At 37.8% G+C, this 134576-nt stretch overlaps 1 protein-coding gene across 14 annotated transcripts; it reads right to left on the bottom strand.

Moving 5' to 3' along the window:
* Positions 1–15010: 15010 nt before the first annotated feature.
* Positions 15011–124697, bottom strand: msps (msps cytoskeleton-associated protein 5). Of its 14 annotated transcripts, none has more exons than XM_067112278.1 (37): positions 124578–124649; positions 103457–103677; positions 83319–83393; positions 82987–83180; positions 73766–73972; positions 73357–73528; positions 73102–73228; positions 72290–72387; positions 71893–72009; positions 71589–71783; positions 71247–71427; positions 69877–69989; positions 69278–69455; positions 64665–64885; positions 64192–64343; positions 58534–58752; positions 56810–56993; positions 48092–48289; positions 47448–47684; positions 36057–36219; positions 35504–35673; positions 34863–35081; positions 33345–33596; positions 32389–32592; positions 31870–32005; positions 31377–31570; positions 30390–30631; positions 24578–25045; positions 23296–23487; positions 22318–22423; positions 21710–21934; positions 21321–21508; positions 21042–21204; positions 20763–20936; positions 19864–20037; positions 19474–19657; positions 15011–17703 (listed from the first exon to the last, which is right to left on the bottom strand). In XM_067112278.1, exons 3-37 carry the CDS (start codon positions 83373–83375, stop codon positions 17486–17488), a joined length of 6522 nt encoding a protein of 2173 aa, XP_066968379.1. In that variant the 5' UTR covers positions 83376–83393; positions 103457–103677; positions 124578–124649; the 3' UTR covers positions 15011–17485. The 14 variants fall into 14 exon arrangements, with proteins under 14 accessions (XP_066968379.1, XP_066968383.1, XP_066968388.1 ...); XM_067112282.1 differs by having other exon boundaries at positions 64665–64864; XM_067112287.1 differs by lacking the exon at positions 24578–25045 and having other exon boundaries at positions 64665–64864; positions 124578–124654.
* Positions 124698–134576: the final 9879 nt, after the last annotated feature.

Genomic DNA, 134576 nt, shown 5'->3' with positions numbered 1-134576 from the left:
TAAGTCCTCTGAGGAATAAGTTGCACCCTACCATGATCTTTACGGAGACGTCGTGGTAGCTTAAGAAATGAATGTAGGAAACAGCGAAGGTGGGTTTTCTATATACTGTAAATGCATATCTGTTCTGTTTTCTTATGATCAGTACATCTAGGAACGGCAGTTTTCCGTCCTTTTCCCACTCCGTTTTAAATTTTATGGTCGGAACTAGCGAATTTAGCCTATTAAAAAATTCATTAAAGTCCCCCCAGCTATTGTCCCAGAAAGTAAAGATATCATCTACGTATCTAAGCCAGATCATATTACGGGGTTTGAAAGACGACAAAAGTTCTGTTTCGAAATATTCCATGTACAAGTTTGCTAGAAGGGGTGATAGGGGACTTCCCATGCTACAGCCAAATTTTTGTTTGTAAAAATTACCATTGAAAGAAAACACGTTGTTAGTTACACAGAGGTTGATAAGTTTTAAAGTTTTATCTATCCCAAGAGGAAAATGGTCTTCATATGGTTGTAACTTCCTCTCTAAGAAAGACAACACGTCGGCAATCGGGACTTCAGTAAATAATGACTCGACGTTTAGGCTGAGCAATTTGATGTTGTTTGAGGGGATGTTTAAACTATTAAATTTTTGTATAAAATCCTCAGCATGTTTGACGTGGGAGGATGAGAAGGTTCCTAGAAAGGGTGATAACAGGTCTGCGAGCCATTTTGATAATTTGTACATGAAAGAGCCCCTGCTAGATATTATGGGACGTAAAGGAATCCCATCTTTGTGTTTTCGGGAGGCCGTAAAAATAGGGGAGAGAGGGGTTGGTTACCTTGAATGTCTCTAGTAGTTCTATGTCCTTCTTATTGCCCCCTATGGTTCTGACTGATTTATTAAATTGAGCAGCAATATTTGTTGTGGGATCTTTCGTTAATTTGTCATAGGTCTCCGCATCGTTTAGAAGTTCTTGAACTTTATTGATGTATGTCTCCTTGTCTAAGAGAACTATTTTCCCGTCTTTGTCAGATTTTGTGATGATGATATTCCCCCTTTTCCTTAAACTAACTAACGCATTTTGGAATCTTTTCGGGAGCGAATTTTTGTTGTTATTTTGCTCCAAGACATTTAGCAAAATGCCTTTGAGACATGCCTCTTTCTTGTCATAATTGTTTTTTGCAAAATGTTTATCAAAAGCAACTAGGAAATTAAGATTACTCTCGGGACCAGGTTTTAGAGCGAATGAAACTCCAAGATTTAAAACGGTCTGTTCTTCTGCAGTGAGGGGATGGTTAGAGAGATTCAGCACATTATTGGGAAGGTCAAGATTATTCCATACGCTGTTCCTAATCAGTCTTTTTAATTTGTAGCACAAATTTCTGGAGTGGGACTCGCTACTTTCAATAGCACCTGATAGCACAAAATATGAAAGATATCTGTACATACCATCATCCCTGTTATTCTTTGCGAGAGCGATCTACCTGTCTCGCCTTGTAACATTTCTCTGTCCATATTCTACCAGTGAACAGGGGCACAGAAGCAAGTGCCCGAAATATATGGTTTCAACGTTTAAATAGTGTTTTATGGGCCTTCTTATATTCATATTACACTGTAGTATTACAGGAAAAGACATTCATATATATATATATATATATATATATATATATATATATATATATATATAGTCATATGCTGTTTCTGCTGATACATATACAACAAATATTATACATACTGTATAATATATATATATATATATATATATATATATATATATATATATATATATATATATATATATATATATATATATGTGTGTGTGTGTCTATTGCATATACAGTATATATGGATATACATGTACACACATACATATATATATATATATATATATATATATATATATATATATATATATATATATGTATATATACATATATATACTATATACATAATTTCCAAATGAAGTGGCGATCTCCCTGCCAAGCGTGTGACCTCGGGCAACCATACTGAAAGGTCTCGGTCCAGCTCATAGTACTATACTTTATTATTATTATTATTATTATTATTATTATCATTATTATTATTATTATTACAACCCTCAGGGTTGTAATGCAAGTTCTTAATTAATAATAGAATTGTTGTCAGTAAATGTAACTCAGTGCCAAAGGTCAGCGGAAACAAACACTCAGGAAAACTCAACAATATTTAATACTTAATAAATACAAAATTTAAATCAACCTTGTGGGATATAATCAATATTTAGAAACCCTGGCGACAACCAGGAAGGACAAATACCGGTCCTTAGAATCCCACTGGATTCCCTAAAACTAAGAAAACTAAACCCTATCAAAGATAAATAATGAGGAGGAAATGACAATTAATAATAAATAACTTGTTTGGATCCAACACTTTTGCTGGCCAGACCAAAAACTATCCTAATGCTAAATCAAAGGAAGAAGGAAGGCAGAGAAAACAAAACAAGAAAACAATTATAATCACCTACCTATTACCACAAAGATAAATGATACCTTATCTACAATATTATGACCCGACAGGTGACGTTATAAAGTCACAGCAAAAACATGACAAAATATACATATATATATATATATATATATATATATATATATATATATATATATATATATATATATATACTTAAATAATCCAACTATATAGTTTTTCTCACATCAGTGGAGGCAGCAGAGGAGAAACAATTCCAGGGCCGTGATCAAATCGCCAATTCCGCTATCAGGGCAGGTCATGAACACCAGAGCATCCACACAAAAGGGAAGGTAATCCTATGCGAAAATCAAGGATACTTAGTCTTACCTGGTGGCAGCCTCCCTACAGATCGTTTCACGAGCTACCAAGCTCCCAGATTGACAGCAGAAAACAGCTGATCAGAGGCACAGAAACAGCAGGCAAATCCTCATCAGTGCAGGGAGAAAGCGACGGCACCAATTCCCTGGGAATCCTCCTCAACAGGGAAAGACAGGAAACACTCAAGTCGCAGGTGACAGGAGTACCTGCGAAAAACAGTCCAAGAGAAGATCCGTAACGTGGTCCAAAAAGCTGCCAAACAATCGTCAACCAAATTCCAAAAATCAATCAGCTGCTCAAAGGACAGTATGTCAGGGGAGTGCTATAGCCCGAACTAACTCGAGCCGAGCTCCGACGTCCAGACATCACTAAGGAGACGTTCATCAACACTCGTAAAAACAGAAAAACACTCGTTAAAACGATAGTTCGATAATATAAACAAACGGGAAGGAGGCGCCTAACCACACTGAATAATGTCAAATTAAGCACTTTACGTTAAGCACTAGAAATTACCAGACAACGGATATTAAAGTTCAAAAATAATGTAAACAAATACCCATTCAAAACAACGGCTATCTTGCCACAAAATGACTCTTAAAAAGTAGATATTAAACCTAGAAAAAACAAGGCTGATCTAAATTTACGTAATGCAAATAAAGAAAATAATTTAAGCTTACCTAATAATAATTATTATTATTATTATTGAATGTAATGGTTGCAGCAGCTGCATTCAATTTATGTTGAGTTTTCTCTATTTTCCTAATTGACTTTTCTTGGTTACTGCATTGCGCCAGTAACTCTCTGGCACTTGTCATTTCTGGAGAGGGAAATAGTTCTTCTTCTTTTAATGTGCTTTTTTTCCCATTTGTATGGGGTAAGCACAATGCCTTCTTTTGAAGGACTTTGATTTGGCTTTGGGGTAGACTGTAGTCTCAATCGGCTGCCCTGCCTGTCATCGATAAGACCCTGGTAGATATGTACATGTATTGTACCAGTCACCAGCGCCCTTTCTCCCAGCAGCAACGAGTCGTTGCGCAGTTAGGTCGACAGCCGAGACGTGTGAGGTGTCTGTTAGATCGGGATATAATTTATTTTTGATGCATACAAGGTTCGTCTGTAAAACCGAAATCTGGGGATCATGATCCGTGGTCCATAGAGTTTTCTCAGGTCAGTATAGTTAATCAATCAGCCAAAAGTGTGTTGAGCCAACGTTTCTCTCAGTCTCGTGCTGAGTATGGTCGCAGCAAAAGTAGACTGGTGTTAATGCTGGGTCCTACCGCCAACCGCAGGGTAATTATCCTACGCATAGGGTAATTCGCCTCAAATCTTGGTCTGTAGGTAATGGGGTAATGCAGGTGTTCCTAAAGTAGTGCCTCACCACCCCCAGGGGCTATCAAAACCGGTTCTTGGGGGTATCGAAAAAGGAATCCTAAAATATATTAAATTAAGGGGGTTTCCGCGATTCAAATCGTGGCGTGGGCTCAAAATTTATCATCTTTAGGTTTCCCCTGTTTCCCAGCGCTGTAAACAACTTCCTCCCCAACCCCGGAAGCAGCTGCGTGTTTAGTGTTGCCATATGAGTAGTCATACATTTATTGTTTTTACGTTATTTAGGGCCTAAATAACTATAAACAATAAACGCTTCGAAAAAAGAGGAGCACAAGGCTCAAGCAGCTCACAGTCGAAAAATTCCTGCTGAATGAGAGCAAATATTGTTATGTAACGTAATGTAATGTGAAAAACAATCTGATATCGATTTTTTTTTTTTTTTTTGCATATTAAGAGTTGTACTTCATTCATTTATTCACTCAATATAAAATAAAAAAGAGTCCATACAATCCGGCTGTTTGTTTATAGCTGTCCTGTTTGTTCTTTTGTACTGAAAATTAAAAGCTAAAAGGTGGTAATAGCAGGCTGATATTGGAGAGGGGGTATCAGGTTGACTTGGAGTTGGACTTTGGGGTATCGGGACTGAAAAAACCTTAGGAACCACTGGGTAATGTCACGAAATCTGAGCAAAATGTAGGGTCATTTCAGGATGTTTGTCTTCTATTTTATTTTATTCTATTTTTATTTTTTGTGAGCAAAAGATATATGGCAAAAAAATTCTTATTCCTATTTTTTTTTTATTTGGTGTGTCAAAGCAAACGCTGCAACCAACGTTCAGAATCTAACTCGTATGCATCGTGCATCTCGGAATCTCGATGTGTTCAATCGCTATAAGGTGTTTAGGCGCCAAGGTGGTTAGTCTTCATCCAGTCATTCGTCTCGTTACAAGTGTTTTGTGTGTATTTAAACTTTAATAACATTTAGACCTAAATTACTGAATTTGTGCAAGTGCGATGGATACAGGTCCTTCCACCCCTAAAGAGAAAAGGTAGTATCGAAATGAACTTTCAGAGGAAGAAAAGGACAAGCCCAGGAAACAAAAATTTAGAGGCGAATGGCTGCCTGTAAAAATTTTGAGCTGTCACAGCTGTGATTACGTAACTGATTCTTCCCTACCATGACTTGTTTATTAGTGATGCGGAAAATAGGCTAACCAATGGAAATTTTAAGCTTTTAGGCCTATAAATTCAGCTGACTAGAAGGCGAAACCCAACAATGAATTTTGGGTTTCCTACCCAATGTTAAGAATTTTGATGATGTGCCTGTATTTAAAAATTTAGTTTTAACAAAATTACCTTTCACCCTTCCCCATTCAAATGCTGAAACGGAAAGAATTTTTTTCTTTTTTAACTGATACCAAAACAAAAACGAAATAAAATGGGGCCAGAATTATTGAATGCCATTTTGGTTACTAAATCATCAATGAAGGGTAAGGAGGAAGACTGTAGAAATAAAAAGAAACAACTGAACATACTGACCTACATAATGTTTCAATGTATGGCTTTAAAAATGTAGATGATACATAAAAAGTAACCAGTGGACAACAAATTTATTAATATATCCTAAGGCCAGGCACAGGGTAATGACAGGGAAAGTAGGGTAATTTTAGTGCCTAGGTAGGGTAAGGAGCTCCGAGATAGTTGGCACACTGCTTTATACAGTATACGTGATGGTCAGCAGGGAGCCAACTGCATGCTGATTTCTGATTGAGAAGTTTCTTCAAGCCAAAATCTCAGACTTGATGGTCGCAGTGCTGCAGTCTGGCTGACCGGCGTGGCTGTTGCGTGATGTCACTGCTTGGTATTATTCTGTGAATATTTCCATTGGTCGCCAGGTCTCTCGCTGGATCTTGCATTGCAGGGCCGGGAGTGTCACTTGTTTTGGCGCCTGTTGCAGAGAAGGTCGTCTAATGCTGGTAGGTAGGAGGAGAACTTCCTGGGTCGTATTTAATGAGGGCTTCTCTTGCTGCATTAAGAGCGCCTCTAGCAGCCTTAGGTGTCTCGAGTCTGGGGCCTTTCCAATTATCTTGGTATTTTCGATAATTGTGTTTCTTGCGATGCTGGTATGATGGGAATCCCTCATATGGAGTCTTATAGCACCTTCTTGTGCATGACAGAAAATCCTCTTAGCCAGCTTCATGGTGTTCATACCTATATATAAGCCGGGACATCCATGGGCTGGGCATTTGAAATGGAATACCACGTTTGTCTGTCTAGGGGTTATCTCTTATCGACGGGGCCAGGTTGTTCTTCATTATCTTGTCTCTTGTGCGTCTATTTTGGTGGTAGATGACAAGGTCCAGTTGTGTGTTGACATTGGTAGTGGTTGCATACTCTGCAATAATTTTCTTTATTGCATTTTCGTCCCCCTGGTATTTAGGGTGCATTCTAGCTTTATAATAATATTTAATTCTTTCTTGTGGATGGAGCTGAAGCTGTTTACGCTCGCCATACCACCGATCCAGTGCTATTTGTATTTCCTTATTTACTTGTTTGTTTGAATACCCATTCACGAGCATTTGGGAGACACAGTTGAGTTCTTCACTAAACACTAACATTCACAAAACCCTAAACACTCACTAAACATTCACTGAATGCTTACACACTAAACATTCACTAAACACTTACTCATTAAACATTCAGGATAAAAAAAATTCACAATTGTGCTAAGCCCCTGTTCAATTTGCATGGTTACCAGACTTTTAAAGATGGCTGCAAGGCTCTGCAGTGCCACCCTGGTGGAAGACCACCAAACTACGTAGTACTGATGTACAGATAGCATCTCCCGATATATACCCTCTGTGGTACAGTCACTCATAAAAGTTTGTGGGAGTCTCAGTGTGTGAGAGGGAATCCCATTTAACCCCTTTCTGCATGACTGGTGTCTGGGCCCAGTACAATGTGAAAAGGGCAAAATGTTTAACTACCTTAACTCTGCTGTAGTACTGTAGTAATTGAAGTAAAATATAAATGGTAATGATATATTCACCGGTTTTGTGTAATGACTACACCTATGGCTAACGAGGAGTTGGTGAATGCTTATATCATGTGTCATTCATATTATGTTCTACTATATTGATGACAATTACAGTTTGGTTAGCTAATAAACAAATATATAAACTAGATATTTTAGCCATCAGTATCAGTGATGTTACCTAATCCCATTCAGGAGTATAGCAAATAGACAGGTGTAGAAAGAAAACTGATTCATTATGCACTCTGTTGGATCCGGCGTCTATGAACTACGTCCACTCTGCAGCAGAAAGATAAAATAATTACCCTATGTGTTACATAAAATATGACAGTCCGGTGCATGTTAAGGTAACTTCCCAGAGAGAGAGAGAGTGAGTGAGAGTGAAAGAGACAGACAGAGACAGTGAAAGAGAGAGAGACAGAGGCAGAGACAGTAAAAGAGAGAGAGAGAGAGACAGCAACAGTGAAAGAGACAGAGAGACAGAGACAGTGAAAGAGACAGAAAGAGAGACAGAGGCAATGAAAGAGAGAGAGAGACAGTGAAAGAGACTGACAGAGACAGTGAGGGAGAGTAGGAAAAAGAAAATTACCCTAGAGAGAGAGAGGACCCTTACCTTCTCGATATATAATTTGAATTTGACCTCATTAAGCCTGAAATAGACTTCTTTTGATGCCGGCATGGTTAAATGTACTTAAAGTAACCTTGCTAGGTAGAACCGAAAGATATAGCAATACATATAAAGCAATAAACCTACGTGAATACTTTCCTGAATGGTGTCTTGCTTGGTGTGTTTTCTATAGTTGACTGTTGCCTTAGACTCGGAAGTGTTCCATTACGACGTTGAATGACAACCGCTTCACTACTTGTTATTGTTTGATTCTTATTAATCTATTAAAGCTTATTAGAAATCGAAGGGGCTCTTCTAAGCTTCTTATCCTATCAGACAAGATTGAATGTATAATCTGATCATGATGAATAACGATAAAAACTGAATGACAAACAACTTGCCCAACCTAATTACATCAACGACACAGTTTCGCTGTGCGCTTGTTACGTCGCTGTACAGACTCACCATCCAGAAAGGAATGGGATGGAATTGACCTACACGCACGGAGACCCCCACAAACTTTTATGAGTGACTGTTTTGTTTTTTGTCCAGGAGGTGGACAAAAAACAAACAAAAATATTGTTTGGTTTTATCAAAATTATATGAAAAACGTAAATTAGAATAATTTTTAGGAAGGGAACCGTATTATATATTATCATTTGGGGAGTGTGGGATTGCTTGGTGCTATGGTTTTTAGATGCATTCGGCAAGTACACATTCACTCCCAGTATGCAGTCATTAGTCTACATCAGATTTGTGTGCATCTAGCATCTGTGATAGGTCCATATTTCATTAGTTTATAAAGTTTCAACAAGTTTACTACGTGTTGTTTCTGTGACTAAACATTTCAAATATTGTGTATAACATGCAATTAATCCATGTTAAGTTGATATAGTATACAAAAGTACTTCAAATATTTTTAATTTAACAAAAATAAGTATGCGGCAAGTTTTTCGCTTGCATTTGCTTCATATCTCTTATGGATTTTATTATACTAGAACTTGTGTAGAAAGTGAACATACTTGTTATCTTTGCACCAATTTGCACTTCGAGCTTTTGTGGGCAATAATAACCGTAGCGCTACCTCCCTTACCCTGAAGCCATTCAACAGCGATTCTGAGTAACAACGATTCTGAGTAACGAACTCCATAAGGAAATCTTTACCGCTGCTACTACAATCACATTTTCATACATATCACTGAAGACTTTTTCAGTGTAACAAAAGACTGAAATTTCGGAGTGAATATCTGTTAAAGTTCTAAAATACTTTAAACCTAAATGGGTAGCTGTACAAAGGAGCTAGATCAAGTTTAATAACATCGCATATGCGCGGAAAGAAAGTGCTCATGCAGGTCCCGGTCGTCCTAATAAGACCTTTGAGATTTCCAGTGAAAAAACAAAAAAGCGTAAATCAGAACAGCTAATTCTTACTTCGCCGGGAAGAATGCTTTATGTTACATCTAAGATTTTAAAAATTTAGCTGAACAACTTTCAAATATACAGTATCATTGAAAACAACTTTTGGTGATAAAAATTAATACTCTCCCGAAGAAGCATTGGCTCAGATAATATTTGATTGTTCACTAAGTAAGAAATGTTGTCAAATCTATAAGGTCTGGAACTACTGAAAGAAATAGCAAACTTTACCCAGCCTATAATTTAATCTGGAAAGCGAAAGAAGCGTGCTTGCCAACACCTGCTTCTGAATTCAGAATTTCAGGTTATAATGCAGAAATAGATTTCCAGGCTTTGATTGATCACACAGATAAAAGAATTATTAAAATCACCGATTTTGAGAAGCTCGAAAATTTAACAGTTGGTAAGTTATACCTGGAGTGCAAAGTTGGTTTTGATGAAACATCAGGACAAAGCCTCTCGGCTAATGTTGGAAGAAATCATGCGGCAGAAAAGTCTTTTTATAACAAGCATGGTTCCTCTTGAGCTAAATGTAACTTTACTGAATCCTGAAAACAAGGCTGTCATCTGGAAAAACACAAAACCATCATCACCACTCTTTTGTCGACCAATTAGATTCAAGTTTTCGAAAGAAACTAGACAAGTGTTAGTTGATGAAGAACAGTTTATTGAGAATTGTATCTCAGGCTTGCGACCTAGTGAAATATCCGATGATTTATTAGTTACTCACCACAATGTAAGCTAATAATTGATGGAAAAGTGGCAACAGCACTACCAACAGTTACAAATTCGATGTAGTGTTGTTCTAAATGTGGAGCCCACGGTCTCAGTACATTAGGTCTGCCGAATTGTTTACCAAAATAAGAGCGGTTTGCGCATGACGTCACACGAAAGAATGAGTGTTGCCATATTTCCCAAGGCGGATACCAGTTTCCTTTTATGTTCCTCATTTCTTCACAAAAAGGGTAGTTAAACATCAAATTCATTAAAAACAACACCAAAAATTTATTCACTAGAAACATATATTTCATAAGACAAGTTAAGAAAAAACTATTTCTTAATCTTCTCAATATTTTATTATTTTATCGCACGATTTACTTTTTTTTTATCCATCTCGATTTTCTCGTTTAGGTATCTCATCCTAAAAAAAAAAAAGACAAAGTTTTGCAAAAAATGAAATTATTTCACTGGGAACATCAACACCAGTTGATTTCATTTCACAAGAAGGCATTTTTTATACAATGTTTCCCCTCCCTAAGACTCTCCATGAATGGCTTTGAATACATCTCTCATAAAGCTTAATCGTGAGAAATTTTCAGACGGCATACAGAGTTGACTCATATTAATTTCATTGATCCAGAAACTTTGATCACTTTGGGTGTCAGTCGCCTATTGACCTAAAGGATGTTACCGCACTGATTTTTTTTTTTTTTTTTAACAATGTAGCCGCCTATATATCGCAAAGATTCTTCTTCGATTCAATGACTTCGAATTATTTGGATCAGCTGACAAACTGGTCATGTCCTCTGGAGTGTTTTCTGTATTGTTGTTCTCAAATTCTAGATTAAAGTCTGTATTTTTAAATATGTTGCTGGTTATGCAGATTTCTAACGCAAGTTCACGCTCATTGTAGGATCTGGCTTTGCTTGATGCATTCATCGACACCAACTCAGCTGATAAGCAGTCGTTATTTTCATGCTTTCTACTTACGTTTGTTTTTATCGCTGATTAGTGCAACGTTCTTACCGAGAAGCAGCTTTCTAATTCTATATTTATAGTTAACAGCACCCGGGTGATCATGCAGTGCACTCATCTGTCTGCAACACCCAAAAAAATGTTCTAGTTGGTCCTGGTTCGATTTCGCGTTAATGTATATTCTACATTATAATTTCTGATTAATATCTCATATAGACCCACTATATAGTGAGTGGCACAGTGAGATCTCGCCCTTTTGAAACTGTAATATGTGCCTGATTTTTCTTTGGATATTCTCATTTTTGCCATTACATTGATAACTTTACATAGAAGAGTTTTCCGATTATCTAAGTCAGTTCCATAAGCATTCCTTGATTTAACATCTCTAATCATGCATGATTAATTCATGAGATCAAACCATTAATGTATCATAGAGATAAATTCCGCAGTAACCTTCCAGTATATACTGCTTCCTAACAGCCCCCTATTCTCTTAAATATTCAATAGAACTTAGCACAGGTATTTGACATCAGCTGGACAGCATATTTTACCCACCGAAGTTCAGTTTTTTCTAAGTTTATATGAACTTCACTAATCTTGTGATATAGACCATATTCTGTGAGCTTCTTACTTAACATTTCCCTTATACAAGAATCCGAAATCAGTGTCCCATCTTCGAAACAAAACACCTCAGTTATAAAATGATTTCTTATCAGTTTTATCATATGTGGGGCATCGGAAAATACGAATACTGCCTATCATGACATGGATTTTTTTTGTTGAAACTTGCTTTGATTTCATTGGGTCTATCCCAAAAGCCTTCCATAATTCAAGATTGTTTGGCCCTAGATCATGAACAATTGCAATTACTGGGTAACCTGCTTTCTTTACTTCCACAATCATTCCTATCACCATCTCATGGACACATGATTCGTCAAAATCATAAAGGATGGGTTTTCTTCATTTACCAGTCAGACTCTCGGCATGATAACCTGAACTTTTCATGAGGTTTATTTAATCTATTTGTTCCTTTCTCATAATTCCAGTGCTTTGCGATATTCGTCTCATCAAAAGATACTATGGCTAGCCTCCCTTCTACAGTAAAAGTTTCAGCTGTACTTTTCATTAATGACAAAACTGATGTCTATAAAACTAGTTCACAAGGAAAACTTCTAGTCGTGAGGGGCTGTGTCCGAGCAGGGCGCTGCTCAGGGCATGCGGATGGAACTGGCAGTGGATTCGAGGCACAATTGGGATCTTCAGGAGGGAGACCTGTGGGGTGTCTTACCAGACCAAACTAAGGTATACTTACTTATCACTGGCACTAAGGCAGGGCCAGTTACAGGGATGATACAGACTCATCTATTGCGACAGATGAAGCCTGGCACTGCTCAAGCCGTTCAAGTGGTGTGGGCATCGGGTCAGAGACATAGTTTCCAAGGGAGGCTTTAGTGACACCTACATTAGTAAAAGGAAGTTCCATCAGGTTATGAGGTGTCCTCTCCATGGGGGTAGTGGCATAGGTTTCAGGTTTGGGCCCATAGGGAGCCAGGTTCTCCCAAAGCAGGTGGGAATTGGTAGGGGGTGCCACTGTGATGGCTGGCATCTGGGAGAGTGGGGACCATATGGCACTAGCATGTCACTAATTTCAAGAGGAGAGGGTTCCTCTTTGGTCATGCAAGGTGTTGGCAAATGAGGCCAAGATGGATCCGCAGGTTGCGAGTCTGCGGGGTCACCGAGTCTGGAAATAGGAAAGGAGGGCCCAGTCACCTCCTCAGGTTGTGATACTGGGGGGCCGCTAGGGCTTGGGATAGGAGGAGAGATAGGAAGGGGGTACAAGTTCTGGGGTGGAACTGCTGTCAGGTACATGGATCATACCCATAGGTTCTGCGATGAATGAAGGGCTATCTGGCACTAGTAGAGAGCCTTCTGTTTGGTGCATGGAATGTTGCCTACATATATCTTACAAAATTGACATACAAACATGGCAAGCACGCACTCCTGAAGAAAAAGTCAGTAAATAAGAGGAAGGAATTGATTCAAAAAAGGTTTCGTGATGAAGTAGGTTTAGTAATTGATATGCCAAACCATCTGATTTTGGTACATCTAGTGATGGAAATACTGCTCGCAGGTTTTCAAGAACGCTGAAATTGCATCCAAAATTACTGGCCTTGATTAATCCTTTGTTTATAAACTTATGTGATTTTATCAGCATTGTCATCTGTCCTTGATATCGATGCAGATACATTTAAAAGGTTTTGCTAGGACATTGCCAAATTTTAGTTACAACACAACTTCAATCTAGAAATTAGCATACTTTATTATCTGAGACACAAGAAGCAAAGAATAAAGAATTCAAGATGTTTGGGGAATCTTTCACAAGGAAAACATCATGAATAAACACAAATGAAGATTTAATGAGAAGATTACTGTTCATCTGATCCCTTGGTAAGTTCCCTAAGAAACGTACAGACCTACAAAAACTGAACTACCCGAGGAAAGCAAAAATTTAATAGTCCAAAATACTCCTCGATTCGTATCGTGTTGTCTTAATACGAGTTTAAATTCCTTGTTATTTTAGAGTTTTTTTGAAGTGAATTAAATGCTTTTATTTCTATTTTCATATACTATCGTATAATGGTATAACCAAAATGTTCTTACGTTCATTAAAATGAATTATATTGTAAAAAGCTTTGAAGACATAGCATTTGATAGAAAAACAACTACTTTTATACTTTTATTCTTATCTTGAATAAAGGTATCAAATATAATGGCTATATAGGTCCAACACTATATTTTATCTAATACACAAAAAATGGGTAAACATACCACTCATTAATATTCTTGTAAATACGTTACTCTAAACGTTTATAAATTTCAATTATAAATGCTTGGATGTGAAAGCAAAAAATAATTGTCCAAAAAATGAGTTCTGGCCCAGTGCCACAGTATTACTACACCTACACTATATTCCAGTTCTGTAGTCTAGCATTTCACTGGAGTATCTGTATTGTAACCAAAAATAATAATTGTGGGTTTAGAATAAAAAAACTATTTCGAGTTGGCAACATTATCCTAGCTTTGATTCAGTGTAGAATGATCATGGTGAGCCTGTTTTGGTCATGCTACGAATATTTACTCGACTCATTATTGTAGTTTTCATTGTGCTATTTATTAAAAATTCTTTTATATCTTAGCATTTATTAAAAATACTTTTATATCTTACCAAGTTCACTGACTTGAATTTTTAATCATTTCTGACAACACTTCAGCAAACTGAAACACTTGAACAAACCACTAAGTAACGTAACTGGAATAAATTGTAAGCTGTGTGGGATTTTCAATCTGAAAATCTTATGTCGCCTTAGCTCTTGTATCTAAACATACAATCTTCAATTAATTCTCAGGTTTCTTTTGTTTCCTCCACTTAAATGTGTGGAGAGTAAATCTTCATTTGCTCAGAGCGTTTCCTTACTATATGTTTAAAATGACTGCTCATGAGTGGTTTTCAAGTGGAATTTAATCCTTGAATTGTCCTACAGATATATGCTCAGTGGATGGTATTCGTTTTACATAAGCTGCACTTTCAAACTAAATTGCATTTTTTTCATTTTTAACAAATCAAACTTTTTGCTGAAATTGGTTATTCTTGTACCTTGTTCATTTCGACTGGATTCTTGTATCTCATAATTATGATGCCATCAATACCTGTCAGCAACTGAGCTAGTGGAAGTCTTGTGCATGAGGCTGCTAAACTGCACAATGAACTATTTATTGATTTTTCCCAAGAAAATTAACAATTTATGACAATGCAATCCCTGACGAAGCAAGTGATTCATAAAAATGAGGGTGAAGTTGCTTGAATCTACATTCTCCACATTTTAGTCTTGTAAACTCAACAAGGCATTACTGCTTTATTCCCCTTTGTCCGTTTTAAATGCGTAGTCTTGCTGCTTGTCTCTGACTGACCTTGATCTAAATTAAATTATCCTTTTATTTCACAATGTCATCACTTTCTTATTATGAACTAGTTTAACCAGACCACCAGGCTGCATGTATAATACTTAGCCTAGAGGATTTCTTGCATGAAACGTGAAAACTGGAGCACAATGAAGAAGTTAAACAGTTAAGCGGGAAGAAACTTTATTTGTTTAACCATCTGGTATTGCATCATCAGTGGAAAGAGGCCAAAGGTACAGATGGAAAGTAGAACTATCAATAAACGATTCAAACAGATCTCTATAGTACAGACTTCACGGTATATCTTTGTACCAATAGGCAAAAATCAGTCTACAAGTCAACATCAAAAGCCTTTTTCTTAAAAGAACAAAACAACGATAGCATATGTAAGTGATACTGTTTACTGTACTTCCTCCCATTCATCCAACCAGAGAATTGTTTGTTTTACAGGACTTTATTATCATAACCATTTTTCAATTAAGATATCTCCACTAATGACAGTTGTGTGTATGATATGGTCCAAGTTTTTTTTAACCTTTTATGTGGTACACGGAACAATGTAAATAACACAAACACCAGTAAGAATACCCATAAGATCATGAAGAAAAGGCATGGCTCCAGACTTGTACCGAACATGAATATAAGTACCAAGTGCACATAATCATCATCATAAACATTTTTGTCTACTTTTCCCTGCTGGGGTTTGATTTATGATATCTGGGCTATGGTAAAAAGAGTACAAAAAACTATCACAATACATTCTTAATTTCATTTTGATGATGCCTGTTCCCACTAACTAAAATATAGAAAGGGAAACTGAGAGCAAAAAGGTCTGAAAGGCGTAACAGGAGGAAAACTTCACTTTTGTACTAAGAAACAATTGTTATGAAAGGGTGGAAACTAAGGTGGAAGAGAATATGAACGGAGGCACTGTACTGTAAAAGGAACTAAAGGGATTGCAGCTAGGGGCCAAAGGGATGCTGCAAAGAACCTTAAGTAATGCACTAATGGCACTAACTCCCTAAGGGAGTGTTCCCACTAATGATATAACACTATATAGTTATTACATTTAACACACTGTAACAGATCATTTCCCTACTAGTACCATATAGTAAAAAACAAAATTTTGATATTCCATAAATAAAACCAGTTTCTTATCTAATACTTTATTACCTATATCTATCCACAATGGTTTTATTAGTATATATAATTTAACATGTAATGAAACTAAAACTGAGTATTTACATTCATTGATCAATGAACGGAGTGATTAAACAAAATATAAAATAGCTACATAATAAAAAGGATAGGTTCCTCCAAGGAAGGCCTTGATGAGATGAAGCTAAAAGTCAATGACGAAATTTTATGATTGACAGTTCAGAAGAGAATTCTAAGGCTAAATGTGTTCAGGAAAATCTGAACAGACAGTCAATCTGCAAAAACTGCAGCTACAAGAAAAACGTTATAAAAAAAAATGGGGGGGAAGGGGGACTTTTTGGGTGATTAGTGTAAGCTCCTTTTCATACAAATAAGCATACAGTATATTCGGTCTGGAATGATCGGAAAACATAACGTTTAATTCGAAAGGCAGTTCAAAGCACAGCATTCCAAGGTGCACCAAAGTCAGTCTCAATGACAATGCTTTAATAATGAGCAGATAAAAACCTTGAATCTGATGAAGGAAAAAAAAAAAAAAAAAAAAAACTGGTTGTATAAACAACCACAAAAGGTCTGACAACATCTTCCAATTTTCAATGGAATTAGCTTTTCTTTTATCTTTGAAGAGTTGTGGCTAAAGTAACTTTTACATAGAGTACATGTGTGTATATATATTTAGAGAGAGGGAAAGTGAAGAGAAATTAAGTCTTGGACATAAGCCACCTTGCACATGTTCACTTTGTGGAACCAGTTAGTGACGGAAGATACTAACATGAAAAAGGCTGTGCAAGTTCTGAAGACCTAGATGTGAATAACTTGATATAAATACCAATATACATACAAGTTAAACCTATCGGTTTAAATATACTCCAACACTTGGTACAGCACTTTGCTTAACTGGATAGAACACATCCATACAATTATTCATTATACAATCTAGAAATGTCATTACCTAATGTGGTACTGGATTAACGGCACTTAAAATTTTCACGGTCAAGAGAGCCTTTAGAATGTAAAACTTCAGTACTGAACGTAATAAACTACTAATTCCTGACAAATCAATCATAAGATTTAAAAGTGGCAACATAATGTAGCATAATCCTCAACTGATATACACAAAGGCCAAGTCAATTTAACAAGGCTTAAACGTTTATGTTACCAAAATATGACAAAGTCTGAGGCACATTTCTAGTTAGATTCACACACAGCCATTCCTTACAGGTAGCCAAGGTTGAACACTGATCAGCTTACACTGTCAAGGAAGATGGATACATCATAAAAAGCCATGATGTGTCTCCTTGCCTACTTGCAGAGTACAGTGTTGTACTCATTCATATTTTAAGCAGTACATCAGACAACACATGTCATATGGCACATTCTCCTGCCTTTTCTAGTTTCATATTCTTGACAGTATTTCCACTAAAGTCAAATGTCCACTTCCCATTGTGCAATCACTCATTCAAGCCAGTTCACTGATTTGAGGAAAACTACTCTTTGTTTTGTTCCACTAACTCTGAAGACATGGTCTTAATATATTCTGACAAATCGCCTGATCCATTCTTTTCCGTGCTACATATATCCTTGACAGCACTGTCAATATATGTGTTGTCAAAACCGGCACGTGCAGCAATAGACTTGAACTGGTCTATGACGTCATTCATGTTGAAATTAGTAGTATCTTGAACTTGGATGGATGCTAAAGGTCCTGTGGAAAAAATAAATACAGACCATAGTTGCTATTAAAATTATGAACGATTTCATTAATTTAATGTATTTCAACACAGTATCCCAAGTTTGTTAACCCACTACCTTTATAAGTAAAAATACCAATGGACTTGAGACTCACGTTAATGATAAACCAATATATTTGAGAAATAAAGAGACTTCACTCCTTCCCGTTGTGCGTGACAAGTTTACCTTAAGCAAAACTATTGAAAGATTTCTGGTATTCGGAAACATTGCATATCTGCTATTTAGAGGTGATAAGAAAAATTCAATTATTGTCACTACTTCCCTTTCAAAATTATAGCTTAAAACAAAAAATATAACAAAACATTCAAGTTTGTTCTGAACTAACAACTTTCCTATGTCTAGAACCTTAAGAGCTGTTACAGGAAATTGTAATTAAATTTTGTATGATATAAGACATCAACCCTATTTTTGCTTTGATGAAATAAAATGAACTGACAATTCTATGAACAGCTGTGTAAGGTTTGCCCCCTTGTATAAATCTAAAATGGACCCAGCCAACTAATTCATACATTCACACCAACAAAAATTTACACCAGATAACACTTGTAGAAATGTCAAGATCACTTGCCACTGAAGAACTTTTGAAAATCTGATAAATCTCAAATTCAGCATTAAAAAATTAGACCAACAAATTTATTTATGAATATGCATAAGATCTGTCAAAAGCTAGTATTTTGGATACAAAATATAGTGTGCTGTAAGGAATTTTGCATCAATCATGCAAGGCAAAAACCACAAACATAAAGCTCTCCTTTGGTGACAAAATTACATACAATTTTATGGCATCACAATAGAGGGGAAGTCTGAACTACAGTCAAGAAGAAAGCAACAGACTAACTACAATAATCTACATCTGAGAATACCACTGACAACTGAAAAAGCAAACTGGCTGTCCATTCCAAACTTTCAGAATGTGAAGTTTCCAGAATGAAATCAGGAAATAAATTTTCATCTACTTCTGATGGTTCATCATGCACTCTGAAATTTTTGCCAACATAGCAGCAAAGACAGTCCCCTTTTTCAACGAAAAATCAAGACTAAAAAATTATGTATCATGCAAATTCCTAATAATTGCTTTACTTTTATCTGCAACTGCAATAACTTGTACCATAAAAAAATCCTTCACATCTTAAGACAAAAATCTGTGATAAAAAGTAATATATGGCCTCATAAAATATGAAAAATTATATGCTACTTCATTCTAAACCTATACTAACCACTCCAAGCTGCCAACATATGAACAGCACAGTATTCTTACAAACATTACAAAAAAGAAAAAATTTTCTCAATTTTATCAAGAGATCTACTTCTCAAATATAGGGGCTTCAGGACATGTGAAAGAGTCACTTTACACTAGGGGTTCTATCAATTTTAAGAAAACTATGTCTCACAGTTAATTCGAGGTTAACAGCTACAGTTCCTCCTCTTCCAATAGACTACTACTGCTCATTACACCTATAGGGATGATATTAAAATATCTCAAAAATCAAGGGGCCACAGGAGGGAATGAAAATTTATAAAATAAACTACTATGACTGCTTAAATCTCAAGGACCAGCTATTCATCTTGTTTTTAAGTACAAGACCACGTGGCAGCTTTTAAGAATACTGTACATATTTGCCTGACTCCCTTTTCCCATTCTTTAAATACAAACACCATTCTACCATCCAGTTATTGATAAAAACAAAAATGCCAATACTCATTTCATTTAAACATAACATACCAGCATTTGACCCATTTTCTGTTGCAGACATTGACACCAGCTTCCCTTCTGCCTGGCGGTCCATTTCCACTCTCTTCAATCCACGTTCAATGTAATTTTGGAAGAACTGAGAGGACTTTTTGAGGAAGGGTTCAATATCAGCTTCTGGATGCTTTTGCTTGAAGTCATAAAGCTGAATTAAGCCCTAAAAAGAAAAGGAAATATCTTTAAAATCTTCATCCTTACAAGCAGCAGCAACTGGCAACGGTCATCAAACTGGTAATTAAAAAAAATACGTTTACTGGAGCAGAAACTTGATGCTTAATGTAGCCAGTATACCACATGCCAAAAAGAATTCACTTCAACAAAAAGAACAAAAGAAATACAAATCTATAAACATTGCAGGCTTACCTCTTTTGTATTCTCTTTAGACCCAATTTTACGGAATATTTCTGATAGCGTATTGTGCGCAGTTTTACTTAATCTCTTTGGAGACTTTACACTGTCCTGGGAATCAGTTGTGACCTGTGCAGCGGCTAGACGGTTGCTATCGCCAGCACCACCATCATCATCTGTCTTTGGTTTCTTGGATGGAAAAACATTCCACATCAATTTCAAGTTAACATTACATAAGGAGGCATACAGTGATGTACTCTCACTTTCTTCAAAGAATAAAATAAGTCAATAGTACCATAATAAAGCTTTTTTTTTTTTAAAGTAAACAATAACCTTATGAGATTCCTGGGACTCATTGATAGTAAAATACACTTTGTTCAGATTTACTGCTTTTCTTTTTTTTTGCTTGCTATAAATTAAATTTCTAGTCAAGTTATTCTGGTTTTAGTCTCATTTTTAAGCTGAATAATTGTGTTTGCTTCCAATTTGTTTAAAAATGGAAAACAAATTATCATAATTAAAACATTAAGCTGGCTGAGAACAGAAATTAATTTATTTTTCATAAATACTTCATAAAATGTGATAATGATCTATAAATTCTTTTTCTTCCAGAAAATTACAAATTTGAAAAATCTAAAGATAAAATGGAGAATAGAAAAAAATTCCTATCATTCTCTATGAACATAAACTTAAACCATTCCCCATCACCAGCCAGAAGTCATATCAGTGCTTCCTGATAGTCATGAGAATCTTGAAGGATGACATTTGCACAACATTATTGGACTCTCAAAGGGTTAAATCACATTAAGTACTGATGATATATTGTCAAGATCAGAAAATACTAGAGAAAAGTAACCTAACAGCACTCAAGAAAATAGAAAAACAATGTGGAAATACATAATCAAGACACCAACCTTTAATGTCTTAGAAAGGTACTTGTGGAGTTCTGAACCGTGTGCATTCTCGATTTTTGAGAAATGACTCAAAATAGTTGTGCCATACGTCTTACACAGTGTGTGAATGACTGTCTTGATGGTTCGTAACGGGGTGTCAGAAGGACGATCAGCCCAGCTGCTCAGTGGGTATGCCTGTAGTTCATGGATACAATGAAATATGTTGCAAAACACACAATTAATCAATGTAATTATTCCTTGCTTATTTGACAACATACGAGAAAAAATCCCCATACATACCATTAAGAAATTATGAACATCAAGTAGAATCTGATCGAGGTCCAGATCACTCGTACGTGAAGGGAGGATACGAATCACTTTCCAGTTGCACTTCATCACCAATTCTGTGAACTTGCAATTACCACCGCTACCTACACTTTCGTGCAGCAATTTGAGCAGAGCACTGGGTATAGGAGAAAAATACACTAGGTTCTCATCCATTTAACAACAATTTTGAAATCCAGATTATTCACAAGTAGTTTAACTACATTACTGATGGTAAACTAAACTATTTCTTACCTGAAAACATTAGTGAATTGGGCTTTCTCAACAATACGGACAACCAGAACATTTATTGCACGCATTATTTGTGGTCCATCTTCTAACTGAGCAAGGCGAGGGTCCAACAGAATGTTGATTAGAACATGGACTACATCTTTAAGAACATCCCTTGTGGCACGAGTACCCAGAGACTTGTTGTTGAATATCTAAAATTAATGAAATAAAAATTTGTTACATACATTAAAATAGCAGTGCATAAAAGTAATCCATTCTGCTTCTACACAAGAGGTTTTACACTAAAACTGAGTGCATATTGAACCTATATATCCACATTATTCCAATATATGTGCTGCACTTCATTTTCATCACTTCATTGGAAACCAATTAAAACACATTTGACATCTTACCATCATCACACAATTCGTTAAAGAGCGATATATCTTGATGCACTCTTCCTTGTTGACAGTAGGAGTAGCCATCTTGGTATTTAAGACTAGACGATACTGTATAGTGGCAACTATTAACAACTGGTCAATGTGTGGCGCTAACTGACCAGATCGTTCCTCGGACTGTAAAACCTCGTCTAACTGTGACAGTGCAGTTATGACAGTGTTTGCATCTGGAGTACCTACCTGTAATGACCCCACAGCATTAGTAGTAGCATTTTACCCACCAGAGAGAGAGAGAGAGAGAGAGAGAGAGAGAGAGAGAGAGAGAGAGAGAGAGAGAGAGAGAGAGAGAGAGAGAGAGAGAGAGAGAGAGCTAAAAGCCAACCTCTTAAACCACAACCTTGTCCTTTCCCAGGTCCACAGATATTCATGACTTATCAGAAGACTGATCTCAATGAACACCTAAACTTTTATAATGAACTTGTTATTTGCTATATTGGACTTTCCTCTGTCTTAGGTTTGCTTAATTATTTTACTTACATATTTTAAACCTTTATTGGCAATGATATTATCAAGTTATGGTTATTTCTATATTTGCAAATTACTCTATTTGATGATTCACCAACCTGAGATATAACCATGTTAATGGCCTGAGCAGCTCCCTCAGTATCTGGCTGTGTAGCAGAAGGAACTGTCGGTCTCGCTCCAAAACCAAACCCTGGCCTAGATATTCTGTAATACAAAGTTCACAATGGTAAAGCAAAATATTTCTCTACTGTTACAAACCATGAGTACTGTAATCATTTGGCATTTGCCAACCTGATGATAACGCCAGATGATCATATATATTCAGGATGATGTTTTCTACCTACATTTATATATATAAACTGAACCTCAAGGCAAAAATATCTTGTTCTTGAAAATCTGGAAAATTTTAAATTTTTCTTCACATGAAGAAATGGGCCGAGTCATCCAACAATTGATAAGCTAAAATGGAGAGAAGAAAATATTTCACAAAGGTGATATTAAGCGAAAAGAATAAATTAAAGATGAATGAAAATGAATGAGCAATATGGAAATGCCCAAAGCAAAGCTGGGGATAATCTTAAATTGATACTGTATTAAGTTCTGAGACACAAAAAATTAAGAAAAAAATAAGTGTTGTAACAATGTACCTACCAATGGGTCACAGACATGCAAACATTAACAGTTTTTAATAAATCAAGTCTTGTCCACAAGATATCAGAGGTCATGTGTTTGGTACCATTTACACTGCAAATGAAGGGCTGTCTACAACTGAGGGGTTTTGTAAGAACAACAAATATTAAGGAATGCAAAATATGAAAAACTGGTAAGATTCTGAAAAATAACAATGCCTTTGTACATATGTCTGCTTATCTCCCTTAACTTCAACACATTTGTTTTAACATATGATTACCCCACAATCAGATGAAAAGCCCAAAAAGCATCAGGAATAAACCATTCAATTATATACATGATTCCCTTTCCATGTGAAAATGTGTGCAGAACAAAAAGGCTAAAGGTGTAGTGCGAGATCACCTCCAGGCTTTGGAGAGATGATGAGCACCCTACTAAAAACAGACCTGGATGCTGGAGTGGGGCACACAGGCTTGTAGTTCAGTAATGCACTTAAGTCTGGAACTTCTACCAAGTTGTACTGAGGCTTGTCTTCTGGTTCATTATCTTCTAGTAGCTTTTCAATTAGACTGTAATCAATCTTAAAGGGACCGTCAGCTTCGGCGTTAGCAGCACGGGGTTGAGTTTTAAAGCCGTATCTGGTAAATGTATAGGTGTATTAGACAATGAAAAAATTATATAGGTGTATTAGACAATGAAAAAATTACTTAACAATCACTGCCAAGTTTACCCCAAAAATCTTAATCAACAGTTTCTCCCTCTCAGGACTAACTATCAGATGTATAGCACCACATTTCCATAAAATTATACTGTCATGCAATCACTTCCATTGGCGCAAAAATGATTATTCAAACAACGCTAGCAATAAATCAAGATATCTTTACCATAAGTCAAACAGCACAACCATTATGAAAACCACACAGGAACATGACAATTGAAATGCTATTACATAAATTTCAATCTTTAGTCTCTTCGATAGAACACTGGACTCCACACGGCATTTAGATGAAAATATTCAAAAAAAGCTGTGTTCTGCAAAAAATGTTTCTTTAATATATATGAAAATGAAAATAGCACAAAGCTCAAAAACAAGAGATGCAGATTCTGGTTAGACACACCCAATCCCATCACCAATGCTCTTCAGCTGCAAGTTAATCTCTGAAATTTTGGGCAGTATCTATTTATCCAAGCCACATTTAGTGAGAGTAAACAATATTCTCATGCAAAGTAAACCGGCCTAATTCAGTTTGTTTGATCTTGAAACTAGCTGTAATAATTGTTGTCTGGTATAAACAACACTAGAAATAAGCTGAGAGCATGACATCACAAATTACCCACTATTGAATCTTGTGTTTCAAACTACAAGCAGCAGTTTACTTGCAGACAACTAGCAAAACAACTAAACTTCAACACAAGGACAAATGGGTTGCCTAAACTTAGGTCTTTTCTTGATTTGATATTCAACTTCAACCTGAGAATTTAAGAAGGTAAAATAAAAGATGACAAGTCTTCTGTAAGTTGGAAAAAATACAGTAATAATCTGAAGTATTGTAGTCAATAGAACCCTTCTAATAATCCATCATCAGGTCATTTCGTAAGCATCTTTTAAACAAACAAAACTCATAGGAAAATCAAGTCCCACACATTGACAGTAAGTGTGTTAGTAGTCCAAACAGCAGGGGGGCACAATCAGGATAAAATTCAAAACCACTCTAAAACTATGCTTGCCCAGTGAAGTGAGGAGAAGTGACTGTTCTGGTGAGAAGCGGGGGAGGTATATGAGGAGACAAAGGTGGCAGGACGTGAGGTGGCCCCTTGCTGGGAGACTGAGAAGACTCCTCATCCAAAGGCTCTAGGTCTGGCTCTCCCAACACAAACGAAAGGGAACGAGAGATTCGACGAGCCTGCTCTAAAGTGGCAGAGGTAACCGGACGCCTACGCAGAGGTGGCAGGGGCCAGTCTCCCTTCAACTGATAGTCAGAACTGGATTTAATTCCTCCCTCACTGCCTCCTAAATTGTTGATGCTACCCAAACTGCTTATATTACTCATACTGCTCAAGCTACTTATGCTGCTGGAGACAGGAGCAACCGAGGAACCCTTTGGAAGTCTGTGACACACGGGAGGAGACCAGCTAAGATCCTCTTGACTCTGGTCCACAGAATCAGAGCTCCAACTGGGATTTCGAGCAAGTCTCCTACAGTCAAAGTTTTGAAAATAAGGATATGACAATGATTTTCTTTTTTGACTAAAAATACATTTAATGATTTTTATTACCCTATTTCATGTAATTCTCCAAAATTAACAAAATTACTTCACTTTCAGAATTCAAACTTTTAAGGGCACCTCTGATCACCTAAACGTATTTTCAATGGTTAGGAGTAATTCAAGTCAATCTTACAATTGGAAATACCTGCAGACATTATAAGTTATTTCTTAATCAGTGAAGAAAGGATTGGAATAAGCAGCACTATACACTAGAAATGCCATTAACACAATATTTCTTACCCTTAAACCAAATGTCGAAAATGTAACATTACACATTAGCATTCAAAATAAAAGCTCATGTAATATTTGATCCAAAAATTCTAATTGGGCCATGCATGGTGTTGGCTATTCCTAAGCTTTTCCTCCCTTATTTACAATTCTTTCTGTACTGTGCTAAAATTTATAAAATAAAGTATGTTAATAATGCAACAAACACTGTACTCAATATACAGTAAAGGTAACTAGGTTTAAAAATGCACGACACATTTTCAGCAAGTTCACCTACATGCGGTACCATCTTGAGTAGTCTTCCTACAGAAAAGGAAATACTGCAAAATAATAATAATCTTGTATACAGTATATGGATATACCAATATATTAAGTGAAAGAGAAGCTAAGCAACAGAAAAGTACACTACTGAAACTGGAATGAACCTTTCACATAAATGCATTTAAGAAGGCTGCCTATAAAAAAAGATGCAGGCAGATCATGTAGTTATAATAGGTGACTGGTAAAAGATATGAAAATTTTATACACTGAAGACCAATTACTCAAATGCCCAACAGCTTATTTTTAAAAAATTCAAATTGTCCGGTTTAGTGCAACTACTCTAGATTAGAGGAAACTTAATTTAGTATTTCCAACAAACTACCATAGCAGGTACTGAGATGCAGTATAAAAAGCTATAAAAGTGCTTTCATTCTTGACAATGTTATGAAACTTAAAAACATAGGTTCATTTACAGTGGTTTGAATCATTCATTCCTTAGCTACAATAACGAGAGATTTTCTAAAGTGAAGTGCTATGAATATTAGCATAATATTTACACAATTTTCGACACAAAACGTGTTAAAAAATTAAAGATATATATATATATATATTTAAAGATAATGTATTCCTAACAAACAACCAGTAAGCACAGCATAAGGACCGAGCAATATAACAACACAGCCAAGACACCAAGCTGCTATTTAAACCAAACCAGAATTTAAAGTATACTAATAACAGCATGTTTAAGGGGAGTGCCAACACCATAAGGCCTCATTATAAAGTAAATGACTCTTTCTACCTTATGATTGAAGGGATTTGTTTAAAATTTTTACCACTTATTCTACAACTAATAATAATGAAAATAATCTCGTGGGAAAATTTAGAAATTCGACCTCTAAGTTCATTTGTTTTGTAGTTGAAAAAACTCATGATGTCACTTTTCAAAAATATGCAAAAATAAAATTTGCATAAAAAACTTATTTTCCTAATGACAAAATAAAGATACGTAGTTATATGTACAGTGCATCACCAACTTAAAAGTGACACCAGCTTACAGCAGATTCGATCTTACGGTGCTTTTTCAGAACCGTTTACGGCATTTTAAGGCGCCGTAACTTGATGTTGCATCAAGTTACTGCGCCGTTGATGGTGCTAACAGTAAGAATAGGCATCAGGTTAATGGCACTGTAACTTGATGCAACATCAAGTTACGGTGCCAAACCAAGTTACGGTGCCGTAAGCACCAACATCGGTGAAACACCAACTTACGGCGGAAATCAACTTACAGTGCGGAACTGGAATGTATCCCCCCATGTAAGTCGAAGACCTACTACTACACTCTGTAAAGTTTCACTGAATTTAGCTCAGTCTTCTTGGAGAAATAAGCATTTAGTTTTTAAAAAATTAAGTTCTGAGAAAACAAAAAAAAAAAAAAAAAATTTTGGACTTTTAAGAATCCTGAGAGAATCAGGACACCTTGAGCGAGTTATCCCTACATCACTATAACCCGTTTTCTCTATGACACTACCTCTAGAGAGAATTGGATATTTTAGTGGGTGACAATTTTGTATAAATTTCTTTTTACACTTTTTTTAAAGGCTTTTTTACAATTTGTCGCTCATAGTGCCATACAAGCGATGAACAAAACTGTCCATGAACCAATCTAAATATATTTTTAGCAATAATGTTTTCAAGATGTTTATTTACATACAAACAGTCCAAAACAGTGTATAACTCAAACTTGATCCTATCCAGGATTATTCATACAGACTTATGTTTTTTACAATTTGTTGTTCACAGTGCCATACAAGTGATGAACAAAATTGTCCATGAACCAATCTAAACTTTTTTTTTTTAGCAATAAGGTTTCAAGATTTCAAGATTTGTTTATTTACACATAAACAGTCCAAAACAGTGTATAACTTACTTGATCCTATCCAGAATTATTCATAAAAACATGTTTTACAAGTCTTTCTACAATTTGTGGTTCACAGTGCCATACAAGCGATAAACAAAATTGTTAACAAACCAATCTAAAAATTTTTTCAGCATTATCGCTTCAGGATGTTTATTTAGGCATAAAACAGTTGAAAACTGTTAATAACTAAAATTCAATAATTCCTCGAAATTCAACAGTCGGCGCATCCTTTAGGAAAGGAAAAAGAAACACGCAAGACTACAGAACATGTCTCGATATCCTTCCTATGTAAGACTTATGTTCTCATTACTGATGATATAACCTTACACATAACCCTAGCCTTGTACTGCACATCATAACTTCTCAAGATGAGACACTGCTGAGAACACTAGATTTTTCCACTGTACTAAAGTAAAGTAGATCTCTTATTAGGTAGCATGTCCAAACCACGGAGTTTAGATTTTTGATTCTCATGTGGTTGGCCAGAGGGGTTTGTAGTTAACTATTTCTGATTCCAGTGATTCCATCAGTAGAAAAAAATTATCATTCATATCTGAACGTATTTTAGTACAGATGAGCTTTGGACTCCCCAAAATCTCAAAAGGGTTAATGAAAGAGCTTGTATTTTATTTAGTAAATTGCAGTTCAACAATTTAACTAGTTAACACTGAAAATGAATGCCTGACATATCTCGAACTTAGAAACATGCTGTTAGTTGAAGTTTGGACAGCAACAAAAAAATATGTTTAACTATCATGCGCTGATCAAAATCTCTCAAAACAGGTATTAGGTCACTTTGGCTATTCATTAGGTAGTCTGGGATTAAATGAGTTCAAAAAGGAAAAAAAAAATACAGTGAACCCTCGCTACTTCGCGGTTCAACTATCGCGGATTCACGACTTCGCGGATTTTTTCCATTACGTATGTATATTATAAGAGAAAATATATAGCGGATTTTCCGGAAATTTCAAAAATAGTCGCGATATATGAAGACCCAAATATTTCATTAATTCCATTAATAATTATTAATATCTGCTAGTACTGTTGGTTCATTGCATTATGACATATAATTCAGTACAAAATGAAGTTAAACAAAAAGATGCTTCACTGCATCGCGGATTTTTCAGAAATATTCATCGAAAAATTAAAATTAAAAAGTACCACCATATCGGCAGCCATATTGCGGAAAACAGCGATGTTTCATCATGTTACGTGAGAAGAACAGCTTGCGAGACCGACGCGCAAGGACTGGATAGGCTTCGTATATACCCACAAGCACTCGGACAAGGCATGTGAGTGGTACATAAGAGAATATCTTATCACTGTTGATGTTTCATCTTAAATCACTGTAAAAATAATTAAAATCCGAATTTCATACGTAAGCAACTCAAGGATACTGTATACAGTCTCGTCCCAAGCTACTGTGCTGTACAGTACACACCATCTCTCTCTCTCTCTCTCTCAATGAAATATGAATTACTGTATCATAAACTTTTATGTACAGAATTAAAAATAATTTCATTAACAAATTTGTTTCTTTTAGCAACTAAAAAATTATTTTCCTAATTCTTTCGTTAGTAGTGAGCAGCTTCAGTCAGCTGATTCTCAAAACGTAAACATTACAAATATGGGACGATCTTTTTTTATGCATATTACTGTGATAGGAGATCAAAATAGTAATACAGGCACTGGACAAGGCACGTGAGTGGTACATAAGAGAATATCTTATCACTGTTGATGTTTCATCTTAAATCACTGTAAAAATAATTAAAATCCGAATTTCATACATAAGCAACTCAAGGATACTGTATACTCTCTCATCACCAGCTTGTCAAGACTTAGTCAAGACTTAGTCTCGTCCCAAGCTACTGTGCTGTACAGTACACACCATTTCTCTCTCTCTCTCTCAATGAAATATGAATTACTGTATCATAATCTTTTATGTACAGAATTAAAAATAATTTCATTGATAAATTTGTTTCTTTTGGCAACTAAAAAATTATTTTCCTAATTCTTTCGTTAGTAGTGAGCAGCTTCAGTCAGCTGATTCTCAGAACGTAAACATTACAAATATGGGACGATCTTTTTTTTATGCATATTACTGTGATAGGAGATCAAAATAGTAATACAGTGTTTAAGTGCATAGGAAGTGTTTATAACAGTGTGGGAAAGGCTATACAGTAAAGCCTTTAAATATATACCATGTATATACAGTATATGCCTCCCTAGGGAGGGGCCAATGCTACTTCGCGGAATTTCACTTATCGCGGGGGGTTCTGGCCCCCATTATCCGCGATAGACGAGGGATCACTGTATATCTTCATAGGGCACAACTTGTAATTTATGAAGAATGGCATAACCCAAGAACAGGTTTAGCCAATTTTCATTTATGAGATTCATTTTTTCATAAAGTCTACCATTCATACATGGGAATGAGTTTTAGAGGTCCTGAAAAATCCCTAACAGTGATGGCTACATTTAATCTCTCCAAGCCTTGTGTTCCATTGTTTTCAGTCTTAGCTTAATTACTTCACCTTTACTTTTTACAAAATGGAAACAAAGTTTTGATAACTAAATTGGGCTTTCTTTCAATGCTTCACAGTCTGGGGAGCTGCTCTGCTGGGGAACTGATTATAAATAATTTCATAAAAACCTACCAGCAAAGTTAAAACCATGCTTTAGAAAACATAATGCTCCTACCCTGATTCCCTGAAGAAAAATATTCACATTTATTGGTTATTGTTTGTTTTTAAGTCAAGAGATTTCAATACAGCACTTATTGTTTGGCAATCATCCTAATTTCTCATAAGAGGTTTGCCCTCACAACCTCTACTTGTCAAAATCCTGTCAAGAAAAAAAACCTCACCTCTTAAGGAATGAGTTCTGTTCTCCACCAGCTGCCCCATCGGCACCTTCTCTGTTACGGACTAGAGCAGGTGCAGGCTGAGCAAGGGTGGGTATAACACGATTAGCACGTCCGGCAGCTGCAGGAGCTCCACCTCGAACCGTAGGTACTTCTGGTTCAGCAGGTGGTTTCTTAATAACCGGCCGGTTCTTGGCTGCTCTCTTTATACGTTCTTCAAGCAGGCACATGTCTTTATCAGACAACTGAAAACAATATTTGACAAGGGATTTTAAGTCCATGAACATAGTGAAGTTGTTGTTGTTGTTGTTGTAAAAAAAAAAAAAAAAAAAAAAAAAAAAAAAAGACATTATAAACCTTTTAAAACGATTTCTATGAAATATGTATCTCAACAACTCATGGCCTAACACTTCTGTGGGCTTAAAACTCAGTGACTGAATAAGTCAAGGGGAAAAGTGACTTTCCAATTCTAGAGGGGGACACACAGTCAATAGGTAACAATAAATACTGCATTACCATTCATTCACTCACGCTTTTCATTACTTGTACAATAATACTTCAACAAGACTCCGGAGCTTTGATGGACAAATGAACAAATGAGAGGTAACATCTATATGCCTGTCACACCCAACAACTATAATCACTTTTTTTGTACTAATAAGGTAACAATAATACTCAGAAGTATAGTACAGCAAGAAAACTACACAGATACAAGTTGAGTTAAATTTCAAATCATACATGGGAATAATAAACAGTTTAACACAATCACCAGTTCCTATTCTAGAATTTCATAGGACTTGTCCAAAAGACTTCTCCAATGGAAGGTGCTTAGCTGGTTACAGGAACAAGAACTGGAGGATGAAGGCAAACTGCAAGCAGCACTATCCTACGTACAAACAGAGGGCAACTCTAAGGCTAATTAAAATGGCTGAATTATAGCAAAAGATACTAAAACTCACAAGGAAAACAACCACACACCAATACACTTACATTTCCTACTAATTTGAAGACTTTTTCACCTTCACGGAAGTAAACTTGAACCAAAACGTTGAGTGAGGCATTGCGGACAGAATTATCCCGATCTGCAATCTGCTTGGCAACTTCTTTTAAAGCTGCACCAGGAGAAGGCTGACATACAGACATCCCATACACCTCGATAAGGCTACCTAGAGCTTCTAAGCATTCTGGAATGCACAATAATAAGTGTCACTGAAAGAAACAAATTTTTATTGTTATTTACAAAACTATTTTTTAAAGTCAGTTTCTCCTTTTACAGTCTTAAGATGTGAAATGAGTTATATACGCTCTCATCTATCTTGTGCAATTTATGCCTGAGCTCTTCTATGATATTCTCTATAATTTCCAGAGCCTCACCTTGGTCTTGGTTTTATTTTCTCCAACTGATTATATCTGCTCTCATAAAATGTACAAAACTTTCCATTTTTCAGCCTCTGAACACCAAAGAACCTAAATGACTACCCACCTGCTCTCTGACGAGCATTCTTGGCTTTCAGTCCTTCCATCATGTATGGAGAAACCTTACTCGCTGGGTATATGGTACATATGAGTTTGGCAATATTCCTTGCAGACCCACGAATAGAATCCTTGGGATCACCGAACTGTTGAGAGAAGCCGTGGGAAAATCATGCATAACATTTAATCATAAACCTGTAATTTTCCAATTCAAGAAAAATACACAAACACTTCAGCACAATATTATGACATTCTGGTCATCACAGATCCCTTAAAAATACTTACTACAATACCCCTTTGTCCTGATTTTGCTTTGCCTTATTAAAAAGACTACTAGTCTCATTTTCACCTTCTTAATCATTTCGTCTTTACATGAAATGTGCAAATTACACTGATGTTTTTCTCATGTCACACAGATCGTACGTGAGCCAGAATCACACAACAAAAAGCAATCAAAATCCCTATTCCTAACAGGTTTAACCCAAAACAGGACAAGAGTGAATATACTGAAAACAAAACAGCTGCATACCTTTGTTATTAAAAATGGAAGAAAGGAGTAGGCTTCGAAATCCATAAGATGGTAATCCTCTTCCGATACCAACTGAAACACTTGCTTGAGGTAGTCCATAGCCTTGATGATGACCGAGGGATTGGTGTCAAAAAATCGGATTGTGAGCCACTTCAATACCAAATCCAGATTGGCTATGCAAGCTGGAAGGTTTGAATTCAGGTCCTAAAATAGAAAAATAAATAGCACTTAAAAGAAAAGTAACATTTGTTCAAAACTACAGCTATCAGCAAGTATTCACACATAGGGGAAGAGAACTAACAGCTGTACTTAATAAGGACTGATGCGGAAAACAGGGATGACAGTGCGGCCAGTAGTGGGAGTACACTGTTTAACAAAGCAGATTGTTGTGGCTGAGCTAGTTCCAAATAGATAGGCATCTTATGATGATGATCTTAAAAACCTAAATAAACATTACAAGCTACAGTACAGGCAGTCCCCGGTTAACGGTGGGCTCGATTACTGGCGATCCGGTTTTACGGGGCTTGTCTAGCAACAAAAATCGGCAATTTTCGGCGCCAAAAAATCGCCGATTTCTGCTTATCATCGCCAATAATTGGGTATTCGCGCCGATACATACCTAACAGAGGCACCAATAAGCCCCGAAAATCGCCGATTTTCGGTTATCATCACACCCTCAGAACGGAACCCCCCCCCAATAACCGAGGACTGCCTGTACTTTAATACTTAATATTGTTATTGTCTGATAATTTTACTAGACATAAAGGTTAATATATTTAATTCTAATAAGGCTAGCCTGAATGGTTTGTCTTGGTCTCATGTAAAAAGATGGCAAGATGTCTCTCCTTGTGTCTTTCCCTTGTAATTCCTCTATACACTTTAAATGCATGTAACTACCAATGTTAAGTCAGTCTCAACTCACAACAAAAGTTACACAGACAGGAATGACAACTTACTTCACTTAAGGCATCAATAGCCTTAATATGAAACTTGAAGTCTTGGTGGAACATATTGGCCATGAGTTGCTTGTTCATTCCAGAGGCAGTCATCTGGTCTTTCAGCTGAGTTATGAATTCTTGTCGAGGAGTGGCAAAATCCCATCGTAGTACTCTCAAACGCTGTTCATCAGATGCACGCTGCTGCTTCAAGTTGTTCACCTGCACGAGTGGCGATGTGTCTACATCCTCCAAGTCTTTTCTGCCCGCACCCTGAAAGGATTTGATGGTTTACTAAGGTACTGTAAAAGTGTTCATGTTACACTAATTCACTGCCAAAACAAAGTACGTCATAATACCTAGTGTCAGAATAAATCTAGCCAGTCTTAACCCTTTAAGATTCTGGTAATGTCAAATGACGTCATAAATACCTTCAATACAAGTACCAGCTGTTCAAAAATCATTAACCATAATTTTTGTCTATTCCTTTTTTTTAATGCAATAAGAGAAAGAGAAGTCAAATCACTTATCCAAGGTCCAAAAGAAAATCCTAAATCTTCATTACGTATTTTAAAAGAATCTAAATACATCATTCACACTATATAATTTTGTTCTTTTAAATTTTCATAGATATAGTAATTATTTGACTCAAAAATGACACCAACACCAGGTTATAATGGAATTTGAATAATTTTTCTCAAAAAACTCCGATGACTGCGTACATATTGTACTAATCTCGCCAACAAAAAATACATGAAATACCATTATAAAATACCTCAAACAAACAATTTATGCACTATTATAAACTATCAATCTAGTCACCCACTCCTTGTATAATCAGTACATGCACAGTTTACAAGGTCAGGCAAGTTAAAGAAGTAATGAGGATAACAAATACCCAAATGTGTAGTTTAATAAATCATTTTCAATTTGGTCTCCACTTCCACAACCCACATTTTGCAAAGTACAGGTTCTACCCTATGTCTCATGCACATATCTTCTTCTAATCAATCCTGTCTCGTTGATCACCACTTGAAAGTCTGCACTTATCTAGTGTCAGTGCCATGATTAGTAACTTTTTTTTATTTATGGAATTTTTTATTTATGACATCTTCCACAACTTCTGTCAGAATTTCCATCGGATCAAAGTCCTCTAGGCAAGTCTCCATGATCTACTAACTGGTATTCCATACCTATCCCTCTTCTACTCAAATGCTTCTCTACCCTTCTTACGGTGCATACAAGACGGCTAAATCATTAGAACTTGATTTTCCAACCCCTTGACTACCAAAATTCTCTAATGTGTGCTCATCTCATTGAATCTGCTAAATCTGATCATGCCATGCGACATGCTGGGCACTGAAAACTCCTTACCACATTTAAACTGCACTCTCCTATATACAGTTTGCTACACTGAAATGTTCACAGAGGATGCAGAAAATTCAAACTGTATATTCTCCTCATGCAGAGGTATAAAAGTACATCAGATGTTTGTGTGTGCATGACAATTCAAAATCCAGGCAGACGGAGCAAACTTACAGTGCGTGTGGCAGACGGTGCTCTCACTCCTTTCTTGAGACCAGCACCAGCTCCTCGTCCAGCACCTGCTCCACCAGATAGAGTTGTGCCCTGTCTCTCTCCTGCCCCTCCAACTCGTCCAGCTCCAACAGGAGCTGCCTTGGCCTTAGGTTGTGGGCGAGCTGGCAGGCTACCTTTGGCTTTTTCTAGGACCTGCATTACAGTGTTCTTGGAGGATGGCTGCAAAATAAAACATTTCAAATACATGTGAATGTTTCTACGAAAAATAGGAAATGTCTTCCAGCTAACATGGAAGGAAAGCAATATTCCTAAAACACTTTTCAAAATACCCTAAATTCAATGCTATTTGCAGGTTAATTATAACTGCTTGCATTACAGCTGAATGTATAAGACATTATTAGTCTACAAAATGACAAAAAATATTATACTGTAATTTGAAATTGACAGTAAGAAAATCTTATAACAATACAAAAGCCAACATCAACTCTTTATGAGGCAAATATGTAATCATTTGATTACCACATATGGGAGGCTAGTTTTTCAATGTTAAATTACTGAAGCTTTGAGACTACAAGTTATCTTTGCATTGTTCCCATCTTTATTAAAAAATCAGAACACTGATGTTCCAAGTACTTCATTACCTTAATCTGGCTGGTGTGCTTACACATTCCCTCATACCCCAGGTGAAGCATAAAGGGCAAAACGGCTTCGTTAGCACCCTTTCTAACATCGGCGTTGCGATCTTCCAGGGCATTAAACAGATACGGGGTGCACCCATGAAGTTCTTCTTTATTTACACTCTTTGGTGGGGCTGCAATAAAATGTTTAGTAAGAGAGAGAGAGAGAGAGAGAGAGAGAGAAACTTTATTAAAAGAAAAAGCACTGAAGATCCTTAATGACCAAATCTTCAAAAAAGTACAATTCATTATTACACATCTGCAAAACTACCTCTGCAGAAAGCCAAAAAAATCTGAGCTTGTTTCTTCAAAATAAACTAACTGGTTTATGTACATCACAAGAAGCACGATTTATGTACAAAAACCTGATTTACATTTACGCAACAAAACTTAACCTTGTTTTTTATCATCTCCAGTGATAATTCATTCTCTCAAGTGCCAGCAACTTTCAGGAGCTAACCAAATGGCAAAATATATAGCCCTCACTCAAAAACAATCTAAGCAGATAATTACTCACCATCTTTGAGCTTCTCTGCCATCCAGATGAACAGTTCCGCTTTAAGGAAGGGAGAGCCAGATTTGAGGGCGTCTGAAAAAACCTCACCATCAATGGTCTCCTTAATGCCAGTCTGCTCAACCCAAGAATTGAGCGTACTCAATGCTTGCTGGCGAATATTTTGCTGTGGATAAACAAGGAAATATTTGCTATAATCACTAGTGACATGGAGACAAAGGTATACATAACTTTTTTTCATATCCCTAATAGGAATCAACAAACTACTAATTAAAAAATACAGTCAACCCCCAGTATTCATGGGGGATAGGGACCACAAACACCCACAAATAGCTAAATTCCACGAATAATTGACATCCCCTCTAAAAATACTTATAACTGGCTATTTCAATAGCTCAAAAACCAGACCCCCCCCTCTAAAAATATTTATAACTGCCTATTTTAATAGTTCAAACACCAAAAATATACCTTAAACTATCACCCAACACAGAATGTACCTTAAACTAGCATATAAAACACTTTAATATTTCAGTCATGTTACAACATTACCCTTAAAAATATGTGGCTTACAGCTAAGTGTGAAAACTATTCTAGTTACCCCTATTTTCAAGTACATCCATTTTCTCTCATACAGTATTGAAGCAATCCCATTTTCTTTGTAAAGTACATCGGAAACACTGGGAGTTTCAGCACTGTATACAGTCCTTGATATTTAATATGCATTGAAAAAAGAATACATTTTATTGATCGTTTACTGTTTACATTAATATTGTTTGAAATTTAGTAAATCATTTTTTATAAAAAAATGCATTTAGTCAGAAAAATATGAAAAATATTTTCATAATAAAATTAAGTTTCACATATATTTACCAAGTAATCACATAATTATAGCTTCTAACTCGAGCGGCAGCCTTTTCTTTAAAAAAATCACAGTAGAGCTTCGATAGTTTAGTGTAGGTGACAGGCGCCGTCCACTAACGGGAGTACTGGAAATGACTTAGCAGAAAACCTGATTCTGTTTGTGCCTTTATGTCCATGAGAGGGAAGGAGGGAGGATTCTGATTCTGCAATTACTTGGTAAGAATATATGATGCATTGTACCCCCTGGCTCCCCAAAACTTGACATCTTACTTCAAGGTGAAAAGATAGTAGGAGAGAAAGAGAGATTCCTATTTTCCTCCCCCAGTACCATGACAGTCACTGACAATGGCCCCAAGGTACTGCAATTTTCAAACATCATTTCAACTTCTTTCAAATAATGAGACGCAAAGATCGGTTCGCACTTTCAGTAGGCCAACTGCAGAATGGAAGTGAGGGATATATTGTGCCTGAAAGCTAATGAGGTAGACTCTGCCCTGACGTCATGAGCTTTCACTTTAAAAGCAGGCAAAATGTCCTCCTGAATCTGAGAGTGCACCTCAGAAATTAAGTCCTTCATGAAGGGCAATAGTCACAGGGCGAGACAGCTTCTTGACAGAGCACCAGAGGTTACAGGATGGTCCTCTGATTTTCTCGGTCCTGCTCAGGTAATACCTCAAAGCCCTAGGACAAAAACTCTCTCATCTTTCTCAGAGCCAAGGTGTTCGCTAAGTTCATAATGGAGAAAGAACAGGGCCCTCGTCCTTGGCTAAAAATCCAAGGGTAAAGTAGCAAACTGCATCTACTTGTGAAAAAACCTACCCTTTAAGCGATGGCTTGGATCTCACTAATAAGTTAGCAGTGGCCAAGGCAATGAGGAAGAGAGTCTTCCAGGTAAGGTTTCTCTGAGAAGAGGGACATAGGGGTTCAAAAGAGGGACCTGTCAGCCACTTCAACACCATGTCCAGGTTCCAGGAGATGGGATCTTCATTTATTTGCTTGGACATATCAAAGGACTTGATGAGGTTTGATGAAAGATTCAGGACCCTGTGTTTAAACACTGAGCTAAACACAGCTCGATACGCCTTAATGGTGGAGGATGAGAGATTCCTAGGTCTCCTCGGATAAAGGAGGAAATCCGCAATTTGGGTCACAGATGTCTCAGAAGGGACGTTGAGTCTGAGACACCAGCTTCGGAAAATTGCCAACTTAGCCTGGTAGACAAGCTTCTGGAGAGTCTGAAGCTTGTCAGGGCAAGAGAGGACTACCCTCTGGTATCTCTTAAAGTGAGGTTGTCTGAGCAGACACGGTTTTTAGGGGGAAGGAGTCTTGGAAAGTCCACCCATAACCATAGCAGGTCCTGGAACCATTCTTTGATGGGCCAGAACAGGCTACGAGTGTCATCATAATGTTGCGATGAGGCCATGACTTGTACAGCACTTCCCTGGCCATGTTGAAGGGTGGAAAGGTGTAGAGGTCCAAGTGGGACCAATCTTGCAGTATGGCATCTGTTGCCCATGCTAGGGGGTCTGGGTCCAGAGTGATTGTATGTTAGTTTTATAAGTTAGTCATTATTTTATTTTCTGCATTGGTGAAGGGTATGGGTATTACAGAATGAATAAAAAGAGAGCACATGTTTAATTTTATAAGATGTTTTTATAGCATAGCATTCCTTATGTTTGAAGAGTGTTGTTGTTGTGACGTCATAGGAAGTGACATCACAGGACGAAAATGGCGGGAGGGAGAAAAATGTAAACAAAGTTGAGCGGGAGTGTTGAAAGCATGGTGAAAAAGGTAGAGAGAGCTCTCTGAAGGTTAGGTCGATAATGGTTGGGTTGTAAGTCTGTTTGTGGTTTTTGTTGTCGTAAGCTGGATTGCATAGAGTAAAAAGAACAACGTGAACAGGTGAGTGGATCACATAATTGAATAATTTAAGGATAAGTTAGGCTAGCAAAATTTTCAAGTGGTAGCAGAGCGTGGTTCGTTAAAAATGGACGGATCTGATGGTAAACTTTGGAAAATGAAATGGAGAAGAGACTGTCCGAGATTTAGCGGGGCACAGGGCGATTATAAAGGATGGAGAGGACAAGTCGAAGATTGGCTTGTGGTGTGTGGAGAAAAAGTGAAATATCCGGGGATAGAGATAAGGATGAGCCTAAAAGGGAAAGCTTTGGAAGTAACAGAAGGAATAGATAGAGATGAACTTAAGGATAGCGAGGGTTCAGAGATAATCCTGTCCAAACTAGATGAAGTGTATCTAAAAGATACGTTAATGGAAAATTACAGTAAAATGAAAAACTATTTTAAAATAGAAAGAGAATCTAGTGAAAAGATGAGAGATTTTATAATTAGGTATGAAAAGGCAGAGTCAGAGTGTAGTAGGGCACTAGGGAAAAGCATGCTTGAAGGGGAAGCAAAAGGTTTTCATGTACTAGAACAACTGAATCTCACAGAAGATCAAAAACAAAGGGTATTAGCAGCTTGTGGTCGAGAAAAGTTGGAATATAAAACAGTGTCACAAATAATGAAAAGAATATTTGAGGGATTAGGGAATAGAGAGGAGGGGGAATGGTTAGGATCAGAAGGTTGTGAGAATTTTGGGAAAGGGTGGAAAAACCAAAGATATCGGGGAAAGGTGAATCGAGGTAGAGGTGGAAGAAATCCTATAAATAGAGAAGGGAAAGTAACACTGTGTGCTATATGCAAATCGGAATGGCATTGGGCCAGAGATTGTCCTCAGAATTTTCAGAATAAGAAGAAATCAGAAACTGGACAAGAAGAAGAAAAAGTTTATATAAGAAAAGTTAGCAAAATAGAAGAAGAATCTTGGGAAGAGGTTGATGCAATTTTAGACACAGGATGTAAGTCAACAGTTTGTGGGGAATTGTGACTAGCACGCATTGTTGTGGGTTTGAATCAGGAAGAATTGAGGAGAATGAATGATACTAAGAAAGAGTCTAATAAAGTATTTAATTTCGTGAGTCATCATACAAGTCGAAAGGAGTAATGGAAATACCGGTGATATTGAAAAACAAAAGTTTTATTTGAAGACAGAAATTTTGCAGGGTGATGTACCATGGTTAATAGGTAAGAAAACCATGAGTAAAATGGGGATGACCATAAATTTAAAAGAGAATTGTGTTAAAATAGAAGTATTAGGGGAAATGAAGGTAAAGTTACGAGAAGACAGACAGGGCCATTTAAGAATACCAATTTTGAGGAGGAAGGTAGAAGAATTATTGTTATTGGAGGGTTGGGACGGAAAGAGTCTAAGGGAAATTAAAGGTACAATGATGAAGTTACATCTACAATTTGGCCACGGAAGTGGAGATAAAATATGGAAGCTAACAGAAGAAGCAGTGGAGTGACGGTTTGAGAGAGAAGGAAAAAGAGGAAATAAAAAATTTACTAACCGACTTAATCGCAAGTTGTGATGTAAAAGATATAAAAGAAACCCAGCTAAACCAGTAGTGGGATTTTCTTGGAGTATGACATTCAATGAAGTTGTAGCAATGGATGTGGGAGAGATAGAAGAGAGAAAGTTCTTGGTAATGGTAGATATGGCAACAAGGTATTGTCAGGCTTTTTGGATAAAAGACAAGAAACCAGAAACTATTATAAATACTCTTTTTGACGGGTGGTTTGCGATACTTGGGGCACCTTCTAAAATATTATCAGACAACAGGGGAGAATTTCAAAATGAAAAAGTAAGGAGGATGGCAGAAAGATGGAATATTAAAGTATTAGCCACAGCATCAGAATCTCCATGGAGCAATGGATTGTGTGAAAAGACAGTAGGCATACTCAAAGAAAGCTTAAGAAAGATGAAAGATGATGAGGAAGTGGATTGGTCCATAGCATTAAGATGGGTAGTGAGTGCTAGGAACTGCTTAATAAATAATGGTGGTTTCTCCCCTAACCAATTAGTATTTGGAAAAATCCTTCTTTGCCTAATTTAATGGGAAAAGAAAGTTCAAGTCCTGCAAGCAGAGAGAAAGGTATGGAAGAAAGCATAGTAAGGGATACACTGAATGCCATGCATAAGGCCAGAGAAGTGTTTATCAAAAATGAGTCTTGTAATAAAATAAGAATTGCTCCAAACAAAAATGTCAGAGAACATAAATTTGAAGAAGCAGTAGTGGGAGACGAGGTATTCTATAAGAGAGAAAATGAAAATGAATGGAGAGGACCTGCTCAGGTAGTGGGATTATCAGGTAAAACAGTAGTGGTTAAACATGGGGATTCTCTAAGAGAAGTGGTGAGAATACATGTTACTAGGATTCAAAGACTATCACCAGAAAAGGAGAAGATACTTAAAGCAGACAAAACACACACTGTGAAGGATGAATCCCTTGCATCAAAGGAAGGGAATATAGATGAGCAAGAAGGAAAGATGATAATTGGCTGGAGAAGGAATGCTGATATAGAAGAGACTATAGAAAGAGATTTGGCAGAGGAAACACTGGAAGATGAAGGGGAAAGTGAGGTAACAGAAGAAAGTCATTTAATAGAAGAGATACCCAAATTTAGAAAGGGAAATAGAGTTAGAGCTATAAACAAAAATACAGGACAAGTAGAAGAGTGGACGATATTGAGTCTTGCAGGGAAAAGATCAAGCAAATCTTGGGCTGATTCGTACAATGTAGAAGACTCACAGTCAGGTGACAAGGGATGGGTTGACTTAAGAGATTATAGTCATGTAGAAAAAACTGAAGATGAAGAAGAGGTTTTGCTAGGATTCGAAAATAGAAATGTAATTGAAGCTAAAGAAAAAGAACTACAAAGTTGGAGAGAAAACAAGGTATATGAGGAGGTAAATGACACTGGGCAAAAAGCTATATCTACAAGATGGATAGTAACTGAAAAGGTAAAAGGTGGGGAAAGGATATGTAAAGCAAGACTGGTAGCTAGAGGTTTTGAAGAAGAAATGGCCAAATGGGAAAAAGATGCTCCTACATGCAATGCCAAAATTTTAAAATTTTGTTTGACGGTAATAAAACTGAAAGATTGGAATTGTTATACATTAGATGTAAAAACTGCATATCTACAGGGTGATGAAATACGAGAGGTATATTTAAAACCACCTAGTGAAGATGGTTGGAGTGGATTATGGAAATTGAAGGATGCAGCAAAGGCATGGTATTGTAAGGTGGTAAAACTGGTGGAGGAGCTTAAAGGCAAGAGGAGTAGATTAGAACCTAATATATTCTTTTGGAAGAAAGACAATAAATTGAATGGTATCTTATGTACACATGTAGATGATTTTTGCCAAGGAGGAACTGAAGGATTTTTAAAGGAAACAGTTGGGAAATTGAAAGGGAAATTACAAGTAGAAGAACAAGAAAGTAAAAGATTTAAGTATATAGGAGTAATAGTAGAGCATAAGGAAAATGGAATTTGTTTTAATCAGTGGCAGTATATAAGTTCTATAAGAGAACCAGAAGCCAGAAGATTTACAGGTAATAGAGTATTAGGACAAAAGGAGTTAACAGAATATAGATCAGTGGTAGGACAGTTGAATTGGGTATCGTTACATACTGTGCCAGAAATATCATATGATGTTAGTGAATTAAGTAAAGCTTTTAAAGAAGGAATGACTCAAGATATGAGAAAGCTGATTAAGATAGTGAGAAAAACTAAGTGCATAATGGGAGAAGTGATAATAAGTGAGTTAGAAGAAGAAAAGATTTATTAGGAAGCTTATGCAGATGCTTCATTCAGGAATATTGAAGATGGTCATACTCAATTAGGTTATGTGATATCATTGACAGATGGTAAGAGGAGCAGCCCTATATGGTGGAAATCCAGAAAATCCAGAAGAGTAGCAAAGTCCACCATTGAAGCAGAAGCTCTGAGTGTTGGGGAGGCCATAGAAGGATTGATATATTTCAAACATTTGTGGGAAGAGATAGAAGGAGGGAGAAAATTAGAAGCACTGGTGAAAACTGATAGTAAAACCCTAATGACTGCAATAAAATCAAGTACTGGAGTAAGTAGTAAGAGATTAAAAATTGATATTGCAGCATTAAGAGAAACAATAGAATCTGGAGAAATAAGTGAGGTGAGATGGATAAAAGGAAAGCATCAAATAGCTGATGTATTGACCAAACCTGGAGTTTCTGGGGAAAGCATTAGGAATTATGTAGAGGGTAAAGAATTGGAGAATAATGGAGATTAGAGGGGATTAGGATAAGAAAAGGCTGGAGGGGAGGGAGAAGGAGATAAGTGTGATTGTATGTTAGTTTTATAAGTTAGTCATTATTTTATTTTCTGCATTGGTGAAGTGTATGGGTATTACAGAATGTATAAAAAGAGAGCACATGTTTAATTTTATAAGATGTTTTTATAGCATAGCATTCCTTATGTTTGAAGAGTGTGTTGTTGTTGTGACGTCATAGGAAGTGACGTCAGAGGACGAAAATGGCGGGAGGGAGAAAAATGTAAACAAAGATGAGCGGGAGTGTTGAAAGCATGATGAAAAAGGTAGAGAGAGCTCTCTGAAGGTTAGGTCGATAATGGTTGGGTTGTAAGTCTGTTTGTGGTTTTTGTCGTCGTAAGCTGGATTGCATAGAGTAAAAAGAACAACGTGAACAGGTGAGTGGATCACATAATTGAATAATTTAAGGATAGGTTAGGCTGGCAAAATTTTCACAGAGAACTAAAGAGAGGAAGGCGATAGTTCCTAGAGGTGCCAACAAGTCCAATGTTAGCCTGCTCCATAGTTTCGCAGATTCCAATAGACCAGGGGATCCAAGGCCCACTTGGTGGGAAAGACCTACTTCTCAACAGCTCGGTTCATCCACCAGAATATTTAGTTTGCCCTGAATAAATTGAGTGACTAGACTCACTTGATTTGATCTGTCCACAGTAGAAGGTCTCTTGCTGTCTGGCAGAGAGAAAATGAGTAAGTGCTGCCTCGCTTCCATATGTACATTAAGGCTGTGGTATTGTCTGAATGGATTACCACAGTCTTGTGAACTAAGGTCGAGAAGCACTGAACCCCTAAGTGAATTGGTTTCAGCTCTCTGACACTGACATGAAGGTTCTGTTCTTCCAGCAATCACTTCCCGGAAACTTCCCAGTCCCCAAAAAGGACTTCCAACCTAGAATAGGAGTCTGAATAGAAGTCTAGGTCTGGGCTCAGAGGATGAAAGGCTTTCCTTCTGAAAGTCTACATTTGGACCGCCACCACTGCCGGTCTGACTTGATCTCCGGGTTTATGGGAAATTGTAAGTGTCAATCTGTTTCCTGTCCCAGTTGGCCTTGAGGTAGAACTGCAAAACTCTAATGAGAAGTTTGCCTAACTTGACAAATGTCTTGATGGATGACAGAGTCCCCAGTATGCTCATCCAATGATGAGCCAAGCACGATGAAAGAGCTAGAAACTTGTGGACCATCTGAAGGCAGCTGGCAATTCTCTTGGCATAAGGAAAAGTCCGAAAAGTCAGAGTTGAGACTCATCCCCAAACAGATACTCTTGTGAAGGGGCCAACTGGGACTTCTGAATGTAGATGATGATTCCCAGTTCCTGAGAGAGTAGATGTTCAAGCCCTTTGTGCACTTTTCCCTCAAAGTGGATCGAGGAGGCAAGACGTCCATATATAGACTGATTTTCATGCCTACTAAAAGTCATCACTTGCTAGAGGAGCGAGGACTCGAGTGAACACTTGAGGTGCCATAGAGAGGCCGAAGCACGGAGCCCGAAACTGGAAGAATTAGCTGGCGCCAGGCACTCCGACAGGAGACAGGCGTTTAGATGCTGATGCTGACATGGGGCTCCTGAGAGTGTATCCTGGAAGACAAACCTAGATACTTCCTGGATTCCGGATGGATGGGGAAGCATGCATCCTACATTCCTGGTGAATGGATGAAAGGACTGACTGGATCATCTCCATCTTTAACTTTGTCTTCCGGAGGAAAAGATTGAGGGCGCTTACGTTGAGGACTGGTCTCCAAACCCTGACGATTTGGGGACAACAAAGACGGTAATAGAGACCCCTCTGAGTTGATGTCCTCGACTTCTTCTATGGTTCTCTTTTGAAGGAGAGAGGAGACCTCCTCGAAAAGGGCTGAATGTTTTTTCATGCCTCTTGAGTAGGCCGTCAAAACGATGGGAGAAGGGACTAAAGGGGGTCTCTCCATGAACGGAATGAAGTAGTCCTCCCTCAGAACCTTGACAATCCACTGTTCTGTAAGACTGATACTCCACTTCTCCCAAAACTCGAGAATGCTGGGAGCCTAGTCTGTCATCTGGATGGCTCCTCATCAGGAAGGTCAAGGTGGGTGAGGCCAGGGCTAGCTGGAGCTGGAGCCCCCTCCCCCACTGCCCCCAATGTAGGAATTCTAGCCTGCAAACATTGAAGGAGAGCTGCAAAGGCTTGAGACCCACGATTGGAAACAGGCCCTTGGAACCCCGAGCAGGAGGATACTGAAGAGTTGGTGCCAGGCGCTCGCTGTCGCCGGAATCTTGGGAGCTGGCACCAGGCACTTGGCAACAACTGGAGGCGAGAGCTCGGGAGCTGGTGCTGAGCGCTCGGAAACTGGCGGCGGACACTCAGAAGCTGGCATTGGGCGCTCGTGAGGAGATGGGTGCTTGAACAAAGACGACGGGCGCCTAAGAGGGACTGTTAGGCGCTTGGGAACCAAATACTGGCGCCAAACAGAAGTACGCTCAGGAGAGAAATACTACAGACTGTCCCAAGCACTGCAGGAAGGTGAGGGCTGCAACCCGGCTCCTTAACCAGCTAGCTGGGCAGTGAAGAGGAGCAGCCAGCATCATCTGCATGCTCTTCATTGGACAAGATGAATCTAGAAAGTGCTTGCGGTCCTTCCAGTCTGGGCTGGAGTCTTGAGAGTCGGATGAAAACTAGTACACATCCAAGATGCCTTTCCAGTGGCTTTCTGTCGAAACCTGGGACAGACATGCAGGTTCAACTGAGGGGGCAGAAACTGGTGGGCAAACCCCACCATCCTCCCTTGGTCTTCTGGCATGTCTTCTCTCAGGTTCAAGGGAGTAGGACAGACCTACATCTAGGAGAACTGGCAGGACGAGAAGCCACCTCCTCCACTTGCATAACACTGTCTCCTGTCAAGACACCTTTCCAGTGGCTGTCTACTGATGCCTGGAAAAGCGCAACAGGTTCAACTGAGAGGGCAACTACCCATGGGCCAACCCCATCAGCCTCCAATGGACTTTCAGTATGTCTTCTCCAAGGTTCAGGGAAGCAGGACAGTGACCATGGTCTAGGAGAACTGATGGAATGAGTAGCCACCTCCTCCACTTCACTGTATTCACTATTAGGTTAAATTTCTTGTTAAACCTAGACTCAAGACTGGCAATGGCCGGAAGCAAGGGAGACAGGTACAAGAGTAAGTGGATTAAAAGTAGGAGGGCTAGTAGCAGGAGAAAAGGCAGCAAGGGGGGGAAGAAGGAATAGCAGGGTTATCTTCTAGCCTGGGCTTAGATATAGATTTAGGCTAGGAGAAGTACTTTTCTCGGCACTAGAGGCCGCATTCTTCTTCCTATCACCAAATTCAACACAAGTTCTCTCCCTACACTAACTGTAAATTATATGTCTCCTTACTATAAGAGTCATATGGAGATTTGATCAATCTCTTTTGCAACCTTCGCTACAGTAGCGAAAACTAGATGAAGTTTAATCAGACAGAATAACAACAAAAACTGGAAAACTGATCCTGAAAGCTATCAAAGCTCGAAGGCTTCTCAAAATAAGTGATAATACTTTGCTGAAACCCAGTTATTCAACCAAAAACCAATGAACAAGGCTGCTGCAAACCCCCAATGTTTACTAGAGAGCGGGCAGAAACAAAATGAGGTTTTCTGCTAAGCCATTTCCAGTACTCCTGTTAGTGGGCGGGGCCTGTTACCTAAACTAAACTATCGAAGCGCTACCGTTATTTTTTAAATAAAAGGCTGCCGTGTGAGTTAGAAACTATAGCTATGTAATTACTTGGTAAGTTACTTATATGATATGAAATACAGTAATTAGTGAATATTTCTCAACAAAAAAATCTGTGAATTACCAAATTTTTTGCAAATAATTCAGTGATAAGTTCCACAAAAAAATCCATGAATAGGTGAAGCCGCGAATCCTGAACTGCGAGTAGGCGGGGGTCAACTGTAATGCCATTCCAGTTACCAATGGTAGAGCACATTCCCAGAATAGAATAGAATATAAAATTTAGGCCAAAGGCCAAACGCTGGGACCTAAGAAGTCATTCAGCGCTGGAAGGGAAATTGAGAGTAGGTAGGTTTGAAAGGTTAACAGGAGGAAAACCTCAAAGCAGTTGCACTATGAAACAATAGTTAGGAGTGGGTGAAAAATAAGATGGAAGAAAGAAAATATGAAAAGAGGTACAGTAAAAGGAATGAAAGGGGCCGCAGCTAGGGATTGAAGGAACGCTGCAAAGAACCTTAAGTAATGCCTACAGTGCATCACGTGAGGTGCACTGATGACTAATCCCATATGAGTAGAGCACACTTAAGTATTACATTTCTTATTACAATATACTCACTTTGCTGTCTCCTAATGCAGTCAGCATTCCAGGAACAATAGTTCTTGTATGAGGTTTGCAATTTGGACCCAGCGCTGTTGCAAGCAGGGAGGTAATACGTAGTGCCTCCACTGCAATGTTTTTGTTTGAGTCGTTCATTTTACTACACAGAGCCGCAGGAAGTTCACCAATGTCTCCTTTGATGAATTTAGCATCTGACAAAATATTTGAGATCTTTTGCAATGCTTCATTTCTAACCTGCAATTCAAAAATATAAATATTAATAACATACAGAAATATAAATATTAATAACATACAGGAAAGTTTAACCACATTTTCCTACTATGTCACAAAACTTTTAAAACAATGATTCACTGCAAAAATATTGTATTGGGTAGTGTGTAACATGAACTATTCATCTGCAATCTGTATTGGGACTCATCATTCTAGCAACACACTTGACTTGAATACTGTACACCTGCAAGAATTCTTAAGTGCAATTAATACATAGCAGACACTTGAAATTTGTCTATATAAAATATATGCCACATGCAACAAAATGCAATGAAAAACTATTTTAAAATATAATACAGAGTACTGCCAAGACACAGTTCTCTCTCGAGCGATAAAGCTTGGCTGGTGGGATTTCATGTATGTGCCCTGACCTTCCAATTTTTGTCTGCTAACTCCGCAAATAAGTTACTCGAAAGTTGTTCGCTAATGTTCACTCTTGGCACCATATCTTGGGCATTGATTGCTGGCTGACCAGTATCCACACTGTCTGGCTCATTTTCACCCTCATTGTCAGTGTTACCAGCTTGTTTCACTCCACGAATAGGAGCAGGGGGGCTCTCTCCACTTCTCTGAAATACATAATTGCAAGGAAAATTCACATCAGAAAGAAAAAGAAAAGTCAGTTAACATGGAAATGTGCAAACTACCATAAATCAATATTGTAACAAATTTCCTTCATAAAACAAGACACCCAAACTTTATTATTGTCTAGTTAATTTTCATTTTTACAGATACATATATTCAATTCTCACAACAGAATATTATTATTATATTATTATTATTATTATTATTAGGTACCTTACCAGACCACTGATAAATCAAAATGAACAATCAAGTTCTAATTCTGTAAAGCAAAGAAATACTGGAACATCATACACATTTCATTTATTCCATAAAATTATATTTTCATAATAAAATAGTTTCATATATACTTACCAAGTAATTACATGGCTAATGTATATACTGTACCTCAAGTGGCTAGTCTTTGAATTTTGCAGTAGTGCTTCTTTATTGTTTTACCTCAGTGACAGCCCCATCCACTACCGGAGAACACAGGAACAGCCTGGCAGCCATTACTCAATTTGTTTGTGCCCTCATGTCCATGAGAGGGGAGGAGGGCAGGCTCTAATCCAGTAATTACTTGGTAAGTATATATGAAACTTAATTTTATTACAAAAATATCATTTTCATATAAGTAACTTACCAACTAATTACATAGCTGAATCCCACATTGAATGGAGGTGGGACACATGGACATATTCTACTCAAAAACATTAAGGCATGATAATGACTTTGAAACACAAAAATCTGCCAGCACTGAATGCAATGCTTGTTGTCTCCTTACCTAGTAAGAGAGCTACTGCATGTGAATACTGCCTCTGGTTGGTGCTCATCTTAACCTGTAGTGGCGTGGCTGTTGAGCTCTGGGGCTCCTTTATTTCAGTGGAAGGATATGCCTGATGGCTAACAAAGCATAAAATAAGGTGCCCTTGCCCTGGGCGCAGTGCCAAAATTAAAAACCAGACAATGCTGTCACCTACTCAGAAAACACTTGATAAAACCCACAACCTATCCACTAGGACTGGTGGATACTCCAGGTACCTTGTAACCCCCGGCTCCACAAAACTTGAAAAACCTACACCAAGACTTGAAGATAATATGAGAAAGAGAGTGCTTCCTATAATTATTCACCTAATACCAAGCCAGCCACCGATAATGGTCCCAGGGTACTGCAACCATCGAACACAGTTTCTACCTCCTTCAAATAGTGAGAAGCAAAAATGGACCTGCACTTCCATTAAGTCGACTGGATAATAAATGACAAGGACAAGTTATGTCTGAGTGCCAATGAAGTTGAAACCACTCTGATGTCATGCGCTCTTACTTTAAAGTTCGGTAAAAAGTCCTCCTGGATCTGGGCACGTGCTTCTTTAATTATATCTCTCAGAAAGATTGACAAGGTGTTCTCTGATAGGATGAGATGGGTTCCTTACCAAACACCAAAGGTTACTAGATGTACCCCTGATCTTTTCTGTCCTTTTCAGGTAGTATCTCAAAGCTCTTGACTGGACATAGGACTCTCTCTTCTTCCTCTTGACTTAGAATATCTTTTAAGTTCTTAACCTTAAAAAGAACGAGGCCAGAGATTGGACAGGTCCTCATTCTTTGCCAGAAAGCCTAGAGTGAAAAAGCAAAATGCATCTCCTTGAGAGAAACCCACTTTCTTGTCAATGGCTTGAAGTTCACTGATGCGTTTAGCTGCAGTTAACACAAAGAGGAAGAGTGTCTTACATGCCAGATTTCGAAGAGAAGCAGATCTAAGGGGCTCAAAAGATGGGCCCGTCAGCCATTCAGGACCACATCCAGATTCCAGGAGCCCAAAAGAATTGTCCTTTTTCCATTTTGCCATATCAAAGGACTTTAACAAGTCCTTGATATCAGAGTTCGAAGAGAGATCCAGCCCTCTACATTTAAAGACTGAGCTACGCATAGCCCGATAGCCTTTATGCTAGAGGAAGACAAGTTCCTGCTATTTCTCAGAAAAAGGAGAAAATTGGCAATCTGAGTTACAGTGGTCTCAAAAGATGAGATATTGCTACTGTGGCACCACTGTCGAAAGACTGACCACTTAGCCTGATAGACAAGGCTAGATCTTCTTCTGCACTGTGCAATAGCTTCTGCAGCTCCCCTTGAAAACCCCTTCACTCTGACCAGCCTACAGACAGTCTGCAGCCTGTCAGAGCAAGAGCGGACAACCCTTGGTGGTGTCTTCTGAAGTAGGGTTGTCTGAATAGAGATGGTTTTTGGGGGAACAGTCTTGGGAAGTCCTCAAGCAGACGAAGAAAGTCCAGGAACCACTCTCTCAAGAGGCAAAAAGGGTCATGGTCACATTGTGGTACATCTGAAACTTGTTCAACACCACCTTGATCATGCTGAAGGGAGGGAAGGCACACAGGTCTAGATTCAACCGATCTTGTAGGATGGCATCCATGGCCCATGCAAGAGGGTCTGGGGCTGAGAAAAACAGATGATGATGATGGTTCCTGGAGGTGGCAAGCAAGTCTATCTTTGAATTGCCCCATAACTTCCACAGATCTAGACATACTAGGGGGTCCATGGTCCATTCGGTGGGAAGGACCTGCTTTTGATGGCTCAGCTCACCCACCATCACATTTAACTTCCCTTGGATAAAGCAGGTGACCAGAGTCACTCGATTTCAGTCTGTCCACAGCAGTAATTCTCCCGCTACCTGACACAGAGAAGGAATGGGTACAGCCTTGCTTTCAAATATAGGCTAAGGCAAAACTCTAAAGGCCCAGATGAACATCCTTCAGCCCTCTTACAATGATATAAGCCCTGTTGATCTGTGGTCCACGTCCCGGAGACTTCTTGATTGCCTAGCAGGGCTCCCCAGCCTAGGTCCCAGGCATCGGAATAGAAGTCTAGGTCAGGGTTCAGAGGATGAAGGTGATTACATGTTAGTTTTGTAAGTTGAATTGAAATGTATGGGCACTAAGAAATTTATAAAAAGCACGTTTAATTTTATAAGGTATTTTTGTAGCGAAACATGCTTTGTGTTTAAAAGTATCTGTTCATGTTGCGACGTCATAGGAAGTGACGTCATAGGACGACAAATGGCAGGAGGGAGCAAAATGTAACAAATGCAGACAGGAGAGTTGAAAGACTGGTGCGGCAGAGAGAGCTCTCTGATGGTTAGGTTGTCAGCTTTGGGTTGTAAATCTGTTTTGTGATTTTTTTTTTGTAGTCATAAGCTGGCTTATAAAAGAAGAAGAACGTGAACAGGTGGGTGGATTGCATAATTGTAGCCTTTTTGGACAGGTTAGGCTAGGAAAATTTTCAAGTAGTAACAGAGCATGGCTGTTTAAAAATAGGACAGATCTGATGGTAAGCTTTGGGAGATGAAATGGAGAAGAGACCGTCCGAGATTTAGCAGGACACAGGGCGACTACAAAGGATGGAGAGGACTAGTCGAAGATTGGCTTGTGGTGTGTGGAGAAGTGAAATATCCAGGCATAGAGATAAGAATGAGCTTAAAAGGAAAAGCTTTAGAAGTAACAGAAGGAATAAATAGAGATGAACTTAAGGATAAAGAGGGTTCAAAGATAATCCAGTCCAAACTAGATGAAGTGTATCTAAAAGATATGTTAATGGAAAATTCCAGTAAAATGAAAAACTATTTTAAAATAGAAAGAGAATCTAGTGAGAAGATGAGAAATTTTATAATTAGGTCTGAAAAGGCAGAGTCCAAGTGTAGTAGAGCGACAGGGAAAGGCATGCTTGAAGGGAAAGCAAAAGGTTTTCATGTACTAGAACAAGCGACTCTCACAGAAAATAAAAAACAAATGGTATTAGCAGCTTGTGGTAAAAAAAAGTTGGAATAAAAAACAGTGCCACAGATAATGAAAGGAATATTTGAGGGATTACGGAATAAAGAGGAGGGGGAATGGTCGGGGTCAGAAGGCTATGCAAATTCTGGGAGAGGGAGGGAAAACCAAAGATATCAGGGAAAAGTGAATTGTGGTAGAGGTGGAAGAAATCCTGTAAATAGAAAAGGGAAAGTAACACTGTGTGCAATATGCAAATCAGAATGGCATTGGGCCAGAGATTGACCTCAGAATTTTCAAAATAAGAAGAAATCAGAAACTGGACAAGAAGAAGAAAAAGTTTATATAGGAGAGGTTAGTAAAATAGATGAAGAATCTTGGGAAGAGGTTGATGCAATTTTAGACACAGGATGTAAATCAACAGCTTGTAGGGAATTGTGACTAGCATGTATTGTCGTGGGTTTGAATCGGGAAGAATTGAGGAGAATGAATGATACTAAGAAAGAGTCTAATAAAGTATTTAATTTTGGTGAGTCATCATGCAAGTCGAAAGGAGTAATGGAAGTACCAGTGATATTGAAAATAAAAAAGTTTTATTTGAAGACAGAAATTTTGCAAGGTGATGTACCGTGGTTAATAGGTAAGAAAACCATGAGTAAAATGGGTATGACCGTAAATTTAAAAGAGAATTGTATTAAAATAGAAGTATTGGGGGAAATGAAGGTAAAGTTAAGAGAAGACAAGCAAGGTCATTTAAGAACACCAATTTTGAGGAGGAAGGTAGAAAAATTGTTACTGGAGGGATGGAAGGGAAAGAGCCTAAGGGAAATTAAAGGTGCAATGAAGAAGTTACATCTACAAATTGGTCACGGAAGTGGAGATAAAATATGGAAGCTAACAGAAGAAGCCCAGTGGAGTGATGGTTTGAGAGAGAAGGAAAAAGAGGAAATAAAAAATTTACTAACAGACTTAATTGCAAGTTGTGAGGTATGTAAAAGATACAAAAGAAACCCAGCTAAACCAGTAGTGGGATTTCCTTGGAGTAAAACATTTAATGAAGTTGTAGCAATGGATGTGGGTGAGATAGAAGAGAGAAAGTTCTTGGTAATAGTAGATATGGCAACGAGGTATTGCCAGGCTTTTTGGATAAAAGACAAGAAACCAGAAACTGTTATAGACACTTTTTGACGAGTGGTTTGCTATATTTGGAGCGCCTTCTACAAGACAACAAGGGAGAATTTCAAAATGAAAAAGTAAGGAGGATGGCAGAAAGATGGAATATTAAAGTACTGGCCACAGCATCAGAATCTCCATAAAGCATTGGAATGTATGAAAAGACAGTAGGCATAATCAAAGAAAGCTTAAGAAAGTGGATTGGTCCATAACATTAAGATGGGTAGTGAGTGCTAGGAACTGCTTAATAAATAATGGTGGTTTCTCCCCTAACCAACTAGCATTTGGAAAAAAACCCTCCTTTGCCAAATTTAATGGGAGAAGAAAGTTCAAGTCCTGCAAGCAGAGAGAAAGGTATGAAGAAAGCATAGTAAGGGATACACTGAATGCAATGCATAAGGCCAGGAAGTGTTTATCAAAAATGAGTCTTGAAATAAAATAAGAATTGCTTTAAACAAAAATGTCAGAGAACATAAATTTGAAGTAGTAGTAGTGGGAGTTGAGGTATTCTAGAAGAGAGAAAATGAAAATGAATGGAGAGGACCTGCTCAGGTAGTGGGAGTGTCGGGTAAAACAGTAGTGGTTAAACATGGGGATTCTTTAAGAGAAGTAACTAGAATACATGTTACTAGGATTCAAAGGCTATCACCAGAAAAAGAAAAGATACCTAAAATAGATAAAACACACACTGTGAAGGATGAATCGTGTGCATCAAAGGAAGGGAATATAGATGGGCAGGAGGGGAAGGAGATGATAATGGGCTGGGGAAGGAATGTAGATATAGTAGAGACTATACAGTAGAAAGAGATTTAGCAGAGGAAACACTGGAAGATGAAGTGGAAAGTGAGGTAACAGAAGGTGAGTTAAGAGAAGAGATACCCAAATTCAAAAAGGGTAAGAGAGTTACAGCTATAGACAAAAATACAGGACAAGTAGAAGAATGGACTACATTTAGTCTTGCAGGAAAAAGATCAAGCATATCTTGGGCTGATTCGTAAATGTAGAAGATTCACTGTCAGGTGGCAAGGGATGGGTTAACTTTAAGAGAATATAGTCATGTAGAAAAAAGTGAAGATGAAGAAGAGGTTTTGCTATGATTTGAAAATAGAAGAGTAATTGAAGCTAAAGAAAAATAACTGCAAAGTTGGAGAGAAAACAAAGTATATGAGGAGGTAAATGACGTTGGACAAAAAGCTATATCTACAAGATAGATAGTAACTGGAAAGGTAAAAGGGGGGAAAGGATATGTAAAGCAAGACTGATAGCTAGAGGTTTTGAAGAAGAAATGGCCAAATGGGAAAAAGACGCTCCTACATGCAATGCCAAAATTTTAAAATTTTGTTTGACAGTAATAAACTGAAAGGTTGGAATTGTTATACGTTAGATGTAAAATCTGCATATCTACAAGGTGATGAAATACAACGAGAGGTATATTTAAAACCACCTAGTGAAGATGGTTGGAGTGGATTACGGAAATTGAAGAACACTGTTTACGGGCTCAAGGAAGCAGCAAAGGCATGGTATTGTAAGGTGGTAAAAATGGTGGAGGAGCTTAAAGGGGAGAGAAGTAGATTAGAACCTAATATATTCTTTTGGAGGAAAGACAATAAATTGAATGGTATTTTTTGTACACATGTAGATGATTTTTGCTATGGAAGAACTGAAGGAATTTTAAAGGAAACAGTTGGGGAAATTGAAAAGGAAATTGTAAGTAGGAGACAAAGAAAATAAAAGTTTTAAGTATACAGGAGTAATAGTAGAGCATAAGGAAAATGGAATTTGTCTAATCAGTGGCAGTATATAAATTCTATAAGAGAACCAGAAGCTAGAAGATTTACAGGTAATAGAGCATTAGGACAAAAGGAGTTACAGTATAGATCAGTGGTGTAAGACATAAGGAGTTAACAATATAGATCAGTGGTAGGACAGCTGAATTTGGGTACTGCTACATACCATGCCAGAAATATTATACGATGTTAGTGAATTAAGTAAAGCTTTCAAAGAAGGAATGACTCAAGATATGAAAAAGCCGATTCAAATAGTGAGAAAAACTAAGAGCATAATGGGAGAAGTGATAATATGTGAGTTAGAAGAGGAAAAGATTTATTGAGAAGCCTATGCAGATGCTTCATTTGGGAATACTGAAGATGGTAATACAAAATTGGGATATGTGATATCTTTGACAGATGGTTTCAAAGATGGTAAGAGGAGAAGTCCCATATGGTGGAAATCCAGAAAATCCAGTAGAATAGCAAACTCCACCATTGAAGCAGAAGCTCTGAGTGTGGGGGAGGCCATAGAAGGATTGATATATTTCAAACATTTGTGGGAAGAGATAGTAGGAGGGAAAAAACTAGAAGCATTGGTTAAATCTGATAGTAAAACCCTAATGACTGCAATAAAATCAAGTACTGGAGTAAGTAGTAAGAGATTAAAAATTGATATTGCAGCCATAAGAGAAACAATAGAATCTGGAGAAATAAAGGAGGTGAGATGGATAAAAGGAAAGCATCAAATAGCTGATGTATCGACCAAAGCTGGAATTTCAAGAGAAAGTATTAGAAATTACGTAGAGGGTAAAGAATTGGAGAATAATGGAGATTAGAGGGGATTAGGATACGAAGAGGCTGGAAGGGAGGAAGAAGGAGATAAGTGTGATTATATGTTAGTTTTATAAGTTAATCGTCATTATTTTTATTTTCTGCATTTGTGAAAAGGTATGGGCATTACAAAATGTATAAAAAGCACGTTTAATTTTATAAGATATTTTTATAGCAAAGCATTCTTTATGTTTAAAAAGTATCTGTTCTTGTTGTGACATCATAGGAAGTGATATCATAGGACGGAAATGGCGGGAGGGAAAAAAATGTAAACAAACGAGTGGCAGAGTGTTGAACAGAGTGTAGTGTGGTAGAGAGAGCTAGGTCGGTAATTTTGGTTTGTAAATCTGTTTTGTGGTTTTTGTTGTCGTAAGCTCGATTGTATAATAAAAGAAGAGCAACGTGAGCAGGTGGGTGGAAAGCATAATTGAAGCATTTCTGGACAGGTTAGGCTAGGAAAATTTTCAATTCGCTCTTTTCAGACATTTTATTCATTCTCTTTGGTCTCTTCTCACTTTGCTGTCTAACTTCTTCATCTCTGTTCCACTTTCAATTCTCCTTCAAGAGCAAACCCTTTGGGAAAGCCCAATATCTAAATCAGTGGTCACCTTAAAACTACTTAATATTAATTAACAAGAACATCACTTTAAAAGTTAATAGGTTTAAGACTTGAACAGCTGACTTCTTGAATTTCAGTACATGTCCAACACTGTTGTTCTGCCGGTAGCACTGCCAACAGCTGGTTGTTCTCATTCAACATGGAATCACCAAAGTCTACTCAACTTCCTTTGAGGTGTACCATTACCATAAGTACCACATAAACATTTGTTAATTTTGAAGAACAAATTACCTCACTATCACAATTCGCTCATTTAACTTCACTGCCGAGAAATTAAAATGACTTGCCAATGGACACTAAAGAACAGAAAGCCATGAATTACCATTACTAAATGAGGTGAGGAAAACTAACCTTCTCAAACTCATCATCTATTTGCTGTAGAAGAGCTGGCTTTTCATCAACAAAGAACACCCGGAGGGCAGCACCCATATATAAGAAAATGGTTCCACACAAAGATACTCCAGCTGTCCTCACGCCAGGGTTAGTGTGTGCCAAGGCCTTCTTTATATCCCCGATAAGTGCCATAGGTTGCAAACTGTAAAAGATATTTGAAAATAGCAGCAATTCAAACTGACAGTTAAATATTAAGTTTTAAAGTAAAAGTCAAACTTCCTTAATTATCACCCACACACCAGGTATTGCCAAAATTTCTAAAGATCAGTACACTGAATATGTCCAAGAGCTCAAGATACTTGATAAAGACATTTCATATAAAACATCCAATACTGGAAAAATATATTTGAAGCTTAAAATACTTTAATGTTAAGAAATTCTTATCTTGGAGTGACACAAGTAGAAAAAATGGTGATCTTAAGTGGTTTTGGCTAGCTATTAAAAGCTTTGCTACATTCATCAGAACAATGTTTGCCATAATTATCCAGCTATCTTCCTACTTTATGGTTGAAGACCCTACTACCAACTTAAATAAGATCAATAGGAGAGCCTCCATTTAAGTTTGCCAGTTTATGATTTTCTTATATTAAACTGTTATTGGCATTACATATATTCCACTATAAATCTCTTCCTTCCCTTCAGAATAGGTATAAATTTCTCATTTTTTAGGTGAATTTAAGCCATTAAACATGGAATATTACAAGAATGGACTGGAATGTAAAATTCGGGCCAAAGGTTAGGTGTTGGGGCATATGAGGTCACTCAGGGCTGAAAAGGAAACTGAGAGTAAAAAGGTTTTAAAGGTACAATTGTTAGAAAAGGGTAGAAAGTAAGATGGAAGAAAGAGATTGTGAACGGAGGTACTGTAAAAGGAATGAAAGGGATTGCAACTAGGGGACAAAAGGACACTGCAAAGTACCTCAAGTAATGCCTACAATGCACCATCTGATAAAAAAAAAACAAATGATTAAACATCACACAGTAGTTTTGCAAGACCAGGAGTCAAATTTCAAGATACTCATAGGATGGTCAGAGTAACATGTCCCAAAAAGAAAGAATTACACCTATCTTAAAAGTTAGTGAATAAGTTAAGAAAACAGTTTGGTACCTTGTTTACCTAATATATAACAAGCAATGATGCAGCTAGTGGCAGGAAGAATGCTGCTAAGGACATTTTGTAATGCCTACAAACACCCCATAAGAGACAATGCCTGCAGCAACAACTTTCTGTCTGGTAAATACAAACAGTTTGATTATCATCATCATCATCATAAAGTACCTTAACAAGACTCTCTTAACCAGGTAAGTGCATAATTCATTTTTAAAAAAATCGGCTAAATGCTCTCCAACCACAGTTCTAAAACAAATCACCCATTATTCCTAGTTTTAAAGAAATAAGCATAATTTTCTTTCACAGAAACAATAGAAGCTGAGAACTGATGAGTAATTCCTCTATTCTTTCTTGATAAAAACCCTGCTCAGTTGATACTTTTAATTTCAGGGCACCTTAGATTTAGACTCACAATACACAGGTTAGGTGACAGACAAGAATTAGAGCAAGGTGAAGTTAATGAAATGGAAAAAGACCAACGGAATAGATGGATGCTCAAAGGAAGAGTGATGCACCAGCTTGGAAAGCAGTGGGATGCTGAAACAAACCTAGCTGAGTAGTTCATACTTACACAAAGCCAAACTCCAAAATGGCATCAGACATCCACTTTAAAGCAACCTCCTGAATTTTGGGATTCTTTTGCTCAAAAGCTCTGTTCATAACTTCCGAACCAGTCCACTGCAATGTTGCAGCTTCTGCAACAGCAATCAACACCTCTCCGCATAAAGGACCATTTTTGGAGTCTGCCAGTTTCTCAACTAGCTCCTGGATACAAATTTCACCTGAACGTCTGCAATTGGAAATTACATACTGTATCACTAGAAGACAAAATTTACTCTTCAAAACATTAAAATGAAACAAAAATACTGAAACTTCTTTCCAAAGCTATATAATAAATTTCTTTTTAATGGTTAAAGGTCTTATAATTTTCAGCTGGTTTATTAACATGTAATAAGCAAGACTAGTTTTGGACTCTACATTAAAACTGGAAAACAATACTACAAATGAAAGTAAGGTACACTAATAGTTTAATTTCTTCCAACCCCAGAACTTGAGCAACTAAAAGAAAGGATTCTTTCATATAAGTAACTTACCAGGTAATTACATAGCTATAGTTTCTAACTCATGCGGCAGTTTTTATTTAAAAAATCGTGGTAGCACTTCTATAATTCAGTGTAGGTGACAAGCCCGCCCACCAACGGGAGTACTGGAAATGACTTAGCATAAAACCTCATTCTGTTTCTGCTGGCTCTTGAGTAACATCAGGCGTTTGCTGCAGCTTTTGTTTGCTGATTTTCAATTGTATGGCTCGATTTCAGTGAAATATTATCACTGGATTTCAGTAGCCTTCAAGCTTTAATAGCTTTCAGCATCATTTTTTTCTAGTTCTTTGGTTATCATTATGTCTGATTCAAGTTCACCTATTTTCGATATTGTAGCTAAAGTTGCAAAACCAGATTAACCCTTAATGGACAGAAATCCTCATATGAGTATCTATAACAGGTTTTGGGTGATGGAAAGGAATCCTCATAGAGTATTAATATTTCACACCATTTGGTTTGGATGAATTTAGCAAGAAAAATGTTCATAGCACATCGGTGGGCCTTAAATGACTTATGGCAACTACTTAGCTCAGCTCGGGAGAGACATCAATCAGTATGCCTTGAGATTTCAGAGGGGAATGTACTGCCTCTCTGCCGCTCCAGGATGTCTTTTTATTTATTTGTTCATAAATATACCCAGGGATTGCTGTTGGTTTCAGTTCTTTTCTTTTATGATAGTATGCCAGCTATAATTTTAATTTTGCAATGAAAAGTGCAAAGAAATATTAGAACATGTATACCTCACAAAAAGTTACTGCATCTCCCCATCTCAGTAAATCTCGTAAATATTTTACAAAACTACAGTACTCAGAATTTGTTAATGATTTTAGTTCTTATGTTATGATACTGTGTGAGCTGTAATTATAATTTTACAAAATAAAATAAAATAAATTATTGGGAAAAATATGCATAAGTAAAATTAACATATTTTTAAGAGTTTCTTGTAAAAGAGGCCCCACACATGGTTGTGAATAGTCACTCTCAACTTCCCATGGAAGGTAGGGAAAAGTTTTTAGAATTTTTTTCTTACCCCATGTGCAATTGCATAACTTCCTCTTTCCATTGATGTGGTTGCTTCTTAAATTGGCCAACCTTAAAGTCCGCCAGGTTTGGGGTGCGCTTGATATCCTATCCCTTAACGGTTAATCAAATCTTCATATGATTCTCCTACAATTTGCAGTAAATGTACTGGGCAGAAATATAGTAGGGAGAGAAACGGCACTAAAATGTAATGGTTAGCAAGAGTAGAAGATACTTAAATCTCAACTAGACAAGTTAGAGAGGGATAGAAAAAGGAAAGCAGCCCCTAGAGCCGAGAAACGAGCTTCCCTTAGCCTAAAATTCTACCTAGCCTAGGTTAGAAGACAACTCTGCTATTCCTTCTTCCCCCTTTCCTGCATTTTCTCCTGCCACTAGCCCTCTACCTTTTAATCCACCTACTACTGTGCCTGGCTCCCATGCTTCCAACACTAGCCATTGCCAGTCTTGACTCTAGGTTTAACAGAAATTTAACCTAGTAGTGAATACAGTGAAGTGGAGGAGGTGGCTACTCGGCTACTCATCCCGTCAGTTCTCCTACACCAAGGTCACTGTCATACTCCCCTAAACCTGGGAGAAGACATAATGAAAGTCCAATGGAGGCCGAGGGGGTTGGCCCACGAGTAGTTGCCCCCTCAGTCAAACCTGTTGCTCATTCCCAGCTATCAGCAGGCAGCCACTGGAAAGGTGTCTTAACAGGAGAAAGTGTTATGCAAGTGGAGGAGGTGGCTTATCATCCCGCCAGTTCTCCTAGGTGAAGGTCCCTGTCATACTCCCCTAAACCTGGGAGAAGACATACCGGAGGTCCAAGGGAGGCCGGTGGGGTTTGCCCACGGGTAGTTGCTGCCTCAGTTGAGAGTGTTGATCACTCCCAGGCTTCGACAGACAGCCGTTGGAAAGGCGTCTCTGCAGATGTGCGTCAGTTGTTCGACCCTCAAGACTCCAGCCCGGACTTGGAAGCTCCGCAGGCGCTTTCTACATTCGTCCATTGAAGAGGCAAACAGGCGATGCTGGCCACTCTTCTCCACTGCCCTGTTAGCGGTTTAAGGAGCTGGGCGCAGTCCTCAACCTTCCTGCAGCGCTTGGGACAGTACGGAGTATTTCTCTCCTGAGTATATGTCTGTTGGGCAACAGTATTTGGCTCCTAAATGCCCAACAATCCCTTGCAGGCGCCAGTTGCCAAGCGGCCAGCACCAGCTCCAAAGCCCCCAGCGCCAGCTCCCGAGCGCCAACTTTTCAGTTTCAATCTCCTGCTCTGAGAACCAAGTGCCCGTTTCCAACCACGGGTCTCCTATCCTATGCAGCTCTTCTTCAACATTGGTGGGCGAGCTTTCCAAACCCTTGCCCAAGAAATGAGGAAGAAGTCCTCCGTGAACAAGTGGGAGCCAGTCTTCTCAAGTTTTGGGATAAGTGGATTATCAGAGGGACAGAACAGTGGATTGTCAAGGTTCTGAGGGAGGGCTTCTCCATTCAGTTCATGGAGAGCCCCCTTTGGTCCCTCCTCCCATCGTTTTGACACCCTATTCGAGAGGCTCGGGAAAACATTCGGCCGTTTTCAAGGTCTCCTCTCTCCTTCGAAAGAAGAGTCGAGTACATCAACTCAGAGGGTTTCTACTACCATCTGTTTGTGGTCCCCAAATCATCGGGGATTGGAGACCAGTCCTCAACATAAGCGCCCTAAATCTCTTCGTCTGCCAGACGAAGTTCAGATGGAGACGAACCAGTCAGTCCTTTCATCCATTCACCAAGGAGAATGGATGATAACCTTGGATATGCAGGATGCATGCGTCCACCTTCCCTTCCCTCCAGACTCCAGGAAGTATCTGAGGTTCGTCTTCCAGAATACTCTCTCAGGCACCTCACATCAGTCTAAACGCCTGTCTCCTCTCGGAGCACCCGGCGCCAGCCAAATCTTCCAGTTTCAGGCTCTTTACCTCAGCCTCTCTATGGCACATCAAGTGTTCGCTCAAGTCCTCACTCCTCTAGCAAAATAACCTTATGTAACAGGCATAAACATCAGTCTATACCTGGAAAACTTGCCTCTTCGATAACCTTAGAGAGAAAAGTGCACGAAGGACTTGAACATCTACTCTCTCAGGAACTGGGAATTATCATCTACATTCAGAAGTCCCAGTTGGCCCCGTCACAAGAGTCCTCTATTTGGGGACAAGTCTCAACTTTCGGACTTTTCCGTCCACCGAGAGAATCGCCAGCTGCCTCCAGATGGTCCACAAGTTTCTAGACCCTTCGTCTTGCTTGGCTCATCAGTGGATGAGCATACTGGAGAGACTGTCATCCATCAAGACATTCATCAAGTTAGGCAAACTTTTTCAAGACACGCATCTTCCAGGCTAAGTGGGCAATTTTCTGAAGCTGGTGTCTCAGACTTAACGTCTCTTCTTCTAAGACGTCTGCAACCCAAACTGCAGATTTTCTTCTTTTTCCAAGGAAATCTAGAAATCTCTCCTTCACTATTACGGGCCATCGAGCTATGGGTCCTGAATCTTATGTCAATCCCAGATCTTAACGACCCCGTCAAGTCTTTTGATACGTCTAAGCAAGGAAAAAAGATCCGGTCTCCTGAAACCTGGACATAGTGTTGAAGTGGCTGACAGGTCCCACTTTTGAACCCCTACATTCCTCTTCTCAGAGAAACCTTACACGAACGACTCTCTTCCTCGTGGCCTTGGCTACTGATATCACATTAGCAAGTTCCAAGCCATTGATAAAGGGTAGGTTTTTTCACAAGGAGAGACAGTTTGCTACTTACCCTTGGGTTTTAGCCAAGAACGAGGACCCTTCCAAGCCCTGGCCCTGTTTTTTTCTCCATTAAGACCTTAACAGATACCTTGGCTCTGAGGAAGAAGAGAGCATTCTTTGTCCTGCTAGGGCTTGAAGATATCACCTAAACAGGACAGAGATCAGAGGACCATCCAGCAACCTCTGGTGCTTTGTCAAGAACCCATCTCACCCTCTGATTAAGAACACATTGTCCCTCTTTGTTAAAGACTTAACTTCTGAGGCGTGCACTCAGATTCAGGAGGACATTTTGCCTACTTTTAAAGTGAAAACTCATGATATCAGGACAGTCTCTACCTTATTAGATTTCAGGCACATATATCCCTCGCTTCCATTCTGCAGTCAGCCTACTGGGAGTGCAAACCGATCTTTGCATCTCACAATTTGAAAGAAGTTGAAACAGTGTTTGAAAATTGCAGTACCTTGGGGCTATTGTCAGTGGCTGGCATGGCACTGGGGGAGGATGCATAGGAATCTCTCATTTTTCTCTTCACCTTGAAGTAGGGCGTCAAACTGCCGGGAGCCAGGGGGTACAGCGTACCTGGAGTGCCCACCAGTCTCAGTGGAAGGGTGGCTGTGTTTTCAGTATAGGTGAAAGCGTTGTCTGGTTGTTTTATTCTGGTACTGTGCCCAGGGCAAGGGCATCTTTTTTTGTAAGCTTTGTTAGCCATTGGACATGTCCTTCACTACAAAGCTCCCACCTAAGTAGAGGCGCTCCACGTCTATACCACCACGCCACTACAGGTTAATACGAGCACCAACCAGAGGTCGTATTTACCTGCAGTAGCTCTCTTACCAGATAAGGAAACGACAAGCATTGTTTTCAATGCCAGCAACTTTTATTTTCAAGTCATTACCTTAACTTAATGTTTTGGAGTAGAATATGTCCATGTATCCCACCCCTCTTGCAAAGTGGGATTCAGCTATGTAATTACATGGTAAGTTACTTGTATAAAAATATTTTTATAATGAAATTAAGTTTCATTTATATTTACCAAGCAATTACAGAATCAGGAGCCCTCTTTCCTCCCCTCTTATAGACATAGGACACAAACAGAATGAAGTTTTCTGCTAAATCATTTCCAGTACTACCGTTGGTGGGCATGGCTTGTCACCTACACTAAACTATCGAAGTGCTGCCGCAATTTTTAAAATAAAAGCTACCACGCAAGTTAGAAACTATAGCTATATAATTACTTGGTAGGTGTATACGAAATTTAATTTTGTTATGAAAATAGCATATCTAAAAACGTTTCTTCATAAAAAGATTCAATCTCAAAAATGCATACCTTGTAAAATTTGAATTTTCAGCAATGATCTTCAGTGCCTCCAATTTTAATTTGAGCACCTGGAAATTATTATCCTTAAATCCAGGTTTCTGAGCAAGAGTAAGCACCAATGCCTGGGCTGGAATATCATCTCGAGACAATCCTTGAACAGTCTGTTGTAAGGGGACAAATAAATTACAACCAATGCGCAAAAAATTCAATGTTTAAGAGCATACTTTTAGGAATTTCATGTCCAGATAGTTCAATGTTTAAGAGCATACTTTTAGGAATTTCATGTCCACATAGTAATCTTTCAAAATTTCCACCCATATCTGTGAAGGGACAAAAAATTTAATGTCCACACAAAAGCCTTGAAACCTCAGAATACATTATTCTAATTAGCAAAAAATAATAAAACCTGTTGTATAATGCTGATACTGATATTTAAAAATCACTATACTGGAAGCTACGCAAAACCATAACATAATACTAACACTGTTGAAAGTCTCCATTGACTCCAATCTCGTCTTCCAGTTAGGATCTGTCAACCCGGAGACGACTTCCTCGGGTAACACCTCTGCAGCCTTTTCCAAAGCTTCCTCTGTTGACATTTCCAACTCCTGACACTCGTCTGCAGCAACGCCACCTCCACTTCCCCCTCCTCCTCCCCCTCCTCCTCCACCTTTACCTCCAGCTGTAGGGTCAAATGTGATTCCTAAAATTCATAATTATCTCAATAACTGCAGCCTTAAAAGCTACATATAAAAAAACAATAACCAAAATTCTAAAACCTTAAATCATCTTATGAATTACCAAAGTGAAATCATTAAAACTCTGTGAAAAAGTTATATAATTACAGACTGAACAATTATATAACCCATAAAATATAACATTTTAAAATAATTTGTACTTTACGTATATATTCCAAACTTTTCATATTGGAGTATCTTTAAGCATTCGCTGGAAACCGGTAAAATCTTGGTAACAAAGTAGTTAACCAGGTGGTTAACAGGTGGAGATGGGGTGAGTACCCATCACTAACAGACAGCTGCACTAGAGAACAGATGACTCAAGTAGAATGACGTAAAGTTAGTAAGATATGCAAGACACCAGCCCTCATTACCCAGAAACTGAAATGTTCTACTGAACAGTAAGGGATGCAACCATGCCCTTGACTTCAAGAGCCCTGCCTCAGGAAGGGAACCCTCCTCCTCAGAAGTGGTGATGGTCAGTTTGAACTCTACATGAAGCCAAAATAAAGTTGCTAGACAACTCTTTCTTGTGCTAACCTGTACTGATAAAGGAAAAAAACAGTCCAAATTCTGGGAGAGGACATTTTCAAATAGTACTGAAAAGCACAAGCTGGACAAAGTGGTATCTAATCTGGATCTCCACCTCTGAATCAGATTGATGGATTTGAGGAAACTCAATTTTTTGTTGGACAAGAAGATGAATCCTGAGATCTACTACAACTCAGGAACAAAGGATAACAAGAGTAATCCCCACCCAAACAAAGGCTGAGTAAAATACAGCAAGCCATAAGACTTCCAAAAAGTATAGGCACGGTTAGAACAGTAAGCCTGTCACTGGGTACAGAGGCTCAAAAGGCATCCTGGTAATGCATAAAAACAACAAGGACATATATGACTCAGAATCTCTTCATCAGCACTGACAACTCCAAGCTAGGCAGAAAAAAACTTATTTTTATCAACCATAACAGTAACGCAGCACCAACAACCTATCGCCATCAATGAGCGTGCACCCCGCCCTCCCCTAAGCAGGAGCAGCATGAATGAAGAAGCCTATCAAAACTCATGCAAGGTCTTGTGACTTCCCCTTCCTCCTTACCCATCTACATGGAGAAAGAGAGACTGGTATTAGATGAGGTAGACAAGTACAATGAAGAAGAGTGCTATAGGCTCCCCTACTCTTTCCCTCTGGAGGCAGGAACCAAAGACTAAGAACATCCATCAAAGGAATATAAGCAGGAATGACTACTGCAACAAAGAATATAAATAAGGACTACTGCAACACAAAGCTTGCCTATCAATGTTTCAGTCAACAAAGCTGAGATAGCCATAACCATCAGGAACCACCTCAGGTTAACTACGAATGCCACAAAAAGACTACCTCAACTTATGATCAGCCAAACTTCCACAGGTATTTCTCTGAAGACATAGCCTTACAGACACCTGAAATATTACTACCATTAGTATGCAAGTAAGAGAATGGTGCAACTGCTGACAAAAATTATCCTTCAGAAGCTGCTACATCCCTTGCATATCCCAGACAATATATTCCTAACTAGAAGTCTGTAATAGGAAATGCCCTTGCCTAAAATTATAATCAGAGAAAAAGTATACCTTAGTTTAACCAGACCATCGAGCTGATTAACAGCTCTCCTAGGGCTGGCCTGAAGGATTAGATTTATTTTACATGGCTAAGAACCAATTGGTTACCTAGTTAAGGGACCTACAGCTTATTGTGGAATCTGAACCACATTATAATTAGAAATTAATTTTTATCACCAGAAATAAATTTCTCTAATTCTTCATTGGCCGGTCGGAGAATCGAATGCGGGCCCAGCAGACTGCTCGCCGAGAACGATACCAACCCATCCAATGAGGTGTTTTATAATCAGAGAGAAGTCAGTACACAGTAAACTGCCCGTATTCGCGGACTCACCTATTCACAGATTTCTCTGTGGAACATATACAGTATACAAATTATTCACTGAAAATTCACCCATTCGTGGTATTTTTCCTCAAGAAATATTCACTAATTACTGTATTTTCACATCATTTTCATGACTAAATGCACCAAATTACAGCAGACCAACTTCTTTTCCTCTATCTCTTTATCCCATCTTCTAGTTAAAAAAGTAAAAGAATGATAAAAGCATCGTTAGAAACATTGTACTCTTGCGCAAATGCGTACAGCCATAAACAACCAAACGAGAAACTGTTGTTTTGCTTATAATCGAATTGGGTAACAACAGCTGGTTTGCTGTATTTCAACCACTGTACAGTAGTAAACAATTACCGCAGTGATGTTACAAATGACATTAAGTAGAATAGGACTGATATATTTTTACATTATACCCTTATTCGGTATGGATAAAAGATCAGCAAGGAAATATACTGCTAAATTTAAGCTGCAAGTTGTAGCTGAAGCTGAGAAAACAATGTTGAAGCTGCTAAAGACTATAAATTATCGTGCATCAGCAACATGGATGAAACTCGACCGTAAATAAAATTGGAGAGAAAGTATTTTAATCAAAACTGCTGGGCACGAAAGAACACATATTACTGCTGTTTTCACGCCGATAAAAGATAAATACGCAAAGCTCTTATTATGATGAAACCAAGTGAAAATAGCAAACGGAATCTTCACTTTTTTACACAAATTAAACATGCCCCCAAAAAGCCAATGTCATCTATTAATGAAAAAAATTGCTAAATTAATTTCACGAGACGTATTTAAGTTATATTTCAACTTAAAAACACTTCGTATAACAAAAATAACCTTGCCCCATATAAATAAAGTATCTAGAGACTCATTTACACTAACTAGACGCAAGAAAAGTGCTCTGAACTGAGTTGAATACGACGAAATAAACTTACTGCGTAATCAATTTCCATACCAAAACATTAATCCCAATTTATAATAAAAAAAGCAATATAAGAATATATACAATATTATTGGATACAGTGAAGCAAAGCATAACATTTTAAATGATCCAATGAAAAGATGCATATTCGTTATGTTGAAGTTTGTATAATATATGAATATGTGAATATAGAGTACAGCATAATGTAGGCTAGGCTACCATATATGTATACAATACACCATAGTGTAGGCTAAGCTAATTCTTGTTTGCTATTCAATTTCTCTTTGTATTGAATCATCACACGTCAATCTGCAGGAACCTCCAGAATTAGGTGATATTAATAATTACTATACCATTTATGTAGAGAGTATGCTTTATAGCGTAGGCTAGGCTGCCATATATGTATACATAGTACTGAATACCCCAGTGTAGTCTAGGCTATATTCCAGATACATTTTTTCCAACAAACAACAGGTTTTTTGGGAACCTAAGCCCATCGTAAGTAGGATCATACCTATAAGCATTTTTAGTTTTATTTTTTTGTGCTTGAACTATCAAAATGGTATTTTCATTATAAAATAAGTTTTTAAATATACTTACCTGGTAGTTACATATATATAGCTTTATCCCGCTATATATATGTAACTACCAGGGAAGTTAGATATTTAAAAATGGTATTTTCATTATAAAATAAGTTTTTAAATATACTTACCTGTTAGTTACATATATATAGCGGGATAAAGCTATATATATGTAACTACCAGGGAAGTTTGATATTTAAAAATAGGCAGTTCTAAGTGTTTTAGAAGGGTTTTAAGTATTCGCGGATTTTTGCTATTCACGGAGGTGTGCTATGCATCCCCCGCGAATACAGGGGGTTTACTGTAGGTAACAAACTGCCGAGAAGGGAGGCTGTCCAGACAATAACGATGTTCATGTTCATTATTTCATTGGAATGAAAAAAAAGACAAGCAGCAAGGCAAAAACTGACAATTAAACACCTAAGAATAGCAATGAGCAAGTTAGCATGTACAACCCAAGTTCTCAACAACCAGTCAACAAAAAGGACTGCACGCATGTCTCTTCTCTGCTGTGGCTGTGAGAAAAGTTGAGTGAGGGATACTTTCCCACTCATCCCCACCCCGACCTGTTAACCAGCTGGTTAACTACCTTGCTACCAAGTTTCGACCAGCTTCCAGCTCAAATTGAAAGATACATCTACATAAAAGGTGATGGTTTGTATTCCGGTACGAACAATTAGAAACTGTAGTATATATTTGTAAGCCTGAAGTCTGAGAATAGTCTTGAATAAAAAGGCACATTTCTCAAAGCCCAAAATTATAAATATTACAATAGTGTAAATATCAAAGCAGAACCCAAAAGGAAATGCTGTAAAAGGGATGCAGAAAACACTGAACACAAAAATTACTGAAATGTTTGCAAGGATAAGATTTTATATCAGAATCCTCAAGTGCTGAAGAAATGGGCACTACTGACGTTTCTTTCCTTTCGCAGCACCACCGGCTGGTGCTGGTCTTGAACCTCCCCTCACAACAGCAGGAGCAGAACCAGAAGTACTCGATTCTGACTTTGCTTCTTTTTTGGCTGGAGCTTTTTTGGTCTTGGGAGCAGCAATCTTCACTTTCATTTCAACCTTTTCCGAGGCCTCTTTGATCTGGTGTATACATCAAGTTTTAAATGAAGAATTCTATTTTATTCATACTTGCTTATAAATGGTGTAAATTATTCTCAATACCTATTTGTTTAAGAATCTAATAAGGGAAAACTACTTTCAGATAACAAGGTGCATTTACATGATGTTCCAAGTCTTAATTTATCTTCCTATTTGGAAAAAAAAAAACTTATATTTACCAAATAAAATACAGTAATCTCCTAATCTAAATGTCCTAGTACAGTATGTAAAACTCCTACACAAACAGGTACCAGTAAGAAAGAAAAAGTAACCTTTAATAAATGAGAGAGAGAGAGAGAGAGAGAGAGAGAGAGAGAGAGAGAGAGAGAGAGAGAGAGAGAGAGAGAGAGAGAGAGAGAGAGAGAGAGAGAGAGACTTTTATACTCTGTAAATATCAGCTTACCTTCTGCATTTTGAGAATGTCAACATCAGCAATAAAAACCATCATTACTTTCTCCCCAACAACCTTCAAGGCTGTTCCCAGCGCTACAGCAGACTGTTCTCGTACATTTGCATCTGCAAAGACAGCCATTATTACAGTTATAACAATGAAAAACTTGGCAAACAGCATGAACTACCAGTCATTATGCTCTGTACACAACTGAGTATCAGACTGAAAGTATCCATGAAAATGAGTAAAATTCACAATGCTAGAGAATATATCAACTGCTCTTAAATAGTACAACAATCTACACTGTCAAATTCACATACGTTTCAGCCTCAGAAAGCTAAAGCACTTTTCACATTGTTCACAATACGCATTGCTTCTAGTCTAACCATTTCTACAAAAATGTACTGTAGGTAATCGGGTTTCAGATGGTACTTAGTACATCATTCTGGAAATGCCCCAAGGCTTTAAAGTGACAAGCTTAGAAGGTAACAGGAAAGTGAAATATCAAAATTCAGTTTGAAGTCATTATCATTTGCATTTTCTCCACAAAACTCTTTTCATTCTTCCCCAGCTTTGTGACTTCATGACCAAAAAACAAGTCTGCCACAAAAAGCTGTGTGAAGTAATCTAAACATGGGGTTTGTTATCTAACTTCCAGCCAAATTTCATGAAACTTATGAAAAACCATGATTCAAACAGTAATAAATACGAACATAGCAGAACAAAGACCAGGAAAAAGACCCAGATGACACCCTAAAACAGTTGGGAATTTAGATGAGGTTTTGTATATGACACAAGAGTGGAGAGGACACTTTCCATCTTCCAGAGTAAAGGAAAAAATTTGTCTTAATATTAATGATGATGATGAATGAATGAGGCTCTGTAGGCAAGGGTATCATGTGACTAAAAAAAATAAGTTTGTCAGTGTTGTGTGAAGCATGGACACGTTAACAAGTCAGCTCCAACCTTGAGTAACATTTCTCTGACTTGCACGACACATTTAAAGACAATAAGGACAGATTCTACTTATATTTTGAACTAGATGAGATTATTCAATATTCAATTTCTTTAAATTTCAAGGCAATACAAAATCACCTAGGTTTTCAATGACATCTGCTTTTGGTAAGCCAAATCTTTGCCCTGATCATGAGTTCTACAGAGGGTTATTATGATGTATCAATTACTTAGACTCTGAGTTGGTAAAAAAAAAAAAAATTCATCGAGTTTACTCTCAGAACTTAGCTTAGAAAGGATATTCTACATCAAAACACCAAGTACGAAAAAAACTACAAAGATGGAACAATCACCTTAGCCATACTAGAGCTGAAATCTCAATTAAATCTCTTTCTACTCCTAAATAAAGAATATTGCCAAGAACCAACCTGATTCATTTAGAGTCTTCAAAAGGTCAGTGGTGAAGGCCTTGAGTAGCTTCTTACTCAATATAGTAGGTGTGCAATAACAAAATGCCCGCCCTAAAAATCCTGCAGTTTCTGCCTTAACTTGTGGATTCTTGTTGTTTAGAGCAGAACACACAGTCTCCTGAATACTCTCTAGTGATGTCTGTGAGAAAAACAAGCTGTATAAGTACTGCAAAAATACAGCAGATTATACTGGGGTAAGATGTTATGTTGGCAACACTCACCCTGTAAATTACTTGAAGCTCAAGAACCTAATTCCAAAAGCAAAGTTTCAGATATGAACCTGTAACAACTGACACTCACCGTCTGATATATGGCGTCTATTGCCTCTCTCAGAGCACTGACTACATTTGTTTTCTTTTCCTTGAACTTCTCTAGAATGGTCTCTGTGAATGAAAGGGCAAAGGGCGTGAACTTCTTTTTCATTCCTTTAGCCAAACCAGCAACACACAACCCTGCCTGTGCCACTATCATGACATTGGTGTCCTTGCCAATGATCTGTAAAAATGAAAAAGTATAGTTAATAAAAAAAGCTTACTTTAAATCTGATGACTAAAAAGACTTATCAGAAAAGGCCCAGTAAAGTTTCATATTGATGATCACCTACCTTTTTCAAAACCTTCATGAGTTCATGATAATCACCAGTTTCAAGTTTTGGATTCTGTGTAAGTGGTAACAAAAGGTCTACAGCTTCCTTGCGCTCTTGCCATTTCTTGGCTTCAATCTTGAAAGAAATGAAAAAAAAAATTACCAAAAATACAAAAAATGTCTCAACAATAAAAATGCTCAAATATTCTTAATTGGAAAAGAATTTTTATCTGGAAACTAAGTTCATGAGTAAGTACATCCTCTTCAACTACCTGGTAGAAGGTCTTATTTCCATATTTTTATACTAACTCGGTTATTAAAAAGAACATAACAATGGTATCTTTAAATGGATTAGGGAAATGAATCAAACTAAAATGATCCATCTCATAGATGAACTTCCCAAGTAAAAAGGTTACCTTTTCATAGAAGTCCTTCGGCAACTGGGACAATATGTCTACAGGTACCATGAGGTCGTAAACGTCGATTTCGGAAGCTTCTTCCTCTTCTTCCTCCCCTGTAAAATTGTTCACACATATTAGACACCTTATACGGTACATATAAAAAACATTTCTGCTGTACAGTCAACAGCTGCTATTCTTGGGCTCGCAATTCACGGATTTCGCAGTATTTTTCACTGAGAAATATTCACTAAGTACTGTACAGTATTTTCATATTTTCATGACTAAATGCACTTTTTGTGATAAAACTAGTAAAATACTCAGGTATAAGCATTTTTAGAGGGTTTTTTTGTGTTTGAATTATCAAAATAGGCAGTTCTAAGCATTTTCAGAGGGGTTTTAAGTATTCGCAGATTTTAACTATTTGCAAGGGGTTGTGGTGCACAGCCCCCCAAATACCAGGGGTTGACTGTACATGAGAGAACAAGACAGGATAAATTGTATTCTACATCATACCTAGCAATACTAACTAAATACCCCATTAAAAAAATATAAATGAGTTTCATAGGCCTTTGTTTTACAGCCCTTCAAAAGTTATTTTAACCAGAGGGGATACTGAAAAGAATCTCTGGCACCATATAAAGTATGCCATACAAGGCAGATGGTAAGTTATGCATAAACTAGTGGCTTGCCCTTGGAACTGCTAGGGTTTCTTGCAAAGTATAAACATGGATTCTGTTCACTGAAGACTCAACAGCCTACTTCTAAAGATACATTTACTCCCACAAGTGAGCACTTAAAAGGCTAATACACCCAACATAAAACCTCACCTTCTTCCTCTTCCTCATCTCCCTGAGCTTCCATTTTGGCCTTAAGTTCCTGCTGGGACCGAAGGAATCGCGTCTGGACAACTTTATCATTGCCAATCTTCTCAAACTCGGCCTCCAGTTCTTGAATCTGTAATAACACATTTCAAACAATCAAATAAAAAATCATTTCACCCAGATAATAACATAGTTGACATTTCCAAAAGATATAAATATAATACAAGATGTAAAAAATAAAATGAAACCACGTTCAGTCACCTGTATAGGTTTGAGAGATGACATCTGTGGTTTAAGAGCCTGTCTGATCCACCTGTACAGCTCAATTACTAACTTCTTACTCTCTTCTCTTACATTCTTATCACGATCTTCCAGTAATGTGTGCATTTGCTTCATCAAAGGCTTTGGATTGATAACTTTAGGTCCAAACTCCCTGCAATGGCAATAAATTGTCCATGTAATAATTAAATGACGATACATGTTAGTTACATTGTTTTTCACAACAAAACAATTACAGCATAACTCAAGAAAGTTCAGCTGAAAATAATGTATGATGTTCTACAAATTGTGAACACTACTGCAGTGGAAATATAAAAGCAGATTGAAAGCTAGTAAAATAAAGTGTATTTACAACTTCCTGTAGAAATCTCATTAAAAAACCCATACAAACCTCAAAGCTGTGGCTACTGCTCTGACTGATGCTGCCACTACTTTTGGATTCTTCTGAGTGAAACCCTTCATTAGTTCTTCTTGCACAACTTCGTACTTCTCAATTTCACAGTACATCAGCACAACCTCCAGAGCCTTCTCCTGCGTTCCACGCTTCGGTGCTGCTAAACATTTTTGCACTATGCCTGCAGTGACCTCTCCAGCAGTTCTGCAATGGGAAACCAATCTTATTCAAAACTTCACTGCTGCAAAATGGTTCATTACAGTCAGTTATTTTGTATCATCCAAAAACTACTATATTCAAAATGAAGCAAAGCATACAGAAAATATTTTATTTTCATGATAAAATTAAGTTTCACATATACTCACAGAGTAATTACATAGCTAATAGTTTCAACTTGAAGGCAGCTTAAATTTTGAAAATCGTGGTAGCACTTCTTTTGTTTTGTGTAGGTGACTAGCCCCGCCCACTTTCATGGAACGAGGAACAACGTAGCAACGAGCTTCAGTATGTTTATGCCCTATGTCCATGCGAGGGGAGGAGGGAGGGCTCAAATTCTGTAATTACATGGGTAGTAGGCCTATATATGAAACTTAATTTTACCATGAAAATAACATTTTCATATAAGTAACTTACCTAGTAATTACATAGCTGAATCCTACACTGACAGGAGGTGGGATACATGGACATATTCTACTCCAAAACATCAGTAATGGTAATGAATTTGAGAACAGAAAAATTGCTAGCATTGATACAATGCTTATTGTTCCTTACCTGGTAAGAGAGCTACTGCAGGTAGATACTGCCTCTGGTTGGTGCTCCTCTTATCCCGTAGTGGTGTGGCAGTATAGCCGTGGAGCACCTCTACTTAAGTGGGAGCTGTGTAGTGAAGGACATTTCCAATGGATATCACAGCATCAGTAGTTGCCCCTGCCCTGGGCACAGTACCACAATAACAACCACCAGACAACACTGTCACCTACACCACATAAAAAACCACTACCCATCCACTAAAAAACTGGTGGGTACTCCAGGTACATGGTACCCCAAGGCTCCCCCAAAACTCAACACCTTATGTCAAGGTAAAGAGAACAAGGATAGAAGGGAAGCTCCCTATGCTTCATCCCCCAAAACCATGCCAGCCACTGACAACGGACCAAGGGTGCTGCAGTTTTCAAATACTGTTTCCACTTCATGTAATTAATGAGTCACAAATATCGAATTGCACCTCCAATATGTCAATTGAAGAATAGAGAAGACAAGCTATGTCTAAAAGCTAACGAGGTAGAGACCGCTCTCATCTTGTGAGCTTTAATTTTAGATGAAGGCAAGACGTCCTCTCCAATCCGGGAATGCGCTTTGGTAATAAGGTCCCTTAGAAAGAATGAAAAGGCATTCGTAGAAAGGGGTCGGGAAGGATTTTTAACAGAGCACCATAGGTTACTAGCAGGTCCTCTGATTCTCTCAGTCCTATGCAAGTAGTATCTTAATGCTCTCACAGGAAAAAGAGCTCTCTCTTCCTCTTCTGGGCCCAGATCTCCATTACGTTCTTAATGGTACAAGAACGTGGCCAGGGAGTCTCATTCTTGGCCAGAAAACTGAAGGTAAAAGAATAGACTGCATCTCCTTGCAAGAACCCAATCCTTTTATCAATAGCAAGAGGCTCACTGACCTGCATAGCAGTTGCTAAAGCCACAAGGAAGAGGGTCTTCCTAATAAGATCCCTTAACGACGTCTAACAAAGGGGCTCCAAATGGGGACCAGAAAGCCATTTCAGGACTGCATCTAGGTTCCATGCGACCGACTCCAACTTCTGTTTGGATGTGTCAAAGGATTTAATAAGGTCTGAAAGATCCTGGTTTGAAAACAGATCCAACCCTGTGACAAAAAATAAAGGGTCTCAAAAAGAGCAGAAAATCTGCAATCTGCATTACAGAAGTCTGAGAAAACGAGATGTTATGTCTTCTACACCAGCTGCAGAAGACTGTCCACTTAGCTTGGTAGACCTTGCTAGAGGATTGATAGCTACGCTTAGCAACATCCTCTGCAGCTCATCTTGAAAAGCCTTTCGCTCTAATGCATTTCCTGACAGTCTGAATCCTGTCAGGGCAAGAGTGGATAATCCTTAATGGAAGCACCTGAAATGAGGCTTTCTGAGAAGACTTGGTTTTTGTGGAAGTAGTCTCCGAAAGTCTGCTAGTTGTCCAAGAAGATCCAGGAACCACTCCTTCAGAGGCCAAAACGGGACTACTGAGGTTATCATCACATTTTGATAGGCCTGAAACTTGTTTAAAACTTCCCTTACCATGCTGAATGGTGGGAATGCATGAAGATCCATGTTTGACCAGTCCTGTAGCATGGCATCTGATGCCCATGCCATAGAGTCCGGGGCTGGAGAACAGAACAGTGGAAGGCGATGATTCCTGGAGGTTGCAAAAATGTCTAGGGTCAGTTTTCCCCAGTTTCCACAGGTCGGAGCAAACCAGTGGATCCAGACTCCATTCTGTGGGGAAGACTCGTCTGTGGCAGCTCGGCTCGTCTGCCAACACGTTTAGTTTGCCTTGAATAAACCAAGTGACGATCCTGGTTTGATTCTGCTCTGTCCAGAGAAGATCCCTTGCTGCCTCTCAGAGAGAGAAAGACCAAGTCCCTCCTTGTTTCTTGATGTAAGGCAGGGCAGTGGTGTTGTCTTGTTGAAAACCTCTGTCGCAAAGGATTGAACGCCAAATGAATTGCCTTCAATTCCCTGATGATGTGCAGTTTTCTCTGTTCCAGGGACCATGTCCCAGAAACTTCCTCATTTCCAAGAAGAGCTCCCCAACCCACATCCGAGGCATCCGAGTTGAAGTCTAGGTCGGAGCTCAGAGGGAGGAGAGACTTTCCTTGATCTCTGGAGTTACGGAAAACACAAACGAGTCTGGATGAACTCTCCTGTACCAGATGGCTCTCAGGAAGAATTGCAGCACTCTCATATGGAGTCTTCCTAACCTGACGAATTGCTTGATGGAAGCCAAAGTTCCTTGAAGACTCATCGACTGGTTGGCTGAGCAAGACTGGAGAGAGAAAATTGCTCACAGTCTGCAGGTAGAATTCAACTCTCTTGGGGGACGGAAAAGCCTGAAAATTCATAGAGTTGATCATCATCCCCAAATAAAGAATTTCCTGTGTTGGAGTCAGCTGGGACTTCTGAGGGTTGACTAATAATCCTAATTCTTGAGCTAGGAGAAGGGTCTACTGAAGGTCCTCTGTACACTCCTCCTTTGAAGGGGACCAAAGAAGCCAATCGTCCAAATACAAGGAGATATTGATACCCATAAGATGGAGCCACTTTCCTAGAGGGGCGAGAACTCAAAGACTTGAGGAACTGTAGAGACACCGAAGCACAGAGCTTGAAACTGATAGAATCTATGTCGGAAAACAAACCTGAGGTAATTCCTGGAGTCAGGATGGATGGGGACATGGAAGTATGCATCCTGCATGTTGATGGTAATCATCCAATCGCCCAGGTTGGAAGACAGGACTGTCTGGTTCGTTTCCATCCTGAATTTCATCTTTTGGACGAAGAAATTTACGGCGCTGATGTCGAGGACAGGTCTCCAACCCCCCGATGACTTGGGGACTACAAAAAGATGGTTGTAAAACCTATCTGCTTTGACATCTTCGACCATTTCTACTGCTCTCTTCCTGAGGATGGAACCGACTTCTTCCAACAGGGCCAAATACTTCTCCGAGCCTACTGAGTAGGCAGTCAAGAGGATTGGAGAATTGACTAAAGGTGGCTTCTCCCTGAACAGGATGAAGAAACCCTCCCTTAGGACTTTCATGATCCATTGTTCTGCTCCCCTTGCTCTCCAAATCCCCCCCAAAAAAAAGGGTTCTGGGCCCTATTGGAACATGGAGGAAAGAGTCTTCACCTCCAGGAGGAAGGCTCGGAGGAGGCCTTCTTAAATGCCTGGGCAGAGAAGCGAACATTTGACCAAGGTATAGACTGGGACCTTTGTCTGTTGCTGCGAAAGGGTCGAGGTTGGAGAGGAGAGACCGACTTGGCGCCAAAGGCAGCCAACTCATCAGGAAGTCTTGTTGATTGCGCCAAGAGCTCCTGCGTGGACTTCTTTTGGAGGTCTGGAGCAATCTCCTTCATGGAGTATTTGGGAAGTACAGTAGATGATGGATGTCTATAGGTGAGAAGAGAAGAGCTGACTTCTAAGAAGAAGTAACCCCCTTGGAGCTGAACAAACACCAAAGCTCCCTCTTTTTAAGGACCCCATAGAGAAGAGAGCAGCCAGCTCCTGGGAGCTGTCTCTGATGCCCTTGTCTGTGCACAAGGACATTCAGCCAGTCCAAAGCACAATTTTCTGGTATGACACAGTTGTCTTTAACCCCTTCCCTCTCACATTTTTTATCCCAACTTCCAGTCTTTATGAAGCATATTTTTTTTATTGTTTATTTCTAAAGTATATGCTAAAGTGATAAATCACCTCGAATATTTCTTAAAAAAAATATATTTTTTTGTCAGGATAGTCTTCAACTATTACATAACTTCTCAAGGCCGAGTTTTCTCGAAATTATAAAAAACAAGGAAAATAACAAATAAAGAATATATTTATTGCATTTTCTTCTATATTTTATTCTTTCATAATTCTTCAATATAACAACAAAATAATTACACATGATAAATGTAAAACTTTATAACATAACTGATCTTCAAAAGAAAATAAAAGGAGCAAATTTTTATTACAAAAAAAATCTTGCATTTATGAAAAAATGCAATATGAAAAAGTAAAGCCTGGTGACTAACATAGAAGAAAAAAAATATGATGCCAAAAATATGATACTTTCAATAGAAAATGTAAAAGGTTTCATTATCACAAGAAGAAAAAGATTCTTGCCTTTATGAAAAGTAATAGAAAAGGACAAATTGAAATGAAAGGTTTTACCTTCATCATAATGAATAATACTTTTCTTTCCATATTACCTATTTCAGCTTTATATTTTGAAAATAAATATATTTACTCCTGTACAGAACATAAAATAAAATAAATTCTTTCATCTTTTCCTAAAAGTTATCCTTCGTGTGATATATCCTAAAGCAAGGAGTTATACACAGTGCTACATCACACACTAAACAGCAGTATCTGCTTTCCTTCCTTAGCCTTTTTCCACTTGCATCTAACTTTCTGCTACAAACTACACATTGTCTTGTGGGGTTACTTTTCTTTTCTGTAGGTGGCACGACATCTGGGAAGTGCCTTTCTGTAAGACGAAGAGGGTGAGGTACACTACTTGGTCGTCCTACTTTTGATGACATCATAGGTGTATGGTACTTTTTTATTGTCTCGTCAATCACTTGGAGACGGTACTTTAGAGCTGTTGCTTCTCCTCCTGATTTTAGATACAAAAGATAGGAATTCCACAATGCGAAAGTCGACAATATGAAAGAATATTTTCTTGTAATACCTCTTTCTCCTTTTTCTTGTAAGAGGATAATCCTGGAGACGTTGATCTACTTTGTCAACCCCTCCCATTGTGTTATTGTAGTCCATAACTAGTTTAGGCTTCTTCACCAATTTTCCTCTTTTTTCTGTTTCTACCATTTCTGTGTTATGGACTGTGGAAAGTAATACAACATCTTTCTTATCCTTCCACTTTATTGCTGTTACTTTTCTTCTTTTTGTAAGCCACCATACTGCCTTTCTGCAGTTTTCTTGTTTCAATCCAGAGGGCATTTCCTTTCTACTAACACGGACAGTGCCATATACATCTGTTTCATTTTCTGTCAGTAAATCTGCTAATTGGGGAGAGTTATAATAATTATCCATTGTAAGGCAATAGCCTTTTTCAGTAATGGCTTCATCAGCGTCATAACAATTTTTGAAGACACGGGAAGGTCTTCATAATCATTATCAAACATTGTTCCTTGACCTGTATAAATGACAAAATTCCAAACATATCCTGATTCTGATTCACACAACATGAAATATTTTATCCCAAATCTAGCTCTTTTTAGTGGCAAATATTGTACCCAACCAAGACGTCCTTTATAAAGTAAAAGACTTTCGTCTATAGCTACATTTTGTGCAGGCGTGTACATACTTTTGAATTTGCTAACAATGCTATTATAAAACTTCCAGATTTTGTTGAGCTTTGGGCAAGGATGAGTGGCAGGGTCAAAATCCTCATTATTTGACAAATGCAAATACTGTTTTATTTTGCAAAATCTGCGATATGGCATAATTTTAGCAAAAATTGGTGTATGTAACAAAGGCATCTTAGACCAGTATTGGCTTTCTTCAGGTTTCTTTACAATCCCCTGTAGCATAATAACACTAAGGAAAATCCTCATTTCTTCCCGATATGTTGGGTGCCATTTCTTTTTCTCTGTTTCTGATTTTCCACTCAACTTTTGTTCAGCATTCCTGTTCGTCTCTGTGACAATAATGTCTAAAATATTGTCATCAAGAAATGACTCAAAATACTGAATATATGTATTTTCTTCATCATCTTCAGTATTATATACATGATGAATTATATTATCACCAATAAAGGGAAATGCAGGCTGTGGAGGAGAGGTGGTTTATCATCCGAAATTGTTATTCTTTGCCAGCCTTGGTTATCAGGAACATTATCGTCATCATCTTCATCTGAAGTATCAGAGTATTCTGACGTCATATCACCATCACTTTACGCTCCTGAATCGTCCATTCCATCATAATACTCTGTATCACTGTCACTCTCACTACTCATGATAGTTATATCAATAATAAAAGAAAATCCCGGAAAAACAATGGAAATCCTGCCTGATGAAAGGACGCGTCTCCAATGGCCAACTGGCGCCAAGGTAGCTACAATTTTCTAAAAAAAAAAGGCACTTATATGCATAGAAAACGGCTTTCTATAGTGGGAGACTAATATAAACAACAGCCGAGTTTACTGGGAGTTGCTAGGAAAGAGATAACAGAATTTCGAGTATACTCGGGCTTACTGAAATATGACGGTTATCTTAAACCCGAGAATACACGGGGTTGAGCGGGAAGAGGTTAATCTTCCTTGCAAGAGGTCCTACCAACCAATATAAAAAAATCAAGACCTCAAAAACCTTAAAAATGTTCTTGAGCAGGTGATCAGGCTCCGTCAACGAGAATATCACATTCGCTGACTAGAATGCTAACCTGTACAAGAGTCAATGAGACCAGAGAAGTCCCCCTGGCAGGGGACAGCAACTCCCAAAGGAGCTTCTCCTGAGGCGAAAGATAAATACCTCCAGCAAGAAAGTCAAGAGGGAGGAAAACTAAGAGGCCTTTCCTTGCTCTCTCTTCTCTGTGAGCCAATCTTCAATTTTACTCAGGGCCATCACTGAAGAGGAGGAAAGTACCATCTTAGGGAGTTGGGAAGAATCAACAGGCTAGTTAATCATCATAAAGGCCCAAGCAGGAGAAACCGGGACCGCTGGAGTAAAAAAAAGTCTGGAAAGCTTAGCAGAAAATACTGTAGCAGAGCTGCACAAGCTGAGGAAGCAGTGTCCTGGTCTAGGTCTTCCTCTTCCAGCAAAATCGGGGATAAAGAATAAAGACAAGTCCAACGAAGCCTTAGCTAAGGATGGTGCCTTCTTAAATAAACCCAAAATATCATCAAGTTAGCGCTGGATGGGAGCCAATGACAGCTCAAACACCGCAGGACCAGAAGGACCTGAAGCAGGCAGCTGACGAGGACAAGCCAGGTGCCCGGAAGATGGCGTAGGGTGCTCGGAAGCTAGCGCCGAAAGGTTGGGAGTTGGTGCTGGGCGCTCGAAGGTTGGGACTGGGCGTTCAGGTGCTGCTTATGCTTAGACGAAGTCAAAGGGCGCTCACGAGTAGCGGAAGAACGCTTGGGAGCCAAGGACTGGCACTGTACAGCAGGGCGCCCAGGAGAAAAGCGCTCTGGACTGTCCCAGGTGCTATAGGAAGGCTGCTAGTTATAAGAAGGTTCTCTGAATCTCTTACAGGGCAGCAGAGAAGAGCGGTCCGCATCTGCCGCATGCCTTTTTAATGGCTGAGACTTGTCTGCAAAACTCCACTGGCGGCTATTGTCAGAACTGGACGCCTCTGAACTAAAGGACAAACGACGCACTTCCATACTAACGTCTTTCCAATGGCTGTCTGTTGCAGCTTGGGAAGTATTGACAGGCTTGACTGAGGGGATCACTACCTGTGGGCAGACCCCACCAACCTCCCTTGGACTTCCAGTATGCCTCCTCCCAGGTTTAGGGCAGTATGACAGGGACCACTGTCTAGGAGAGTCAGCGGGACAAGCAGCCACCTCCTCCACTAACACTGCACTGGCCCTCCTATCACTCACTTCGTCCATCAGGCCCTTAAAGGATGCCCCTAATTGGGCCACAGTGTTCACAATTAGACAATTTCTGGTCAAACCTTGATTCAAGATGCAATAGGATCGGGGTTGGAAGCCAAATAGGAATATTATCATCAACAGAAGACTTAGGAGTAGAATCCGGACTAGCTAAAGTCTTACTATCGCCTTCCTCTTCCTATCTCTTTCTAACTTGGTCAGATGTGACTAAAACTTTCAATCTTTTATCGTCCCAGTTCTTACATTCATTACAAGTTAAATCTTATAGAACACACTTGCCCACTACAATCAGTACAAGGGGTATGTGCATCACATGATGCCTTAGTCAATCTTGTATTGCAGCCTTTGCTGCAATAACGAATACTAGCTGAACTTGAGTTCGACATGTTACTGTGCAAACAAGTCTTAAACCAGGCGAAGAGTCTTAATTCAGTGAAACCAAGTCTCTAATTGGTGAAAATAAGTCTTAATCCAGAAAAAAACAGGTCTCAAAACAAAACCGAACTATCGCTAAACATGCCAAAGGCTACTAAAGGTAAAATACTTCACCAACTGGGAAAATATCAACCGGTCAGGAATCAGAATTCCAAAACAAGCTGCTTCTTACAACTGATATTCAGTCGTAAGCCAGCAGAAACAAACTGAAGCTCTTTGCTACGTTGTTCCTCTTATTCCCAGAGTGGGCGGGGCTAGTCACCTACACAAAACAAATGCACCACCACCGCGATTTTCAAAATTTAAGCTGCCGTGTGAGTTGAAACTATTAGCTAAGTACAGTAATTACTTGGTAAGTTACTTATATGCAATGAATGATTCCACTAAATGTCTAAACTTAAAAGAGGAAGAGCCAGAGGCAACATAAATCACAGACAAACCTTCCAGCTACATGTGCATTCTCCACAAAGGCTAAAACTGCATCCAGGGCCTTTTCTTGTGCGACAGCATTACTATCAGTGACAAACTTTTTCATCAATGGAGCAAACTTTGCAAATTCTGGGGATTTCTCATCCACGATCTTTGGAAAATGTTTGGTGCATTCCTCGTACCCATTCAAACGGGCTTTCCAAAGCTGCGGGAAAAAAATTAAATTACCCAACTGACAAAGTCAAACCCTGTCACTAGGATGCCACATAAACCAAATCCAGTATATAAGGCATGGGATATTAATATGTTCAGGGTGCAAAGGAGAATGGTACAAGATACAAACCTTGTGCACACATCTTTCCTCCAGAGGAAGCTTCAGGTATTCAGTGTCTTCTTCCATTTTGTTCAACTAAAACTACTGAAAAAACAAAGAATGATAAACTTTAGACATTTCAAATTCATAGTCAACATTATCATTTCTGTGTAAGACATCAAAACCATTAACCTAATTTCTTGATACCAATGCCCCTATATTAAATAGTACTTAACAAGTAACGTCTCCCCTATCCGGATTAATACATCCAAGGCCCAGCTGGACTATGTAAATTTCCAGATATGCTAAATACTCTACAGCAACTCTGCACCTACCCTTACTCCTCACCTTGTCAATACAGCATAACCATATAGCCTACACTCAATATGTTTATAAATTATAAACAAACAACACACACTTTAGTATCTTACAAAGAACAGAATACACTGGAGAGTACTGTACACAAAATAAAAACCAATCTACGTAGTATACTGAATATAAAATGTATAAAAAAAATTAACATTGAAATATGCCAAAACTGCTTACATGGGCTGGACTTGAAAAAATCTGGTTTTATATAGAATAACCCCAAGAAAGAAAGAGAAAAGCAAGCTAACGCACATCAACATAATGCATGTGTACATATACACAGAGTAGCCTATGTATATACACAAACATATACATAAAAGTACTGTACACACATGCTGACTGTATGGAACAAGTAGCTACCATTTAATATTGCATCTGGTACCTCAATAAAAATCGAATAAACATTTCCTTCATATCTGTGTGGACACAAGGCGTTTTAAAGATGCAATGCGCAAATCTTATTTATTTTCTATGTCATACAAAAATTTATGAAATCTTTATACCATCCAAAACACATCTTAAGCTACTAGAGCTTAGGTTACCATAATCACTGTTTGAAATTTAACACAATTACAGTATATAAATTACATTCCATTACGGGATATAAACTTTATCATGTACTTTGTAACAAGTTCATACTTTGAACATGAGCAAATTAGAGAAACAGAGACACATGCCAAGTTCTCTAAGTCTAAGGTATGAAAATCAACCCATGACTAGCCTGAGAGAGAGAGAGAGAGAGAGAGAGAGAGAGAGAGAGAGAGAGAGAGAGAGAGAGAGAGAGAGAGAGAGAGAGAGAGAGAGAGAGAGAGAGAGTGTGTGTGTGTGTGTGTGTGCAGGGTGAACTTCAGCTGCCACTGACTAACTAGATAAACAATCCTATCGGATAGGCCTATGAGTTATGCAACTTGAGTTAGCCAACCTCATCCACAGTGAGTCTGCCTGATAAATCACGTTACACAACTCCTATGATGTGAAAGATCATTAAGCGACAAGTGGCAGAAGAGGGTAAATTCCTTTACTGTATTATCATTCCTAAAATATTTTTGTTCCTAAGGGACCACGAACCTATGATTTCATAAATGGAGCCTAACCCTTCAGAGGGAGAATCTTTCCCCTACTATCACAGGCAGATGTGCCCTGTTGGAGGCAGAGTTGCCCATAAAAGGTACCCTCACTGTCTGAGGTTGCTACTACTAACAATTAACCCACCACTTCCCCTCGAAGGAAGTTCATCCAGTATTCACAAATTCTTATGGCGCTCAATGTGAAGACCTTGTGCATTTCCTGGGTGAAGCCCCCTCCTGGGGCTCAACACCCTGGTATCACATGCTGGGTTGCCACTACCTGCCCAAGGGTGAATATGTCCAGGGACTTATGCACAAGATCCCTCATGTAGAAGGACATGAACTACTGCTTCTATACACCAGCTTTCACGACCTCTAGAACAGAGTGGTGATTCTTGTATGCAATGGAGGGGACCTATACCTCAAATGTCAGAGACCCTGACTGTATCCATATTGTTCTTCAACTAACTGAGGTTCAATAATACAACGTGCTGCAAGACATATGAGTGTTATACTTTTATAGTTTTTGTCCTTACCAGAAGCACCTTTACCTTTACAAAGGGCACAGTAATAAGTCTTCCCCAATCTTCTGTGACTTTACTCTCTAGCCAGAATGATAGAATTAAGTCATAGTATCTGTTTTGCCAAGTCCCCTTCCCTATTAAACAATTCAGTTTGTATATTATCATACCCAGGGCTTTTTCTATTTTTCATCTCTCAAGACATTATCAAACTCTTGATATGTAATCACATCTTCTCTATCGGAATGAAAGATATATTCTTCACTTCTCTCTCCCGATGTTATGTTCAGTAAGTTGCTGAAATAGTCGGTCCATTTTTCATTAAGGTCTTGAGTATTGCCAATGATGTTTCCATATTCGTCTTTTATATTATATTGGTTTGTTTTATCCTTCCTGTAGGATTTTGCAACTGCAAATATCTTTTTCCTTATTATTCTTCAAATCATCCATCAATTTACTTCCTAGTTCAATCCATGCATTTACCTGTGATCTCTTAATTTCTGTTTATTTCCCAAGAATACTTATTCTCTCATCTGCTGGTTTCTTTGTTTCATCCATTTCCTGTTTCTTATTTTTAATTTTTACTGCGTCCTTTACATCTTCGTTCCACCAAACTGTTCGCCTTTTCCTAGTGCCTCCCACATATCTACAGCCAAGCTCTTCCTCTCCAACTTCCAAGGCGCTTGCTTTTAGTGCTTCCCATTCTCACTGGTCTAACTCCTGTAGTTTCTCAGTAAAATTGCTTTGAAACCTCATCTTAATATCTTTATCTTTTAGGGTTTCTGTTTTTGTAACTTTTCTTTTCTCTGTTTTCTGAGCACTTACAGAAGGAATGTTAATTGCTCCCATCACCAATCTATGATCAGAGTCAAGGGAAACTCCTGGCAAAACTTTTACATTTTGTACAAGCCTTTTATCCGAAGTGACCACATAGTCAATTACTGATCTCTGATCAAACTGCCCCTTGTTTGATTCCATCGATATCCTGGTGTTTGAAGGAGCCATTCATGATCTTTAAATTACTTCTCATGCAGAAATCTATTAGGTTTTCACCTTCATTGTTTCTTGTTTCTTCTCCGTATGTGCCTATTACATTTTCTATTCCTCTTCTGGTAGTAATGCATTAATTAGAGCTCACAGACCTAACAATGATTTACACAGAACACACTGAATTGCACATATCAAACTGTATACAGTATACGTACAGTGTAGTCTGGTGTATGTAGTATTTTTAACTGATTGTACTGTATGGTACACAGGGCTTCAAAGGAAGTGAACAGCATGCAGTGATCATGATTAAAGCTTGTATAAAATTGTCAACTGCCTGGAAGCAATTAGTTTCTGTGTACAGTGGACCACTGCCTGTTCACGTTTCTGGATTTGCCGCTTCACCTATAAGTGGATTTTTCTGTGGAGCATGTATATATATTATTCGCTGAAAATCTGCCTATTCCCAGTATTTTTCATAGAGAAATATTCATTAATTACTGTATTTTCATATCATTTTCATGACTAAAGGCTTTTTTTTTTTTATAAAACTTAAAATACTCAGATATATATATGCATTTTCAGAGGGATTTTTTGGGTGTTTGAACTATCAAAATAGGCAGTTAAAGCATTTATAGAGGGGTGTCAAGTATTCTTGGATTTCAGCTATTCGTGTGGGGTTGTAGTGCGCATACCCCGTGAATGCTGGGGGTCAACGGTATATGCAAAGAGTATGAAGCAGGACAGTGTTGAAACTCCTTTAAATAACTTTACAGTTCTACAATGTATACTTATTTGCTATTTACCGCAGTCCAAATATCGACGATTCTATACTGTATATGTATGACTGTCTCTTGGAGATGATTAGCATGGTTCAGTCACAGGATTCAAAAGCTTCATTCATTATTTGTGGAGACTGCAATGCAAAGCACAGGGAGTGGCTTAACTCAAATTCCACAGACCAACATGGTCAGTATGCTCGAGTTCTGTATCTCCTTCGATTTTGTCCAGCTAACTGAGGAACCCACACATTTCTGGTAATATAGTACACCTCATATTCACAGATGTTCCAGCTATTATGAAGTCCAAGGTCTGTGAGTATATAAGCACTTCAGATCACTGTGCCAACGAGATGGACATATCTGTCAATCAGTATACTGTATTCCTAATTCCACCACTTGAAAAATGGTCCAGCTGAAATCTAGAGCCAACTGGGATCCCATTTATTGATGCATGTCAGGTACAGTACTTAATATTTCAGATGCTGTATCAGATCCATATCCAAAGACAAAGCTAATGCTGATAGCTATTTTAGTAAGGTATGTCCCAAGAAAGGTCATTTAATCCAGAACAAATGACCAGCTGTGGATCGATGATACATGCAGAAGAGCTTACCAAATTCAACACATGGAGACAAAATTGTTCACAAGAAAGTTACACAATTTTTGTTGAGTCTCACCATGCTGCCAATAGAACTTATCATATAAGTGAGAGAAATTACAATAATTTCTCAAAGAGGAAACTTGAAGGTATTACTCAACCTCATCTATGGTGGACCAAATTGGCATCATCTATCTTTGGGTCAGGCTTATCTTCCGTTCCTTCACTACTAACAGCCGATGGTAGATTGGTTACTGGCCCTAAGGAAATGGCTGAACTGCTTCATCAAGTTTTTGAAGCTAAGCAATCAGTGGAAGATGTCCCTCTCCCTGATACTTGTCATCCTGAACGTAGTATTCTTACAAATTTCCATTTCACTCTAGGGTTGTAAAGAAAATTCTGTATAATCTAGATAAGCTGGGGTGAAGATCCTCATGGTTGCTTCCCTTTGTTTCTTAAAAAAACGTTTCTACTGTGTCTCCCAAGATTAGTCTATAGATTATGTTGACATATTGTAGCACCTTTGTGGATGAGCGCAAGCTTAGCAATACAGTGCCTGTTCCAAAGAATGGCATATCTACAGACTGCAGCAACTAAAGGCCAGTTTCTGTTTTCCCTGTGCTCTCCAAATTGCATTAAAACTTATTTTAAAGCCACTGTATAAGTATGTGGAATCTAAAGGATTGTTTGCCAACAGTCATTATGCATATGAGAAGCAGTTAGGTACCTGCAATGCTCTTTTAGATTTAACATGCCATTCGCAAAAGAACTTTGATAAGGGTTTTGATTGTAGAGTAATTCAGATAGATTTCAGTGCTGCTTTCAATTTAGTAAATCACAAGGCACTTATTTATAAATCAAAATCTTGGAGGGTGGATATCTTTTAGGTTTACTTCAAGATTCCTTACAGGCAGGCAGCATCTTTAGCGAACCTAGACCTATTGTGTCTGGAGTTCCACAGGGCAGTGTTCTTAGCCCCTGTTATTTTCAGTGTATACAAATGATATGGTTGCTGGCCTGGAAAACATGATCGTTCAGTATGCCGATGATGCTACATTTGTGAGTGCCATAAAGTCCCCACTTATGAGAAATGAAGCTGCCCTTAGTCTCATTTGGGACATGAGTGCATTGGTAAATGGTGTAGTCGATGGGGCATGAGGCTGAACTCCAGCAAAAAGAAAACTCTGTTGATTAGCAGATCTTGTACAGATTTTCCACCTTCCTCCCCTCCAAGTTGATGGGTCTCTGCTCAATGAGTTTGAAGTTTTAACTGTTCTAGGTGTAATTCTTGACACATCTTACTTCTGAGAAACATCTAATGACAGTGTCAGCAAATGCAGCATGAAAAGTCAGGTATTGCACAAAAGGCCTCATACATTTATAAGTGATAAAATCAATGCAACTTGTTTTAGGTCATTTGTCCTTCCTTTACTAGAATACTGTTCTCCAGTATGTATGTCTGCTTCTACCAGAGATTTATCTTCAAGATAATGGGTTGTGGTGGGAGATTTCTGTTTCCTAATATTAGCAGTTATGTCTTGGACCATCGTGGATGGTCTCTTGTTTGTCAATTTTTCTCAAGTTCTATTTTAACAGAGATCCTTCACATTCTCAATTGATCCATGATCCCCTTTTCCTGCTGAGAGCAACCAGATTTGCTGAACAGCAGCACCAATATGCAGTAAGTGTGCCTCACTGTAGAACTTCTCAGTTCCAGAGGTCCTTCATTCCTCACACCTTTAGACTATGGAACAGTCACCCTGGGGATGTTGTGTAATTGGAACTTCGAAAATTCAAGCGAAGATGCAATGCATTACTACCCTAATACTATTCTCCTTGCATTTTAATACATTTTTATCTACTCATTAATTTATTTTTTTCTTTTTTAATGCGCAAGAGCTTCTTTCTGTATTTCCCTTTATGTCCTCTGACTTCTTCCTAATGAACATATTCTTTGGAAGCTTGAATTTCAAGAGTATGGCCCCTTTGGGCTTGTTCCATATGAATAGGGTTCATCTTCTGAACAACAATAATAATAATAATAATAATAATAATAATAATAATAATAATAAGTGAATACTCAATCAGATTTTTGTGCACTACATGGGTAGAGGTACCAATAAGTGCTCATCAGTCCAATATGTAAGCATCAGGTATTTAAGAATGTCTGCACAGAAAAAGATAGCACTTTAATATTCAATCTTTGTCTCAGATTAATCCTTCATCATTATTCTATATATAGACAAGTTTCTAGGTTCTGCTCTCTGTAATAAAATAGTTACCAAAAGAAAAAAGAAAGCAAGGTGGAAAAAAAAAACCATTTCCTTATGAAAATCTAAGGGTTTCTCATGTATGTTCTTATATCATGGTTCATTACATATACTTGGGTTTTTTTTTTCTGCAGGTTAATTCTGGGATGGGGGCCCATAAGAAACAAGCATCAAAACTTTTGTAAAATAAGAAATACAAGAGGAATAAGGGTGCGTACGTATTGGACAGGGCCAAGACACACATGCCCAATATGTGCTCAAAATTAAAATCGCCTGCCACAGAGTCCTAAGCCACAATGCACAACACTCTAAGCCTACCTCTACTGCTAGAAAGAATATGGGCCACTGTCCCATGAAAATCATTGGAGTAATATCCAAGTCAATTTCCCCACGATTGGTCCACTTTGAATGCACTGCATGATGTCCTATATGTACGCCTGTATGTATTGGGCACCACGCAATGCGTACCTATTGGTCATCACACTTTTTTAACATTAAAGACATTGACTTCTATTATTTTTTTTCAGCTAGAATAATACAGTATGGCAAAAAAGAATAATACAGTATGGCAAAAAAGAATAATACAGTATGGCAAAAAAGAATAATACAGTATGGCAAAAAAGAATAATACAGTATGGCAAAAACAAGTAAACAGAAAAACAGTGACTAAAACAAGTCAACAGCAAATTTTTAAAAAGTGCAACAAAAGAAACATGATCCAGCTATAATTGCAGATGCTTTAAATTATATAAAAAAGTAAGTTAAGCAGTGAAAAAAATACTGTGGTCCATTTCATTTTTTAAAATGATGTGATATAGTTCAATCATTATTACTGTAGCATTGTTTATTAAGAATATTTCACTTCATTGTATTTAGTTTTTATGGGTAACTTAACCGCATTTGGTTTTTGTGGTTAACTTAACTGCTTTTAGTTTTCAACTTAATCAACCACTGACACATGTGTAACAATAAGTAAAGATAGGGAACGCATGTACAAGATGAAAGGTTCACAGTGTGATTTAGTATTGCATTACAAAGGCTATGCACATATATTACAGAAGTATTTAAGTGTGCCCTTTACTGCCACCTCTCCTCCAAAGGAGTTTCAAAAAAACCAGCTAGAACATCTAAATAAAGGTTCCAGCCAAACACTAATTAACCCCCCAAGGTCTAAGGACACACCATCCACAATAAGTCCAGCAATGATGACCCATTAATTCTTCCCAGAGAGGTAACCAGGTAAAGGGCCAAAGGTGATAAGAAATGTGATGGACATAGTGTTTTCCATATCATCAATGAAAATGGTTAAAGAATTTGAAAAAAATAAAGGAAGAGAAAGAAAAGAAAGAATCAGGCAAAAAGAGGACACCAAAATCAAGGGGCAGGAAAGGTGCAATAAAACAAAGAAAGAAGAAAAAAGTACAAACAGTTACAGGTGATGAAGAGAGAGAACTGCCAAAATTAACAAGTAAGAAAGGTTCTGTAACACAACAAAAGAAGAAACGAGTAGAAAAAGATACAAGTGATGACGAGGATATACCTGAAGACAAGAACTAACTGGAATTAGTCAAGCAGTGGCAGGCCCTTCCTGTGACAGTAGAGCAAATGAATCATCAAATGATGAACTCCTGAGTTTGCATGACAGTTTGGATGAGAGCTTAGATTATGAAAGAGACAACTTTGCTTTTGGCAATACCCTTGAGGAACCCAAAGTAGACTCTTGGGTTGGAGTAAAAGTAGAAAAAGTAACATCATCTAGCAAAGGTAGAAAGACATCCCCATTTGAGGTGTAGATTGCCAGAGTCATAAAGGTCGATGATGGCGGGTATGAAGTGTCATTTCTGAAGGAAAAAAGTGATGGCTTCTACATAATGCCAGAAACCGTAAGTGTCATATCCACATCACCAAGATGAGATAGTTGTTCCAGAAAGCCGACAACGAAAATGCAGGAATCGTGTATATGGGATTTCATTTCCATGTACTATTAAATCAATACTTATCTCCCACTTGGCAAAGTCAAAGTGAAAATAGGGTATAAGATTTTCTAGTTCATTTTCAAACTATCCAAAGAATTTCAGTCAAAGTATTTTTTTCTACTGTAAGTACCAGTATAAACTTTTTTTTTACTGCATTTAGTTAATATACCACATTGATTCCCATGGGAAGTGGCAAAGAATTTCCTAGTCAATTTATTTTTTTTACTATAGGTAACTATGTAAATATTTCTTTAACATATTCAGTAAGAGTGAATACATTAGAATGTCCTAGTAACTTAGCAGTTTGCTCATTTTTCTTTCATAATCAATTTTGTTTGTGTGAAAAGTTAATCTCACGTAGTTACCAGCTGTATAATTAATATAGACGTGATACTTCAAAGAATTGGATACCATAATACCATGTTTCGTTCAAAAAAAATTCTAATAAAAAAAAAATTTTTTCCCAGGCTGTATTCTTTATATTTTTCATATGTATAAGCCTTCCCCTACAGTTACATTATCAAATATATCTATTTTGTATTATGTCTTGATGTTACTCATGCTATAAAGTTGTTTTATATGATGGAAACATATCAAACACATATTTTGCTTTTTTATTACTTTTTTCCATAAATGCCCCATGGAAATTATGATAATGCAATCAAACTCCTGAAACATAGAGGATCAAGTAAAGCAATGAATGAGGTCTAACATATCCACAGACTTGTGTAGCTTTAATAACTTCAGAGTTATGAGTGAAAGAGTACCCAATGGACAGGGGAGCGTACACATTGGACACGTCCTTATAATAGGTATGCACCAAATTTACTGACCATCTTCTCAGCATGGTATTGTGATATTTATAAATTCTTTACATCACATGAAACTACATACATTTCTTCACAACCTGAACAAATATCACATTCTCCATGTTATTTGTGGAACAGGTACAGTCTGTAGAACATAAAAAAAACATTATATTTTGGGTACCTATTGGCATGCGTACCTTTGTTGTACCCTATTCATACTGCTAAAGCTGTCAAGACTGTTTTAAGTCATAATTTATGGGGAAACTACCATTAAGGTAGCATAAGTATGATGATCATCATATACTAACTGATAGGGAATAAATAGTGATTGTAGGCTTGTTCTGTTAGGCATTATTAACAGTAACACAACCTGTGCAGACAGTAAAATCTTTTAAATAAAACTATTTGGAAATAAATCTAGGTTAATCATTAGTTTTGCTGATTAAAACCATTGCTCTTGCTCTATTCTTCAATTAATGAATACTGGTTCCTAAGACAAAAAAGCCCACAACCCCCTTTCTCCATAGTGTTCAATAAATTTTACTAATATACTGTACAATAGTTAAGCAGAGCTCAACCTCAGAACACCTAATAATTTACTAACAATTGTGAAATTTTTCAGAGTGGCTGCCACATGCAAACATCCAGCTAGATGTACTTGTTAAGCTACAGCAATCCTACAGTTAATAGTTGTCGAGGACCACAGTGCCAAGCTTAAAGGGTTTGTTTGGAAAAAATACTATCAGTAGCTATCAATACTGACAAATTCCTTTCCCCTTACACAAGAAATTTAAGCTGTTTAAAAGCCTGGCTATACATTTAGCGTTTCACAACAATCAATCAGTCCACAATATTTTTTTTTTTGGCATCACAGGCCTAATACATGAAAAAATGTTCAGTAAAACTGAAGACTATTACTGCAGCCTGGTTCCTGTCAGTTGCTGAAATTTACTGCCTTTTACGTTTGTCTCATGTTTGTGCTTATGATATTTGCTGTCTTTTCTTTCTTATTTTTGTGCTTAAGATATTTACCATCTTTTGTTTGTCTTGTTTGTGCTTACTATATTTACCGTTTATTTGTTTATATCTTATGTTTGTGCTTATGATATTTACTGCCTCTTGTTTATGTTTACGTATGTTTGTGCTTACGATACTTACTGTCTTTTGTTTGTTTTTAACTTTCAGCTCCAAGGGGCTGGTAATACACACTGCACCCATTTTACATATAAAGTTACCAAACTGTAAGGGAGCAGCAGTAGTCTTCAGTTTTACTGAAAGTTTAAACAAATTAAATAAGAATAAGCTATTATGGTATACACAAAAAATTGATACCAAAAATGCAACCTCACTTAACTCTATGTAAGATACAACATTCTGTACAAATACAGCTCTTTACTGCTTGTACCCTTTCCCACACCACTACATTCTACAGCCAAAAAACAGCATTTGGTACAATTAGGCCTATAATTGTTATAAACGGCCTGGCTTATTTCATTTTCATTGTACAGAGTAATTAGCCTACGAGAGAAAGCACAAGAAGGCCTTCGTCAAGTTGTGTCACAAATAGGTACGCCCAAATCCCTCGTATGATTAGGTTAGAGTAAGTATACCACTGTTTAACCAGACCACTGTGCTGAATAACAGCTCTCCTAGGGCTGGCCCGAAGGATTCGATTTATTTTATGTGGCTAAGAACCAATTGGTTACCTAGCAACAGGACCTACAGCTTAGTGTGGAATCCGAACCACAATATACACCAGAAATAAATTGCTCTAATTCTTCATTGGCCAGCCGGAGACTCGAACGCGGGCCCAGCAGAGTGCTAGCCGAGAACTATACCAACTCGTCCATCGAGGAACTATGATTAGGTTAGAATGTACCCACACAGGCCTAAATGTTATCCAAAGTTAAAAGTGACAAATATCCACCAATTCAGTAATGCTGTGAAGCAAATTTGTAAAAGCCTATAAGTATGTATTATTAGGCCTATTCAGAACATGAGCCTAATTCATATGGAACTTGCCCACAGAGGCCATTGACTTTCAACTAATTTGCGATAAGACTGCAACTGTTATCATACCATTATGGAGACTGTGCTGTCGAGAGCTGGGCGTACACCTAGCCTAAGCCTACTGTTTTCAAGGCACATAGGCTATACATATTTCAACACCTAGCCCCGTGTCGTACAGATGTTCTGTAGCATCCACAGATTGATGCAACCATAAATTTTAATACGTCAGAGAGTGAAACAGCAGACTACTACAGCGCTCCTCTCGTTCACTGGGCTAACTACCAATTCACGTCCAAATTGGGCGATGTATTTAATATATACATGTAAAAAAAAAAAAAAAAAAAAAAAGTTTCACAAACAATGCCAATATAAATATAAACAAAAAGTAATCCAAAGCTAAAAACTTCACTTTAATTGCATGGCCTGATTCCCACCTGTCACCGAATGGGACAGGTTACGGCCATTTTGGGGGTTCCCCCCCCAGTAGCCAGGTCAGGGTACATCACCCTGAGTTAGGTTAGGTAGGTAAGATCTGGTTAGGTCAGGACCTAGCATTACAGGAAAGGTTGTCTATTTATGTATGAGGAACCTGTCCCAGCCAACGACTGGCGGGAACCAGGCCGTGCAACTAAAGTAAAGTTTTACCATCAAAAGGAGGTAAATAATTGGTCAGCAACTGGCAGGAGCCAGGCCATGGCAGTAGTCTTCAGTTTTACCCACTGTGGGCTAGCCTACACCTATGCAGTCTGTATGTGCACCTGTCATATTTCGCTCCGAAATAACTTGAGTCAACGTTGCTCTAATATAAATACAAGTGAGACTACCCCTATGCAACATTGCCAAGGCCTCTGTTCTTGCCTAGTTGTCCTTTAAACGTGTCCTCATCTACATTCCCTTTCAACATCAACTAAATATCTCATCTGATCTTTAATTCGGGATCCATTAGGCCTACTTGTGCCAGACGCTATCCAGCCTAGGCCCTGTCCTACCGGAACACTGCAGCTGGCCTCACCTTGTAACAGGCTAGTGACCTTTCCCATCGGCCTACGACAAACCCACCAAATAGCCTACTGGTCCTGTCATGACTCGCTGAATAGGAAAAAACCAAGATTCCCCAAATGGGAATGACCGCTACGCTACTCCCCAGCAAGAGGGGGAAGCTTCTGCCCTCCCCCTCCCCCCCGATCTTTCATTTGACCGAATCGTGAGACCGTAACGGTCAGGGTAATCCTAAGCCTATAAAGACCCGTTTGGTGACGTTCCCTGGCGCCGTTCGCGAACGAGAGAGAAAATCGGGACCATAAAAAGACCTGAAGAAGGTTTTTTAAGGGGGGAAATTCTGCTGCAGGAGGAGGAGGGGTGATCAATGTTTTTCTTCTTCTTCGCCCACAACAGCAGCAGCAGCAGCAGCTGAGAAACAACGGCTCATTTCCCGCTTTCCCTGAGCCATTTCCCTCAATGGCTCCTCATTTCCCACTCCTCCTCGTCACTAATCACTCATTTCACCAGTTATTTCAACATTTGACCGGAAACAGCCTCAAATAACCTCGAATAATCGACATAAATATCACCAACCGCTTCGACGACACCTAGACACACCACTGACCCGAAAATACTGAAGGTTCAAACTCCAGAAGGCTTGAGACCAGGCCTCTGATTGGTCCGTTACCCCACACTCCCGTATTCCCGAACCAATCAGGGAGCTCGTTGCTCTCCTCCTCAGCCGATGGCGAGACATTTAAACGTTCTTACTCACTCAGTGCCATGTCTCTCTTATTCAAACCCTTTTTAAATATAAATATAAATGCAAATCAAACAATATTAAAATCTGTTGCGTATAAACAAAAGTGCCAAGATGTCATGCGGTTTCTGAGTCTACATTTTTATGATGAAATCCACATCAGCAGTTTACAAATGGGCTATCAATATCACTGTTTACTGTTTTTTTCTGAGGTCTCAATCCACCAACGGCACTCTGCTAAACCCGCAAACTCAATTCATCACAGACATAATAATGCAGAAGATATATCCATAGACGAATCTGCACTGTCAGAGCACTCAGAAAAAAGAAAGTCTTTCATTTTTTCTTAAATGACTTGATATTTTCAGTCCTGATATCGAGTGGGACTTATCTATGAATAAAAGGTGTTGCATTGAGTGACAAGATTACGCCTGTATTGCTTAAGTTGCATTGGCTCCCTACTAAAGCTCGAATAATGTTTGAAATATGTGCAATGACTAGCCAAGCTATCAAGTCTGGGTGCTCAAAATATTTGAATGACTTGCTGCTTACAATGCAGCCAACGGATGGATCAGCACAAGAATAGAATTTATTTTGTCTTTCCTGATAACTGATCTCTTCTTTCTCCATTTCCTATTATTTTCTGTTACTTCCTGCAAATGAACACCATATCCTTTGGAAGCTTGAATTTCCAGCCTCCGGTGGAATGGGCCCCTAAGAAAAACAAGTAAAAAATGTACCGAAGTTTCTTCGGAGCAATCGAGTTCTCTGTACAGCATATAATCAAGGCCACCGAAAATAGATCTATCTTTCGGTGGTCTCGGTATAATGCTGCATGAGCCGCGGCCCATGAAACTTTAACCACTGCCCGGTGGTGGCCTGTCCTATATCGTTGCCAGATGCACGATTATGGCTAACTTTAACCTTAAATAAAATAAAAACTACTGAGGGTAGAGGGCTGCAATTTGGTATGCTTAATGATTGGAGGATGGATGATCAACATATCAATTTACAGCCCTCTAGCCTTGGTAGTTTTTAAGATCTGAAGGTGGACAAACAGACAAAGCTGGCACAATAGTTTTCTTTTACAGAAAACTAAAAACAGTAAATGGTAACACTAACAGATATGCTAATCTGATTTACTATTTTTTACAGATTAATCATACATTACATTCATTCTTGGTAACTCGATTAAAGGCCATCATATTTATTTATTAATATTGCGTTAAACCCAATAACCACATTACTCTCGCCTGTTTCCATACAACATAAACATTTGTTAAAATTTGTTAAAGTCATACTGCTATTCATTTTTAGCACGCTAATGACTTTTTAATTAGCAGAGGCCTAACAGTGACGGGAAAAATACGGAAGAACAGACTTGTCTTCTGAAAGGTAAGTGATTAAGAGATATAAGGAAACGAGAGAGAGAACAAAGGAATCAAATGGTTTGAATATGTGCCGAAATCTTATTTACTTTGACATGTCAGTGAATTCTGACATTAGTTTTTTTAAGAAACTTGATCATCCAAATTCAAAATAGGCTCAACAGATATAGGTACTGGTTCGTTTTTATGGAAGTAGTAGATTTTTTATTGGCGTAAAAATGACGAACTGTTTAACATTTCATCTTCAGAAGACCACGTAAGCATTAAGCAATAAGAGATTAATATCATAACTGAACTGCAAAAGAAAACCATGTTTAACATTTGGTTTGCTAACAAAGATTTGAACTAGAACGAACCGGCTTACAACGCCTCTGTTCAACACTGCAGCAGAGCAATGGAACAAGAGAGAGAGAGCTCAATGAAGTGTAACAGCATTAAGAGAGAAAGGCATCGACGCATTTCTTCTTGTAAAAGAACCCGTAGTCCTAGAACTTTTCATTTGCATGACGTCAGCCAGCCACCTCTCTCTGTCTCACTCTCTCTATCTCTCTTTCTCTCAGAACTGACTTTTTCAACCTTTGTCATTGCACAGGGCAGTATAACCGGTACGTGATTCATTGAACCGTTCAAGACTTTTGACAGCTCCGGCGATCTATTTTCTAATCAGTTATGCTCACTGTCAAATAATTCTCTCTCTCTCTCTCTCTCTCTCTCTCTCTCTCTCTCTCTCTCTCTCTCTCTCTCTCAGTTGTCCTTGCCGATGAATACTGACAAACACAACGAAAAAAATAAACAAATAATTAAATCAGAAGGTAGTGTACTGTGAAGCATAGGCCTAACAAGGGCGTGAAAGCCTATTAAAACTAACAGGAGAATCGCCCCCGCCCCCACGAATAAAATAAAAATGGAAGATTTTTCTCTAATTCGCAATTTGCTTTTTTTACGAATAAATGGAGAGGATTTCTAAAATCCCCCGCCCGCCCACCCTCTCTCTCTCTCTCTCTCTCTCTCTCTCTCTCTCTCTCTCTCTGCGAGTTCGAATCTCCGACCGGCCAATGAAGAATAAGAGGAATTTATTTCTGGTGATAGAAATTCATTTCTCGCTATAATGTGGTTCGGATTCCAAAATAAGCTGTGGGTCCCGTTGCTAGGTAGCCAATTGGTTCTTAGCCACGTAAAATAAATCTAATCCTTCGGTCCAGCCCTAGGAGAGCTGTTAATCAGCTCAGTGGTCTGGTTAAACTAAGATATACTTAACTTTCTCTCTCTCTCTCTCTCTCTCTCTCTCTCTCTCTCTCTCTCTCTCTCTCTCTCTCTCAAAACACCTGCTTCTTGAGAACGTAATTGCCAAATTGGCAATTATTAATGCTAGTCCCATCACATCTAATTTTCTTCCATTAGCAGCGTAATCCTTAGCTGGAAGGGTAGTGGATATCATCAACCCGCGTTTGAATTACAGCTGTTCAAGTTAAAGATTCGCCAGCGAAATTCCTTCGCTCTAACTTCCGGAATTAACAACCTCATTTGGTCACACTCACTTTGGTTAACCTAGTCTGGCATACTGCATTTTGTTGATGTAGATGATGAGTATTTATTTATAAAGAGAATGATCTGTACGATTTTAAATCCTATATTGAATGCAAGATAATCGCTACTTTTTAGGGCTAACTTCTGGAAAAATATGTCCATTAGAGATTTCTTTAGTCACGTAGGCCTATAGGCAACAGAACGATGAAGGTGAGAGTTTGCTGGTCATCTCTCTCTCTCTCTCTCTCTCTCTCTCTCTCTCTCTCTCTCTCTCTCTCTATATATATATATATATATATATATATATATATATATATATATATATATATATATTATACATTTTAAATGCATAATAATAATAATAACAATAATATCAATAAAACAATTGTATATAATGTCATATCTCTCTCTCTTTCTGTCTTTAATTAATGTTTTCATCGACAACCTGGTCACTGAGCAGTAAAATGAGAGAGACATCCACACAAACCGACAGACAGACTAAAAAGCACAGACAAACAAACAAGCAAGATTAAAAATAATTGACGTACTGGCAACTGTCACGGGTGTATTGGTGGTTGCCAGTTAGCCACTTTATAGGTCGACATATGGCAATGTCAGGTGCTGTTAATTTTTTTTTTATCTTCGTTGTTATTTTGACATTGAGCAGGAAGACATGACGGTCACGTATTTTCCTAGATAGCATGACGAACTGCATGACAGAGAGAGAGAGAGAGAGAGAGAGAGAGAGAGAGAGAGAGAGAGAGAGAGAGAGAGAGAGAGAGAGAGAGAGAGAGATTTTGCTCATAACCACTATAAACAAACAAAAGATTTTAGCACATATCAAAAGCTGAAATTTCGAGACAAACTGGCAGAATTCAGCTATAGGCCAATGACCAAGAGAGAGAGAGAGAGCTGACGAATGCAAGGTTATAATAAAGTGATGAGTCAATTCAACTGACACATTTTGTAGAGAATTTAGAGCCCACTGGCAGAGACGGATAAAGTAATCATTACTGAAAATGACCACAGGATTTATGCTGGCATAAGGCCACTTTTGTCTATTTTGGTCAGTGTGAATGATATCGAAAGAAGTATAGATATATGTAACGAAATTAAATATCTCAGATTATTAATATATGTTACTTTATTTATAAAAATAAATATCTACATAAATTAGTATAAATATTGAAATGTAAATATCAATGCATAAATTGATGAATATTAAAATTCCATGAGTAATGAAATATATAATGTATAGATTAATGACTAGTATATTAAATATGTAAGGTAATCAAAATATTTAAATTATTATCATTTAGAATACATAAAACATTCAATAAAAATAATAATAAAACAGCAAAAATTTAACTTAACAAATAAAATAAAGACATAAATCAAGTATTTAATCAGTAACAAATAAATAGAAATAATATATACGCATGATTCGCCTGATACATTACTTTCAATGAATAGCCCAGTAAAAATGAGCACCTCCTGCCCAGACCTGAAGAAAGCAAGAAAAATGGTTGAGAAAAAAAACCAGGTCTAATACCCGAGAGAACGAAGCGATATTTCATGTTGTTACATTTTTATCGGTGGCGTAAAAATAGCTTTTATTTATTTTTTGTTTTTTAGGTCAGCAATTCGGAACAACGAGCCTCGCATATTTATGTGTAGGCTAATATAAATTATTTTAAACGTGGAAAAAGATAGCACAACTGCAATGCGGCAGATGTTATTTACATGACCGAGAAGCACAAGTGCAAATATATTATATATATATATATATATATATATATATATATATATATATATATATATATATATATATATATATACATATATATATAATATATATATATATATATATATATATATATATATATATATATATATACTCGTCGTATAGCTGATCGAGGAATGAGAAGGAGCGGCATCATATCAGCAATATTCTTTTGCCAGAAAAACGACACAATATCTAATCAAATTCAATGAACACCACTTGTAAATTGAAACTGAAATCATATCATAACGCCTTGTAAATCGAAATTACACTAAAAACTGAAGACGTAACTTAGAAATCAAATGAAATTATGAACGCATTAAAAATAAAATTACACTGAACACGAAAATTATACTAAAAATATTATCCATTGGATTATATAAAACGACAAAACAAGGTAGCCATTCTGTACCTTATTCCTCGCAAATAATTTCGTAAAACAAACCGAACTCCGTAGGCAATAAATTATATAATAGAACTTAGAGATTAGGCCAAAGGCCACGCGCTGGGAACTATGAGGTCATTCAGCTTTGAAACGGAAATTGACAGTAAAAGGTTTGAAAGGTGTAACAGGAGGAAAACCTCGCAGTTGCACTGTTGAACAATTGTTAGGCAAGGGTAGAAAGTAAGATGGAAGAAAGAGCATATGAACGGAGGTACGGTAAAAGGAATGAAAAGGGTTGCAGCTAAGGGCCGAAGGGACGCCGCAAAGAATCTCAAGTAAAGACTACAGTGCACTGCATGAGGTGCACTGACGGCACTAACTCCTACGGGGCTTTGGCGGTTATGGACCGAATAGTGGGTTGCATATCAAGAGAAGGAATTGCCTTTACTTATCACGGATAGACTCCAAGTAAGACAGGTCGCTTTCGTCATGTACTTGGCCTATAACTTTGGACAAGCCACCAAAACCCGCCCACAAGATGAACCTGTTGGGGTTAATTTCTGATATGTAATACTCTGATCTGATCAATTATCTTTTTTCCTTTTAACATCATCCAAAATGTTTATGACTATGAGATGGATCTTAAGCTGTTGCATCGTCTTCTAAGGAAATATATATGTATGTGTATATATATATATATATATATATATATATATATATATATATATATCTAATACGTATATACAGTATATATATGCAGTATACAGTATATGTACATATATGTATACACGCATATATATGTGTACGTATATATACACATATATGTATATAAATATACATATATATAATACGTATATACAGTACATATTTACAGTATATATGTATATATATGTATACACATATATGTATATAAATCTATATATATATATATATATGTGTGTGTGTGTAGAATGTATATAATACATATATATATACACACACATATATATATATAATACATATATATATTACATATATATATACTGTATATATATATATATATATATATATATATATATATATATATATATATATATATATATATATATATACATATATATATATATATATATATATATATATATATATATATATATATATATATATATATATTTATATATATATATATATATATATATATATATATATATATATATATATATATATATATATATATATATATATATCCACACATTGTTTGATATCGACTTCACCATACCTTGGGGTAACATGCACCCAAATGGGAACTATAATTGATAAATGATTCATTCCCGACCAGGTTTCGAACCTGGGCCTTTGATTAAGAAACAACGACAAACAACCGACACTGGTCTCTCGGATATGATGAAAAAAAAATAATAATAACAATCAAGATTAGGACTTGTCAAACCCGGTTGATTCACCTTGAACAGAATTCCACTTCTCTCTCTATCTCCATGTCCCTCACCCACGCACGCACAAACGCAAGCACACACACATACACACACAGACACACGCACAAACGTCAAAACAGCTTTTATTGCTCACACCGGGTGGCAGTGGAACGGTCACCCTGAGGATGTTTGTGCAATTGGAACTTCAAAAGTTCAAGCGAAGATGCAACACATTGCTAACCTCAAACAATTCTCTTTGCTTTCTTTGTATTTTAATAGTTTACTCACATTTTTATTTATCTAATTCATAATTCATTCATCTTTTTTCCTTTACTAAAAACTGATCTCTTTCTGTATTTCCAATTACCTTCCGTTACTTCTTTCAAGTGAAATCCATATTCTTTGGAAGCTTGAATTTCAAGTCAGTGGCCCTGTGGACAGCTCCATATGAATAGGGTTCAACTTCTGAATAATAATAATAATAATAATAATAATAATAATAATAATAATAATAATAATAATAATTCACTCGATTACACTGACCTGAAATAGAACGAATGAAACGTGCGTTGCAAAGTGAAGTAGGGAAGTCACGCCTTAATTCAAAGGACAGGTGCCAGCAGGCAAATGTGCATGCGCAGATGTTCAGCAGATGTGTTTCATTCTCTTCATACGAGAATTTCGGAAGTGACTTGGCGCTTCACATCAGTCTTATCCACACGACGATAAAATTGGTGATGTCGTTTCATAACAATATTATTATTCTGTGCGAAAAATCTCTGAATGAATTTTGTCCAGAGTGAAATTGTGTAAAGAAATATGAGATTTTGAGAATTTTAAACATATTAACCCACTTTTAGCCACATAGGTGCATATATCATACGTACAGATGGATCAATGTACTTATTATGTATTATACATACACATATGCATATTTTCCCTCTTATGCAATTTCTACTGAAGTAAATGACATTAGTGAATAACCATTATGAGAAGCTCACCTGAAGAGAAATAGAGGAAATATAGACTGATTACACACACATACATACATATAATATATATATATATATATATATATATATATATATATATATATATATATATATATATATTTATATGTACAATATATTTACTACACACACACACACATATATATATATACATATATATATATATATATATATATATATATATATATATATATATATATATATATATATATATATATATATATATGTGTGTGTGTGTGTGTGTGTGTAAAACCGTCATACAATAAATAATCAATGGGTAAGCCATCTCCCCACAACCCTGAACAATGAGTGAATATTTTTTCTTCATTCTTTCTTCCTTCCCTCACATAATTTTCAGATACGCAGACAATGGCGTCTCTCTCTCTCTCTCTCTCTCTCTCTCTCTCTCTCTCTCTCTCTCTCTCACTGGAAGTGGACCTCCTACTCCAGGTGCTTCAGAATCTTCAAGTCCGAGGTCCACCTTCAATTCAAACTCCACTACTCCGTTTCTCTTCAAGGGCGTATTCAGCCTGCCTCTCTCTCTCTCTCTCTCTCTCTCTCTCTCTCTCTCTCTCTCTCTCTCTCTCTCTTCAAGGCGTATTCAGCCTCTCTCATTCTCTCTCTGTCTCCCAGTTCCTCTCCTGTCCTTGCGAGAGAGAGAGAGAGAGAGAGAGAGAGAGAGAGAGAGAGAGAGAGAGAGAGAGAGAGAGAGAGAGAGAGACGATATGAAACGCAGCATCATCGGCTCCAGAATGACGTAAGTAAGTACAGAGCCTTAAAGGTGAGAGACCATTTCCATTCAAGAAGAAAGCCCGAGGAGACAGTAACAATGAGAAAAAAAATCCTTAAAGATAAAAAAGAACTAATAGGTCAGTTGTAAGTAAAATTTCCTTCGTTACCTTACTTGCACGGATTAGTAAACACCCACAAAGAAAATAATCCTATGCGACCTATTATCAGTACTGTTGGCTCAATATCAATAAATTTCAAAATATATTAACAAGCTCTTGTCCCCGTTACTTGGAACTATCTCCGATTCTCACATGTATGATTCACTAGATTTAGTTAATAAATTAAACAAAATCATTTTTTGCCCCAATGATAGATTTGTTAGTTTTTGATGTTTGTTCTCTTTTTATTGAAGTCCCTATAGATTCTATTTTAGAGTATCTTAGTAACGAACTAATCCATCATGAATTACCTCTACCTGTAAGTCATATTATTTCACTCACTAGGTTGTGCATTTGTGATTGTAAGTTTATATTCAATGGCGAATTCTACCAACAAATATTTGGTATGGCAATGGGCAACCCTTTATCCCCACTCCTCTCAGACTTGTAGTATAAGGAATTCTTTGAAAATCGATATTTACCTAATATCATTTATACTCCTTTAAAGTGGTATAGATATGTTGACGACATTTTAGCTGTTTTGCCTGCTGGTATTGATGTAAATGATTGACTCTCTAATTTGAATAACCAGGTACCATCCATTAAGTTTACTTTAGAAATAGAAAAAGACAATTGCCTCCCTTTCTTGGATGTTTTAATGCATAGGGAACCATTTAATGCCAATTCAGTATTTAGAGGAAACCAACCAACACATTAACTTATGTCCACTTCTGTTCAGGCCACCACCTTAATATCAAAACATCCACTTTTTCTTCTATGTTTTTACGAGCATTGCACGTTGTCAGTCACCAGTATTTGGATCAAGAAATCGAATACATGGGAAAAATAGGGCAAGCTTTATGTTATCCTTCACATAATATACTAGATATTTGCTATAATAACATGAACAAAGAAACCCCTAAGAATATTCTTAGCTTGCATTATTTCTGTGGTTTTGAAATCATAAAGTCATTGTTAAGATCTTTTAATGTCAACCAGGTTTTTTCCTTTAATAACACACTAAGGAATGTTAATAAAAAAAAATACCCCTAAGGAGAGCAACAACATCATATATAAAATTCTAAGGTTGGACTGCTCTTCTTTTTTATATTGGTCAGTCTAGTAAAGATTTAGAAGTGAGAATTAAACAGCATAAGTATTCTGTCAAAACTGGACAAACATCCACTGCAATGTTCATTCATTTAAGTGAAAACTCTCGCAGGAAAAATTGGACTGACAGTTCAGTGATTGCCAGATTGAAAGATTTTTCTTCACGAAATCTTTTACAATCTGCTATTATACAGCTCACTTCAAGCTGTAATTTTAACCTTAGCCCTGGCATGTATTACTTGGACCCCTGTATTAGTAAAATGTTCAAGACTGACCCTAAAGATAAAATCACTGACTTAATTACTGATCAGTTACCTTATATATATATATATATATTCTGTGTATTCATATGTTTAATAGGTTTTTTGTAAAGTTTTTGTTGTTTACCAAAAGGAGAGTATATTAAGTGTTGTACTTTTATAAGCATATGTAATCAGCTTATTCATTCCAAGGTCATTTTTGGTGGTCAGTCTCTTTCCCTGTATAATCCTTTAAGTGACTCCTCCCTGCTTACAAGCCAGTTGGGCCCAATCTTTTGTAAAACCTCTCAAATATTTACCCTTGTTTTGGTAGGTCCACTAATTCTTCAATTGTGTTGGATTCCAGGTACATCTGTTCCTTTATAATCCCATCCCCAGGGATATCTGTATGTCATCTGTCAATTATACGAGCTTTATTGTAACCTTCCTTTTATTTTTCTCTTCAGTCTGCTAGTAAAGGACTGTGTGTCGAAAGGCCTGGCAACCACTCCATAGTTTCAATTTTCATTCGTGGCATTTGGCCTTCTTTATACATTCATTACATTCCATATCTTCGTGATTCAGCTATACATACATGCATATATATATATATATATATATATATATATATATATATATATATATATATATATATATATATATATAATTATGTATATGCATATAGAATATATATATATATATATATATATATATATATATATATATATATATATATATATATATATATATATATATATATAATCTAAAATTCTAATAAAAAAGACTTTGTTATAAAAGATATTCATAGCCTCTCTCTCTTCAAATCCTGGCTAGTTTCCGAAACCCACTAACATTAAAACACACACATCAAACTCACATAAATTAATATCCAAAAATTACTACTTGACCAACGTCCATATGAAATCAAGGCCACAGGGTCACGAGACAATAATGACCTTGGCCAATAAAACAGAACATGAACTTAAGATGAAAGTCACGCGAAGTTAATTGGGAAGTAAAAGCTTGCGTGCTGTCCTCCTGACTAGATTCTAGGCATATTGCAATTGTGTGCGTTTACACAAGGAACTTCAGCTCTCTCTCTCTCTCTCTCTCTCTCTCTCTCTCTCTCTCTCTCTCGTAAAATTTTCCGTAGTATAAACACAATCGTGTTATGGAGACATATTATATTCTCTCTCTCTCTCTCTCTCTCTCTCTCTCTCTCTCTCTCTCTCTCTCTCTCTCTCTCTCTCGTTTTATGCCCTTCTCTCTCGTTGTTAAAAATCTTGCTGTAATACAAGTACGAATGCCTTTAACTAGATAAACGGTGCTCTCTCTCTCTCTCTCTCTCTCTCGGTTATCTTCTTCATTTCTGAAGCTCTAGACAATTTGCATTCTCCACGCAAAGATTTGTGTCTCAAACCTCCAACGGCAATTCGCGAATTGCACGCAAGACATGTAACGTCATCCGAAATTATGATTGCCAAATGAAATCAGATGCGTGTCAATACGTACATACATACATAAACACACATATATGCTTTAATCAATTCTACACGTGATTTTATATATAAGCACCACAGGAAACAAACGAAACACGGTTGTCGGTCCTGACCGGCGTCGGCTTTATTGCTAATTAAGCCATCTTCAGAGGACTGATTGGAAAGGGCAGAAATTCAGAATATATACGCTAGCAGGACAGTACACACGAACACACAAACTGTTGGAAAACAAGCATTAGCATCTGACAGGTGTTTGTGGGCGGGGTCCTACCCTCATTAGCGACAGGTTAAGTTTTACAAACCCGCGTTTCATTTCTTCCCAGTGGTGTTTATATATATAATCATTTGTAAGAGTGATCATAAGCATGCATATATATATATATATATATATATATATATATATATATATATATATATATATATATATATATATATATACAGTATATGTATTATACTGTATACATATATATATGAATTTCTATCACACTCGGTGTCATTTTTTTATATTAACAAACATTAAGCTAGAAATGTTGTTTAGTACCCCATTCTCTCTACCTTGGGAATATCACCAAAGGGGAATTATATCCGATAAACGACTCGGCACCTGGGAGATTCGAGCACACAACAGTGCTTACCAATGACTTCTGTGATGATAACCTCTCTTGACAGCCAAATAGGCACCGTCACTTAAGTCGTCGGTCCGCACTGTCAGGCGTTCGAATCTCCCCAGGTGCTAGCTTAATGTTTGTGATATACATACACACACATATATATAAAGGGTTTTTACTGCATCGTTTATGATATTGGTTTGCTGGGACAATTGGAACAACTGTTTTCCTAGTGTTTCCCAGTGACGGTTGTTTCACCTCTCTGTTTTCTGGAAGAAGAGTTTAGGTGAGGTGTTGACAGACAGTCCGTATCTGACTGCTTTAGTCAGTGAAGGCGTGGCGGCCTGAGTAGTCAGTAAAGGTATGGAGACATGAACAGTCAGTCATAAGCAGCATGAGGTTCCTGTGTGGTCGAGTCTGGAATCAGTAACGGCAATGTGTTTTGGGACTCGGGACCTGCAGGGTTTAGTACGACTGACTTGTTTACCAGAGCCAGCTTCGTCTGAGTTAGCAGCTTCGTCTCTGCTGAGAACCAGCAGCTTGGTCTGCGTTGTATGTGCAGCTTCGGTTGTGTAAAAGGTTGCAGGAGGTAATGTTTAGTGGTCTCATTTGTATTATATCTGCTGTGTCACGTTTTCCTGAGTGCGTGGAGTGTCCTGTACTATTTATTGCAGAGGGTTTTTGGACCTGAGGTTTTATCCAGGTTTTTCAGTAATTAATGTTTGTTATGTACTCGGGATGTTGATGATATTGTGTTTTCGTGGCTTTTTGGTAATGTCATGTTAACCCTGCTATGTTTATTTTCTTTGTTATAGTTTATGGTCCTGTTTTGTGCATGCGTAGTGTATTTGACATAGGTATTGCAATGGTAGACAGTTTGTCGTGTTGCCCATTAGTGTTATTGTGATACTTTATAATTTTTACTGTTGAGGTCCCTTTAATATTGTAATCATTTACATTAACAGTTGAAATTTTCTTTATTAATTTTTGGGATTATGATTTTTGTGGTTATGGTAACTTTTGATTTGCTGACTCTTACTACTAATTCTTGTTTTTCGCTGTCTTAAGGAAAGTATTTTGTTTTGACTATAATGACCTGATTCAACGGTGTTCTCCAGTAACGATTGTTATAATATTGTAATAACATTAAGAGTTTTGCTTTATCTGATAGTTATCAGATTTAATTAATGAAGTCTTATGTTTGGTAAAACATCTGTAAATCGTATAAAATAAATTAGTTTTAAATATCTGCTTTGTGTTATTTAGCTCCGTCCTCCTTTGTCTGCCTCAGTTGCTGCCGGATTTTCTCAGTCCCGATCTCTTTTTATTTTTATTCATTTTTTCATTAAAAAACCTGAAGAACCCGAAAGAGGTGCATAATAATAAAGATAGATACATACATGCATAGATGCACACACACACATATATATATATATATTTATATGTTAATAAATAAATATATATATACATTATATATATATATATATAAGAGAGAGAGAGAGAGAGAGAGAGAGAGAGAGAGAGAGAGAGAGAGAGAGAGAGAGAGAGAGAAAACTGTACATTAAACATTTCTAAATTGATGTTTATGACACATGCACACACATATAAATATACTATATGTATATATATATATATATATATATATATATATATATATATATATATATATATATATATATATATATATATATATATATATATATATATATAAATATACGTATGTATATCTGTCAATATATATATATATATATATATATATATATATATATATATATGTGTGTGTGTGTGTGTGTGTGTGTGTGTGTGTGTTTATGTATTAAAACAGAGATAGCATTGCCTTCAGACATGAATCTAAGAAGCATTAACCGTCAGCTGTGTACAATTCACCTCCCATCAGTCGAAAATCCCTTTAGCCATTATCATAATTCGATCGTTGAATTTCAATTTGGTGATCAGCGCCAAGAACGGAAAAGCTGGAGAGAGAGAAAGAGAGAGAGAGAGAGAGAGAGGGTTATAATTTAAAATACATGTAAAAATCTGTTAATGTTGTAGTTTGGGTGTTACCCAATTCTCGTTTTGATATTGTTCTAAAGCTAAGATTAATAAACATACATGCATACACATATACGTATACACACACATATCTATATACAGTATATATATACATATATATATATATATATATATATATATATATATATATATATATATATGTGTGTGTGTGTGTGTGTGTGTGTGTGTGTGTGTGTGTGTGTGTGTATGTATATTTAGAGTTCCTCGTTGGACGAGTCGGTAGAGTTCTCTGCTAGCACTCTGCTAGGCCCGAGTTCGAGTCTCCGACCGGCCAATGAAAAATTAGAGGAATTTATTTCTGGTGGTTTGGACTCCACAATAAGCTGTACGTTCCGTTGCTAGGTAACCATTTGGTTCTTAGCCACGTACAGTGGTCTGGTTAAATTAAGGCATACTTAACTTTTTTATGTATGTATATATATATATGTATGTATGCATATGTATGTATATGCATATATATATATACTGTATATATATGTATATATATATCATTTCATATTTATATATATACATATATATTAATATATATATATATATATATATATATATATATATATATATATATATACATCCATATTATATATGTGCATGTATATGTTTATATATATGCATATGTATGTATGTATATATATATATACCTATATATATATGCATATAATACTTTAAGAGCAAAGGCCTTCAAATCAGGCAAATCAAAAGCCCTTTTTGTACCCCAGTCCGGAAGAAAACTAGGAAATAAGGGAAAGAAAAGGGCAAGAAGAGAATTCCGAGCCTGGTAGTCAATGAAGAGATACAGTCACTAAGTAAATCCGGAGAACAGGGATTGGTCAAGGTGGCTGACACTTGAGCTTACGATCTTCCCTTTACACTGAATTTGCGTGACAAATGTATTCATTTTTTTTTTACAAGAAATCTGAAGAATATTTACCATAACGGTTCAGTTCGTGTGATTGTACCATTGTTAGCATTGCACAGGATTACAGTACAGCCTATGCCTAAAGCTGGTCAGTAGCTATAGCCTGATCTTATAGGCTTATGTTAAGCCTGCATTATACTAAAGTACCCAGCTGCCCCATTGGGCCAATGGTACGTTCAACTCTATGTCCTTGTTTTGGTCAGTGATGACGAAATCTAAAAAAAAAATAAAAAAAATATTTAGAATTCATTCACTTCTCTTAAAATATATGGTTCCCTCTCTACTTTCGTCGATATTTTACTTTATATTTTCTTCTCTCAGTAAACAAATCTGTCATCAATCATTACTTTACTTCATATTCTCTTTTCTCAGGAAAAAAATCTGTCATTATTTTACTTTGTTATATTTTATTTTCTCGGTAAACAAACCCGTCATCTGTAATTATTTTATTAGTTTACTTTATACTTTCTTTTCTCAGCGAGCAAATCTGTCATCTGTCATTACTTTTCTTTATACTTTCTTTCCTCATTAGACAAATCTTTCAACTGCCATTATTTTACTTTATATTTTCTTTTGTCGGTAAAAAAAATATGCCATTTGTTATTATTTTACTTTATATTTTCTTTTCTCAGCAAACAATTCTGTCATTATTTTACTTTTATATTTTTTCCTAGTAAACAAATATGTCATTGTTTTACTTTTTTTCTCCTCAGTAAACAAATCTTTCATCTGTTATTTTCTTACTTTAAACTCAGTACAAGAATGCGTCATTATTTTACTTTACACTTTCTTTTCTCGGGAAGCTAATCTGTCATCTGTCTTTATTTTACTTTATATATTCTTTTCTAAATAAAGAATTCTGTCATTATTTTACTTTTATGTTTTCTTTTCTCAGTAAACAAATCTGTCAACTGTCACTATTTTACTTTGTATGTTTTTCTCAGTAAACAAATCTGTCATTAATTCACCTCATATTTTCTTTTTCTAGCAAACAAATCTGTCATCTGTCATTATTTTACTTTATATTTTCTTTTCTCATTAAAGAATTCTGCCATTGCCAGTCATTTTACTTAACATTTTCTTTTCTCAGTAAACAAATGTCGTTATTTTACTTCATATTTTCTTTTCTCAATATCCAAATCTGTCATTATTTTACTCTATATTTTCTTTTCCCATTAAAAAGTTCTCTCATCTGTAGTTATCTCACTTTGTATTTCCTTTTCTCAGTAAACAAATCTGTCATTATTTTATATTTTCCCTTCTTAGCAACAAAAATTAAAATATTCAAGAGAGAGAGAGAGAGAGAGAGAGAGAGAGAGAGAGAGAGAGAGAGAGAGAGAGAGAGAGAGAGAGAGATTCGAAAATACCCAGACAACTTCTCTAAAATAGTTGACACCTTCGCACTTAACACCCCCCCCAAAAAAAATAAATAAATAAATAGACAAATAAAATTTACCTCAGGGACAAACCAACATTTAAGACGAGATCATTTGCATATTGAGGAGGCAGCAGTTGTCTTGCAAGATGCTGTCGGCTTTAAAAGCATTAGCAATGCCGCATATCTGCAACGCGAAGTCGCCCCTATCAAACGGACAAAGTTGGTGGGCCACCCGAAAATAAATACACGGGGTCATTATTTTGTGACCTGTGAATTGGCAGGTTTTACTTATATAGTTTCCGTAATGTATCATAACGTATGCAGCAATCAAAGTACGTATGTATGGATATATATGCATATATATATATGCAGTAAATGTATGTATATATAATATATATATACACATACATATGTATATATACATAAATACATATATATGTATACATGTATACAAGAACTAGGCTCGGTACCGAAGTGAGTCAGAAATTTATATATACGTATATATAAATACATGTATACATCAGGATCGTACCCAGTGCTTTCAACTGAAAGGCAAGAGCGCTGCAAACTGTGTGGTTTGGTTGGCTGCTTTCTTGCCTTTCAATTGAAAGAGCTGGGTTCGATCCCGAGGTGAGTCAAAAATTTATTTCTTTTCCACATGTGATTGTGTGTTGATTAATTCTAACACCCACACACACATACACACTTATATATGAATAATTTACATCCAAAGGAAATTACAATTGATAAGTGGTATCTTTCTCGGCCAGGATTCCAACCTGGGCCCCAGGTCGAGATACAACTATAAACAGCCGCCATTGACCACTTGGCCATCAAGATTTAATGGTTATTGCTGTTGTTTTTCAATCATAAGAGGCCTGGTGTGGACATCTTGTCTCTCACCAACCAACAAGGCCATAGGAAATCTAATAAAAGCAACATCAAAATAACGAATAAACAAAATGAAATAAACAAGTGAATAAGTAAACAAACAGATAACAGCTGATCATGAACTCTGAAGAACCAAAAACAAAAACTAACCAACATCGGCCTAGACTATCTAATCTAAGATAATCTCTAGACTCATCCGCGATCTTCAAAGGGGGGTAAAAAATCCTCAACGCACTTCTCATCCCTTTACTAAAACACACACACACACACACACACACACATAATCGATATCTCTCCCTAGGAACATCGCTAATGTCTCTGCTTCACTGCCTACTAAACAAACTGAGATCAAATAACACGAAAGGGAAGCGAGACGGAAGAAGAAGAAGAAGAAGAAGAAGAAGAAGAAGAAGAAGAAGAAGAAGAAGAAGAAGAAGAAGGAATAAAAACAATAAAATGAGACTGCAAAACTCTTTCCCCCTCCCCCTCCACAAATCCCCGACCCCAGGGGAAGGCCGCTGCATACAACCCCAACGGAAAGTCTAAGCAAGATTAATGTTCAGGCACATCACGTTAAAGAGAGAGAGAGAGAGAGAGAGAGAGAGAGAGAGAGAGAGAGAGAGAGAGAGAGAGAGAGAGAGAGATGCGTATGTAGTGAAGTTTCATATATATATATATATATATATATATATATATATATATATATATATATATATATATACGAGTATATATATATATAAATATATATATATATATATATATATATATATATATATATATATATATATATATATATATATATATATATATATATAAAAACCTCAGTCATTTTTCCAGATCCTTCATTCAAATACAGATATTATTATTATCATTATTATTATATTTATTATTATTATTATTATTATTATTATTATTATTATTATTGAACAAATCAAAGTAACAACAAAAAAATCCATATAATAAACAATAACGTTAAAATTATCATATCCCCCTCTGTCTGTCTGTCTGTCCTACAAAAATACACCGTAATTCGATGTTTAATTTCCATTGTAGCCTATTATCACATACAGTTTTCATTTAAAGAATAAGTCTAGTAAAATAACAGTTGAAAACGTGATTTCATGATATAAAGATTCAATTCTTTTAGTACTACACATTTCACGTACAAAAATACAGTCCTCTCTCTTTCTCTCTCTCTCTTTCTCAATAAAAAAGCGAACATGATGCGACTAGGAGAATTAAATGCGATATTTCCTCCCAGTGCACCCTCTTTCCTCTTTTTGTGCGCAGTCATTTGTTTCTCCAAAACGCGACTAACTTCCGAAAACTGTCCTGAAGAACTTACGATGCAATTTCTCACCTGGTTGGAAACTACTGTAAAATAATTCCAGGAGCTTTTGGAAATTGTTAGACTAATATAAAATAAGGCGGAAGCCATCCGTTATTACGTAACGTGACATTATTCCGAACCTCGAGTCGTTGAAATATTTACAATTGATAATCAACGTCAGAAACAAACTCACTAACGGTTCCGACCAAATTAGCGAGGCATCTGCAAGATATCTCGTGTGCGATTCATCGCCTCCCCTTCATCTGTCAGGTCTCGCTGAGTGCGAACACATCTCGAGTAATCCCTCAAGACGCACCTGAATAAGCAACCCTCATAAACATCAAAGGGATTATTTAAATACCTTGGCAATTAATACATGCCACAACCATCGCGCACATATAGCGAACCTGGCACACCGAAGCCGCAGCCATTAGCCTGTTTGAAATGCAGTGAGCGTGTTCGGTTGTGTGGGAAGGGGAAACATTTTTTTTAGCGGTTTATTTTAGTTCAACGTTAGTTGTATTCTCAAAGAAAAAAAAAAAGTGGTTTGTGAATGCGCCCTAACATTCTTTCTAGCACTGTAAACATTGTAAACAAGGGAGCGACAAAAGAAAATGTTTAAATGAAATGATAGGAGAGATTTGTGTTTTGATTTAATTATAAAAGCTATGATGTAAAAATTGCCCACTTGAACGAACCTAGTACCTCCTCCTGAAATCGTGTCAAGTATGTCAAACCAATTTTTAATTTTTTTCAGTATTTCACGCAATTCTTTTAACAATTCCACTGCGTCACCATCATCACCATCTTCGGGGACCATCTGTGCAGTGATTTCTAAAGTATGGTGACCGAGACCACGGCTCCACCGAGCGAGGAGTGTAAATTTAAAGGGAAACGACAATGGAATATCAAATAGGACTTCTTCCCGAACCCTAGACTTAGCTGTTGATCGTTGTTATTTTTTCTCTTTCGTGTAATAATAATAATAATAATAATAATAATAATAATAATAATAATAATAATAATAATAATAATAGTTTTTCACGATGTCCAAACAGCATGACTCACACACGCCAGTGAAAACTTTCTCTAGAAATTCAGCAAAGTCCTTGAATTCATTTGACGAATCTGGGTGACGTCATGAATGTTGTCACGAAATAAGGGTTTCCAGCTGCTATAAAGAAACACATGCAACAAGGCACTTTTCGTGTTTGCGCTACATGACAGAATGGTCTCATTAGGTTGTGCCTCTGTTTATTAATTTATATATATATATATATATATATATATATATATATATATATATATATATATATATACTGTATATATACACACAGATTTCACTACACATTGTAATAACTTACACACTAGAGGAATAATCATAACTGGTAATTGTTTCGTCACCAGCGGGAATCAACCGTTTACATTGTTGTAATCGTTATTATTACACTCGTCAAGCCCTATGGGACCCCACAAACTCTTATTCTAACGGACAGTCAGCTAGGATAAATAATTAAGCGTGAGTACCTATAACAATCAATAACGTTAAGAGGAGACGCGTAGCCTAGACTCATAGGCTACAGGAAACTCGAGTTGATCATAGACAATGATTTTCTATGGGTAGAATGCTTGATTTTATTCGTAATCAGTGTGAGAAGTGATAGCCTGAAGAAGCAACCTTAAATAATGCTCGATATTTGATGAAGTTGTGTCACTGTCAAAGACAGTGAAATGTGTTTCAGTGACAATGAAGAATGGCTTCGTTTTAGACCGATTCACTGTTAATATTTAAACAATTTTATAATGCAAGCAATACACAAATATCTTACGACTGATAACTTCACATTTTCCGTGATGCCATATTCTAAGCCACGGATGTTCACTATTTCGAAAAAAAATAAAAGGAAATTGACCCTTTAATCATGAAAACTACTACATGAGGCAAAACTACAAAGAAAAAAATAAAGATGAATGAATGCAACCATAGCCTGTAATTTCAACATCGATGCAAAACGGGAGCTCTGTAGCCTCTGAGTCTAGGCTACACGTCTACTCAGTATTGCTTTTAAACCGCCATATTGATTGTTCTAAGAACAGCGTTTCACATTTTTCTCCCGTATGGCAGGTTTAGTTATGCATTAATAAACAGACAAACACATATTGCATATCTATCTATCTATCTATCTATCTATCTATCTATCTATCTATCTATATATATATATATATATATATATATATATATATATATATATATATATATATATATATATATATATATATATATATATATATATATATAATGCGTCTAAAAATACAGGTTACAGTGGCTAACTACCAGATGCTTATTTGACAGCTTCGGGAAATAGATATTATTTCTTTTACAGAAAACCACGGTCTAGGTATATATACCTGTATTATACCTAAACCGTGCAGAAAACAGGCCTATGTCGCTTCCGTCCACCGTAGATCGATCAAGGGACTTTCCCTTGGGAGGTGCTCATATTAGAATGCATACTTTCAATCATTAGCGTAATTCTGGTCAATTTTTTACCTCCCCCACCCCAAGGCTGAGCTATCATTCCCTTTAGTATTGTAGGCCTACTCATTTTCCTTTCAATAGCTCCATGCGCCTGGGCTAGACTGGGACAGGAGGTTGGTCGCCCAAAAGAAGTGAATCTACGCTAAATATTCCTCCCGGAAAATAAAAGGACAGAAGGCAAAGGCAAAAAAAAAAAAAATGTATGAGTAGGCGAGATTACCTTGTGCTTAGACCCACGCTCAACTGAGTGCACACATACACACTCCTTGAGAGTCAAAAACCACGCCCTGAAGCCCCCTCCCTTCTCTCTCTCTCTCTCTCTCTCTCTCTCTCTCTCTCTCTCTCTCTCTCTCTCTCTCTCTTTCCGGGAAGCAGAACAGCACTGACAGTTGCATTGCAATTTCACGCTAACCAAAATGCCTTCTTTACGATTTCATGGGTCTAAGGAAATTACAATTTCCGTTTCATTGAAACAAGAAGAATACATAACAGCAAAGTGGGACGGAACAGAGAGAGAAAAAAATGTAACTAAAATATACACAAAATTACAATTAGCGCCTTAAAAAAAAAGGAACAAAGGAACAAAAAATGTCGCAGTGTTGCCATGACGCTCGCGTGTCTGGCAAAGATGCCAGATCATTAGTCGCGTGTCAGGGGAAAGCTGATCAAGAGGATTATAACTTTCACGAGAGCTCCTTGTGACCTGTTCTCTCTCTCTCTCTCTCTCTCTCTCTCTCTCTCTCTCTCTCTCTCTCTCTCTCTCAAACACGTGACTTGATTTTTCTTTATGATTTTGGCTTCTTCTGTTTACCTTTGTTAAGCTAAAGTGTCTTTGGTCTTCAGGGGAGAGAGAGAGAGAGAGAGAGAGAGAGAGAGAGAGAGAGAGAGAGAGAGAGAGAGAGAGAGAGAGGGAGAGAGGGAGAGAGAGAGAATCGTAGCCCTCAGACACAAAGATCCTCACAGTCAACAAACAATTTTTTTTATCTATTTTCATCATAAAAAATTTAAATATCAAAATTTAGACCCTTAGTTGTTAAAAAATGACCTTGAAAACTAGGTCAAGGTCACTCATATCAGATTCAGCGATCAGGTCAATCGAGAGTTCCTAGGATCCAAAAAATTCTTGAAGAAATATGGAATATGATTTTGACATTTGTTATAATTGTCACTTCAAATGTTCACAAATAACCAAGAGAATATTAAATTGATGATAAAAACATATGTGTGATTATCTAAATTATACATAACAATTAAATATAACTTATAAGAATATTATATATATATATATGTGTGTGTGTGTGTGTATACACACATATACATATATAGATATATGTGTGTGTGTGTACGGAAACTCCCCGTCGACCATGAGTCATTGCGTTATCAGTTACTCTATTTTATATTTTTTTCGTAAATACCGGAAATCCGTTAAAGATTAAGTCATCATCCTTTTTTTTCCCTAACAGTCTTTGTACTCTGGTAATTCGGTTGCAACTTTCGTAGAAGTTCTTATTCCTGACGTGACCAGTTTGTTGTTTGTCTTGTCTATTTATACTTTGCCTTATTTTTTTTTATTGTTTTTTCAGTTTCAATTTTCTGATCTGAGGTGCTCTCCCTGTCTGGATTTTGTGATAATTTAATAATAATAGCAATGATAATCATATTATTAATAATAATATTTTGGGTCAAGGGTATAAGCCACTTATTTAGCTTGTTTTCGAACGTTCTTCACCCCTGCCTGTTATTAAACAACAAATTCTATATTACCTATTATTTCTCAATAATCATGCGTATCTTTCATCTCTTCCCTTGGTACAAGATTTAGACCCACTTGTTTTTGGCCTCAGCTGAGGAAATTGCCCACTTCCGGTTTCACGGACCTCTGGAGACTCTCCAGAGGTCCGTTGATCCTCTCAGAAGAATTTCCTCCGCTAGCAGTAATTACTGTGGTGATGGGGAGTGTGACATAATGACTGACAATAAACTGCCGTAAAATTCCAGAAGAAGAACTATACTCATATGTGAAGGACGAATGTCCACCAAGGCACTTTTCGCCAACACAGAGGTTCATGTTAGTCCTAGGCGGAAGAAATCACAAACGCCTACGAATTTGCAACGTAACCGGATGTAACTTTGCTATGTACACAAATTCCTTGGCGGAAGTAACGTTGGCAATATAAAAAAAAAGCGTTAGAACGCGTGGAATTGACATCAGCAGCATATCTGCGTGACCGATACCACAGGAACGAAGATCAATTTTATCTGGCAATACTGTCGGATGAAGAACATCGCTGTGATTCCTGATGATGGCACTAAAATTTATAGCTCGTGGGAATTAAATAACGTCATTAGCTCATTTTATTTTCTAAATGTAACATTCTTCTAGGTGTCAGTTTTGCTTTGAAATGAAGATGCAAGGGTTAAAATGTACAGCAAATATACAGAAAAACGATGTCTTTTCTTAGACTATTCCAACTTCGAATGGATGGTACAGACACATACACACAGACATAAACACGCGCGCGCGCAAATGAGAACTTATCCGGTAACAAACGGCGAGGGAAATGCCTCAACAATTACCTCACGCACCGAGCAAGGAATATCAGGAGCCAGCAGAAAACTTGGGTATAATTTTCCATTAAGGAACGTGGACTTTCCGTGTGCGAAGCATAAATACCAAGACAAGAGCCCACCTTGGTAAATTATTCGTGCTGCGCCATCCTACGTAAATCTATTTCGTGCTCCTTTGCACGGGCTTTGGATAAACGATATGAAGCAAACGGCGGCTTATATAGCCTAGGGCTATAGTCTCAGAGAAAGTCCAGAAGAAGGAATCCGAGTTATTTAGGCTATGTCAGCTGTGAGAGTCACAGATAATACCAATGTCAGAATAAATGCTGTTTTCAGCACTAAATAAGCATGTGATATCACTAGAGAGAGAGAGAGAGAGAGAGAGAGAGAGAGAGAGAGAGAGAGAATCAGAAAACGGGGACACGTGAGTGAACAAGGTGTAGGTAGAGGTCGGTTTGCCATGAGTCATACCCTGTTCCCACTGACTGAGAGAGAGAGAGAGAGAGAGAGAGAGAGAGAGAGAGAGAGAGAGAGAGAGAAAGCGGGTGGGGAGGAGGATGACAGGGCATTCTCTCAGACGGAGTAGAACTGGAATAGGAAAATAAAATAAATATAAAAGAAAAATGAATTGGAGTAACCTCAGTGGTGAGACCGCACGCACACACACGCACACAAAAGCACCCACAAATTATATATATATATATATATATATATATATATATATATATATATATATATATATATATATATATATATATATATATATATATATATTTCATAACAAGAACTTTAAACATCAATGAAAAATTCAAGCTATTAACGATTATCCTTTAGTGAAAGTAAATAGATAAATGCACATCTGCTTTGCATAAGCAACATTTTATGAGTCATACTTTAAGGCCAACGGACAGATGATCAGAATCACCCCCAAAAAGTGATCATTTGATTATATTGTAACTTGGTGATTTCCCGAGATACTTTCTATTACTGAGAGAGAGAGAGAGAGAGAGAGAGAGAGAGAGAGAGAGAGAGAGAGAGAGAGAGAATATACAATCATTCAACTCAAGGCTGCTGGTCTGCAATACCAGTTAACTCGTGTATCTAATTTCATTTTGTCCATGGGAAGATCGTTAGTCCAAACAGGAGTGTAAAGCTAGACACCTGTACTCTTAAACTGCAGCAGTGCGATTTTCTGTAGGAAATGCTCATCTAAATATTAAAAAACATTAAGTATATGAAAAAATCTTTTTATGAAACTGAATCACCGCATTGGTCTACGTGTGTACATAGCGGTCGCTATGAAATTTGACATCACTGATTAGAAAATTAGAATCGTATCGATATGAAATTCAGTATACATCAATTGTGTGCTATTTTTTACTAAAAACAGCCATTCAGCTTCGATTCAATCAGTCGCTGCAATGAACCAATAATGTAAAAACAACATGTGATCTACGGCTTTGTTTATAAAATTTCTGCAACACAAAGGCAGCGAACGTTGGAATGATGAGTTGCTGGTTAGTCACTTACCTTCGCAAGAGATAAACAATCAGTTGCCAATTCCTTATTTAGAAGGAGAGACTGACCTTCGCTTTCACATAATCATGGGTCCTTATATGTCTAGGCTATTTTCTACCTATATTCTGCTTATAAGCACTTCTGCCCCCCTCTTAGTTGCGTTTATCGTTACGATAATTTACTATCTGAGTAAAATTAGCAAATATGTTTTTAAAAAATCTGGTGAATAATATCATACTACGTATTCATAACGTCTGTTTTCGTTATTCTTCAATTATTCTTTACTTTCGTCTGAAATCACGACTGAAATCAAACTTTATCCACAGATTTTAATATTTATGTTGTCATTTTCAGTAAATATATGCCAATATGAGCACAATTTCTTCGTTTTTTTTTTTTTAACAACACGACACGACTTTCCTTAACCGTTAATTCACACTTGGCAACCAATTCTTACACCGCGCTGTGAGGAACTTTTGTATTGAGAACCGAGAAGCGCTGCCCAGCTGAAATCCTTTGTAGATCAGTAACTTCAAAGTGACTTTACGATGACTTAATTAAAAATTAAGCTTTATTCATTATCCAAAGGCTGGATTTCGAAATGATGCCTCAAGGCGTTTAATAAAACGAGGTCCCTTGATTTCAATATTTGCCCAGAGTATACATTGTGTTATTCTCTTTATAATGTACAGTATGTATATATATATATATATATATATATATATATATATATATATATATATATTATAAAGAGATTATATATGTGTCTGTATAAGTATGTATATATATATATATATATATATATATATATATATATATATATATATAATATATATATATATATATATATATATATATATATATATATATATATATATATATATATATAGGTCACAGACACTAACATTTATATCCTCAACAGTGGGCGACCAAAGCACAGATAAGGGGATATAAGAAGGCGTCTGACTCATTTGAAAACTGGTATATCCTTCAAGCACTCTGCTTTCTGATGCCCTCTGCAAAATATTATTATGATCGTTTGAAATGAGTGCACATATACACATAGCCTCATTTATCGACACCTGGCAACTCCTAATGTGCATACCTCCGAGTAATTATTCAATTATAACATATGCGGGTTTAATTGACACAACTGTATGTGTGTGTGTTTGTATGATGCACAGGGAGAGAGAGAATTATCGCTCGGTCAATACACAGAAACTGTGTACTCATAGGCATAACGAAGATTTTCTAATAAGGCCTATGCCCAGTAAAACAGAAGAATGTCTATAAATAGGTCTATACCCAGTAAAACAGATTTTGTATATAAATAGGCCCATACCCAGTAAAACAGAAGATTCCCATAAATAAGTCTATACCCAGCAAAACAGAAGATTGCCTAAATAGGCCTACGTCCAGTAACGCGCAACATTGTCTAAAACAGGTCTATGTCCAGTTAAACAGAAGAATGTCTAAATAGGCCTATGTCCATTAACATAGGAGACTGTCTAATTTGCCCTATGCCCAGTAGAACAGAGGAAAGGCAATTAATACGCTTACGACGCTTGAAGTAATTCTACAGCAATATATAGCAACGTACCTACCGTGAGAGAGAGAGAGAGAGAGAGAGAGAGAGAGAGAGAGAGAGAGAGAGAGAGAGAGAGAGAGAGAGAGAATGCAGGAAAAATGCCGCACTGAAACATTTTTATTCGGCACGTAACGCCAGAGGAAACTCCAATCACTCTGTTATTACTGTGTATATAGAGTGTATGCCGTATGATAATAAAATTAATGATAAAGAAAGAAAGACGTATACTGTATAATAATAATAATAATAATAATAATAATAATAATAATAATAATAATAATAATAATAATAAAAGTAACGATAAGGAAAGAAGGATATAACAAAAATAATAAAGAACATAGACAGACATAAATACAAATAGATAAAAATAAAAACACGGTCTAAAAAAAAAGATGAAAAAGAGAGAGCGTCGCATCCTGAGGTATGATCCAAACGTCATGGATGATTGAGTGGTCTTAGGGGAGAGAGAGAGAGAGAGAGATTCTCTCAGTTTCGCTTTGAATTTGGCAGACACATGCCTATATCGTTATAATCCGATTTCAAATTTTTATCAGATGGTTCATTTTGGTTACACAGAAACCCAGAAAAATGCCCAAGTTACAATGAACTTATTGGAACTTTAGAAAGCGCTCGTCCCTTAGATTCTTCATATATATATATATATATATATATATATATATATATATATATATATATATATATATATATATATATATATATATATATGTGTGTGTGTGTGTGTGTGTGTGTGTGTGTGTGTGCGTGCGTGTATAAAACATATACTTCTCCTAATATGGAAACTGAGATGGAGCGTGGTTTTCTAAAGGGGAGAGAGAGAGAGAGATAAGAGCACTGGTCTAACTCACACTTGACCCCAACCGTCTTTTGTTTTCGTACTGAGCCTGACTGCGGTGCAGTCCGTCATTACCGTAATATTACCGCCAAATTCGGATACCGTTATTTTGCCCGTTTTGTTGTTCCAATCTTCTCTCATTACCGTTACGTCTCCTTACGTACGTCACGCACAAACGGTAACGGTCATAACACATAAACACACACTCACATACCTTTAGACAATTATAGGTGTGAGGCGCACATAATAAAACGCAGTATTTATTCCACTCAAGCGATCTCATAAACATTGTTTTCTGTTTTTTCTGGTGTCACAAATGAAGTTTTCCTTTTCCCGTGTAAAATGTGAAGACTATCGTTTTTTCTACTGATATTAATAACAGAAAAACGTATTGGTTTTAAGCAACGCCAATAAAAAATAATTATATCAATAACGTAAAAATATCTTGCTTTCTTAGCAACGCCAATAAAAAAAAATTTTAATAACAGAAAAATGTCTTGTTTCCAAAACTGTCTTATTTTCTAGGCAACGGCAATAAAAAATAACGAATTCAATAACAGAAAACTGTCTTGCTTTCTAAGCGACTGCAAAAAAAAAAAAAAAAAAAAAATTTAAACTTTCCCAACGCTACCCAAATACCCATGGCCCACATACCACATCACAACACACACATCCCAGTGTAGATACACACCGCCGCGCGACTCTCACAGGTACACCACTCAAATGACACTGACCCACTACACACTACACAGCGCTGCTACACTGCGTCGGACTAGAATCAACAATGTGTCTTCGGTGGGCGCAGTCCACTGCGCAACCGAGTTGGCGCACACACCTCTGTGCCCATAATAATGGCAATAATCCCCTCCCCCCAACTTCACCCCACAAACAAACACATAAACACAAACACAGCCTTTTGTTTGTGTCTATGTTTTAAACACCCCTACTTCCTTCCCTACGCAACCCCCACAAACAAACCCATATATTCAAACAGCCTTTCGTTTGTATCTATTTTTTAACACCCCTCCATCCTCTTTCCTGTCACCCTCCCCCACAAACAAAAACATAAACACAAACACAGTCTTTTGCTTGTAAGGATCTATTTTTAAAATACCCCTACCTCCTCCTTCCTTCCACCCCCACAAACAAACACAGCCTTTCGTTTGTACCTATTTTTTAACACCCCTTCCTCCTTCTTCCCTCCGCACCCCCCCAAACAAACACATAAACACAAACACAGCCTTTCGCTTTTCAGTATCTATTTTTTAACATCCTTTCCTCCTTCTCCCCTCCACAAGCACACTCAAACTTTCGCTTAAGATTTTTTTTATATTTGCAATCTGTCAAATGGTAGTGTTGACCGGAATTAAACCTAATAACGTGCTATGAATTGCTTTATATATACATACATAAACACACACACACACACACACACACACACATATATATATATATATATATATATATATATATATATATATATATATATATATATATATATATATAATTATATGGCGCTGTCACGTAGCCTACCAGCTATCGCCCTGTACCATATATCGCTCGGCATATCTGTAACTTTTTGGGCAGAATGATTTTCTTTTGTGACAACTAGAGAAGTACTCGTCTTTATTAATTTTTTTAAGAGCAAAAACTTGAATAAAATAATGAACAAAATTTTTAAAAACACTTCAGTTCAACAAATATAGGCTACCGTACAACTACTGTGCATTTCAGGGCCGTGTCTGATACATTTTCTTCGAAAATGTTTATACGGCATCGGATATGGATCGTATTTTGGAAATGGCTATTTGAAGCCTCAGCTTATTTGGTAAAAAAAAAATGCGCATGTCTAATGTGGACAATTAAGGCACTTATCAGAGTAAATAAAAAAAATTAAAGGGAAACTTAGCTAAATTTAGTTAGCACCCAGAAAGAGGCTAGTTGTGACGTAAACTATGACATGAGACGTAATAGCAGGGTTCCCAGTAGTATGATAATGATCGTAGAAGCACAAATATTTAATCCTCTTGTACAATAAGCAATACCTTTAGTAGGATATGCGGCAATTATCGAAATTTTATTTTCTCTGTTGGAATCGAAAGCTCTTCACTTATTCATTCTTCACTTACGGTCTGCTCAAAGCGCAAGACCCTGCCTGATTCACACAAGGATGACTTAATCTTAAACAAGCAACAGCATATCTTTTTACATAATTTTATATTACAATATTTGTTTTTTTCTATTTCATAATTCCTTCAATTTCAATAAAGTTCAGTATAATCAATGGATTAGTGGATTATAAAATTTAGGGCATAGTCCAAAAGCACTTGGACTATGAGTTACGAGTATCATTGAACACTACAATGTAGTTATGCTTAAATGAAATATATATATATATATATATATATATATATATATATATATATATATATATATATATATATATATATATATATGCGTGTGTGTGTGTGTGTATAATAAACAATGTAAATGAAATTATCAAAATAACTGAAAATTTAAAGAATGAGTAACTTCAAATCCATAAAAAGTAAATAAATAGATAAAACCGGGAATACATAGACTCACTGATAACCACTCAGCAGCCATACAACAAACATTAGTGTCAGTTTCAAGTAAATGAATCAAGCGTGTAGAAACAACAAAACTGACACAGAGGCACACGAGTAAAATAATGCAAGGGGAGCAGTGTGCTATACCAAGCTCCGTGGTTTTATTATGGGACTGATCATGCATTAAGGAAGTGAAGGTTAGAACACTTGCGTTATGTCGCATTCATTGAGCAGGACTAAGCAGGTACACGTGAACCGGAACTTTTGAGGAGACAATATGAAAAACTCCGGGATAACAATGTTTGTTTTCACAGAGAGTGTTACTGCAAGACTTGGTGCATATTTCAAGTAAAAGGAAACGTGAAATATGCCATGGAACTGTATTACACAATTAATATTCTAATTTGACGCCCATTTCCTTATTGCACCCTACTTACAGACATGACTCATCGAAAAGATGAGAGAGAGAGAGAGAGAGAGAGAGAGAGAGAGAGAGAGAGAGAGAGTATGTAAGGCAGGTGTTTGAGTGTGTGAAACAATACAAGAATTCCATATGCTACTACTGTCACTACTACTACCAACATCTGAATCTTCACTCATAAAGTACATGGGCGGGGTGTCTAGCAAAGTACGTCATACTACAGTATCAGCGAGTGAGAGGGCCTTCAGTAATGCCGTTTTACTAGCGTATATCTACGAGCCTGCTAGGTTTAGCTAAGTTTCCCTTTAAATTTCTTTGATTTACTCTGATAAGTACCCTAATTATCAGCATTAGACATCACTGCATATTTTTGCCAATTAGGCTGCGGCTTCAAATAGCTACTTCCAAAATACGATCCATACCCCATGCATTGGTAAGACGAAAATCAATTAGACACGACCCTGAAATGCACAGTAGACTTAACTCAAGTTCCCTTTAAGCATCGGAGTCTTGAAAAACAAATAAAAAAATGCGCCGAAGTGTCTTCAGCGTAATCAAGTTTTCTGTACAGAGTATAATGCTGTATAAAACTCTCAGCATCGGCCCATGAAACTCTCAGCCACGGCTCATGACACTCTCAGCCACGGGCCAGTGGTGGTTTGTGTTGCTGTCATCTATAGCTGTGCTAGATGAACGATCATGGCTAACTTTAACCTTAAATAAAAATAAAAACTACTCAGGCAATTTGGATGTTTGATAGTTGTAGGGTGGATGATCATCTTACAAATCTGCAGCTCTCTAGCCTCAGTAGTTCTCAAGATCTGAGGGCAGACAGAAAAAGTGCGGACGAACAGACAAATAGCCATCTCAATAGTTTTCTTTTACAGATAACTAAAAAAGAATGCTTAATACAATCAGGTGAGTAAACTTTGAGAGAAAATACAGGAAAATAACCCGTAAATTCACTGAAAACTATTCTTTTTATATACAAATATGCCAGCTTTAAATAACCGACATTCGTTTTGTCAATTCAGTGGCGCTGTCACGTACCAGCTAGCGCCCAGTACCATATATCGCTCGGCATATCTGTAACTTTTTGAGCAGAATGATTTCCCTTTGTGACAGCCAGAGAAGTGACTCATCTTTATTCATTTTTTAAGTAAATATTTTTTTGTGCGTCTTGAATTATGTCTCATTTCTCTTTGCATTGTCTCTCTTGTTCGTATGTGGGATAATAATGTAATAATGTTGAGTTTCATCCGTGTAATTTTATTATTATTATTATTATTATTATTATTATTATTATTATTATTATTATTATTATTATTATTATTATTAAGCAGGAACTTCAGCTTATTGTAGGGCACACAAAAGCTTAAAAGAAGCTTCCAGGTGCCATCATAAAGTAAGTTTGCTAGTAGGTGAATTATTCCATAAAAGTTTGTGTATATTAATAATAATTATTTGCCCACGATGAAAATGAGATGTTAAGAGACATAATAATAATAATAATAATAATAATAATAATAATAATAATAATAATAATAATAATAATAATAATAATAATAATAAGGGATGTCTGTTCACAAAAACAATATAGCTTTCCTTAGACCTACCGTCATGGCTCTAATACTCACGTCACAAAATCAGCTCAGTCCACCATTATCATCTTATTCTTAATTAAAATCTCTTGATCATGAATGCCGTGTCTTCGTTGATTGGAGAGAGAGAGAGAGAGAGAGAGAGAGAGAGAGAGAGAGAGAGAGAGAGAGAGAGAGAGAGAGAGAGAGAATTTCTCGAGATTCAGAGCGGAGGACGCTGGGTGCATTATCCTTGTCTATAGCGTGGCAAGGTATTTTAATTACGTGTGTGTGTGTGTGTGTGTGTGTGTGTGTGTGTGGAATCTAATGCCTTTGTATTCCTTATAAAAATACCGGAAACAGAAAGCAAATTATTACTAAAATGGACTTACACTGACAGACCATGAATAATTAAACTCTAAATAATTTAAAATTCCGAACTGGTCCATCTTTACGAGACAATTTTAAAACAGCAGACAGAATCGTTCGGTTACCGAGACACGACGAAAATCTCCATCATTACCCCATCCGTCGACCCCGGAAGTCCCCAGCGGATCCTACCGCTTATTTTTGAAGGCGTCCCATGTCAAGAGGTTGAAATAATAGTTTCATGACCTCTTTCTCGCTGGTGGCCATTTTTTTGCCGCGCGAGGTGGCAGTTTAAAACAAAAATCCATTATATGTTCATATGTCATATATAAATGTACATTGAAGCTCAAGGGTTTATAATAAATATAGCCTAACTTGATAGTATTAAGAGAGTATTTTTCGCTGGACAGATATTATTATTATTATTATTATTATTATTATTATTATTATTATTATTATTATTATTATTATTATTATTATTATCTTACTGAAAATAATGGCAGTTTTCAACGAATTAATCTTTTACAGGGTTTTTTCAATTCTCCTGACAATTCGTTTTTCTGGCTCAGCTAAACAGCTTAGGGAGAGAGAGGAGATCACTGTCCGGAGAGCCAACAAGACGGCAGTTTTGTCCTCATCAGCACCGACGAGTACCGTCAGAAGTTGGACGACATCCTGGCCGACTCTTCAAAGTTCCTGAGGATTACTAGGAACCCAGTCGACGAAATCAAAAGGGAGGCTAACAGGATCATTGAGACAGTCAACGCCGCCTCTAATGCCTGCCACCTGCCTCCGATCACTGGTGATTACGACCTTGGATACATTTATGGGAATGTAAAAACGCACAAGTGAGATAACCCACCCCCTACGCTCCATCATCAGTCAGATACCTGCCCCTATGTATCAGCTGGCCAAGAGGCTAAACGCCATCCTGACCCCATATGTTCCAGACAGACTCAGCCTGAAATTGTTGGCAGAGTTCCTTGAAGCCCTTAGGACTAATCCCTGGACGTGGAGTCCCTCTTCACAAACGTACCTGTTGAAGAAACCATCCAGATGATCCTAGACCGAGTGTATAGGGACCACACCACGCCTACCTTGAACATCCCTGAACACGCACTCCATTCCCTGCTGGAAATCTGCACGAAGAAGGCCCCCTTTTCCAACCACCGTGGACACATGTTCACACAGATTGACGGTGTTGCAATGGGATCCCCTCTAGTTGTTTTCTTTGCTAACTTCTACATGGGAACCATGGAACAAAGGGTCTTCGAAAATAGCAGCCAACCCAGAATGTATGTGAGGTACATCGATGATACCTTCGTCGTTGCTGATTTGGGGGAAGAAATAGAAGACCTGAGGTGCGCCCTCCATCGGCACAGCAGCCTCACCTTTACGATCGAGCACAGCAAAGACCACCGCCTCCCTTTTCTCGACATCCTGATTGAAGAAAAAGAGGCCCATTTCTCCACCAAGGTCTACACTAAACCAATGAACCTGGGAATGTGTCTCAACAGAGAGAGTGAATGCCCGAGAGGTATAAGTGCTCTGCCATCAGCTCCTACGTCAGGAGGGCCCTTTCGCACTGCTCCTCCTGGAACGACACCCACGGTGAACTCGAGCATGTTGCCCAGGTCCTTGTTAATAATGGACCTGTTAATAATAAAGAAATAGGAGAATCTATCCGCAGGAATGTTGAGAACTGGTACCAGCAGGAGCCGCGCCCCGACGTCTCTGAGCATATAGATCTCTTCTATAGAGGATTCTGTAAAGCAACCACTCAACGCATTCTTTATAGTAAACATCCCGTTTTCTGCGGTGCCTTCACATCGACCTAGGGTCAACCAGAACATATGTTTATCACCATAATTGTAAATTGTATATTTATTGTCTTTCCAAATGATCATGCTTTATGTACATGTAACAAAGTATTTATGTTATGCATCAGACATTATTGATCACTATGTTTTCTGTATGAACCTGTCCTGTTTTTGTAGAGAATTAGTTTGACCTCAGGTCACCTGTAAATCTTTGTACCCGCGGTCTCTGCAAAGTACGCAGAAGTCTGCACCTCGCTTTATAAGCAGCTTGCTTCATCAATAAACTAGCAGGGCTTGTCTTCCTGCTCATTATTTCGCACCTCTCTCACAGTGGTGACCCCCGGAGTGGTTCCCGGAAGCCATTAACGGACCCGAATGGCAACTAAGTCTTGGCCTGATGAGCCTTACCCACGCCCCTAACAGACTAACTACGGTGCTCTAACAAAGCGTTCGGGTGTTTACTGACCCTCGTCGGCAGGTCGCCAGCTTCATTAGCGGACCCACACAGCACGCTCCTCCAACGTGTACTGGCACGAGTATTCCCTCAAACTCCAAGTGAGAGCACGAAATGAGCATGGATGCGGACGTTCCCAACCATGTACAAATCACCGCAAGCCTCTTGGCGGCAGACACCTCCCTCTCACAACCCCCTCCTGCGCGCATCTCCATGCCGGTACCTGCACCCCACACAATGACCCCCCTGACAGACCAACCAAAGACAGCCCTTAACATAAGGCTGCCGCCATTTACCAGGGAAAAGGCAGCGTCCTGGTTCTACAGGGTCAAGGGGCAGTTCATGATAGCAGGCTTAATGGACGAGGTGCTGAAGGCAGACGTCACCATCAACAGCCTCCTAGAGGAGATACACAGGAAGGCCGCCCCGTGGTTGATGACGATGTTGGTCCCTGCCACCTTCCAAGAACTAAAATCCACTCTCATCGAGACCTGCTCCCCGCCCGTCTCCAAGAGAGCTGCCCGCGCCCTTGACCTCGCCCTCAACCCCCGGTAGGAGGGAAACCTCTTGGAAACGTGGCATGCCCTCCAGGACGTCCTCCTCCTCCCCGAGACTGACAGCAGTGGCAGGCGCAAAGAAATCAGCCTGTCGAGGGAGATCTTCCTGCGGCAGCTAATGCCAGAGGTCCATGGGCAGATCATGGACGCATATACCCTGCCGGTCGAGGACCTAATCAGGGTGGCACAGCAGCTGACGGATTCCACGAAGGCAGCCAAGTGGGCGACCATGCCCGCACACTCCACCAATTGCCTCTTGCCAGAGGACCCCACCACGGAGCCCGTCAACTTCGTCAAACAGAAAAGACCATCCCACCAGCAGAAGAAGGAAGGGCCGGGGCTTTGCTATTACCACCAGAGGTTCGGGAGAGGTGCTCGGAGATGCGAAGCCCCCCGCCCTTTCTTCCCTTAAAAAAACAGAGGAGGCGGCAGCCAACCGCACAGGCCGCCATGGAAGCAGCAGCAGAAACACCCAGGGGCCCCTTACCATTAGGTTTCTACGTCCGCGACACAATCTCCGGCAGGATGATGTTGGTCGACCCTGGAGCCATGCGTTCAGTGTTTCCGCCTTCAGGAGAGGACTGCAGATGCCCGCCGGACCCGACTGCCTCCCTGACGGCCGTGAATGGGTCCCCCACCCTCTCCTATGGCAACAAACTCCTGTTGATCTCCATCCTTGGCCGGAGGTACAGCTGGGAATTCATCATCGCCGACGTCAGGACCCCACTCCTGGGGGCGGACTTCCTCTCCCACTTTGGACTGGCAGTTGATGTCAGCTGCAAACGCCTGTTGGAGACTGACTCCTGCCAGTCCCTGCCCTTGTCGCCGGGCCCCAAGGAGCCCACCATCTGTTCTGTCGTGCCCCACCAGTAATGTTCCCTCCTGAAGGAGTTCCTGGAGGTCTTCAAACCCGAGCTTCGCCAGATGCCCGGGGCTCCTGCCAAACACGGGATATACCACTACATCAAAACGAAGGGCCCCCAACACATGCAAAGTTCCGAGGGCTTCCCTCGCAGCGCCTTCAGGAGGTCAAAAAGGCCACGTGCCAAACATGCAGGACCTGACGGCTTCTTTCCACGGGGCCAAAATATTCTCAAAAATGGATCTTTTAAAGTCATATTTTCAGGTACCAGTAGCGCCAGAGGACATCCCCAAAACCGCCATCGTCATGCCCTTCGGGTCCTACGTCTTTGCCTTCTCCACCTTTGGCCTGAGGAACATGGGCACGACCTTCCAGAGGTTGATGGACAGCATCCTGGGGGACCTGGACTTCTGCATCTCCTACATCGATGATATCCTAATCTTTTCCAGATCCTGGGAGGAACACCTGCTACACATCCAGAAGGTCTTGCAGCACCTGCAGGAAAGTGGCCTTGTCATCAGGTTCGACAAGTGTACATTCAGCGTCGAGAAGGTGAAATTCCTGGGCCACGAGATATCCCCAGAGGGTGTCCGCACAATGTCGTCGAAGGTCGAAGCCGTCGAGAAGTTCCCCACCCCTACCTCCATCAGGGCCATACAAGAATTCCTCGGGATGGTCAGCTACTACAGAAGATTCATCCCGGGGATTGCTCACACCATGGCCCCCCTGACGGAGGTCCTGAAGGGACGTCCAAAGTCCTTAGTGTGGGACCCCAACCAGCAGAAGGCCTTCCTCCTGGCGAAGGCCGCCCTCGCCAAAGCAACATTTTTGGCCCACCAGGACCCCAACACTCCCCTCCAGCTGATGATGGACGCCAGCGACGTCACCTGCGGAGCTGTCCTGGAGCAAGTCATCAGGGGGACCCCTCAGCCCATCGCCTTCTTCAGCAGGAGGCTAAGCCCCACCGAGTCCCACTACAGCACCTTCGACTGGGAACTCTTTGCAGCATAGGGGAGAGCGGTGATGGTTCGGACATTTTTTTTAAATTTCTCTCTAGAAGTCAGAGTTTAAGGAGCAGTGATATCCTTGGCATGTCAATGTGTAGCCTCATCATCCTACATTTACCAGTAAATGTAGCAAGTCGTATACTTTACTATACTTGAAGCTATTTATCTTCAAGTACAAGTTTCCAAAATGTCCGAATCATCCCTACCCATGGTGATGATTCGGACAAGAGCATGGGATGATTCGGACAATTATTATAATTGACATTTACCTTCAAGTCAGATGATAAATGAAACAGAAATACCAAACGAAGTGTTTTATTGAAATAATCATAATCACCTTAAAAGATTATTCTCTCCCTTAGTGAATGGCAGACAGAAATCTATGATGTTTGCTGAGAATAAATGTTATAGTAGTCTTAAAGAATATTGTAACCTTCAAAACAAAAACTAAACTTGAAATATCCTTGCCACCAAATTCTTAAATGACCAAAATTTACTTGAAATTATTCTCTCCATGAGTAAAAACCAAACATAAATCGTAACTCAAATACTTGAAATTTGTTGTGCCTAAATATTAAAGTTGGCCTAACGAATATTGTATCCTGCAAAAGAAAAACAAAATTTGAAATACCCCTGCTTTCTTTTCATACTCTGCTGAACTGGGTTTGGAAGCACTCCAGTTACTGCCTCTTTACCAATAGTTGCTTCATCCTCAATTTCTGGAAATTTGAAACTATTAGCAGCAAATTTCTGTGATTTTCTTAAATAAGAAACCTGAAATTCATCACCCTCGTCTAAATTGCTGATTCATTTGCCTACATAATAGACTTTGCTACCTTTTACTGGATCTATCCCAACAAGAACAAAATCTCCCTCCTATGGGACTTTATCAATATAAACCACTTCTTTGTCTTCTATCTCCTCTGAGATATCAGAAGAATTATTGTTAAGATTGGCTGTCAAGATGATGAAGGTCTTCATCACTTGTATGGGCCTCTGTATCTAACTTTTTT

Source organism: Macrobrachium rosenbergii, chromosome 12, assembly GCF_040412425.1.
Source record: "Macrobrachium rosenbergii isolate ZJJX-2024 chromosome 12, ASM4041242v1, whole genome shotgun sequence".
Lineage (NCBI taxonomy): Eukaryota > Metazoa > Arthropoda > Malacostraca > Decapoda > Palaemonidae > Macrobrachium > Macrobrachium rosenbergii.
Note: the sequence above shows the minus strand (reverse complement) of the source record. Positions and strands in the feature narration are given on the sequence as shown.

What these genes read in the sequence shown, in the direction of transcription:
- msps (XM_067112277.1), bottom strand. Translation starts at nt 83,375, where the DNA reads ATGGAAGAAGACACTGAATACCTGAAGCTTCCTCTGGAGGAAAGATGT. An exon ending in CACCGTCTGCCACACGCACT is followed by an intron (nt 33,597 to 34,862) that starts GTAAGTTTGCTC and finishes AAATCCTTTCAG; the next exon opens with GGTGCGGGCAGAAAAGACTT. An exon ending in TAACGAATTGTGTGATGATG is followed by an intron (nt 21,509 to 21,709) that starts GTAAGATGTCAA and finishes CATTAATTTTAG; the next exon opens with ATATTCAACAACAAGTCTCT.